Source organism: Drosophila hydei, unplaced genomic scaffold (genome assembly GCF_003285905.1).
Source record: "Drosophila hydei strain 15085-1641.00,03,60 unplaced genomic scaffold, DhydRS2 tig00000426-arrow-arrow-pilon, whole genome shotgun sequence".
Lineage (NCBI taxonomy): Eukaryota > Metazoa > Arthropoda > Insecta > Diptera > Drosophilidae > Drosophila > Drosophila hydei.
Genome location: NW_022045728.1, coordinates 241,155 through 385,333, shown reverse-complemented (window position 1 = coordinate 385,333; position 144,179 = coordinate 241,155). Strand labels below are relative to the sequence as shown.

The 144,179-nt window shown below is 40.6% G+C and overlaps 5 protein-coding genes across 10 annotated transcripts in view; 1 reads left to right on the top strand and 4 right to left on the bottom strand.

Moving 5' to 3' along the window:
* LOC111593049 (probable G-protein coupled receptor B0563.6) overlaps positions 1-19,483 on the bottom strand; it is a 22,213-nt gene extending 2,730 nt beyond the window's left edge. For 3 of the 6 annotated variants that reach the window (XM_030224265.1, XM_023305621.2, XM_030224261.1), the window contains exons 1-6: positions 19,410-19,483; positions 18,540-18,809; positions 11,766-12,012; positions 9,179-9,496; positions 6,892-7,045; positions 1,186-1,335 (exon numbers count right to left, since the gene is read on the bottom strand). In XM_030224265.1, the coding sequence (XP_030080125.1) occupies positions 1,186-1,335; positions 6,892-7,045; positions 9,179-9,373 (499 nt within the window). In that variant the 5' untranslated portion in view covers positions 9,374-9,496; positions 11,766-12,012; positions 18,540-18,809; positions 19,410-19,483. Of the gene's footprint in view, positions 1-1,185; positions 1,336-6,891; positions 7,046-9,178; positions 9,497-11,765; positions 12,013-18,539; positions 18,813-19,236; positions 19,330-19,409 lie in introns of those variants that run through there. The other 3 variants (XM_030224262.1, XM_030224264.1, XM_030224263.1) reach the window with 3 other exon arrangements.
* Positions 19,484-38,812: 19,329 nt separating this feature from the next.
* LOC111593017 lies at positions 38,813-43,587 on the bottom strand. Its single transcript, XM_023305556.2, has 5 exons — positions 43,578-43,587; positions 42,889-43,505; positions 42,622-42,756; positions 41,906-42,343; positions 38,813-38,860 (listed from the first exon to the last, which is right to left on the bottom strand). The coding sequence occupies exons 1-5, from the start codon at positions 43,585-43,587 to the stop codon at positions 38,813-38,815; spliced, it is 1,248 nt and encodes a 415-aa protein (XP_023161324.2).
* A 42,976-nt stretch (positions 43,588-86,563) lies between these two features.
* On the top strand, positions 86,564-91,887 carry LOC111593018. Its single transcript, XM_023305558.2, has 3 exons — positions 86,564-86,890; positions 87,541-87,741; positions 91,384-91,887. The coding sequence occupies exons 1-3, from the start codon at positions 86,564-86,566 to the stop codon at positions 91,885-91,887; spliced, it is 1,032 nt and encodes a 343-aa protein (XP_023161326.2).
* Positions 91,888-95,476: 3,589 nt separating this feature from the next.
* LOC111593019 (AF4/FMR2 family member 4) lies at positions 95,477-119,994 on the bottom strand. Its single transcript, XM_030224268.1, has 4 exons — positions 119,444-119,994; positions 119,208-119,360; positions 118,339-119,090; positions 95,477-95,573 (listed from the first exon to the last, which is right to left on the bottom strand). The coding sequence occupies exons 1-4, from the start codon at positions 119,867-119,869 to the stop codon at positions 95,477-95,479; spliced, it is 1,428 nt and encodes a 475-aa protein (XP_030080128.1). The 5' UTR covers positions 119,870-119,994.
* Positions 119,995-128,449: 8,455 nt separating this feature from the next.
* Positions 128,450-140,863, bottom strand: LOC111593055. The gene is made up of 4 exons (XM_023305629.2): positions 140,567-140,863; positions 136,381-136,421; positions 129,268-129,563; positions 128,450-129,180 (listed from the first exon to the last, which is right to left on the bottom strand). The coding sequence occupies exons 3-4, from the start codon at positions 129,361-129,363 to the stop codon at positions 128,725-128,727; spliced, it is 552 nt and encodes a 183-aa protein (XP_023161397.2). The 5' UTR covers positions 129,364-129,563; positions 136,381-136,421; positions 140,567-140,863; the 3' UTR covers positions 128,450-128,724.
* Between the last annotated feature and the right edge of the window lie 3,316 nt (positions 140,864-144,179).

The window sequence follows — 144,179 nt, the reverse complement described above, 5'->3', positions numbered from 1 at the left end:
ATTTTTATATACAGTTACAATTTGTCGCACAGTAGTGAGACTCCTTCCGATAGCTGTAATTTAGCTCCTGTTTCTGGTATCGATAACACTCAGCTATTTAAGTGGCCGTCGACATCCTTAAGCTCAGCTATCAATTTAAAGCCACTCGGTCAAGACCTTGGTCTACGCTTTGGATGAGGTCGGGTCAAGGGATTCCTTCGAAATTGAAGCTTACGCTTCAAGCATTGTCAACAAACAGGAGGCGACTATTTGAATCAAGTTTCATCTCAAACTAAATGGCATAAATGTAGCTTTATAGCCAAGTTAAGAATAAATTTAGATTTCTAATCTCTTTTGCTTCATTGCAATTCGTTTTTTTTTTGCTTTTACTCTTCTTTGGTCAGCCTATAATTTGCAGTGTTATTAAGAAAGATATAGAAAATACTAGAAAAAAATAAGAAAATACTAAACTAGAACATACTAGAAAATAGTAGAAAATACTAGACTAAAAAATACTAAATACTAAAAATACTAAATAAATTATATACTAAAATACTAGAAAATGCAAGAAAATATAAGAAAATACAAAATAAAAGACAATAGAGCATAATAATAAATGTAAGAGATACTAGAAAATATAAGAAACTAATATTAAAAATACTGGAAATTATTAGTGAATATTAAAAAAATAATATACTAGACAATAAAAGAACAAAGTATAATAAAAAATACTCCAAAATTCAAGCAAATATTAGTAAATACTAACAAACCGGAAAATACTAGAAAATATTACAAAATAACAATAAATACTAAAAATTAACAAAACTACTAGAAGCTAAAAATACTAGAAAATACTAGAGAATAACACCGAATTGCTAAGCTCCAAAATTTTTTTTTTCTAAAATTTAGGTCTGTATAGATAAAGTACTATTATAAGATTTTTATATCATTTTTTTATATAAAAATAAAAGTCCATCTTTCGTTTTAAGTAAATAAATAAATAAATTAAACTTAAGTAAATAAGTGTATATATATTCTATAGCTCGTTGTAGGGTATCTGCTAGTCGCACACGCTTCAAAGATAATTGTTATCAATTTTATAATATTTACGTATTCCACTTTTATATTTCTGCTCAACACTCAAGTGCGACTCGACTCTTGGGGATGGGCTTTTTTTGCGTAATAGTTAGTCGAATGGTCACTTACCCAAACAACCGTTGCCGAGGAAAAGCTCCAAGTGAGCCGTGTAGAAGGCCGGGCCGAACTCCTCCCACTGACCGCGATCCTTGTGCACCAGCATGCGTATGCCAAAGGGTATGGCAAAGACAATGGCAAGCAGTGCGGCAGTCGAGTAGGCTGCGAACGAAACGGGAAGTGTGCAAAGCTCACATTATAGCAGTTTTATGGCTGAGTTTATGGCATAATTATGGCGCCGCTTCCGACAGTGGCGCGCCACAGGAAGCAACCGAAACACGAGACCAACCGACTTCAACGAGAATGAATGGCTTCGAGTTCCTGTTCCTCTCGTTGCGTACTCCTCCCCCCGCCTCCCTGTCTCTCTCTCTCTCTCTCTCACTCATTTCGTTAATTTAACGTTCCTCTTTTTTTATTTATTTATTTTTCTTGTGGAATAAATAATTTCTATATACCCTGAGCCCATTTAAAATGGGTAAGCGAGCTGGGATTGTTTTGGGTTAATGTATGTGACAGCCTGAGCAGGTCTTCAGCTCTGGCTTTACAAAAGATAAGTCAATTGCGTTTTAAGATGTCGAGCTTAGCTTATACTATGATATATCGATCTGAAGGCTTGACTCTAAGTCGATAACACTAAGAACTAGATATATGCATCATCGTTTCTTTAAGAGCTACAGACGTGAAATATATATTTTTACGTGAATCGTAAGAAAAGTAATATCCTGCGCTAATATCTATGGTATCGATAAATATCGATATTAAGTCCTTAATTTAATAAACTTGAAAGTCTCTAAGAATTATATATGCATAGTATAAATGTTTATAATTACCCTATAATTTCGATATGTATCGATTTATAGAATATGTATCGATTTTAGAAAATTAGTAAAGCTTTATGAAACATATTCAAAGATATTTAAACATTTTATTTTAATATGTATATACATACTACAGTTTGCTGTGCGCTTTTCTTTTATATCGATAAATATCGATAAATATGGATATTAAGCGTAGGCTTTTCAGTTTGATATAAAAAACACGGAAAATTAGATATATTTCATATTTGATATGTAATATATACTTTTGGGAGCTAGATAGATATTTGTGCTCAAATATAAATTTTTTTATATTATCCATAAATATCGATCTACAGCTTAAATTTTTTATATCAATTTGAACTAGTCTAAGAACTGGATATGTAAGATATGATATATATAATTGGGATTTCGATAGATATTTGATGACAATGTTATCGATATTTATATAGTACCGATAAATATCGATCCTTCGACTTGTTGTAAGCTATATGAACTAGATTAGTAGCTGGAAAATATTATGAAGCGTAGGCGTAAGAGCTAAACTACTCTCGTTTATCGATAAATATCGATCTGGAGATTCAGCACTTTGATGAGTATAGACAAGTTGTGCAGCTCGCATCGTAAGTTAGGGTATCTGCTAGTCGGACAGTGGCGACTAAGGCACAGTTAGTTGATTTGTTGGCCGCAGTTTTTGTTGTGATATGTAATTTCTACTTATGGCCGAAAGCAACTGTGTGTGAGTGCGTGTGCGTGTGCTAACGTTGTTTATTGATTTACGACTTGTTTATGGCCCTATAATTACATTATTACTTATATGCTCGACTCGTGTGGGTCCATTTGACCCGCTCTTCTCATGCCGCAAATTGCCGTGCACACAAAGCTTAATTCGGGATATATGACTTCCTGTGATGCAAACACACACACACACACACACACACACACACACACATCCTCTTGTTTTATATTGTTGTTCTAATTGGGTTGATGGCACATCAATATAAATGTCACTTTTGTGTGATGAGCTCTCGTCACATAAGCGCAACTTATACAAATCTGTTCATTTGGCAGCGCTGTCGAAGGCGACGTGAGTTGTTTGTAGTGTCTAAAGGATTGTCAGCTTAGTGCTAACGGCTCTTCACTCAAAGGCATCTCGAAATGGGGCAAGACGTTAAATATGTCAATGCTAAGCAGAGCGACGCAGCTCAGCCCCAATAATCTGACAGCTGCTGAATAATTTCGATTTGCGAGCGCCTCAACAGCTGCTCAATTATTTGCTTGAATATGCAAATCAATTAACGATGTGGAATCTAGCTTTATAGATTTAAAACGGGGTCCTGTGATGGGCGTGGCTTCGTGATCAAACAAGGTCAAGAGTTCAATGAGTATGTTTTGTCGATGACTGTGGCGCAGTTGTAGACGTGGAATAAAATAGATCGAGTTATATATTTATATATATTGGAAACTAGTATAGAAACTAGTAAGACTGGAAGCTTCACATGTAGATCCTAATACAGTACTTTTAGCTGTTCAAGTATAAACGATTTCAGCTTGAATATGTGTTAGAGCAGATTCAGAGTATTCACTAGTCGAGCACTCCCGATCACAGCTCGTTTACTTGTTATTGCTTCTTCCCTTCCCATTCTTCAACTCGTTCTCTTATCGACCTTGAGCAGTTCAAGTCTGTAGTACAAGTCCTTTCTCGTTCCGGGTATTCACTAGTCGAGCACGCCCGACTGCTTGTTATTGCTGAAAGCTTTGATATCTTTTGCTTTTGAATTGTTCAACTTCTCTTATTATTGCCTTTACAGTGGTAATTCAGGTAAGTAAGCCAAAGAGATCAAAATATATTATGTTGAGAGATACTTGCTCTCTTGATTACTCAATATATCTTGTGGCATATGCATATAATACTGAATGAATTGTTGATAGCTCTAATAGATGATTCTAATTATAAGTATATAGATTGGAAGCCCATTTAAAATCATATGTATCTAGTTCATGATAATAGGAATACGATTTAAAGGTCTAAAGCTGTCTTCACTGGTTTTTGGTGTGTGACAATGTTTTGCTTTTACTTTTCGTAAGTTGAGCGCTCCATTTTATGATAGAGTCGATAACTTTTCCGGATCTGTTCCCTTGTGGGTCATAAAGCAAGTGGCAAGGGTCAATCTCTTCACCTCCCTCTCACCCACTCTGCCCTCTCTTAAGGCCCAAGTGCATAACTTTCGTTTCGGCGCTTCCTTGACTAGGCCAGCGCCTATGTGTGGCAGTTTCAGAGGCTTCCCACACACACACACACGCACACTCGCACTCTCCCCAGCTTGATAGAGAAATACACATAAAGCAAGTCGGACAAATATACGAAGGCAATGACCGACAAATGGCAACGAAGCGCGTCGTAAAAAGGCTGCTGGCAGCAAAATATTTTTGTTATTTTAATAAAATGACTGCTCTGATTTCGGTCATTATTACTCGCAGGCCTTGGCAACAGCTCCCGCTCTCTGCCTCTGTCTCCTACACCCTCCCAGTCCAGCCAACTTGGCAACTGCACGGCGATTCAACTTATTTACTGCGAGCTGCCACTCGAGCTGAGTCTGGTGATATTTCAGGCAAAGGACCTCACTTTGCATTCATCCCAGCCTCGTCCAGGCCGGCGGCAGCCCGTCCGCTGCTTGACTAAGAAAAAACCTGTAAGTGGCAGCCATCTAGCATTTTCCGTTTTCCAGTTAACAGCCATCACCTATCAGCTAACAGCCACCGCATCTTCCGCCGCCCACACAACAGCCAAAAGGCAATCAATTATGTTGCCATCGCATGCGTCGTACATTTGAGGCGTTTTACATTTTACATTTTACATTTCACATTTTATGCTCGCATTTGCAGAGCTACCTGCCCCACCTGCCACACCTGCAGGCCACGCACTGTGCAACAAATCAGCTATTTGCTTTATCTCGAAGGCTTTTGGCTCGGATTGCAAAACAAGTTGAAGAAAATAGCTTTGTGGAAATACTATTAATTCCATTTGAGCTCGAGTTAATGGAACAGACAGAAACGGACGTGGCCTGGCCACAAAAATAAGTACATTTACGTCTCTTATATATGTATATTCTTGCGCAGTATTTGCAGTCCAGAGTGCTCAGCCCAATCTGTTTGTCTGTTCTGTCGGGGTGTTCTCCCTCAAAAAAAAGTATAATACCTAAATAAGGTCTCACATGTAGATCCTAATACAATACTTTTAGCAGTTCAAGTATTTTCGAAATCAGCTTGACTCTGTGTTAGTGCCGATTCAGGGTATTAACTAGTCGAGCACTCCCGACCACAGCTCGTTTGCTTGTTATTGCTTCTTCCCATGCTTCAACTCGTACTTTAAGCAGTTCAACTCTGTAGCACAAGTCTTTTCTGGTTCCGGGTATTTAGTAGTCGAGCAACCCCGACCGCAGTCAGTTAAGCAGCCGAAACGTAAAGATACTTGCGTTGCATTGTCAGTTAAATGCGTAAGCTCTCGCTTTAAATTGTGTCTAAAATTGAAAATGAGAGGAGAGAGCGCACAGACTCTTAATTGAATTATAAATTTCTTTTTTCTGCTTCTCCTCCTGTGTGCTGTGCTGAGTGTAATGTGAGCCGCTCGAGTCCTTGCCACACGCCGCATGACTGATTGCACGCCGGAATTGGCAACACGCTGCGCCCGTTGACATGCTTCATTTTTTGTCGGCCATCGCATTAATCAATTAGGCAGCCCAGGGCAAACGAGAGCCTCAGCTTAGCCAGTTACTTGCGAGCATTTAACAACTTGTCTAATACATTTCAGCATTATTTAACGCGCTTACAGCATCCACGTGTTGCGGCGGCAGGCGAGGCATAACGCCTCGAGCGAGTCATTTACAACGCGATAAGGCCAATTAGATTAGATCTGTGTAGATGACTGTCGTAACAGTCAGCTTTTGCCTGGCTCTGCCAAGTGAATTTCACTTGGATCACTGAGCTCTCTGGACAAACTCTTCGAGATATGAGTTTCTCTTTGCCTTTTCGATCTCGATATACGCATCTGATCTGTCTATATCCCAGCCCTACTTCAGTGTTAAGTGTATTTAGTCTTCGTTCTGCCGCAGAGAGCTGTTTCCATTGTCTTTTTACGCACTGCTCCTTCTTATTTTTTCGACGCAATGCTGGCCGTGTTCCCTGCTTTTTCTCTAGAGCTTAGAGGCTTTACATAAATTTCCGAGGGCTGCCTAATCAAATAAGGTTCCCCAGCGCCAGTTCATACACACTCACACACACACACATATTGCTTTCTATTGTCATTTTTGTTGAAGTTGCCAGGTCATTGGGATTGGGCAGGGTCAAAGGTTAATTTCTTTAGTAATATAAATAAGTGTGAAAATATTTGTATAAAAATAGCAATTTCTCAGAAAAAAGAATTTTTTGTATGTGCTAAGAAACCCAAATGGAATTTAAATGCATATCAAATTCAAATATGCCTAACCAGAACTAATATCCTATAAACATAAGAAATTTGAAACTTTTATATATTGTATATACTTTATATATACTAAATATTTTAAATATATATATATCATATATCATATCATTCAGTTCGAAACTTAAAAGTTTCTACTACCGAGAGCTATCACATTTGGCACACGTATTTTGTGCAGGGTATCTTCGAGTCGACTAGCGCGCTCTGATTTGCTGTTTATTTTTGCTCGCTGTCTCATGGCAAGCTGTGCCGAGTTATCGTAATTGCGCTGCAGGCAATTGAAATCGGCATTTTAAGTGAATGAAACTAAAATTGGCAATTATTCAGTGAATAAGTGCGCAACTTTAGACAGTAAATGAAATAGAATAGCCGTGTAGATATGTTCGTATATGTATGTAAGAAAGGCTTTTAGGCAACACTTACCTCGCATGTAGATGTAGGCGGTGCCACGCATATTGCGTCGGGTCAGCACAATTAGGTTGAGTACGTTGCCAATGATGCCCAGGGCGCAGATGATGGGCAGGATGATCCCATAGCAGTACTCGCGCAGTGCTTCGGTGCGGGGGTCCTCCACATCCTGCGAAACACCCAAAAAAAAAACAAGAAGAACGAGAAGAAAAGGATATCAAAAATTGTTTTAAGCGAACGAAACGAAGCCAATCTAAAGTAATAATGGTAATAGAATAAAAAATCAAACATGGGCACACTACTAGCGGCTATAACTGACTGCACAAGGCTCGCTCGCAATTCAGTAGCAATAAGTTACTGACATGTTGGAAATCACTAAAGCAAGGTTTCTACTTTATATATAAATATATTTTTAGCAAAATTGCTGCTCATGAAACGAATATGCCTTGTTTTCCCGTTTGCTGCGTAAGTCCAAGAACGGTAAACAAAATCGTCAAAGCTCATAAATCATGCTGCATTTACTTTCTTGCTCATGTACACAGTCCACTGCTCAGTCCATCTCTGTCGTGCTTGCAGTTATGCCTGTCGCATTGTTGCCCAGTTGGATGGGCTGCTACAGATAAAAATTCAATAGTCAACTTGACACTTTTATTTGCGACTTGTTATGCACACACACGTACGCACACACGCACACATGTATATATTACATTGGTCGTTCTTGTTCTATCTCATCTCTATGTCTATCTCGCTCTATCTTTTGCACGTCTACCACTAAGTGGGTTGGCATTTTCGTATTGTAAATATGTTTTGCATGCTTTTTAGCATGTTTGCTTTTGCTTTTGCTTTTGCTCTTTGTTATGTTTTCCTCTTATTGCTGTGTTCTTGTAGTTGTTGTTGTTGTTGTTGCTGGTGGTGCTGCTGTTGTTTCATTTTGGTTTTGTTACACCCTCTCTACACTGAGATAGACAGGCATCGCCAGTTCACTTGAGTTCGCCTTTTCTACAGCCTTGGGCGAAAGTTGTGCACAAAGCACCTTTTGAACGGCAACAACAGCAACAGCAACAACAACAGCATCTAGTGCAACAGCAGCAAACTTTTGCACGTGCTGTGCTATGAAATGAGTTATTTCGCGTTTGCCTTGAATGAGACTTTGTTCATAACGCACATAGCCTGCTCCCACTGTTAGATGGGGGAAAAAAAACACATACACAAGCACATGCGTATTGTGCTGTAAAAGTAGGCAACAGCTCGCAGCGCAGCTGCTCACAGCAGGAGCAGCCTCTATCCAACGCAAAGTATTGTTACTCAAAGAACAGTTTGAATTGAACCCAAAAAAAAAAAAAAACAGAAATATGAAATGCGAGAAAACCGAATATGATTTTAATTCGTGGAACTATTCGCCAGTTATAAAATAGCAAGAATTACAATTTTTTTAAAATAAATCTATAACATTTAATATTCTTTTCATTTTTAATTTTTTTAAAGTTAAAAAAAATTTTAAATTTATTTTTATGTTTATTATCCTTCTTTTATACTAATATTAAAGTGTTTTTAAGCAAGTTATTATTAAATAACAGGAAAAAGAAAAGCTTGTTTCAATTAAACTGAATACTTATATAAAAAATTAATATATAAAAAATATTTATTATTTGTAGAAAAATAATTTCATATAATTTTATGTAATTTAATATATTTTTTTTTTGATATACGTATATTTTTAATTCTTTAACAATTTTTTGTTTATCAATTTTATATTCTTTCTTTGCTCAATCAAAATATAACTCTCTATTCTTTGCTCAGATATCACTATATATATATTTCCATTTACAGTATATAATTCAATATATTTTTAAACACAGTTGTGCTCATGAAACTGCACCAAACTTAAGCTGAGTAAAAAGTTACTTTTCTCCTTGAATCTGCTATAACTATGATTAAACATACTAAAAGCTTAACGAAAGTGAAAGCCAAAGTACTTAAAGGAGCTTAAAAGCACTTGAAGGAAGTAAACTTTTCTTAATGCAGCTTTGTTCATTAAAATAGTAGTGCGACTGAGCATTAAATTTTAGTAATAAACACAATATTTTGCAAAAAGTTCTATGTGTATAAATAGTTGAAATGAAATTAATGATATTTTATAAAAATATATGTAATTTTTTCCCTTTCAGCAGCAAGATAATAATTAGAAATAAATAACGAAACGGAACGAACGATTTGCTGTCGCTTACTGCTGGGATTTGATGTGGTTATTATGCTAATTGTAGGATTGCCCCTCGCTTAGCTGCGAACAGATTTCACTTACCACATATAGGTCGTCGCGCAAGTCGTTGGCGAAAATGTGGGTGGCATTGGTGGCGGTGGTGGTGTCCAGGACTAGGTCATTGCTGCTGGTTAGATTCGCGCCCCAGATGACTGAGCAATAGGCGGGATCCTCTTCGGTGTTGTATAGCCTTGTTATCATAGTTTTGCTCTGACGATTTTTGAAGATTTTTTCCATATGTCTATCTGCCTCTATGTGTGTGTTTTTGTTGTTGGGGAGGGGGGGAGGTAGTGGGTGGGTGTGTGGGAGTGGCGGTGTGTGCTGGTATGTGTTAAGCCTTGAAGTATGCGCAGTTAGATTCTAGTTTAATTTGTGTAAGTAAAGAAAGCGAACAAAGGCGGCAAAGTCAAAGAAATTGCGTGTAAAAATATCTGGCGGGAACAAGCTCATGAATGAATGCGGGTCCTCTACCATGTCGAAGCTATGTAATTTAAATGTCGACGATGACAACAGCAACAAAAGCAACAACAACAACAGCAGCAACAACAATGACGACGACCCTCAACACCGGAACGGCAAAGCCATTGAGATGAAGAACGCAGATAACAGCAGCAACAACAATCGTCAGAGAGCGAAAGAGAACGAGAGAGAGAGTGAGAGGGAGAGCGACAGAGTCGAGCGGAAACGGAAGCATACACTTTGCTATAAAAACAAAAGCTGAAAGTGGATAGGGAGCTAGGAGCTCGCAGGAGCTCGCAGGAGCTGGCAGCTCGAAGCTGGAAGCATCCATACAAATCAGAGTATCAGCGCCGAATGCCCAAGACTCGTAACAGTTGACGCTTTGATAGCCATTGGCGCAAATCAAATCATTGCAAAAAAAAAGAAGAAACAATACAGAAACAAAATAGAAGCAAATTGTAAAGCAAACGTCGAGCTATAAAAATAAAATGCTGGAAATAATTGCGGCCTCTAAAATATGTTCAAATCGAATGCGAATCGTTTGCCAAGCGATGCCCCAAAGCAGTGGCTGTCCTACAAAAGGACGGAACAAACTAGTTATGCCCAGAGATGCGATAATCTGTGTGCCCAAGCTGGGGCGACAGATGAGAGGCAAGCGGGGACTTACGGAAGATAATATTTGACTTAATTGCTGTCATTAAGCCCCTGCGAAACTCTAGTCGAGGTCGGTTCGAAACGTATGGAATTGTTGGTATCCCATATCCATATCCATATCTCATATCCCTATTCCATATAAATATCCTTGTCCTATATTCGTATCCCATATCCATATCCATATCAAAATCTCTTATCTAAATCCTATATTCATGGCCCATATCTATATCCCGTATCCATAGCTCACATCTATATCCCAAATCCATATCCATATCTCATAGCCGTATCGCATATATCCATATCCCATGTCTATATCCCATAGCCATATCCACCGACATATCTATATCCATATCTCATATCCCTATTACATATCAATATCCATATCATATATCCTTATCCTATATTCGTATCCCATATCCATATCCATATCAAAATCTCTTATCCAAACCCTATATTCATGGCCCATATCTATATCCCGTATCCATATCTCACATCTATATCCCATATCCATATCAAAATCTAATATCCATAACCCATATGCATATCCTTTAGCCATTTTCAGAGCCATACCCATATCCATATCTTGTATCCATACCCTATTTAACGTATCTATATCCCATATCCATTTCTTATAGTTATTTTCATATCCATATCCATCTCTATATCTCATATCCGTATTCCTCATTAATATCCTTATCCCATATCCTTATCCCATATCCATATCCTATATTAAATTTCCATATCCACATCCAACTCCCTTATCCACCTTATATTCATATCCCATATCTATATCCCATATCCATATCCATATGCCATATCCATAACCCATAGCCATTCCCATATCCACATCCATACCCATATCCATATCCACATCCATACCCATACAAATATCTCATTTAACATACCTACATCCCATACCCATATACCGTATCCATATCCCATATCCATATCCAATATCAATATTCCATATCCATATTCCATTTCCATATCCCAAATACATATTCCATATCTATATCTCATATCGGTATCCCATAGCCATATCCACAGCCATGTCTGTCTCCATACCTCATATCCGTCTTCCAAATCAATATCTATATCCCATATCCATATCCCATATTCATATCCAATATCCATATCCTATTTCTATATTCCATAAACTAATTTGAGCTGAATGATTTGTGGTTGAAAGTTCGTAAGAAAGTCTCTATATCTACTTGAGTTTAATATTTGCGGAAATCTCTTCAAAGTCAATGCGAAATTCAGTTCAAGCCACTCCTGAAAAAGCCAAAAAATGTCGAAAAATCATGAAAACAGTTGTTGCTGTCGTTGTTGTTGTCAGTGTTGACAAGCGACAATCGTTGACTGAGCAGAGGAAAAAACGAGATGTTGAACTTGTTGAAGTTCTGCAGCTTATGAATAATGTATATTAATGGAAATTGAATTGAGTGCAATTAGAACATTGGATTAGTATACAGATATATATATATATATACATATATATGATACGTATGCTTACCTGGAATTACCTGGTGTAAGGCAGTGGCTCGCTTGAGCTGCCGCTGCAATCGCAGCCTGTTGAAAGTCTCTTCTATTGGGGGCGCTGCTTAGGTCTAACGAACTTTGGTGTTTGGCTCAGAGTTTTTTAGCACTTGTAGTGCTTGAGCAGATGTCGAGGCAGTTTCCGTTGTTGTTGGCTATGGCTATGGCTGTGGCTGTTGCTGATGACACATGTTGCATGCTGGTCAGAGGCTGCAATCAACACGCTGCAATAAAAATAATACGCTTAGCAAATGTTCATTTTGTGGCACACTCGCCTGACGAGGACACTTTATTTGTATTTTATTGTGCGTCAGGACGCCCTCAAAGTGTGGCGACACTTGAGTGGAGCGTGGGGCATGTGGCATGGTGCGAGGGGCAAGCGGGCGTTGGTGGCTGTTCGGTTAGCTTTCTGCAATTGGCAGTTGCGGCTGGGGTACGACACCTCATGTGTCATATATAAATGACGATGTCGCCGCGCAGCGCACGTACGAGCCAGCGTACGCGTCCCGAGGCCCTGGCAACAGGTGTGTTTAATATTCGCGCAGTCGACACGCTACACGCGCCTGCCAAGCCCACAGGCCGCAAGAGAGTGAGGCAGCCAGCACGCTAAGCGTTAAAATCAACGCTGACAGGCGACAGAGTTTCGTATAAGATATTTGATAAATTGCCCAACCAGAAGCCCGTGACGTTCAGCCAGTCACCCAGCCACCCAACCACCCAGCCAGGCATCAAGCAAGTTCCAGGCTAATATTCAATATATCATTATATCAATACATCTATATATATACATATGTATATGTATATAAGTAATCAGCACATTGCGTATTACATATTGATGGAAAATATCTGAGTATTCTAGCAAAAAGTTTAAGCTCGAAATTCTTCTACTGAATATCCGACTACAAAATACCCCATCTAATCTTATAGTGCTAATAAATCTAAGCTAAGGACTCAGCTATGCGTTCTAGCTAGCTAAGTTTATAGTTTAGGTAAATCTGATTATAGACTTAGAGCTTAAGGAATATATAAAAAGTTATATATATTTTGTAAACATATATAAAAATATTCAAATAAAATAGGCATAAGAAATTTTTTTTGTTATATTATACAATATATATATTATAAAAATATATATAAAATAAAAAAATTTATACCCATAAAAATAAAAAAATTAAAAAAAAAAATGAATAAAAAATTAAAAATATATATATAAATAAAAAGAGAAAAAAAAAATATATTTATATATATATATATATATATATATATATAAATAAATTGATATATATAAATAATTGATTTGCAAGCCATAGCTTGAGGTATACACATGTAACCTAGAGATGCCTCGTTTTCAATATGACTCATTTGGCTGATAAATACACAGACTATATGTATATTTCCCCATTATATATATTACTAAATATTTATTAAATTTGCTTGAAACTCTCTGAAGACCCATCTATAATCGAAATTCCTTAATAGAGAACAGAGCTCTTACGAGTTTTCTATACCCGTTCTCGAGGTGAAAAGGGTATGTTTGGAAGAGGACTCATCCTGTCTAAAGCAATAATTGAGACAGCAGCATAGATAATTTCCCAATCAGAGCTGACCGTGCAACGCCGCCCACTTTCAGCGTTTCTCCTAGAGGAGCAGGCAAAGCAGTCCCAGTGGTATCCTTAAGCTCTTAGTCCTTAATTATTTTGATTATAATTTTGCAGGTGCTGAACGTTAAATCGACTATAAAAAGTGAATTCGTTTGGCGCTGATCTATATCTATGCTCCAGCGTGGCTGCCACCTTATCCAAGCACTTGCAGCTTGCAGTTGTGGCGCGAATAAGTATGCAACACTTTAAGCCATTTGCATATGGCCCACATCACGCAGACGCCGTATGGTGGCTGCTGGCTGTGTAGCGTCTGGGGAGATTGAATGACACAAAACATGACACAAACTTAATTTCCCCAAGGCAAGCGCTGACGCCAACCCACTAAGCCCAACCGGGCGGACTAACTGCCCGAAAGAGTGACTGAATGAATCGCGGCGCGGCAACATCACCATGTGGCTGCCACTCGATAGGTGCGACTACCCCAACGCCAAACGGCAATGGCAATCGCACGCATCGACGGGTCAGCCTTGTCATATTGTAAAAATGTGTGGCATAAGTTATGCCAGCGATTATCATAATAATTTGCTAGCCTGGGATACGCTCGACACACACGAATGATTTGAGCGCGGCAAGGCCAGGCGGCTGGAGGCGCGGGGGCAGGTAAATATATAGATATATATATATTTGTCTATGTATCTGTATGTGTGTGTGGGCTACACTTGTCGTAGGCGTTGTTAGTTTTTGGGCTTTGGCCACACTGTTTGCTGAGCACTTACAGTTATTGCGGTCTAGTTTCGGGGCAAAAGTTTTCATTTTGTTAAATAAACAAGCTGCGAGAGCAACAGCAACAAAACATGGCCACGACCAAGCCCTGTTTGGGTCTATCGAAGTCAGTCTATCGATAATCGATAAACGATAACAATGCTGATCAATGCAAATAATCAACTCTTATATGGAATTTGACTTGTTTGTCATATATGAATGCAGAGTGAGAGAGGGAGAGAGAGAGAGAGAGAGAGAGTTGAGGTTGATAGACATAAAGCGAAGCTAAGCAAATCCTATACAGACTTTGCCTAGCTACAGCTCTACCCCCTATCTATCTCCTTCTCTCTCCAACTTCTGCTTATATATATGTGTCTGTGTGTGTGTATTTGGTCCCTGAGCTGGCATGATTAATGCCTTTGTTTATGTTTCCCGCGTCGCTTGTGTGTTGCGTGTGTGTTTTGCTTGGTTTTTGGTCTGTTTGCTGCGCCTGCCAGCCGAATGATATGTTTAACAAAAAAGTTTAACGCAAATTAAGTCAAACTGGCAGCGCTTAACGATGTGCGACATAGATGAATATCCATGGTGTGTGTGTGTGTGTGTGTGTGTGTGCCTGACAGCGGGTAGCCCCAGCTGTAGCTGGCCAATGTCCCCAAAAATTGTTGAACCGCCTTTAATTTACACACAAAATGAGCTGTGGACGGAACACAAAAGGACCGACAGGAAATAGCTCAGAGCCGAACATTCTCACGCTGCCAAAGCACAAATTAAGTTTGTACGGTAGCCAGATAGCCCGCCCGAAACTGGGCAAGGCGGAAAATCAGGAAACTCAAGTCAATAAATACCGCAGCAGCGAGTGGAAATGTTGACTTTAAGACAGACGCTTTAAGGCATCTGAATTACATGAACGAATGTATTTCTAATCATCGACTCGTGTCTTGTGCTTCAAACAGAAACATAAATCAGATTAGAGTCTATTGAAACGTCTATCTACGACTCTAATACAAACTCGATCTTCAGCTCGCACTGATAAGCATTGTTCAGGCCAGAAATCGGAGAAGCAACTTCAATTTTGAAATGTGCTTAAATAGACAAGCTACAAGGAAACTTGAGCCTCATAAATATATGCAGATATATACAGGTATATATATATATATAAATATATATATAATATATATATATATATATATATATATATATATATATATATATATATATATATATATACATATATATATAATATATAATATATATATATATATATATATATATATATACCTGCATATATTTATGAGGCTCAAGTTTCCTTGTAGCTTGTCTAATTAAGCACATTTCAAAATTGAAGTTCCTTCTCCGATATATATAAATATATATATATATATAAATATATATATATAAATATATATATATATATATATATATATATATATATATATATATATATACAGCACCTGCAATAAAAGCATTTCTGGCTTACCAGACATAGTGTATGCAGCTACGCCATGCCCCATGCCCTACGGATAGACGAACGGAAGGAAGGACAGACGAGCGGACGGGCCAACGACGGATAGACGAACGTAAGGACAGACGGATGAATAGACGGAGGAATGGACGAGGGGACCAATGGACGAACGGTTCATTCGACAGACGGACTGAAGTACGGACGGATGAACGTACGGGTGGACGCACGCATCGATAGATCAACCGAAGGACGGACGAACTGATGGAAGAACGGATGAATAGACCGATGGTGGGAGGAATAGAAGGACGAATGGAGGGGCGGGTTGATGCACGAACAGGCCGATGCATCGATGGACGGACGGACAGACAGTCGGACGAACAGTCGTGCAAACACACGAACAACGGACATGGCGCAAAACGAATATACTCTTCTCCCAACATGAACGAGTATTGAGAGCTTTTCATAAGTAGCGTAGAGTAGAAGAATTCAGTTCGACTTCAATGCTTGCTCTACTCGTTGTACTAAGAGAAGGATTTAAAAAGGTGTGAATATATCGATAACATTGACTGAATAGTTATTCAGGTTATCGATAACATCTGAATTTTGAAATGTTCAACAAGATTTGCCATTTTATAATAGATAAACTCAAGTTTGAGTGCTTTGAAATCGGAATTAAATAAACAGATTTTGATGACGCACGAGCTGAGGTTGAATGAGAATAGATAATGTAATAAATACGCTGAAACAAAGAGATAATCATATAGATATAATAATATATGGATATATATATATATATAGATGTATATGTAAATGTATTTACTCATATCAATTTGTCTGAGATACTTCTTTAGGTTATTTATTTTCTGCTCGTTTGGCTAAGCTATTTAGCAAGAGTAGAACTATATTTAAATATGGAATATTTAGCCGTTTTGTAATTATCATAGAGAACGTTTAACGTTTTAATGTATTCTGTAGAGCGAAGCAGTCAATATTTGCATAGCTATTGAACTAAGCTAAGCCCACGCGCACTTCAGTTCGTACTACGAATTTCTGTTTGCCAGCAAAGCTGTTGGAGCCTAATGCTAAGCACTATGAGCATATGAGTTGGGTGTCAGTGTGTGTGTGCCAGTGTGTGTGTGTGTGTGTGTGTGTGCCTGCCAGACCATTAAGTTTTTAATTTCTGTGCGGACTGCGACGAGGCGTCAACGAGTCGAGATGTGTGGGGCGTGTCTGTGGCTGTGACGCTATCGAGCCGAAAGATCTCGGCAAATATATATAGCTATATATAATATATATTCTATATATATAAAAGAGCAGCGGCAAATATGTTGTTTGTTGTTTACTTTTAATTACGCAATCGTTTTTTTTTTTATATTAATTTGCTCAAAGGTGTGGCAGCCAATTAAGCTTTTAATTAAAAATATAGAAATAAAACGCGTGCGGCCCGAAAGCAGGCGAAAGGCCAGACGAAGAGCGTTGCATACTTGCAGGCGCCAAGCAAATGAAAACTGAAAACAATTTCAAAGGAAAATCGTGAAAGAGCAGCGAAAAGCAAACTTAGATGGAAAACTTGCCTGGCACAACTTTTGCTGGCAAGGACGAGCCAACGCTGATAACACTCTGCGGCGAAATGGCTGCCCAGAACTGGGCGAAATACGCACGCCCGAGTGTGGCAGTGTCACAGTCTCGCACACTTGTTGTGCAGTGTAAATGGGCGAGTTTTTAATCGAAGGCTTATCGCAAAAGTCATCAGCAAGAGTCGTTCAGGGTCAGAGCGATTGTGGCGCGCGTGACACGCGTGACACGCGTGACACGCCAGGCAGCTCGATTTGTATGCAGAGCAGCAGCGCCAGCATTAACTAGAGCGCCGCAGCGGGGCAGTAGCTAGAGACTGTGCCACGAATTGTCCCGAGCCCAAAACTTATCAAACTTTGACTCAGCTGCGGCGCTGCCTCACGCCTTTGCATTAATTATTTATGAATTTATTTATATGGAGTGAGACAGATTTATTTGTTTCAATTGTTTAGAAATTAACTCGAGTTATTTATTAAATTCCAACCAAAGTCGCTCAAGCTGAAGAATAAATTTTAATACATTTTTTTTCTCTGTGATTTCAGCAAAATGAAAGATTTCTTTCAGTTTATGAAGCGTCGTCAATCGAGCTCGATTTGCACATTGTTGGCATTACTTTTTTCTGCTGGTCAGCAAAGTGCAACACACACAGACAGATGTATGTACGTATGCGTGTCTGTTGTGTCTCTGCTCGTAAATGACAATTATTGGCCTTGGCTTGATGAGGGCTGCTGCGTCGCTGCGTCGCTGCAGCGTGCAATTTGACAACTTTTGCCAACTGCTATCAGTGAACAGAGTTTGTGTGTGTGACAGAGATGGCACTCTATATATATATTTATATATATGTGTGTGTGTGTGTGAGAAAATTAGCTTTTATACGCTTTAGTTCTGCTTCTTGCTCTCACATATAGTTTGTTGTTTTGAGTGCAGAGCGAGGCGGGTTTTGGCTAAGCAACTCGAAGTTGCCATTTGCCATTGGCAACGTGACTTTTCTTGGCGCTTGCCACGCAACAGCAGCAGCAGCAGCAGCAGCAGCAGCATTGGTAGCAGCTGCCTGGCATTGTTAGACTGTTGGCTTGTTGGCTTGTTGGCTTTGCTGGTGGCATGGCAAAGCGCATAACTTGTAATAACGACCCCGACCCCGACCAGGACCGCACACACACAGAGCGAGTGTGAGCGAGAGGCAGCGCATCGAACACATGCCAACATGCAGATGCACTTAGAAATCAAGCGGCGTTTGAAGCTGGCTCGTGTAGTACGAACAAAACGCTGTTAAAAGTGCACTCGCCAAATGAGTGGGGCAGAGGGCGAGGGAGGGGCAAAACGAGAGATGTAAATGCAAATGTCAACTTACCACACGGCCTCCAATTTGGGCGGGCGTCAGCTCTAACGAAATTGTGAACACGTTGGCGACTTTTGTCTGTTGTTCTGCACTTGCTCAACAAACGAACAAACAAAAAAAAAAAATGGCAAAAAAAAACTTTTGCTTTTTGTTGTTCTCTTCGACTTCTTCTGGTTGGCAGTTAGATGCGCTGCTGTTTTGAGCCAGCTTAAAGTTTATTTGGCAGCATAGGTTACTCAGTTGGCAGTAATGTTTCTATGGGTATCGGTGGGTGGACTCGAGCTGCTTTACATGTAGAGCAAATCATTAATAACTGTCTCAGACTCAGTTAAACAAAGAACAAAAAAAAAGCATGAATATGAGCAGGCACACACTCAGGCACACACACACTCAGACACGCACACACTCAGACACACACACAAAGATTCACACACACACACTTACTCACAAGCCAAGTTCAGTGCATTGCATTTCCGTTGCCTACTTTTGAGCGCGCCAAGTCATTCGCGCTATTCGTCTGCTTACACATGCACAACACGTAACACACACACAAACACACACACACATACAAGCACACGCACACTACTGCATTCACTCACACTTTCAATATGCTTGATATTTGACACAGTAACAAATGCAAAATTTAACAGCAAAAAAAAACTTTTTTCTATTTCTTTTTCTTTTTCTTGTTTTATGCACTTTTTTTTACTTTTTTTGCACTTCAATTCTGCCAATTAAGAGTCATTCACTTGGCTGACAGCCTTCAAAAGTTAGCACAAAAAAAAAAAAAAACCAAAATAACGGAAACTTCAATTTTTGTTTGTGTGTTTTTTGAAGTTGATGCAGTGATGCGCCTTGCAGCTGGCTGTGGTTACTGCTGACCGTTGTCCATTCAAAAGTTGTCAGTTGCCTTGTTGTTGCTGGGGCTTCTGCTGCACGTCCATGTCGTTTGGTTGCTCGCTGGCAACTAACTCGAAGTCAGCCTGCGATGCGCCTCTTATCAGGCCACGCGCGTTCCACGCGAGGGATATTTTACAAGCGCTGTTATTCGCAAATTTCCCCAGCTGTAAAGCTGCTGTTAGCCAAAGGCCCGTTGCATTAGCCCAAATCGAAAGTTCTGCTCAACTGGGCTAAGGCCTGAAAATGCTTATATTTTTTATTAATTTTTTCTATCATTTATTTTTATATTTGTTTTGAAGTTTTTTTAATAAGAAATATCCTTTTTCTACATTGGAAAAATAAAAAATTATTTAAATAAATATTTTTAGAGAAATATTTTTTTTATTTATTGAAAAATAATAATTATATATATATATATACTTCTATAGAAATATTAATATAACTTTATGTTTATAATTTTTTTATATTTTCCAATTTATATTATTTTATAATACTTAATTCATTATTTCATTATCATTATTATCATTATTTTTAAAAATTATTATTAATTATTAATTATATATTTATATTTATAATATACCTATTATTCTTTTATTTAAATTTATTTTGAATTTTTCATACAACTATAATTATTTACTTATTAAAAATTTATAAATTGTTATTTATTCTTAAATATTTATAATTATTTGAAATTTATGTTCTTTATATTTATATATATATTATTTTTTTCAAATTTTTATTTATTCATATTCATATATTTCTGATTTATTTATAAATTTAACAATATTTAAATATTTATATTCATTTTAAGTTCTATTTATTTATATTTATTATTAATTTATATTTAAATTATTTATATTCATTTATAATATTTTTTTGAATTTTATATTTTTGATTTATTTATAAATTTATTAATTTATTATTTTATTTGTTTATTAATATTTATTTATAGTTTATTTAATTTTTTTTAGATTTTTTCATATGGCTATTAATTTTAAATTTAATTGGTTTCTATTAATATATATTATTATTTTTATACATTTCTGATTTAATTAAAAATTTATTAATATTTAATTATTTATTCATTTAAAATTCTATTTATATATATTTATATTTCTAATTTACTTATATTTATTTTCAATTATAAATCTTTTGCTATGAAAAACTCATTTGAAATAGCTAGAAAATTCTATACAAAAAATTATTATTAAAAAGTTTCCATTTTAATTATAACTTTTGAGGCTGCGTTAAGTCGTTTAGAATTGCATCGTTTGATGACTTAGCTTTCTAAACGATTTTCCTTATTTTTATCGCATTTTTCATTGTATCAAGAAACCAAAGAGGAATTTTAATTTAGCTTGCAACGGAGAACATAACAGTTTTTCACGATTTCAAAGCGCATAATTAAAATTAGTTGAAGCCAATAAAGAGTTAATATTTGTAGCCAGTAGAGGCTAACTTAGAGGGAGAGGTGAGGAGGGGGATGTAGGGCAGCATGGAAGGCTGGCAGCATGACTGACAGATACTCTACAGCCTTTGTGAAAATTAAAATTGATTTCATTTAACAACAGCTCAACTGCAGCTGAGACAAGAATACCTCAAAGGCCGGACTTGATGGAGGTCTGCTGGATGCAGCCCAGAAATCCTTGACGGCTTCTCGGCTCTGAAGCTTCCTTTTAGCTTGTTAAGCACAACTCTGATGCAGATATAGGCCTAGCCCTCTCCCTCTACATATATAAGACAACGTTTATAGGGTAAGCACTTGACTCGATTCTATAAGGCATGAAGTGGGCGCAGCGAGGCAAGATAATAAAGTGCTGCAAGTGGTCCACGGCTCTGGCCCAAAGTCAAAGTTAGAATTTAATTTCTAGTCGAGCAGTCTCATGATATCAGTGACTGTGATAAGCAGGTTACGCTGAGCTAAGACAACTTTGCCAGCAGCAGGACAGCTGGACAGCAGGACAAAATCAAAACATGAGCACCGCACGTCAATGGCAAAAAAGGGAGTTGATGCTGACAGTAAACTGGTATCAGATGCAGATGCTGCTGAATGAATGGCCTGGCCTCGCTGCTGTTGCCTGTTGCCTGTTGCCTGTTGGCCGTTGGAGCTGACGCCGTCTCAGGCTGTCAATGGTAACTGGCTGCAGGAGGCCAGCGTTTATAAGCTTTTCTGCTCAACTTCTCAGGTTGGGTAATCTGTGCTGTGCATCTTGAGCAGCTAATAGAAAATAAAAACCAGAAACGCAGGCAGGGAATGCAATGAAAGGCCTTAACTGATGATAGAATGCTCTGACTGTTTAAGCCGAAAGACATTCGAAATACGGCAAAGAGATTTATGTGGAGATTTGTGTGAAGTCCATGCTTTGATTTACCTTCAACAGCTTGCAGCGTGCAACGAATATGCTAGGAATTTGCATTCAATATTGATAACGGCCAAAGAGCAAAATTATTTCATTATTACAAAACTTCAACGATTCCTGCTGGCAGCAGCAGCTCAACATGTGTAAATGCCAAAGGTGGAATTTCATATTCCTTGTGGTCTTTGTGCAATTATAAAATACGTTAAATAGCGCAAAACATGAGCTTAGCCAGTAGCTAGTTGGCCTGGAAATTATCTATGGCATTTTTTGTGCTCGCTCGCTACGCATTTATGAGAAGCGCAAAGAGAGCTCCGCGTTGCTGCGAGACCAATCGATTAAAATCCAAGTGCCGTCTGAGCTGCACATTTCGTAACGGCTGCGGTGCTAAATAAGCCCCTGAGCAGCTACTGTTTCTGCCACTAAAGATCCGAGAAAAAGGTTCCCGACTGCTGATGCTGCTGCTGTTGGTGCTGCGGCTACTGCTGCTGTGGCTGTTGCTGCTGTGGCTACTGCTGCTGTGGCTGTTGCTGTTGCTGTTGCTGTTGCTGCCTTCGTTAGGGCAGATTGTTAGCTGAACAATTGCTAGCTACTAAGGCGATGGTGGCAAGCAAGTGGGTGGCCACTGGCACTGGCACTGGCACGGGCACTGGCACTGGCACTGGCACTGCCACAGTCAGAGTCACAGCCACAGTAACTGGGTCTAAGGCCCACTTGGATACATGCACTCAACTGGGCTGGCACTGAAATCTTATGCTGCTGCTGGCTGGCGTCGTCGAGCTCACTTCAGAACTATTTCAATAAGCGTTACGTTATGCACGCGCAGCGTCCTTCACCCTGTTTGCTCTCGACGGTCGACCGCGTCGAATGTCGTTCGTCGTTCGTCGTTGCACTGAGCTTTTGTCATCAGCTGTTGTCATCATTGGCGTCGCAGTCGTCATCGCGCTACCAGCGCTGCCTACATCCAATTTACTGAATTTCAACATTTTTACATTTTACGATTGTCATTTTGATTTTGGTTTCTATTCGGTGCCAATTGCCAGCTGCTCGATAATATTGTCCTTTTCATCGCTGGCAACATGGCTGCAGCTTCCGTTTCCGTAGTGTGTGCAGTGCACCGAGTAGCTTCGTTGATTGTCAACAGCCTTTGCCTGCCTGCCTGCCTGCCTGCCTGCCTGTTTGCCTGGGTGCCTGCCCAGCCTTTCTTTAGGTTTCTTTGACACAGAAGCAGTGACGCTGCTTATGCCCATGACATGTCAGGTAGCTCAGTCCGCCTTTCTGTGGCCAGTCAGCCGGTTGCTCGAGTCCTAGTTCCTAAGTCCGACACCTTGTCACAATCAGTCGACGCTGTCTACAACTGTTGCGACTTTAACTTTGATATTTCAGCCGTGAACACACACAGTCACAGTCGCTGGCCCAGGCCCAGGCCCAGGCACAAGCGCAGGCTGTGTAATGCAAACAACGCCATCGATATGTCTGGGCAAGTCAAACAAAAACCTAGCGTGGCAGCATTTTATTTTTTCCGCTTTCCTTTATATTCCCCGCGCTCAAAAAGTAGGTCAGTCGCAAAATTTTTACAGCACGGCGGTTACTTAAGAAGTGCGTGCAAAGCGCTTTTCCTGTGCGGGGGACTACCCTTAGAGCAGCAGCCAGCCGGAGTAATAAAGACCTGAACTTCGTTGACATTGAAAAAGTGTGCTTTTTGCACTACTTTTGTGTTTAATGGGATTTTGGCGAAAGTTGCGAAGCCACCCTCGCTGCCGCTATTGTTGATATTATTGCTGTTGTCTTTTGGCACTCCCCTTGTCAACGTACGTGTGAGTGTCTATCATCCGTTCCTTTGAATGCGCCGTCACTCTCAATTCCTATGCCGCTTTACTAACACTGGGGCTCACTCAGTTACCCGTTTTTCATTGCTCCACTTTGTGGACTAAGGGGCGTAACTAAAAACAGACAAAAAAATTGAAAAAAAAAATGGAAAAAAATCGAGGAATAAAATGGAAAATGCCTTGACGCAGCGTGTTCTATAATATTTCGAGAGTGACATAGATTTGTTCGGCAGGCAAGCAGCTATCCGTACACAATACTTGGAAATCAATAGTGTGTGCGGTGTATCATGTGTTTATCAGCATTGTCATCAGTCTCAGCCTCAGCCTTAGCCTGGGCCTCAGCCTCAGTTTTAGCCTCAGTTTTAGCCTCAGCCTCAGCCTCAGTTTCAGCCTCAGTTGCAGCCTCAGTTTTGGTTTCAGTTTTAGTCTCAGTTTTAGTTTCAGTTTAAGCCTCAGTTTCAGCCTCAGCCTCAGCCTTAACTTCGACCTCAGCTTCAGCCTCAACCTCAGCCTCAGCCTCAGCCTAAGCCCACCAGCATAAGACAATTGGATGACTTCTGATAGCTCATTTCATGAACACAAAGATGATTATTGTCAATTTTTCTGACATTTGTCAAAGATTCGTTGAAGTCGATGCCCTTTTTCATTTCAGCTCAATTAAGACACGAATTATGCCAGAGGACAACTCTAAAAGGTGCCATTGTCACAGCGATAAGCTGCAAAGTCTGTCAGCGGCAGCTAAATATTGTGGCTTCGCACTCAAATCATGGTTCGCGAGCTGAAAGCCAAAATGTTTTATCAGCTCAGCTCAGCTCAGCACACTTCGATTCATACCTGCCCGAACTGAAAATTTGAAAACTATTTTTATTTTAATATTATTAGATAAAATAGAAAATTTTATAAAAAATATAGAAAAAAACTTGATACTTTTAGAAATAGTTGAGGTCTTTAAGTCGTTCAAACAAAAATTGATAAAAATTGAAAATTAATTCATAAAAAACATAGCATCAAATTTTGTTTTTATTTTTCATTTTTTAAATTCATTAATTTATTTATTAATATAGCCAAAATAAAAACAAATTAATATGTTGCTCTTTGTCATTTAAAGAGATAATTACCTAAGCAAATGCCCTAATGCATGGCCAAACACATAATTCCATTGCTGCAACAGACAAGCAAGACACATAACACTGCTCAACAAAATGCTTAAGCGAAGCTTCAAACTGTTTATGCTTTGTTTCATGTGCAGCTGTAACCAGAATAGCTTTCGCTCAACCTGCAACTGCAAAACTTGGGCGCTCAGCATGAAGTATATACTACTACTACTACTATTCTAATACTAAATTTATACTACTATTTTTATGAACCCTCAAAAGTAATTAATACATTGCTATACTACTATTTTTATGAACAATGTGAGTGGGGCAGCACTACTATTTTTATGAACAGCACTGAATTATCCAACAATGCGACAGATAAATTATATAAATAAATAAATAAAAATGTATATATATCTTAAATATATATTTATATCTTAAAATATATTTATATATATGTATATATATCTGTACTACAACATTACTGTACTCTACTTCCTGCTAAATTCAACTTAATGCAAGAATGAAAAAATTTCAGACAATTTCAGTTTTTCAACTCAATTGAATTTGCGAACATTTTGTGCCCATAAAAAATGGAAATTGGCTGTGTCAGATCCACACTCAGCTTACTTTACGGAAAGCGGGCTTCATTGACCCAAATGCATGTTGCACAGAATTCTGAGCAACGCACGGAAAGTCGAAACGTAAATAACCGATGCGTACCTACGGCTTATTTGTGCCTAAACATAGTAGTGCTCGCAGGTAGATCGAAACCAACAGAAAAAAACGAAAAGGAGTTGAGAAAACGGCATTTCGTCACGTCTCTAACTCACACATGTTCATGTTCATATGTCTTATGTCAACACATACGTGCGCTGCTAGAGATGGCCGTTCGGAACAATATAGTCATTCATGGTAGCCGTAAAAAAAAGAGAATACAGTTTTTGAAATTTAATCAGAGTTCATTCACCCAAAGATAGTCACGCAAAGTGCTAAAACTTCAGGCAAATTTTTGAAAATATTAAAAAATAAAAATTGTTAAAATCTAACGGAACTAAATTCATTCAACGTGGCTAAAAAATTAAGCTCATTTCAGTTGGCCCAATAACACTTATTTGTAGTAATTACGTTTCAAAGATAATTTTAAAAAATTTAATCTAACTTCATTTATTCAAATATAGTCATTCAAAGTGCCTAAAAGCTTCAAGCAAGTTTTTCAAAATATTTAAGAATTGTTAAAAAAATAATTTTTTTTCTACTTAACTAAATTAAAGTTATTTAAATGGCAATGCAAATTTTTAAAAATTTAATCCAATTTCAGCCAGCTGTTAAAAATTATTTAATAAATTTTAAAAAAAATTTTAAATATTCCAATTTAATTTAAGTCAGTTAAAGTCATTTTTGCATAACATAAAAATGGCAAACAAAATTTAAAATAATTTATTTTAACCTTTTTTGACTTAATTACACTCTCTCAAAATTGTTAAAAATATTAAAAGAATTCTCAAAACATTTACAAAATTAAATTAAAAAAAAATAATTGAACCTCATTAAGCCAATTTTCAGAAAGTTAAAAACAATGTTTTTATAACTACGCAACATTAATTATATATCTGTGGTATTCGCTTTTGTCCTTTGGCCAAGTGTGGCGTGGCACCTGCTCACGCTCTTGCCAAATGCTGTTGGCCAGTGTCGTGTAAGTCACAGGATTGTAATTTACTGAAATTCAATTCTTTAATGAACATAAGCTGAGTAAGAATATTTAACGAATTTAAAGTTATTTAAATGACAATGCAAATTTTTTAAAATTTAATCCAATTGCAGTCAGCTGTATAAAATTATTTAAAAAATTTACAACAAATTTTTAAATATTCCAATTTAATTTAAAGTAATTTTTGCATAACTTAAAAATGGCAAGCAACATTTAAAATCATTTATTTTAACCTTTTTTTACTTAATTACACTCTCTTAAAGTTGTTAATTATGTTAAAAGAATTCTCGAAACATTTACAAAATTAAATTAAAAAAAAATAGTTGAACTTCATTAAGCCAATTTTCAGAAAGTTAAAAACAATGTTTTTATAACTACGCAACATTAATTATTTATCTGCGGTATTCGCTTTTGTCCTTTGGCCAACTGTGGCGTGGCACCTGCTCACGCTCTTGCCAAATGCTGTTGGCCAGTGTCGTGTAAGTCACAGGATTGTGATTTGCTGCAATTCAATTCTTTAATGAGCATAAGCTGAGTAAGAATTTGATTAGTCTTTGGCCGGCTGCAGTTGAGCATTAAGTGCATTAATATCTCGAGATGCATGTGGTAATTGGCAAGCTAACATCATATAATATAACCGTAACTAACTAACCACAAGCTGAGCAGCTGGCAACTGTTGACGCCCCACTGGCTGCTGGCTGCTGGCTGCTGGCTGCTAGTTGTCGCCTGTTGCCTGTTGCCTGCTGCCTGTTGGCTTTTGCCTGTTTGCTAACTAACTTGCCACAAGTATATCACTGATGCGAACGGGTGTCCGTACGCCCTGCTGAAGCGTACAGAGTTCTTTGTTACGTGTGTGCATTTGGGATACAGTTACCAGTTAGTTGTGGCCAAGGGTCACTCGGCTCGCTTGGCCCCCACAGCTGCTGGCACTAATTGCCAGTTCACTGGTCGCCTGCAGCCAACTCCCTGCTTGCCAGCACCTCCGGTGATTACTCATTATTCAATCTGGTTGCTGAATGCTTTAATTACGTTTGTTTTCCCAATTAAAAACAAAACACGCAACACGTAACCGAGGTCCTCGGACACTGGCAATTCTTGGTGCAATGACCTCCCCAAAAAAGGCAAAACACAAAAAAAAAGTGACAGAGAGAGAGAGAGAGAGAGAGAGAGAGAGAGACAGAGAGAGTAAAAGTAAGCTACGTCGTCAAAGTAGAACGCGTAGAGCAGCTGAGCACTCAAGACGAACGCTCATTTAGCACGCAGGTGCCGCAGCCATTCGCGACATGCTAAATCTCTGGCAGCTTAGTCGAGCGTCAACGCGTCGATGGGCCAACAAGAGCGTGTTGACGCACTTCCAGTTGGCCCATGGCCCATGGCCCATGGCCCCGCCCCAGCTGCCCACCCGCCTGCCCAAGCCCTACCTTCGCGCACATTTTACGCCGTGCAGCTGCGCCGCAGCCTTTGAGAAATTAATGCCTCCATTGTTTGCCCCATTGCCGCTAACTAATGCCGCACAGTGGCGCAACCCTTCAAGACGCTGCTCAATTCGAATTGCTAATCAGCTGCACACTTGCTGCCAGTCAAGGCTGCCAATGGCTCTCTAGCTGCTGTCCCTGCCAAAGCATCGTTGTTTGAACAGCCTCAGCTAAGTATCTATCGATATCTTCTAGTATCACAAAGCTTGTCTATGAGATGCAATTAATTAGGCAGTTCATAAGTATAAAGAACTGAACTTCTTTAACTCTGAAGCTCACTCAGCTTTCATCAGTTTCTCCATGTTCTTGAGCCACTCTTGAGCAATGCGAAATGTGTGAAGACTTTTATGATCTATGATCTGATTGAATAGCTTCAACTAAATGTGATTCGATATCTTCTAGTATCACAAAGCTTGTCTATGAGATGCAATTAATTAGGCAGTTCATAAGAATGAAGAACAGAACTTGATCTTCGCTGAAGCTCTTCAGTTTCGCGCTGCTCTCAAGCTTTACCTGAGCCAAACGATTGTAGACTCTTATGATCTATGATCTAGGACAACATACAACAGATAGATAATCAACTGAGCATGTTCAACCACTGTAGCATAGTTGGCAGAACTTCATTACCCCGGCTGCTGCGTAGGCTGAGATTTATTCAATTTAATTTGAAATCGGCGTCAATGGGCTGCTGTTTGATGTAGAACGTGGCATAGGAAGCTGGCCATGGAGTTCGGGCCAAAAAGGACATGTGATTAAAAATTGTTTACAAAGTTCATTGACACGCCGAGTCGAGTCGAGTCGAGTCGAGTCGAGTCGAGGCGACGCGCCGACTGTCGGAAGCCATTCACAAGCGAGCGGCAATCAAAGACTGCCTAGCAATTTGGCGCCTATTTCTCTCACTTCTTCTGCTTCTTTTCAGTTTTTTTTTTTGGTTTTTTCGGTCACAGCTGTAATTGATTTTGCACCGGGAGCTCGTCGAGTCAACAGTGTTGGGCGAGCTATGCGCTTCTGATTGACTAGCAGATATCCAGCACACGGCTCGACCTGATGAGCCCAATTCAACGAGCAGACATCGGTATGCAGGACTTAACAGTTGGCCATCTCGCAGAGCGTGCTCCGTTAAAAATCATATCAATCCATTCCACTTTGCTGCTCTGCTCAAATATCATTATTTATAAGCCTTTTAGCCGTTATTGTGCCGCCCGAAACGTCTGCTGCTGCATATCGCTCATACGTCTTGTTGGCACAGCTGCTCAGCGTAGAGTGGGCAACGAAACGGAACGAATCGCATCGAATTGGTAGGCAGACAACAACAGCAATATATCCGCCTGTCAATGATCTTCATTTTTTATGCATGCCTCTGCTCGTGGGTGGGAGTTGGGGGCGTGCCAGGTCATTATTAATATTTTCTCTTTTTACTGTGACACGCCTGGCTCTTGCTGCTCTTGCTGCTCTCGCTGCTGTTGTTGCCTTTTTTATTTGCCACTTGGTTGTCTGGACGATAAATAGCCAGCATAATTGTCGCTTTAGTGGGGACCCCTGCTTTTACCCCTGCCGCTGCTGCTGCTGCTGCTGCTGGCTCATCGAAGCCCCGAGCAGCCACATGCCGCTGGCAGTTGGCAAATGCTTTTGATTTACTTTACGGCAACGAAACGAATCGCAGTCTCCCGTCCAGTTCAGCATGGATTTGGTCTCCATTTTCCTCGATTGACCCAATTTCGTTCGTTCTTCTTACGACTTCGCTCCCTGGCCACTGGCCACTGGCCACTGGCCACTGGCCACTGTCCTCTGTGGGTAAGTGCTTAAGAAATAATTCATTATGTATTTGGTCGGCTTGTCGCTTAATTTGAGTGGCCTTCGTTACCCATTTCCCATCAGCCACTTTCCATTCAGCGATGCGGGCAATTTGCCTTCAAACTAATTGTTCACGTTGGAAATCGATTAAGCCTCTAAGCGAGTCGCAGTCACACTTCGTATCCACACACAGTCCACGCCCACAACCACCCACCCCGCCCCCACTGATGGACAGCTGTTTTTCGTGCTTTATGTTCTAGTAAAATTGTTTATTTTACTTTAGTTTTATGGGCTTCGCCGTTGACAGCCATTTGTTTGCCCACAAGAGATGTCTGCAGAGGACTGTCTGAAGAAGAAGAAGAAGAAGAACAGTTGCTTTCTTTTGTTGCTGTTTGTTGTCGTTGCCGTTGCCGTTGTCATTGTCGTTGCCGCTGTTGCTCCCAGCAGACATTCGAGTCTCAGCTTTCAAGTGGTTAAGTATATCCTCAGCTGAATGTCAATGTGAATAGTTCTGTGGCATGCAAATAAATCGAAGCAAAAGCCATAGCAATATACGATATCAAATTCATTGCTTAGCAGCTCAATAGCTCAGCTCCATGTTACAATCTTCAATTGACTTGACTAAGTCATAGTCACAATCGCTATTAACTATATGAATGCCTCTGAATGCCTGTTTATGCTATCTTAGGATGTAGGCAGAAGAGCAGCAACTGGATGAAGTTTTAGTTGCAGCTGCTGCTCTTCTATGCAATTCTCAAAACTTCTATGAGCATATTAAATTGGCTTGACTATGATTTACTCACTCACTCACTCACATCTTCAATTGAATTGACTTTGATTATGTACGTCCTTTTGTCTATGGCTGTCAATGTAATCTGAGAGCGCACAACAATGTCAATTATTTGCTACTTTATGCAGCTCACAATACTTTTCTTAGCCTTTGTTAACGATAATCTTTTGGTAATAGTATTATAATTGTATTTCTTGCAATTTTCCTCTGCTTGCACACTGACTATAATTGCAGTGCCCCTCCCCCACCCACCTCCTTCTCTCGCCCTCTGTTTCTGTCTTACATATATTTATTATTCGTAAAATTAATAATTTGAAATAAAATGATATGCCTGTGCTGGCTTGTTTGATTGAGGCCCGAATTTAGTTAAGCTCAGTAAATTAATACACCTGTAAGAGGCTGACAGGTGCTTCAGATGTGCGGGGGCGGAGGGCGGCTTTGTGTGTCTGTGTTATGTATGTGCTATCAGCTAACAGCTCAGTCCAGATTGCTGGCTGCATGTCCATAAGCTTCTCGAAAGTTGCTTTCTCTAATAGTTGCAGGTGTTGTTGTGGATGTTGTTGTTAGCCTTCGTTGAGCTGGTTGGCTGGCCTTCAATCCGCCACCCTGTCGCATCCAATTAACTTTGTTTGCCTAATCAGAATGCAACGTACATTCGCCGTCCTATGGCGAGTTCCCGAAACCCTTGCGCCAGCTTCGCCCCCATGTGACTCTGCGCTGCGGCTTGTGGCATGCGGCTTGTGGCTTGCGAATAGCGCTAGTCGGTCAGCCATGTCTGGGTTGCCCTTGCCCAACTACGTGCGTGTGCCGGGACTTTTGCCAGGCGTCTGCCACGTCGTCATACGCTGCGAACTACAAGTCTGGCCTTGTCCGTTTTATGGACTTTTATTGAAGACGCACACACACACACACACACACACGCACACGAAAGACTCTGCGCCAAAATAGTTCCTTCTTTCAGCTGTCTCAGACGGCAGACAATATTTGGGATAAACACGAAGGCAGCTGGCTGCGCGTCGCGGCTGCTCCCTGTAACGCCCCATTCATTAAATAGCAACTTGACCCAATTTCTACATTTTATATCGCTTCGCTCTATCTCGCTGCCAAAACGTGCTGCAAGTGGCAAGTGGCCTGGCTAAAGCGTGATGACTTATTTTTATATACACCTCAAAGCTGCCGTCGGGAGCAGTCATAAATCAATGAGCGCCGCCATAAGGAAAAACGCCGAAAATTGCTTTTGATTTTCACATTTTAGATATATTTCTTGGCTCTAGGCCTGGGCAGACAATCTATTTTGGCATCGCTGCTGCTGTTTGCTCAGCTTTAAATTGAACTTCACTCTATCGCTGTGTTTAGGGCATAGGCGAGAGGACTGCCAAGGGAAGTCAACATCAACTTCGACGCACTCTAATGTCACTTAGCTTCAAGTTGCAGAATTTTCAGTTGCAAAAGACTGCAACAGTCGGGAGTGCCTGACGCTGAAATACCCTGAACGCTGTGATGAAATGAGGTAAGCTTCCTTTTCACATGCACAGAGTGCAGTGTATTCACACACACACAGACACACACACACCTAAGCATCAACTGCTTGTGGACTTCGCTATGCGCTTTCCCATAGGAACTGAATCGATTCTTCTAGATGCACTTTCCTAATCAAATTCGACATTCTGATTTATATATATATATTTGCCACAACCCAATTATCTGACAGTTGCAGTCAGTTTCTCTTGGCGTATTACGTTGCGAGCGGAGCACATAATTAGGGGAATTTGCGCGCAAAGGCATTGGCGCAACAATAGACTTATTGTTGTCAGAGACTTAGCTTGCAGCTTGATTTATGTAATATGTATGGGAACTGCAGTGAGTCGTGCCTTTTTAGTCTTCCTATGCCTTACGTGAGCTAATTAGAAACTAACGTTGAGTTGATTAGTGCAAATTGTATCAGTTGGCTACATGCATAACTATAGTAGGACAGCAGCCATTGTCACTCCTGCTTAGCAGAAGCTTTGTTAAACTGAACTCGAGTCTTGCAGGAGTATTGATTGCTCTCGGCCTCTCTAGGCATCTGGCGAAGCCTTCATAAGTTGCATAACTCATTGTTCGACACAGCTCCAGATATGCAGCCAAGCAGCCAGCGCAGCTAATTAGATTGCTAATAAGAACGCTCGAAGGCTGATAAGATTGAATATTGTTGAATAGAAAAGGTAATAAATATATCTAGAGCTGACTTGCAGCTTGCTTATCTTAGAGCTGCACAAGTTGAGTTAATAAGAGAGTAAGGAAATATGAGTTAAATATCAATAAAAATAACTTCAATGATTTAATAATTTAAGGACATTTGATCAGCTGCCAAATAAATTGTCAAAGCTGTGAACCTCTAAGAAGCAAAGGCCTCACTAGAGCTGGCGTCTGAGACAATTAAGTGCAGCAAAATGATGTTTGAGCGCCTCAAATGTATATAGTATATACACAAGTATATATATTAGTATATATAGTATATGAGTATGCATCACTTATGCAGTCTGCCCCGATTCCATTTTCATTTCAGAGCTATTAAAGAATTTTCTTGTTGACTCTGTTCAAACACTTTGACAAAGCTAAATGGAAAACTCCTTTGTATGTCAAGCTTGAGCTCACTCTATTAGCTTTTCCTGTTGCTCTCATTTCATGGCTATTAGCCGACTGCTGTTTTCTCTTGTGTATACGCCAAAGTTCTTTCTGAGCTGAGCTGTTAGAAGTTTAAGAAAACGCAAACAGTTTGGCTTTGGTTATTGGCTGATTGAGTAAACATGTGATTTAATTGAATTTCCATCTCGACGTTTGGCCAAAAGCTGAGCTCTGTCACCTGCGCACTCGGCCCCAGCCGGAGCTGCGTCGCAGCGGGGGGAAGCAGTTTTATGCACGTTTCTGCTTTGGCTTGGCGGAGTTGAAGGCCTTGGGGATAGGCAGCCACAAAAGGACGTGCGCCGCGGGCAATCCGCCCCGGGCCCGGGCCAAGCTCCCACGCAGCAAATCAATGGCCAATCACTGGGCCAACTTAAAGTCCATTGAATTATTCGTAAGCCCTTCGACAGCAACGACACCATTAACCAATGGCAATTACCCGACTCGCCCTGTCCATGCATTATGTATCTATTAAGACTCGCAACTGGCAACTTGCAACTCGCAACTCGCAACTCGAAACAGTTGGCCAAATGGACTTCAGTCTGTCAATGCTAATTTTGAGACAGTTTTTTGCTGCTCACAGCTATCAATCTACCCCATTTAATATTGATTTCCTACACACACGCACACCCACACACACATGCATTGACTGTGAAATCATAGCTCAATTTTCCGTTCATTTATTTATCAAATGGAAAACTAATTACAAATCGTCGACTTTTGATTTGCTGCTTTGAAATATAACACTTTTTGAATGGGATGTGAAACTTGTGCCCTGCCATTGCTTAGTGGATATGCATATATTCCTGGTTAATAATATCATTCAATTCCAAATAGAGCGAGCAGTGCGCGAGCTGGGACTGTCCGACAGGGGGATGCCCTGACACCTCAGCCTGAGCTGAGCTGCTGCTCGCCCCATCATTCTGGGCTGCCTTTAATAGACAGTCATCCTGTTCCTGCTCCTCTCCCTGCTCCTTCTGCTCCTGTTACCTTTTTTTTGACTGCTTTCTGATCCTCCGGTTGCTCGGCTGTTCCTGCTCCTCCTCTCGCGTCCTGATTTTATTTCTCTTCTTGATTCAGCTCCTCTCTCTGCTCCTGTTCCTTTTCTGTTTCTCTGTGCTTGCTCCTTTTCCTGTTGAGACGAACGAGCGAAAAGCTCTTGGTCCTTCTCCTCCTCCTCCTTCTTCTGCTTCTTCTCTTATTCCTGCTCCTGATTCCCTCTCCTGCTCGTCTTTCTGCTCCTCTTTCCGCTCCTGTTCCTACCCCTCTTTCTGCTCCTTTCCCTGCTTCTCTTCCTGTTCCTCCTCCAGCTTCTCTTCACGCTCCTGATCCTCTTTCTGATTCTGTTCCCCTTGCTTTGCCCTTTCTTTCTCCTTTTCCGCTTCTTGCTCCCTCTCCCTCTCCTGCTCCTGATCCTCTTCCTCGGCCTGTTCCTTCGCTGCCCTACGCTCAGTTGCTGGACTCATTTTGAGCCAGCTTCAGTGGGCTGGGGCATTTGCTGTGCCAACACGGTGTCTGAGAAGGTATTCGAGTTGGCCCTAGCAAACTTCTTGAATATTTGCTTTGCGATTAGCTGGCGTAACCGTTGCAGGAAACCGAATCAAAGGATAAGGCGTTAGAAGCCAGCGCCGAGTCCTGTGTAGCGATGTTTGCTCGGATGTGGCGCGGCGAGTGGATGTCGACTTTGCGGCTTGCGGCATTAATGTGCATAATTTAGTGAGCTTTGCACATTCGCATGTAAATACGCCTGGGCAGCGAGGAGGGGCAAGCAGCAGCAGCAGCAGCAGCTGCTGTTGCACTTGTTGGCGCTGTGCACATATTTCAGGAAGCGGCTTCATTGTCGGTCTGCTGCGCTGCTGGCCAGCGTCAACTCGTCGCCCACGCTCAATTTGTCAGTGGCACACACGTAGCCTGCTCGATGTGTGTGTGTGTGTGTGTGTTTGGGATTTGGCATCGACTTGGCTGTCTTATTCACTTCAGCTCACACATTTCTATTCATTTCAATTGTACTCATTCACGAAGCAAGCCAAATTAAACTACGTGCCCCTTTTGCTATGCAATGCAATTTTTATTGACTGCTGCAGCAAGGAGCGAGGCCGGCGACGAGGCGGAGGAGTCGCAGTTGGAGCTGTTGCAGCAGCTGAATTCCATCGAAACTTAAAGCCCAATCGAGCAGCGAGTGAGCAGCTTGTGCTTTGCATGCTGCCAGAATCTGCTGCAGCTGCTGCAGCTGCTGCAACTGCAACTGTCGTCATTTCTATAAAATATTCATTAACCTGATATTCATTAAAGTGGCACGCCGCTACCTCGTTAGTTTTAATGGCGCCAACATTGTCAGCAATATATCCAAGCAGCCAGTCAGCCAGCCATTCAGTGTCGTCATCGTAACCAAGTTATAATCATTAGGAGCACAGGGGCCAACTGCTATGTAGGGCAGTCGAGCTGCAGCACACACAGCATACAATTGTCTCATCCTTCAATCAGCCCCGCTGCACTTCACTTTGCATGCATCTTCAGCCTCAGCTTTGGCCTTAGCTCTATCCGCATCTACACAGATATATATTATTTTTCATGCATTCGTCCAAGGGTCTCCATGCATTTACTTTGATTTTCGTTTATGCTCGCTCAGCTTGGCTTTTTTTGTATGCAAATCGGTCTACCCACTGATATGCAGCTTGTCTCTCGCAGCAATGTGGTCGAGAGTGTGTTAACTAGAGCTGTGTTAAGTCAGAGTGCGGCTTGGTTCTTCTGTGGGAAGTGTCTATGGCTTGAGCTGCATCTGAAAGGTGTTTCACTTTTTTGCTTGCCGCATGAGACCAACATGTTGAGTTCCCACAATTTCCTTTACAATTTTCAATTCAGACTTTTCGGCGATCCATACAGAAAAAGCTGTGGAAAATGTTGAAGCCCTGAAGAACGCTTGACTAGGGCAAGATCTATGCAGTAAACAGTCTGTAAAAATAAAACAAAAAAATAAATAAAAATATATATATAATAAAAAATATATACTATAATATAAAATATATATAAAATATAAAAAAAAATACAAATGATATGAAAAATATATAATATAATAAAATATAAAATATATATAAAAAAATGTATATTAAAAATATATTTTAAAAATATATCAGATATAAGCAAAGCTGCGGCTTAAATGTTGTTATATATTAAATTTGCTTGTTCACATTAATTATAATTTATTTCCGTGTTTTGCTGCTTGATCAGCGATGTCGTTGACTGCGAATTCTCTGCCATGGTTTCCCACGGATTGCATTTGCTTTGTGCTTTGCTCATAGTACAGTTCACATGGAGGCATAAGGAGGCGGTCGTCAATAACATGTTTATGCGTAAACAATTAATAATTCTAGTTCTCTATTTTGTTATTTTTTTGTGCTATGATAATTTCATTTTTATTACATTGTTTGGTGCTTCGAAAATGTGTTATAAAAAACCCTTAAAGAAAAAAACGAAATATAAAAATGTTGCGCAAAACTAGATAGTGCATTTTTTTTTATAAAAAATGTATTTGTTTTCAAGTAAATTATATTTTTTAATTTTTTAATCTTTTTGGTTTTTATAAAAACCTTCATTTTTTATTTTTACTTATTTTAAATTAAATTTGCTTACTTTTTTATAAAATGGAACACATTTTTTTTTTAATTTTTTAGTTTTTATTAAACTTATCCTTATTTTGGATTTACTTTTTTCCTTATGAAATTGAACTTTTTTTTAATTTATTATTTTTTATTAATTGTTTTTTTTTTTTATAAAATTTAGCTCAAACTTGTTTTTTTTTTTATAAAATAAATTTTTAAAATTTTTTTAATATTAAAATTTTTTTTATATTTTTCTTAGGTTTTTATAAAATTTACAGTTTTTTAAATTATTTTATGAAAAACTAAGCTTCTTCTCAAATTATTTTTTGTTTTTTATAAAAATAATTTTATTTCTTAATTATTTAATTAATAACACTTTAAATTTAATTGTTTTTTGTTTTTTTTTTTTAAAACTAAACTTAATATTTTTTAATTCCATTTTTTTATAAAACTAAACTGTGCTGGAAAATGAATGATAAAATGTAATAAAATTAGAGTTTATTCACGTGAACGAGGCTTTTAGCTGGGAATGAGATGAAAATTAAATAAAACGATGTGGTAAGAGTGAAGGGCCAATTCTCTTGAGCCTTTTACAGCTGCTTCTGTGGCAGAGTCGACGAGCGAGTACGTTTGGAGTGGGAGTATAGTTGGCAGTGATAGTTGGTGGCTTGTTTCGTCTGTCTCTAACTATAGATATATGGAAGAACTTAACAAGTTCGATATTTCCTCAGCGCAAGGTGGTCTTTGTGGCAGCAACGTGTGAATCTGTTCAGAATAGAAATCTGCTTCAAAAGTGTTAACTATCCAACCTGTCGACTTGCCGACGGCATGCAACCAGCAAAGACTCGCTCTTTTCTTTGTAATTTGTTGATAAAAATAGGTTGAGTTTGGTTTCAGCTGAAAGATTTTACATTGCAAACTTCAAAAGCTGACATTTATAGCAAAAATACCTAGCAGATAATTTAATAAAATATACATAAATATTTTACAAATATTTAACACACTTTTTGTGACAGAACAATAAAAAGAATTAATGTAATTTAATTTGTATAAATGGAACGTGTTGTTTTTTGCTCTTAACATGCAGCTCGAGAAATTTATTTAATAATTCTATAAAAGGAAACTCGACGTAACAACAACAAAAGCAACAACATGAGACATGTCTACAAACTGGAGCAAAAAACTTAAAAACTTTGTAGTGCTTGGGCCGTGTGTTGACTTTAGTCAAAAGGTGTGACAATATTTACAATGCGTTCTTAATTGAATTTATTGTGTGTATAAAGCATTTCGTGTGTGTGTGTGTGTAAGTGTGTATAGTCATGTCTTAGTGTGCTATCCAATGCGACATGGAATTATCTGGCTTTCCATATTTAGCCAGCAAGAAATGAACAAACTCATATTAAACTATATTTGTGGGTGAGTGCGGGGGCGTGGCAAACGAATTACAGCCCATTATACAATGTACTTATGTAGATATTTATGATTTCGTAGATAACAGAGGCGCTGACTCTTGCAGTTAGGGAAATGTTTAAGAGCTTAAATTTCCCTCAGATAACAGCAGTAAAAAGCTCCACAGCGCCATCTGTATACCACTTGCGAAACTAATGAAAGTTTCGATTTGCCATAAAAAGGTCAGACATGCAAGCAGTGCTCTGCTTGTTATTTGCTCTGCTTCACCTAAGAGTATGCTAGACTATTTCAGGTCTGTGTCCTTACTACGCCAGCGAGTGTGTGTCTCCGATAGGCAGGTGCGGACAACGTGTCGTATCAGTATCAAGTGGAAGCACTCAGTGCTTAAATATCTCGGCTATTGCAACTATTTTAATCGCTTTTTTAGCTCTATTTGCGCATTGCATGCCTGGTGCATGAATAAGCGAGACAATTGTTGATAAGACCTTAGTCCAGAAAGCGGCCAACTTCAATCGTTTGATTATTGAAGCCCGTCGTGACCGCTGTGGTACGTGAAGTGGAAACGGAAACGATTGGTATTGGTATCGCTATCCAATGCACGCCACTTGACCAGCTCTTGGCCAGTGTTTGATAGCGCCAATTAAAATTGCGCAGATTCTTCAGTTATCGCTGCGTGCCGGATTGCGACCGGAAGCAACTTCATATGCCTGTTTAACCGGAAACGCACAGTTAAGTGTGCCAATAAGGCATATTTATCTGAGCTCAACCCAAAGCACATTCCACTCAAGGAACTGCGCAGCCAACAGGTAGCGATAACACAGCAAAGGCAAATGAACTTCTCACCCCAAGCCCTTGGCCTGTGCGAACTTTGAAGACTTTTTGTCTTCAGCTCGATTCAGCTGCATCACTAAAGCCGTCTGAATTGCCAAATATATATATATATATATGCCATGAATGCAAGTTCTAACTACATATATTGCCATTGTATGGATCAGGCTGCTATATATTAGACTTATGACTACAATCATATTTAAATATGAAAGTCAGGCAATTTTTTATTCAAAAAACATAGTTTAATTGATATCAGAAATATATGTGTTTATTCAAATATGAGTTAAACTTGATTAACTCTAAAAGAAACGTGAAATATAACAAAAATCATTAAACTTGATTTTTAGATAACGTTTTTGAATTCACAAAGGTTATACTAACTTCACTGTTGGATCTATGAACTGAATCTATGCTTTCTTCCCTTAAGTCACCTGGTATCAATTTGGCTTGCCTTTGCAGATCTGCATGACTCCAGGAGGCATCAGTCACTGACTCAGTGACGGCTCTCAGTGACTTTGGCTTTCATTAAGTGATTTCATTTACTCGCTTGCGATGCAACTAAAGTCCTTGGCAAATCAAAGTTAAGCTTGATTCTAGTTTGCCGCCTCAACTTCCCAGGGAGAAGTCGCTGAAATAGGGAAATCTAGAAAATGGCATTGGCTGATCGTCGACTGAGTGTCGCTGTTGGAAAATAAAAGAATTCTGCAACAGCTGCTCAGAGCAGAGCAGCAACTAGCAAAGGCCAAGAGACCAAAGAAATTGAACTTCAATTGTCAACTAGTGCGCGCAATTATGTGATATATCATCTGAAGAGGGCGTGGCAGACCCCATAAAGTAAATATATTCTTATTCTATATGTAGCTGAATCGATCTAGCCACGTCGCATAAACACTAGACTTTTCAATGGATGCTCGTATAGACCAAGTTTACAAGTTTTACAAAATGTTTTTCCATCGATAAAAATCGATAATTTGCCTTCGTTGCCTTTGTATATGATGGCGACTTTAGATTTACTGTGTAGGCTTCTGTAATGAATATAGATAGATATTTTATATGTTTCGGATTTTGGAAACCATCCCACTTTCTCCTTTAAAGTATACAAAAATGGTTAGTTTCAACTATTAGAGCCTTGTCTTGTGCTTTGGCAAATAAAGGCAGCTGAATGCCATAGTCATGAAAATTTCATTAAGAAAATCCAGCTAGAAGAAAAGTTATTCAACAATTAAGATCCTGCTTGAATTTACTTTGCAAATAGGTAATGCCACATAATCTAATGCCACAAATCCATTTACATATACTAAGTTGGAAGTCAAGTATCTAAGCATAATCTAAAATATAAAATGCCTGTTAATTCGCATATATTTTTTAATATATACACATATATATTTTATTTTTATGTTCTTATGCACTTATATATATAATTTTTTTTTTTAATACATGGATAGTGTGTTTGTTTTTTTTTTTTAGTTTTTATTTTCGCTGTTTCATAAATATATTATAAGTATTTGTATTTGTTTCATTCTCACTAAGAACTAAGCTAGAAAGCTCTAGTCGGGCTGGCCGAATAGGAGATATCTTGAACCCTGTCCGATCCACTTCATATTTGAACAATGGGCTCAGGGTATAAAAAAAAACAAAAAAAAGCTCAACTATCCCTGGATTTGAACACAGAACACTTCGGGCATCAAGCGCCGCTGCACTGCTTGCTCGAGCAGCAGCTGACAAACAGGCACAATTCAATAGCGCAAAATGCACGCATTTGAATGTGTGTGTGCACACGTATGGGAAAGCTGCGTGCGCTGGGCGCTGCGGCGAGTTGGCCAAACGTTTTGTTTGATTACTCCTGTGTTACTCAATGGATTTCAATGAAACTTTCAGCATATGATCTATGTATTCTATCGAATATTTGTCATCCTAACTCTGTGACATATTGGCTAAATTTGGAACTGAACGTGAATTTAAAGAATCTAATGGAATTTGGAGCCGTTATCCTAAGTATAACAAATATGAAAATTGTATTGAATATGCAGAAAACTTTGGATACTTTAGGCCCGAAGATGTGCGTTATATAGTTTAATAGCTGCATTTTGATCAACATGGGAACAGTTATCGACAGACGGACGGACGGACATACGGATATGGCTAGATCGACTCGGCTTGTCTGCCTGATCTTTGCGAGGTCTGCCACGCCTCCTTCTGCCTGTTACACACATTTGAATGGGTTCAGGCTATAAAAAAAATGTAGATGATTACTTAAAATAAATCACAGTGTATCTATACATTTTTGATTTGTTTCTTGTCGACTTGTTGTTGTTGATGATTAAATAAGTTATGTGTTAAGGTGAAATGCAAAAACAAAATTGAAAAAAAAATACAATAAATATGTAAATAAATAAATAAATAAATAATTAAATAAATAAACTACTTTACCACATACATTATAAATTAAGAAGTTAACTGGAAATGGCAATATGTCATTTGAACAGTAAATAAATAATGTGTGTGTGTGTGTGTGTGTGCGTGTGTGCGTGTGTGTGTGTGATCATAACTATCCGATCAACGGAAGTAGCTGTGATTATACTTTGATATATATACCACTAAACAGTTCTAACATAAATATTAAATAAATAAATAAGTTAAGCTCTTGGAGAGGGGAGCGGTCGAGCGGGGGGCCGGGGGCGGGTCATTCATTAAATTATATAATGGCATTTGTGAAATTCATCGTTTCAATGGTTGGCGCAACTAGGAACTGTGCACAGCACTGGGCGCTAATACTGGATGCAGGTCAGATGTTATTCGAGCAGTTGTTGGCGCTGGGCTTAACAATCGCCGAAGTTGGAGCAGCCGCTGTCGTTGCGCGTGCCGGCTGCCGCTGCCGCTGCCGAGTGCGCTGCCGAGTGAGCCGAGCTGCTGCTCTCGACGCTCTGGCGGGAACTGGCGGCGGAGGAGCTGTGCTGGCGATGCTCCGAGCTGCTGCGCTGGTGCTTGCCCAGCGCCCGACGCAGCGACTTCCACATGTTGTCCAAGTATTGATAGTACAGCTGCTTGGTGAACTTGAGATCGCGCTTGTCGGCCTCCTTGCTGCCGTCGGCGGGCGTGTAGAACTTGAGGCTCTCACGCATCTCGGCCTTGCTCACCTGGCTGAGCTTGGCGGCATTGCTGTACGGATAGGATGCATTGATGGTGGTCTCAATTTCGCAGAGCACCCTGCGGGCGCTGACGAGCAGCTTGTGCAGCTCCTCGGTGGCCTTGCCCAGTGGCAGCTGGTGTTCCTTCTGGTATTTGTAGTGCGCCTTGCCCAAATAGGCGAAGCTGCCCACAAATGTTTGCACGTCGCTGTACCAGAACTGCAGCTTCACCTGTAATTGGTCCAAATCCCACATAGAGGGAGAAAGCGAGAGACAGAGACGGAGAGAGAGAGAGAGAGAGAAGCAGAGGGTGGGGGCTACAGTTAGTCAATTGCAATACAACAACAAAAAGGGCAAATGCAAATGCAAATGCCGTTCGGCGAGTCGACGGAAACTGGTCTAAGCCGCCCAGGGCGGAGCAGGTCCCGGTCGACGGACGCGTCGATCATTTTGCATGCTGCATTTTGCGCCTCTTCATTTCTTTCTTTCTGTTTCGTGTTGCCACTCACCTTTGTGGGACGCGTCATGTTCGGCAGGAACTTGTACTCGCGCTGCCAGGCCTGAATGTCGCCGTAATCCAGATTGGCGTCATTGCTTATAGCTGCCAGTTCGCTTCTCGTGTTGTTGCGCAGCGCCTTCAGGTACTGCAAGCGGATCTGGAATGGATTGTAGCGCAATTAGACTAACTCTATTGTGAACTGCGACTGCGACTGCGAATTGTCAATTGTGAACCAGCTTGAGGCATGGCCCTCACTCGGCATCACGTGGATAATTACCTTGCGCTTGTTGGTGCGTGCGGAGCTATCCATTTCCTTGGGCTGCATGTGATCGGGCTGGTAGACGCCGCCGCAAGGATTCTCCCACTCGGGCGCCGCATCCGGCTGCTGCTGGGCTCTGACAAAGTATGTCAGCATGTGGCTGCGTCGGTGTCGGATGCGCTGGCGTCGCAGCTCGCGCATAACGGCTTTCATTGCCGTCTGTGTCATCTGCTCAAAGCTGCTATCGCTCTCGGCATCGATGCTGCCGCTGGCGCTGCTGCCGCTGTTGGCGCTGTTGGCGCTGCTGCCGCTGCTGCTGGCGTCGCTGTCATAACTGGCATCGCCGAAGCTCTGTGCGAGACCATAAAAGGGATTCGCGTGCCAAGCGGGCAGCGAGTTGCTGCTGTCGAGACTGGCACTGGCGCTCGAGCTGTCGGCATCGTCGTAGGCAAGGCCCAGCGGCAGCTGATCGTGCAAATGGCGGGCAAGTGTCAATGGCATCAGCAGCGCGGCCAGCGCCAGGAGCAGTTGATAGCTGTGAATGCTGTTAGTGTTGATGCTGCAGCTGCAACTGCAACTCTGTTGACGGCGGGCGCTTTGGCTGTGGCTGTGTCTCTGGCTTTCGCAATGCTTTGCTGCAACGAACAGAGCAACGAAATAGAACGTAAGTTACGCAAGTCAAGGCAATCAATTAAGTTCGATGTTACCGTTGGACATTAGAGCTAGACTAACACCAATCGCAACTAAACTAAAATCAACTGAACTAACTGTGCGAGGCTCGTTCGATCTGGCGTGCGCGCTCTGCGGCATCTGCTCGACAACTGGCCAGTTGCGCACTCGCACTCGCACTCACATTCATCCATTCACACACTCACACATTGCACTCGCACTCAACGATTAGCACTCAATGCGCGCAGCCTCTCGCAATTGAGTGAGTGTTTGCGTGTGCCTAGCGTGATAAGCGGCTGGCAGGCAGCCTCCAGCTGAGAGCGTGAGCGCAAATGCTTGGCTTGTACTCGCTTTTAGCCAAATCAATTGAGAGCAATTGTAGCTGGCTGTGTGTGCGTGAGTGTGTTTTATCATAATTGTTAAACGGCATTTGGCTTTGTCATCAATTGGATTTCGCTTGAATTTCACAAGATATTTGTAGATTAGTCATCGAGCGAGTATTTTGGGTTTTTCGTTTTCTTTCTTTACTGTTTTTTTTTTTTTTTTATATGCTAAAGGCAGTTGCTGTCGCAGCAGCAGCAGCAGCAGCAGACGCTGGCCAGACAGACAAGTCGCGCGCAACGACGACGTCATCGTTGAGCAATTGGCCGCGGGCAACGCGTCGTATGAATAATTTATACCCGCGAGCTCGTGCCATGCCGAGCTGCGCCCGGCTAGCGACAGCGACCGCGGCAGCGGCAGCGGCAGCGGCACCACCAGCGACTGCACAAGCACAATCGTTTGCTGTTGACCTAGGTCAGCGACTTTGCGTTGGATAACAACAAGAGCAACAGTGCCAATGCCGGCGCACGTGCTACCGGGCATGTGTCCACAAATCTGGGCTGAGAAAGTCTTACTTTGACCACGATCGCAAGTTCATTATCTAGGCAGATTGGCTGGCCAGATTAAGACAGCGATTAATATAGCTAGATTATTAACTAATTGCCGTCCAATTAAAGCTCCTCGACAACTTATGACTTGCCCTATATATACTTATGTATATATATATATTTATTAACTTAATGCCTTGCCTAAGCAAAGACATTGCCGTAGCCTAGGCGAATATTAATTGATAATTGTTCGATTTAGCACTGGTCTCGTAAATTCTCAACTTTGTTTGGACTTTGTTTCGACTTTGTTACGTCTTCTGTTGCGTTTGAAGTTTTCTGTCTTTTTTTGGTGTTTTTATTGCTTTCGGGAAGGCTGAGAACATCGCTTTAAAAATGATTTAACATTTCACAGCCGCTGGCTAAGCGATCGTAAATTTTGGTAAAGCCTGCGATAACCTTGGACTCGGGGCGCTTTCATACTTACTTGTTTGGCACATTTTAGCAGCTGTTGTTGTTGTTGTTGTTGCTGTTGTTATTGTTAATTTTATTGTTATTGTTTTTTTTTTTTTTTATTTTTTTTTTTTGGCTAATCACTCGGGCAATGGCAATGTCTTAGAATGCTGGCTGGAGCCGTACTCCCGTTCACTTGATAATAACTTGAATAATACTAATGACTGTTGGGTTTCATTTGACTCTTGTGAGTCTCAGTTCTGAGCCGCGACTTGGGTTCAGTTGGATGCGATGCGATGCGATGCGATTCGATTCGGCTCGGTTCGGTTCAATTTGATTCGCAGGCCGACGACGATAATCATTGGCGTGCTTTTATGTGAGACTGAATCATGCTTTCAACTGTGCACATTAATTTATATTTATACGAAATCAATGCCGTAGACTTCGGCATCGCACGCGACGGCGCAGTCGGCGCTGCTGACATCGGCGTCCCTGTCCACACGCCACCACCTTCTCGCCCCACCTGCCGCTCGCCCGTCAAGGGCTATCTCCCTATTATCTATTATCCATCCATATCGTACTTGCCCCCCGGCAGCAACACATTGCCCACGATATTACGTAGGGGGACTTTTCCAGTTCAATGGTATCAGCGGCTACGTCAATACTTCAGCAACGGCACATAGTTCCTATCAGTCAGCTGTAACAGTCAACAGTCTGTCGGCTTGTCATTTGATGCAAAGGTTCATAACTCGTTTGTAATCTTTTCGCAATTGCCAAAAATTGTACTTTGATGCAATTTCCCTAGCTTGACGCTCGAGTATTAATTATCGCCCAGCATCAGTGTTTCTTGATATCTCGTAGCCAAGCACTCGCCACTGCCTCATTTACACAATAGAAGCTGGCTGCAGCCTTCTTTGAATTGAAAAAGAATTTAGGAAAGTTGGCCCAAGCCAAGCTCTTAGACAGATACAGCTCTTACAGCCAGATAGCTCTTAGACAACTAACCTCGCCTCTTGCCTGTCACTTTGCTGTCTTGCCTTAATTCAATTGGTCAAATATACAACTCGGAATGGTTTTATCTTTTCAATATAAAGCAATGCAGGTTTAAAATAAAATTAAAATATTAATATAAATATATTTTATATTTTATATTATTTATCATATATTATATATGGGGAGAGTAGATAGGAGATATTATAGATTATAGATGAGATATAATATATTATAGAGGAGATAGTAGATATTATATATTATATATTATATATTATCTATTATATACTTATATATTATATCTTATATATTATCTATTTTTTATATTTTCTCTTCTATCTTCTGTCTTATATACTTCTATATTTCTTTTCTATTTCTATCTTCTCTCTTCTCTTCTCTCTTCTTTCTTCTCTCTTCTCTCTTCTCTCTTCTCTCTCTTACTCTACTTCTCTCTTCTGCTTCTCTACTTCTCTCTTCTCTCTTCTCTCTTCTCTCTTCTCTATTCTCTCTTCTCTCTTCTCTCTTTTCTCTTTTCTCTTTTCTTCTTTCTCTTCTCTCTTCTCTCTTCTCTCTTCTCTCTTCTCTCTTCTCTCTTCTCTCTTCTCTCTTCTCTCTTCTCTCTTCTCTCTTCTCTCTTCTCTCTTCTCTTCTCTCTTCTCTCTTTTCTCTTTCTCTTCTCTCTTCTGTCTTCTCTCTTCTCTCTTCTCTTTTCTCTCTTCTCTCTTCTCTCTTCTCTTCTTTCTTCTCTCTTCTCTCTTCTCCCTTCTCTATTCTATATTATATATGTCATACTATAAATATTATATTATATATATACAAGATTGAACAAGTCTCGTCAAGCTCAAATCGTGACGGCTGTTGCTGGTCGCTGGGGTCCAACGGTTAATGAGGGCTATAAAAACTTAAATGAGCCTTATCTCAATAGGTTTGACAGTTTCGATTAAGAAACGAGTGACTTAATTCAATGGAAAACTTTTCCTATCGCAATTGGGCAGGCTGGTAATGACTTCAACAGACGAATGAATCTGCCAAGTCGTAATTGTGATAGCAATGCATAGAAATTATAATTATAATGTTTATTATCTTCTTAGCTTGTACCTGCCTTGCCTTGGTACCTGGCTTAAGCATCGAGTCCGATTTGTTATTGTGCCTTGTTTTTCCGCTAACTCAAATAGTATGGGATAACAACAAATTTGTTGCTAATATCCAGGCGAAGTAAACATAGTCAAGCTAAAAATAAATCAACGCCAAATGCCAAGCAAATAAAGACATAACTAAGTTCTATTTTCATAGTATCAGAGGGCACGGTGGCCGACGTTATTGATGTGTCTGCACTTGGCTGATAAGGAAATCCTCAAATGCCGACTGGTCATAGGCAAGCGCTGTCTCAGCTTGGGTCTCAGCTCTACAGATCTCAAGTGACAAGCGGCTGGGTCGACATTATTTCTAGTAGGTCAATGGGCTAAGTGAGTGTGAGCGAAGCTGATGCGACTGTGCCTGCAGCCCTGACTCAATCTGTTGAACAGTGTAATTAGTACCATGAATTTGGCAGTGATAAGCCCTCTTTTTTTTAAACTAGAATGGGAAGCACAATCGATTAATTGCCCATGGTGACACACGCACCCTCACTTACACACACTCACACTCACACACAGAGACAGCTATGACAGGAAAAATGAGTTATGTTGAGGCAATAGAAGATACGAACATTCGGCGCTGACTCATGTGTTGAGGGGAGCCGTTAGGTGACGCCGACGATAGCAGCGATTAGTCAAGTGACAGGATCTATTTATATTTGCATTGCCAACCTGGCGCTATATTTATCGCCTGTCGGCATAATTGAATTCGATGATTGTCAGTGGAGCAATCAACGTCAGCGTCAAAGTGCCCTGCCGTGTGACATTACGCGATCAGACGTAGCGACCAGATGACGGACGCTCTCTGGGAGCAAAGCGATGACTAATTGATAACGCGAGCGTGAACCCATTGAATGCGGGAGTGGAGCGTATGATAACGCCTGTAACAGACAGAAGGAAGCGTGGCAGACCCCATCAAATATTAATGCTCTTGAGCAGAGCTGGGCCGATCTAGCCATGTCCGTTTGAATACTGGACTGGATAATGGTATAGACCAAATGTACAAATTTCTCTTATTTTTCGATGAATCAAAATCTATAATTTGCCTTCGCATTTTAAGCGTAGCTTGAATACATTAATGCTGACTTTAGATTTAGTGTGTGTGCTTCTGAAATGAATATTTCGATTTTTTATATATCTAATTTTCGATATCAAAAAATGGTTAATTTCAGCTTTGGCACATTAAGGCAGCTAGCTGGATGCCATAGTTATGAGATGAAAGTTTCATGAAGAAAGTCCAGCTAGACGAAGGCAATTAAGTTCCCATAGTGAAGCCCATCTGCAGCCCACGCGCAGTCGCTGCGTAAGCAGAGAGCGTGCGTGCGTGTGTGTGTGTGTGTGTGTGTGTGTGCGCAGTTGCTTGCTGTTGTTGTTGCTTTGCTTTTTTTCGCTTAACCGCGTCGCTCGAACTGTTGCCTCGTCGCGTATAATGTGTCGACAGTTGTCGCGTGCGCGAATTACCATGGGGAGCTGTATGTTGTAAGTGTATGTGTGTGTGTGTGTGTGTGTGTGCTAGAGCTTAAAGAAAGAGAACGTCACTGGTCGAGTTGAAACACCTAAGTAGCTATGGCAGCGTCTGCGTGGAGTAATCAAGATTGTCTCTGACCCTAAAACAAATCATTGCAATAATATTTGCTGTGAAGGCAGCAGCCGAGGTGGGGCAAGGGCTTCAGAGATTCTGTTAGTCACCTTTGCGGTATTTGCATTTACATAAGTTGGCCAAAAGCCCCAAACGATGAATCAATGGCCAGACACAATGCACAGCTATCACGTGCCAGCAGCTAGTTAATTACTGATTCAGTCAGGTGCATATCTAACAACTGTATGCCATCTATATGCATAGACTAATTACACCTGACTAATCGATGCACCTACGTATGCACTCACATGCTTCTTCGTCTTGCTTGCTCTTCGATCTGCCTCATCACATCATATTTAGTCAATTCAGTGTCTTTCACTGCTCCATTTACTCTCACAGAGAGAGAGAGAGAGAGAGGGAGAGAGAGAGGCCTTATAAAGTAATAAATTTCCATGGTCTCGTTTCCACGCAAACCTCTGAGCCGAATGCCAAGTTTAGAGTCCAACTCATCGCATGTGAATTTTCTCTGCTTCAACTTCGTCCGTCCGTCCATCCGTCCGACTCTCTGTCATAACTGCGAGCATCTTACACATCATGCAAACACTTCCGCTTTAAATATTCGACCATTTATCGATGCTGCCGTCGCCACGCAAACAAAGAAAGCAACGCCAAACAGCCATGGAACCGCCTCGACGACGTCATCCCCACTGATCAGCTTTGCCAAAAATATACCCATAAGACTATCGTCTGCCAGCCACAGCAGCCCCGCTCTCCCTTGCCGCCACTGGCATGCCCCATTAACACGTAACAGCGCAGAGCAAAGCAAACAGCAAACGGTTTGTGTGGGTCAGTTCGAGTGAAGAGCGCTTATTGAGGCTTCCAATTGCATTCGCTGTGGCTGTGACGCTGCCGTTGACGGTGACGTTGACGGTGACTGTCGCCTTCACGACAGCGCTCCAATAGTTTGTGCTATGACTTATAATATATCGCCAAATATGGACATCTAAACAGATCAGAATGTTTGCCGACTGCAGCTGAGCTGGCCAAACGATCAACTTCTGTACGATTCGAATGCCTGCAAGGGCTGAAGGAGGCGTGGCCGAGTTATTATGCTATGTTTATATATATATATTCTTGATTAGGCTTAGCAGCTGCGCGACTTGAATGCTTGCACAGAGTCCCACAGCTGGCAACTGCATTAACTGTTTCCTTCTATTCAACATACAAATCTGATAGAGATCATTAGTTTAGGGCTTAGTATATATATTATATATAGTAGAGCTAACGAGGCCTTATCTCTCTCTATTGCTCGCTCCCTCTCTGTGCTTCTAATTTGTCTTTGAATTGGGTTCAATTGAGTTGTTCCTACATTCATCTCTCTGCACTTATTTGAGCTATGTTTTAGTTTTGGCTTTTGTTGACACTCGAAAACTATTGTTCAGTGAACAGTTGAACTCTGTTCCAGATGGCTTAAGCTATTCTAATTTATTGGATTTCGTTTGCAAACATAAAAAATTCAAGAGTCTTAATCGAAAAAGCTTCTCAACAACTTTTGACTTCTACAAATGAATCTTTTCTTAACTAAAAAAAACTTATTTTACGACAATTCTGCAATTTTAGGCGAGCTGCTGTCCTGGGCAACATTTTAAAAAGTTTTTGGATTTCTACAAATGAAACTTTTTTTTAATTTAAGAAAAACCTCTTTTAAGACAATTCAGCAATCTCAGGCGAGCTGCTGTCCTGGGCAACATTTTAAGAAGTTTTTGGATTTCTACAAATGAAACTTTTTTTTAATTTAAGAAAAACCTCTTTTAAGACAATTCAGCAATCTCAGGCGAGCTGCTGTCCTGGGCAACATTTTAAGAAGTTTTTGGATTTCTACAAATGAAACTTTTTTTTAATTTAAGAAAAACCTCTTTTAAGACAATTCTGCAATCTTAGACGAGCTGCTGTCCTGGGCCACATTTTAAGAAGTTTTTGGATTTCTACAAATGAAACTTTTTTTGAATTTAAGAAAAAACCTCTTTTAAGACAATTCTGCAATCTTAGACGAGCTGCTGTCCTGGGCCACATTTTAAGAAGTTTTTGGATTTCTACAAATAAAACTTTTCTCAATTTTAGAAAAAACCTTAAGACAATTCTGCAATCTTAGACGAGCTGCTGTCCTGGGCAACATTTTAAGAGGTTTTGAACCATTCACTAGCTGATCATGTTGGCGTATGCAGCTTCATCTGTGAAGGAGCTTCGCCAACGAGTTAAGCTAAGGGCATGTCTCTGCTGTTGACATTGATGTGTTTGCATATTTTCATTTGTTTCTGAGTCAATTTCTCTCTTTCAAAATAGTTGCCGTTGCCGTTGCCGTTGCTGTTGCTGTTGCTGTTGTTGTCGGCTATTTGGCGTTTGACTTTCGGGCTTAGCTTCAAGTGCAAGTGGGATCGGATTGCAGCGTTGACTTGAAAGTGTTTCGTGTCTCGTTATTGAAATTGCAATTCAAGATTCTTCACGTACACGTACGCGCAGACGCTGTGCCATATACAATAGTATACACTCTACTGGCTGGCTGGCTGGCTGGCTGACTGACTGACTGACTGACTGATGATATATGCAGGCATACAGCGTATGTGCAAGCGATGCTGCCTCGTGCCCCATGCCCCATGCCCCGTGCACCCAAACAGTTAATACGCATCGAGTTGATTTACATATGCGGCAACAACGGCCGGTCATAAACATAAACCTACGTCTCTGCGTTTTGCTGTTAAAACAACCTGACCATGTCGTGCCTCTGCCTCAGCCTCGGCCTATGCCTATGGCTCAGCCTGTGCCTTGGCTGGCGTTTTTCTTTCCATTTGTGTTTTTTTTTTTCATATGCATTTGCATTTGCTGCTGCGACGACAGCAACGACGACGACGGCGGCGACGGCGGCGGCTTCAAATGTCACTGCGGCACTCAAATTGGCACTTCAAGTTGGGCAAAATATGACCCAGAAATCAGAGCGCGGGTGTGGAGACTGGAGACTGCTGGGCGGCAACTTGGAGCCGTGAGCCAAGAGACCAAGCGAGAGACGTTCCATTTTCTCTAGGGAAACTGTTTGGCTCAGCAGCAGCAGCAGCAGCACCAGCACCAGCACCAGCAGCAGGCGTTGTTGTCGCCGCCGCCTACGATGAGGTTCGGGTTCGGTTCAGTTCCGTCTGGCCGTTCAAGTCTGGCTCCCACACTTGTTGTTATTGTTGTTGTTGTTGCAGTTGGCGTTTTCATGGACATTTCCATGGACATTGGCGAGTTCATATTTATTTTTCTTTACTTATTTCTTATTCACTTTTTTTGTTTTTGCCTTCAGTAAGTACTGCAGCTGTGCAGCCGTCTGCAGCTGCAGCATATAGTAATTTGATGTGCCACTTTAAGAAGGCTAATGATCTTCCAAAGCGGGTAAATAGAACAGGTATACTGGCATGCGACGGGCAACGGTTGGCTCTGGGGGTTGCAAAACGGAGCTGAAAGCTGTTCAAAGGCTCGGAGCTGCCTTCAGCTTGCTTACAATCGAACTAAATGTATTTGAGTGAAGGATTATTACAAATTGTAAACATATATTATTATGATTTAATGCTGCTATAAATATATATAGAATTTACTATATTTTTGTGTTTTTTATTTTTCATATATATTTACATACATATGTTTTCTTAAAACTATTTTTTATTTGAGCATTTAATGATAAAAAAATATATTTTTTTAAATTTAATATTGTGCCTCTAATATATTGTCAATATTTAATTTTTTTTACATAGAAAAATTTTTTTACATAAAAAAATTAATTATTAATTTTTTACTTAGATTTTTTCTATTTATTTATTTATTTTTTATATATATAAATATAGAATATATAAATATATATATAAATATAGAATTTTTTTTTATACATTTATGCTAATACATACAAACATATATTAGAAACAAAACAAATTTTTTAGTATTTTCTGTTGGAATTAATTTTAAATTTTGAAAATATTATTTTATTAAATGCTTTTTAATCCTAAAAATCATTTTTTTTTAGTAGTTAAAAAATGTATTTTTAGATAATTCATTTTATATTAATTAAAATTAATGTGAACATATAATTTTTATTAATTTAAATTTTTCTTAAATATTTTTTTTTAATTTTTTCTCTAAGCACTTTGTAGACACATTTGTTATTTATTAAAAATAAATATATAAAATTTATTTTTTATTTAAATATTAAAACTGATTTATTTAAGCACAATATATCAATAATAATTAATCACTTATTTAATGGACTGCCCTCGCAGATGCTCGCATGTGGCGGAGTTGAAAGCTGCGCTTCTGTCTGCTGGTTGGGTCCAACTTTGGTTGTAAGTATGCAATGGCCACCGTCAAAGCCGCACAAAAATCACGTCAGCCGCACATTCGTGAGCCAAAAGAAGAGCTGCAACCGAGACTGAAGAGTCTTTGATGTTGTTGTCGTTGTCGGTCGCCTTTTGGACAGACTGTTGTAAGTAGCCGGAGCAAATGTATCGATTTACAGCGCAAACAACTTGCACAACAAATGGAGCACAAGAACTGGAACAACAGCTAGTGGCTGTGGCTGTGGCATTGGCTGTGGCAGCTGCTGCTGCTGCAGTGGAAGATGAAGGTGCAGAAGTTGACAAGCTGCCAACGCAGCAAAAGCGCTTACAATGTTGAGGAATCCATGTCTGGCGGACGTAAGACGCAGAACTTGAAGTTCAACCTAAAGATGCTGATGAAGAAGAAGAAACGCACGAGCAAGATGCCGCCGCCGCCGTTCAGACAATTAAACAAATTTGATACAGCCGCAGACTGGAGGCTCCAACTCGGACTGCGACTACGAGTGTTAGCTGCATTTATTTTTGAAGCCGAAAGGTTTTTGAACCTCGCTCGGTCTGCATATGCAAAAACGCTGAGATGACGAGCATGTCCATGGATATGTGGATATGGATATGGATATGGATGTGGATGTGGATACAGTATGTGTCCACGCATAATTGAGCCCCCCACATGGCGACTCGGCGATGACACATGCCAGCCAGTGAGCCGTGCTAATCACCTGCCAGGTCGCTGGCAGCCCTTGGCCAGCTAATTAATACCATGGCAAAATCCAAAAATAAATCAAACGTCGCGTCGCCGTCGTCGTCGTCGTTGTCGTAATAACCCAATTAGAGCTTCAACGACCTACGCAAAAATTAGCGGCATAAGCAAAAGCAAAAAATAGCAACAACATCATCCCATGCGTCATGCACAATAGCGATGACGCCACAATCGCAGAGAGCGGGAGAGAAGATATCCAAAATCGAAAAAGCAAGAGCATGTCCAAGGCAATGTAGACGCAGAAGATAAAGATGAAGATGCTCTGCACGCGCGCTTCTGCTTTAATGACGTCACTAATGTGGCCAACCTGACCTACAAAATGCCCCAAATTGGCGACGTGGGGCACCCAGCAGCAGCAGCAGCAGCAACAGCAGCAGCAGAGCCAGTTGCGTTCAACGCATGAATGAACACAGTAGCACAACAACAGCAACAACAAGCAGCAACAGCAACAACATCGGCCAGTCTCGTTGCCAGCAAAGTTGGCCTCAAGTATAACCAGAAATAAAATTTCAATTGATTAGCCGTTCGATCGCAGCAGTCGAACTGGGCGACTCATCATAAAAAAATTTAACTCACTGATTTCAATGGCCGGACGGAGAGACGGACGGCGACATGGAGAGCCAGAGTCACACTAAAAAGCTGAAATTATTTGACACCTCCTCAGGCAACCGCAGATTGCCTTTCTCACAGCTTTAGAAAACTTTTTATATACTTCAGAGCGCTGGCATGACTTGAACACGTTGCCCTCTGATCGAAACCCAAATCAGCCCAGATAATCTATGTCAAATATATTGAATACATCGCTTAGCTTATTATCTATGCACATGGCGAGTGTCTGACTAAGCTAAACTCACAAATGTTTGAGTTAGGTTAAAATGCATTACTCTGTACACTGGACTGCATTTCTGCTTACCAGCAACTTCACCTTCTTGCTCCGTCTTACATCCTTCAGCCAGAAGTTATCCCGCATTGACCTTACAGGTGGAGCCCTTCTATCACTGGAGCTCATCTCATCTCTGCTACTTAAAACTCTTGAGTGAATAAAGAGGAAAATTGTGCTCGATTCCATATATATTTGCTGACAATCTATAACAGAATCAAATCCATTTTTAGTTTTGGCTAATCCCTTATCATCATTAATAATAAGTGATGTCAACACGGTTATTTCATGATATGGCTTATTAAATTAGTTAGACAGCAAACAAAAATAGATGATGTTGCTTGGCTATATCAGCCGTTGAGCAAATACTTATCGATATTCTCGCTCGAACGAACTCTCTGTTATCAGAACTTCAGTTATTTCACAATGTTATTTTAATCAGGCTTAGACAAGCTGTGCCATGTTAAGACACACAGCTTTGACGCATTCGTATGTCTTTGGGAAACGTTTCTGAGCAAGTTTCAGTTCGAGCTGAGAGCTAAGATCACTTAATTCGAGTAAAGCAAGTAAAACCCCAAGAATTTCACAAGCACTCGACAATGATACGTACGTCATATGCATGCATACGTGGAAGTCGACAGATTTTGCCGGCAACAAAAACCCGCTTGAATTCTGAAAAAAAATATTGTAATTCAAAATTGCCGTTGCATAATTATGAGATTTCACTGTAGGAATGCCTGCACCATGAGTTTCAATAGAATTTCGACCTTTGATTGAATCGGCACGCGACGCTCGAATAATCAAAGCCAGCACAACAGATAGTCTGAAATGATTCATACAGCGTAATCTATCTACGTAGATACGTTGTTAGATTGCCGCAATTTGAGGCAAACGATGAGGCAACGATTCACAATAATATCTATGCAAATCAAACGTTCTGGACTCTTATCAATTGACAATGGCTGAAACACACCCCCCTATCGGGAGGCTCAACTATTGTTTAATTAAGTTATTGAACTCTTAATTTATGATCTAGCATTAATGTTTAATCCCAATTAAATGGCAAACGACAAATGGCAAATGGTAACTGGCAAAGGCGCGTCGTCAAGCGGCTATTCGATATGACATTTATATACTTCCTAATTGTTACTTGTGCGTCATTCTTCAATTGAGTCCTAAATCATATATTTTGTAAGTTCATAGTGCACAAATTTAATGGGGATTTCATTTGGCTCAGTCACTCTTGTTGTTGCTGCTTTTAGATTGATTTAGCTACGACAACTTTCAGATACTTTCAAATTAACATGGCTTCTTCTGCACTATGTCTTCAATTTCTTGATTAAATGAAAGTAAAACTCGGCTCAACCTCGGCCCAGTCAGCTTGTTTGGGGCTGTTGAATGCGATGGTGAAATACATTTCACAGCCAAGAAGCATCTTTGCAAATGCTATAAATAAGCACTCTGAGCCGATTTTCGCAAATATTTTGCACCGTTTAATTTGTATGCATAAATAATAATTATGCGCGCTTCTTGGAACGGCGCGCGGCACTTTTTGTCTAAGGGTTATTTGGGATTGGATCATCGATGAGCTTTTTTTCCTTTTTCTTTTATTTTTGGATCCTATATAGAGCAAGCGCCTATCTCAGGGAAGTGGCCCCAAGTGGTTTAGCGGTTTTCAATTTCTCGGAATGCACAAACGCATCATCTGATCAAATCTACCACAGATGCCAATCTGTATTAATTGATGCCACAATATATGTATATATATATATATATACATACATATGTTCATATAGATGATTTTTTCTCTCAGTGAGTCAAAGACCGAAACTGGATGCAGTGTATATAAATGTGCATTAACTACATGCGCCGTATAAATAAATATATTTATATATATATATATATATATATATTTTCTTTTGCAATGTAATTTATATAATTGTAATTTATGCGCTAGGAAAATTTTTCTTGATTTGTTTGTATTAATTATTGAGAATTTTAATTTATTAGATAAGTAATTGAATTTATTTAATGCATTGACAGTGTTTATTTAATAAATACTTAATTCAAGTTTAATGCCTATAAATGTACATTAAAAATAAATATTTTATTTATGAACTTAAGTTAAATATATAAAACTCAAAATTAAATTTATTCATTTAAGTTTTGTTAAAAAAAAATAATTAAATTTTAATTAATATTAAGTATAATTATTTTGTCTATAAATTTAATTTCAATAGACAAAAGAAAAATATAATAATGATGCTTAAATTTATATTAATTAAAATATAATAAACTTAATTAAATTATATTTTAATTCATTGTAATTAAAATTAAAAATAATTGAAATAAAGTAATTAAAATAAAAATGAATTTAAATTAAATAAAGAAATATATAAGCAAATATACACATATATATATATATATGTATATTTATATATATATATAAATATAAATATATATATATATATATATATATATATATATATATATATATATATAAATATATATATATAATATTTAGAGTCTATTCACATTATGTCATGTTTATATAAATAGTAAAATAATTATTAAATTATTATAGATGCAATAAATATTAAATACTTATTCAATAACAGTTAAAAGATATATTTTATTGTACATGAATTAATTTTATAAGATATGCTAAGCCCAGAAGATATTATTATATTAGTTGAAGGCTATTGCTATAAGTGGACGGAAGCTCAAAGATAACTTTTTGTCAAGTATTTAAGCCCAAAGGTTCAATATCAAAATAGTTTAATTCACAGGGAATTCATTTAAGTTAGCCTATAAAAATTGATTAAAGTAAAATTGAAACGAAAACAAAGTATAAGCACATAAAAATATCCACCTATCTATATAGTGACGTCTATTTTGGGTCAATTCCACCAATGTCGACGGTCGCGCCGTTGATAAATGGAGCTACACAGATATCGGATGACATGACTTAAAGATACAGATACAAATGTATCTGCTAGCTGCTTTGGGCTGCTGTGCATTCGTAAGTGGCCGGCATATTGAATCTAATCATCTAAATTAAATGATATGGAATTATGTTATAAATATTTTTATGACCGCCCCAACAACAACAAGCACATATCCAAAGCCAATCAAAAAAACAACAACAAGAATAACGCATTTAACGCGATTTTCACTTTGGTTTTTTGTTTATTTATTTATTTTTTATTTTGTTTCTTCTCTGTCTCTCTGGCTCTGTGCTGTTGAAGCTCGCCGGCTTTGGCTGTTAATCATTTTGGGGTCTGTCTCGCTGGCTGGTTCGCTTCGGCGGTATCATCGAGTTAATCTTGTTAAAACAAACCGTTTCAATAAATACAGCGATAATGCAATTTTAATGCCATTAAGATGAGCACCAATTATGGCCAGCACCAAAAACCACCGAAACGTTTCAGGCACCTTCTTTCAGCGTCTCCGCCTTGCCCCCGCCCACCCCATCATCGTCTCCTGGCCCCTTCCTGCCGCGCAGTTGCTGTTCGCCTTTCATTTCATCTTTGACCGCAAAATCATTTGTGATCCTTAAAGCCGCGACGGCAACTTTTACATCCCAACCACATGATTATCATTTAATACTCTAGCCAAGGATTAAACAGCTCTCTCACATAACATGCCCCTCTAACGATATATTTTTCTGAAAAAAATATATTTTATATATTTATATAGATATATATATATATATATATATATGTATATATATATATATATATTGTAAGATTCACAGAATTCATATTGAAATCCATTTAAATTGTATTAATACAAAGTTTAATTAAGATTAAGAATATTAAGGTTAATATATGGAATAAGTCTACCCATACAACTATTTTATTATTAAAGCTTAAGTAAAATTAACTAATTTTTAATTGATTTTATTTTTATTAATTCTTAAATATAATTACGTTTAAATTAAGAAAGATAAGCTTAAAACCACCTGAATTTAAATTAAATGCAAATTATGCCTTAGTATATATAAATCTTATCATAATTATTTTTATTTTTAATTATTAAAATACTTTTTTAAATATTTATTTTGTTTCAATTTGGTTTTATTCATAATTTATTTTAACCTAATTTAATTTATTTTAATATTTAAAATATCCTAATTATATTTAAATTAATTATTAAATATATATATTAAGTTTTCATTTGGCTTTAAATTTAATTTTATGTAATTTCACTATAATTTTTTTTTAAATCAACTAAATTTATTTTAATCGAATTTTATTTTCATTTAATTTATTTAATATATTAATTTTAATAATTAATTTTAATTTTAAAATTATTTTGATTTTAGTCTGCTTAATTTAATTTATTTTAACTGTAATATAGATTTTTGATTTATTTTTAACTTGTTTTAGTTTCGTTAAGCTTTAATGCAATAAATTAGCATTTTTCAGAATATTTTATTTAATTTTGGCTCATTATTTTTTTGTTTTGTTTTTAATGTCATTTAGTTTTAATGTTATTTGCATTTTTTTTTTAATATTTTGAAAATCATGTTTGAAATTTTAATATAAATGATTTAAGACGTTTTTTTTATTTATGTATTTTTAGCGTATATTTTACTTTAATTTAATTTATTTTTTTAAGTTCTATTATTGTTTTATACTATTCAAATCTCTTTTCATACACATTTAAAATGTAAAAATGTATTAAATATTTAATTTGGATTACTTAAGATTCAAATCCAGCTCTATCTTGCTCGATTCAATATAAATATTTTGTTTCTTCTTTATCAGATCTATATCTAGCGGTTCTATATCTCAGCTCAACTTGGTTCTATTCACTTCAAGCTTTTCAGCCAGCTGCTAGAACTGTGAATAACCTTGGCTTGCTGATGAAGCTTAGGCTCACTTTAGCATTCATTAGCAGAGAGATTATGTATATCTTTAATTGTATTGGGTAGAGCATTTGAAGTTTGTTGTCTGAAGTTTTGGGATGCTGTCAATTTGGGTTTCCTTGTTGCTGCTCAACCGGCATTGTTGTGGTTTTGTTTTTCCTTTTGGACAGCTCTTGGGTTCCGGAGGGGGCCTAGGGTATGGGCTGTTCGTATGTAGATGGTGAGACAAAGTTGGGCAGTTGTTATTGTTGTTGCTTTTATTGTTTATTTAACATTTCTGAGCTTTTTTTTATTTTATTTTATATATCGCTGACGCTGTCGCTGTGAACCACTTCGGCTTTTGATTCGCTTTTGCTTTGTTGTTGCTGTTGCTGTTACTGTTGATGTTGTTGGTGTGCCTTGCTTGCATTTTCATTGTTCTTTATGATGCTCATTTAAAATTCAAGCTTTGTTTCATTAAGAAACACGTTCGTTCCTTTGCCAGTTTCGACATTAACGCCGCCGACGGCGCTACGCAGCTTGTTAACGTTTTTAATGCCCATTCCGCCAGATGCCCAAGCGCCGATTCGAGCGATCCTCCTTAACGTTAGCAATCAACTGGCAATCAATAAAATACAATAGCAACAGCAACAGCAGCAGCAGCAGCAGCAGCAGCAACAGCTTGAGTCAAGCGCCAAAAAGTCAGCCTAGGCCATTGATAAAGTCGCTTATTGAATTGCAAGCCAGGAATTTCACAGATCGGCGATCATGTTAACACTCGCTTTCTCTGTCCCACTGCCGCTCTCCCTCTCTCGCTTTCCTTTTCTCTCTCTCAATCGTTTTATTCGTCTGTGAATCCTGCTGCTGTCCAGGCTCAATTAATGCCTGGCCCTCGAGCCCTTGTCAGAGGCCTTGCATTGTCCGCTTACAAGTCCGAGCGTCAGCTCGAGCCAGCGCCCATTTCCAATGGCAGCTGTTGCTCCTTGACAGCTGCTACCAACAACTATAACAGCACCAACAACAACAACTTTATGATTTGTTCAAATCTGAAGTGCTTAATTGATGTCGATCGCATGGCTTAAATCTCCTTCATTGTTGTTGCTGCTGCTGCTGCTATTGTCTTTAAACGCCCACACTGGGTGGCTGTTAACGAGGGCGTGGCACTTGATATAGTTGCCAGTTAACTGCGTGCTGCGCCGGTGGTCTTAGACCTGATCACGATGATCGTTGATAGTCCCTATCGCAGCCATAAACAGAGTTCTTGAAGTAATCTTACACTCAGCAGTTCACACTGCTGTCAGAGGCTGACAAGACTACAGTGACTAGGCTGACTAAGTTCCAAGTTCGATGATTGAGCCGGCCAACAGACATGGCTAGAAGCGAATGAAGCTGAACTGGGCTCAATTCCAAATCTTTTCATAATATTGTAACTATATATATCTATTAGGCTATTCCATGGTGTTGGCCACGTTATCAGTGGCAAATTGATAGGTCGAGTGTGCTCTAAAGGCTTTTATTATGATTATGATTATGATTAGGCTCGTTGCAGGCAGCAGATGAAGTTGCTGTTGCTTAATCGCAGCTCATCTGTTGCTCTTTGGATTATCTCAGCTATACACTTGGCTAATAGCTCAATTCGCATGGCAATAAAACGCAGCGCCGTTCCAGTGTCCCGCAACCAGCATCAGCGACGGCTCCATCTGCTGTTCCCATCATTTGGCCTGCCTCCGTGACTCCTGCTGGCCTGGATTCAGCACATCTGCAGCAATATGCATATGGATGGATGATGCTGATGGTGCACGGCTCATGGGCTGTTGCTGGAAGGCAAGGGGCAACGGCAACGGCAACGTCAGAAAGCCATAAAAATAAAAGTCATTGACTCAATTTGGAAATGTCTCACACACGACGCTAGCCATGTTGATGGAACTGGAACTGAAGCCAGCGTTTGGGGGCTTGGAGTGCCGTGGCGAAGTGGAGCCAGTTTCTTGCAGTCGCTTGTGGTTGGTGGCTGAGGGGGCGTTCCAGCAGGCGCTTGTGATTATCCTTTCGCACGTTTGACTGCCGCTTGCTTAACAAATCATAAATATTGTTGCCGGGTCGACTGTCGGTCTGCCTGCCTGCCTGCCTGTCTCTCTGTCTCTCTGTCTCTCTGTCCGTCCGTTCGTCCCGGTGTGCAGCTCGTTGTGGTCAGTTATTGATGGTGGTCGCCTTCGACGTTGTGAAAAGTTTCCACCTTTTTATGGCTGGCCAAAAAAAGACTCACGGCACAAAAGGCTTCAATCATTTAATAAGCGCTGCCTGCTTGCTTGCCTGACTGCCTGACTGCCTGACTGCCTGCGCTGGCTGCGCTGCGGGCGAGGTAGATCAGTCGAGGCACGACAAAGGCCGCCTTCCGCCGTATTATTAACTTATTCATAACAATAACAAAAGCAGCGCGAAGCTCTGTCCGCTCCTCGCTGCCTGCAGAGCTTGTTAACTTAACAGCGCTCAGTTGGGCCTATGCAAGACCACGCCCACGCCTACCCATGCACCGACTTGCATCAGACATTGTTGACACTGTCTGTCTATGCGCTTGATTGTAATATAAGCTCCAATTAGGCATTTTATGCCATTGTATACGCAGCTACGTGCTGTAGCACTTCCTTGAGCGGCATCAACTGCGGCTCTATGTGGCCCTTGGTCTATGCCATTTGCTCTAACGTTTCATAAGTCAGAGTCGAGTTGATGCGTCTTCTACTGCTGCTTTAACTGTTCCTAAAGGATCTGCAGCATGCAAAGCTGTGCGCACTGCTTGTTGAGACCAATGCATCCTCAGAAATTTGCTGTTCCACATGTTGATGGTCATGATTGTGATGTATTACAGAATGCAATTTGCAAGCGCCACATGATTAAGATTATATTTAAACATTAATGTCATAAAATATGCTATTCAATAAAGCTATTTATAATGCTAGCAAAAATATATTTAACTATTTTATTATAAATTAAGCTTATGTAACTCTAAAAAAAACACCCATCAAGCTGAAATTTTAAACGGAATTTTCGTAGACTTAAAGGCAATTTACTATTTTAGCTAAGCAAATTAGAGTCAGTATAATAAATTCAGAGTAAATTCGCACTTTTTATTGTATTGTTCGAGCTGCGAGTGGGTCAAGTTGACTATGAAGCCAACTTCATTAATCAATCAGTTCGAGGGCTTGGCAGGCAATGCGACTTGGGTTCATCTGAATGGGAAGATAGAGACATGTATAAATATGAAGAATAACTTATGAATAAGTTGGAGTATGTGGCAGCAGCTTAGCCTTTGGCTGCCCGTTCCCACTTCGCTGGCAGCTGGCGTTGCATAAGGCGTGCAAGGGCACTTTGTGTATTTTGGGGCAGCTATATGTGTAGAGATGATGGCATCTAATCACATAGCGGCCATAAATCACATATTTAACATTTGCAAATGCTTGCAACACGAGGGCAAAAGAATTTTTGGCAAAACCTTTTGGCTAATCTCTTTTGAATATGAGCCGACGACAAGGTCAAGTTGCCGCGCTTGGCAGCGCTTTATAGTCAGCGTTTTTAATCGGGCCTTTGGCTTCATGCGTTGCCAGCTTATGCAATGCGAGTCCAGCGAGTCATTGACATTGAAATATGGGCACAGGAAATAGCCACGAATCACAGCACAACCCCCGAACTATGGCAAAAGAAAGGTTTTTCGGAAAAATCTATCAAGACATATTTTTTGGCGTCGGCGTTGACAGCGTTTCACTTTTCCCAGCGGCAATGTTGTCGGCAAAGCACAAAACAAACAGAAGAAACTACAAAACAAATAAACTAAGAGAATTATAAATATATATATATATATATATATATAAGTATTTATCTATATGAGATACATAGGAACTGCTGCCCCGTCCAACAATGTGTTAATAGAAACGTTTGGGAGATCGAGAGAGCGCAACGGAGTGAGCGATAATTCCATGGAACTCCATAAAAATAGCTAAACGTGCAGGGGCCGCCCAGAACCAGAGTCGAGTTCAGAGTCAGAATCAGAGCCAAAGCGAGCGCCTTGTCTGTGACTGTGTGTGTGTGTGTGTGTGTCGATTTCCCAGCGGTCGCTCATTTCATTTCATTTCATTTCAATTGACCGTTGCTGCATTCTTTTGCCTTCTTTTTTACACGGCAATGAAATTCACTTTCATCTTTTCAATACGCAGCCGAAGGCGACCAGCCTGTGGTGAACACCCAAACCGGCCCAATCCCTGGCCACTGTCGTTGCCATTGGCAGGGCATTTGGAGAGATCCTTTAATGTCTAAATTCCTGATGTGTCATACCGCCCAAGTCTCGAGCGACCTGCCGCTGTGCGGCTATGCAGCATCCTTGATCCTGTTGCTATTGTCTAGCTCTAACTGTTTTATCTTGTCCCTAAGTGTCTGTCTCTACCCTCTCCCTCTCTATCTCCCTCTCGCTCACTCACCTGCTGACTGCTGCGTGTTTGTGTATGTTGGCCTTTTGTGAGCCGTGTAAATATTTTCCCAGCGTCCTGCAAACGTTTTGACAGTTTTTATTAGATCAAAATCCGGCTACAAGTGGCATGTGATAAATTGCGGCCAAAAAAGAAAAGCAGCAGAAACAAAAAGGAACAGATGAAGATGCCCAGCCAGACACAGATAGCGCTAGACACAGCCCACGAAAGGATCAAGTGTCGCTGGCCACGTCTCAGCCAAGTTGCCGTAAATCGTGACTTTTACACGCGCAACTGTGACTTGTGATCTGTGAAATCGACTCACGCTCAACATCAAACGATTCGAATTCAATTGAATATTGCACTTTGAGTCCAGTTAACAGCTGCCATTCACAAGCAGCCAAACCATGCGCAGTTCATTATGATATTGACTTTTTAATTCACTTTTGCAGTAAATCAAAATAAAAAAATATATTTCTCACGTCAAATTGTCTCTTAAATATATTAATTATTTCTTTGTCATATTCTTTTTTCAATATTTTACTTTTTAGCTGGTAAATATAGATGCGAGTGAATGTATTTGAGGTAGCTTTGGCCTACAGTTGTGCTTTATTGTGTCAACTATTTTGCTATGGCTTAAGGAAGTATACACATAAGATAAAGACATATCTGGCATATGAGTTATATAGAGACTTTGCTACTTTTGGGTATTCAGAGTATTTGGCTTACTAGTTGGGATGGTTGCAGAATGAACTCTAGTTTGTATAGAATGGATGTGATTGTTGATGAGTTAAAGACTTGACTTGATTCTATCGACCTGGATTTTAAATTAAATTTACTTGACGTTTCTTTAAAATACTTCGATATCAATTTGCTATTCAGCACTTGCACTCTATGACTCTGTATACTAAAAAGGCGCCAGCATTTGGTTTTTATAAGTTGCTTATCAATCAGTAAGTTAGCTCCAAGCTCCAATATAAAAAATATTAATAATAATCATAATGATAATAATACATTATTAGTATATTAAAAATGCCTTTACCAATGCCTTGTGAGTTCATAAAATAGCATTTACTGAAGCTTAACGCCTACAAATGTAAAACCTCATTTACATGCAGCTTTTATGTAACATAAAATTTCTAAAAAATTTGAATGTTTTAATAGCTTGAACTGGAAATAAATAAAACATCATTCGCATTTTCTATTGCTTGGCTTAGAAATTGAAGTTTGCAGCTTAAGTTTCGCTTTGATATACATTAAAATAATTTTTATAATATTATTTTGATAGTTAAAGTTGCCAATTTTATTTTTAAAAAAATTTATGGACGTTTATTGGATAAATAATGCAGAGCTAACAAATGATTCATTTTAATAATAATAATTTAATAATGGGGCGCTATTGATTTGATATATATAAAATATGATATAATATTGTTGGCATCATTCAAGTCTCGCTCTCTCTGTTAGCTTATAACTAAAAAATCTCTAACGTTGGCCACATACGCTACAAAAGTTAAGACAAAAAGCTAACAGAGTGTAAGAGATAGATAGATATTAAAGAGCCGTTTAGTCTAGAGCAAAGTCTACTTCTAGGCAGCTGTCTAGTGGTCTGCTTATAAACGTATACATAATCAGTATTATTATTAACTATGTGTGTCATGTGGATAATGTGGTGCGCTTTATGCGGCAATCGGCATCATCAGCAGCAGTCAACAAAGGGCCACGGCACAAAGTGGCAGCGGGTGGTGCCAACTGCGGCAGTTGCAGCGACAGCAACAGCAACAATAACAAGAAGTTAAAACTACAACAACAACAGCAGCCAGTGACACCATTGTAAGCACAACAGCAACAGCAAGAAGTACCGCAGCAGCAACAACCAAAAGAGGAAGTTAATCCGTTGCCATAATCGCTGCATAGCGCCACAGCATGAGGCAACTGCAACGGCAAACTCCTCCGTCACTAACAACCAGCAGCAGCAGCAGCCGCAGCAGCAGCCCTGCCCGAGGCCCCGAGTCTCGATTCTCCAGTCTTGAAGCCCCCATTGAAGTGTCAGAAGAGCCATCCATGGCGACTATGCGTATGCGCGCCCGATGATTATCTGCCCGAGACACTGCAAGTTCTACAACTGCTGCAATAAAAACTGAAAGTAAGCAAAAGTCTCTAAATGTCAGATTGCGCCAAGCCGAATCCCTAATTCTCTGATAAGCCATAAAATATAGCAGAATTTGAATTCTATTCAAAGTAAGCTCAGCATAGTCAGCGCAGTTGATATCAAGTAAATTTCTTACTTTTTAAATTGATTTAAAGTCAAAAATATCACAATATGCAATAAAAATTTATTTCTTATAATATTTAGGTTTAATTAGTTTTAATTTTTTTATAGCCTAAAAAATTAATATACATTTTATTTAAGCAACACTCTTTAAAAATATTAATTCTCCAAATTATTGCCATAGCTAAGAGGTAAAAAAATATAAACTAACTAAATTGATTATTATGTAAATATTATTGAAAATTAAATTATTAAATTTTAATTTTTTATTCAATTTAATTTATTTTTTAATTTTAAACTTTATATATACTTTTTTAGAGTCTGAGAGAAGAACTCAATATTTTAGTGAAATTTTAGGTTATTTATTCATTATGATTTTTAAAGAGAGCTCAACAGCCTCTCTTTAAATATCAATACCAATAGAGCTAAGTCACCTTGACTCTTTGATCCCAATGTGCTAGATAAGAGTATGTGCTTCAAGTTGTAAGTCTTTAGCTTCATAAGCAACGATGTTTATTATGTTAAAGATATATATATATATATATATATATATATCTATATATATTCAATGACTCAATCTTAACACTTCATAAGGCATCAGTTCACACAGTTCTCTCTCGCTTGATGCCAGCAAAATTGTTTATTGCACCAAAACCAATATAGCCTTAACGCTCTGTGAACGAGTATTTGGCGAACGAGCGAACTTCAGCTTCAAAGCATTTTTATGCAGCCTCAAATATTTATATTCTCTGTGGCTGTTTAGCATTTAGCAACAATAACAAGAGGCGACAGCGACAGCGACAGCAGCAACAACAACAAAATTGTCATAATAAATAAACAATTACGGTTGCAATTTTTATATCTTTTACTATTTTTTATTATTTAAATGTTTTTGTTGTCGCAGCTAGTTGAACTCGCGCCCCAAAACGTTGACCAGCGATCGGCAGAGCACAGCACAGCAGTTGGCGTTGGCATCGCCTGGCCCAGTGGAGCCATATTCCATATTGTTGGATGCAATTCTTGTGGCATTTTGTGCGATGCGCTGCGGGGTGCAAAATATTTCGCACAACAAAAGCGCGCGGCGCGATAAGAACTCAACAATGGAGCCAAGCAGCCAAGCAGCCAGCCAGCCGGAGCTAGCAAGCAGCAGTTGTAGTAGTAGAAGACGAAGAGGAGGAGGAGTAGGTGGAGGAGGAGGAGGCAGAACAGCAACAATAGCAGCAGCAGTTGGCAAATCAAGTAATGCTAATCGCTGTCTAGCTTGGTCAGTCACAGCTTGTCTAAGGCCAACTAATTGTGGGCAGCGCTGATTACTCATACGCCCCCATGTCACACAAAGCATGTACCGCGACGGCAGCAGCAGCGGCAACAACAACTATAACAAGATGACAAGGAGCGCAACACGCAAGAAACATGGGGACAAACAAGAGACGCCGTTGCCTGCCGGCCGTTCAAATATTTGTTAAACTTGACACCAAACAAAAGAATTTTACCGAAAGGATTTGAATGAACCAAAAAGCGAACAATGCAATGCGCGCGGCACGCAGGAATGCGCAGGTATTTATATATATATATGTGTGTGTGTGTGTGTGCCTACATACGTCGAGCGTCCAGAAGAGCGGCAACAACTTGACGGCGAGGCAGACGGCGACGAGGCAGCAAATCAAACACAACAAATCGCCAGGCAAACACGAAAAAAAACATTTTGTACAACAAAAGCGAGAGCAAACGGAGCGAACGCCAGCCATAGATGATGCAGCATTTACAGTGGTACGAAATAAGCACAATTAAGTCAAAGAAATCTCATAAATAAATATCTGTTTTTATTAATTATTATTGTTGATTTTAATTATTAATTGTAATTAGCACTATTTTTGTATCTTATCTTTGCATAACTCTTATCAGTTTAGCCGACTCGAGATGATTAATTTCTTGTTTATAGCTAATCAACATAATAACACGTTATAAACGCCTACAACATAGCAGAGCAGCCTGTCGGCATAGCTATTTCAAGCACATTTCAATTAGCACATACTATCTGATCAGACTCTGATTGACTCTGACAGACGTCACTGATTTGAGAGAGATTTGAGAAAGATAGAGAGCGAGAGCGAGAGCGAGAGCGAGAGAGTAAAACCGAGTCTAATCAGCTGTGCTACAACTACAAATACTTTGCCTAAATATGGTCAAATTCTTGAGTCTTTCTTGTAGGTGCCCAAAAAAGCTCTAATGCACAATGCTTGGCACTTTGAAGCACTGTGCGTGGCGTAAAGGGGTTAGAGAATCGCAGCTCTCAATTCGCCCTTGCACGGATCCAAGTGCTGACGCGCGCCGATCCTGGGCTGCTGTCGGTGTTGGTACCGGGTGCCGGTTGCCGGTTGCCGTTTGCCGGTCGCCGATCGCCGATCGCCGTTTGCCGTTTGCCGGTGCCTAACGCAGTTATCAAAAGCGTTGAATTATGGCCGCACTGGCTGCCAGCTAAATGAGCAACACGTTGCCTCAAAGCAAACGCTCTGGCAGCCAGGAGGCAGAGCACAGAAGGCAAGAGGCTGCAGCCTGCTGGCTATGGGCCTCGTTTCGTGGCGCTATCGCATTTGATCTCGTTTGCTGAGACCCGCAGGCCTCAGCCGTGTCTGTCGTATGAGCTAACAATGCCCATGATATCATTCATTTCTCATTTCGGTTTCATTCATTGAGCTCCTGGCCAAGTGTCGCTGTCGCTGTCGCCGTCGTTCACATTGTCGTTGCTTCGGGCCTCTGTCTGTCCCTTCAGTCCCTACAATCTCTCTGTGCTGGCTGCTCGGCGTTCACTCTAATTTCATAATAAGAAACATCTTCAGAATCACAATAAATGAAAGCAGGCACTGTCCATGTATCTGTGTCTGAGTTGTTGTTGTTTTTATTATTAGTTTTATTGTTGTTCTTATTGTTAACTGGCTTGGTATGCGACTGGAATGTCGGGCATTTCCGGTTAGGCCAGCGCCAAGCTGTTATAAATATATATATATAGTTCAAATCATATAAACTCAGCTATATTGAATAGAAATACATCAATTTTTGATTTGATTCAAAGATTGATGCAAAGCTTGAGTTAGGTTTGCTGTCCGCATCTAGCGTCGTAGCCATAAGAAATCTTAGCTTAGAGCTGCAAACACTTACGTACATCAAAGTCAGTTATGTCACGCTCTTTCCGTATAACTTGCTATAACTTAAAGCCCTTTTGGAACAGTAGTTGATGCAGTTCATGTGGCATTAGTGCCTGACTTTGCCGACTGCAGATCTATGACATTTCCTTCAACTTGCCAGTCTCCAATGTCGATAAAAAAAGTTGAAAATTTCTTAGCCAAGTCCAGAGAGTGCCAAAAAAACTGGCTAAACTCTACTCAGCGCTTTATCGATCTACTTTTGAGAGCAGAAGTCCTGCTGAGTAGTTTCATGTTTTTCTTACATTTTTAGATAATTTATTTAATTTATTAATAATAAATTAGATTGAGCCTTAAAGTTCTTTGAATTAAATCAAAATGTAAGCTAACTCATATTATTATTATTATTTTTTTTTTCAAGAATTATCGCAAGTCGTAGCTCTAACATTTCATATGAATAGTTGACAATTTTAGTCTTCGCCTGGAGCTCAAAGATTTATTTCGATTAATGGCCTCAAAATATTTTGAAACTGAGCTCAACTCGGAAAATATTCAATTTACTTTTACGATATAAACTAAAGAGAGTTTTAAGAGAGCTTTAAGTCAACTCAAAATAGATTTTAGAAAATATATGTTCACTTTGTAGTTATCTGAATGTCTATATAGTACATACAACTGCAGCGATAATTAATAAGAAATAAGCGCGAGCTGCGAGAGAGCAAACGAAGCGAATGATCGCAATCGCAGCGTCTCTTGGACCTACTGCCACACTTCAATTACAATGTTAAGCCTAGCGCCAGTTGCTGCTTGCAACATTTAGTAACGATTGTAATCTAACTAAGCAGCGGCCAAGAAGTCGAAAATTACGTTTTTATCAAAAGAGATTTGCTGTTATCGGAAAGTTCATCTGCTGAATAAGGATACATGCAAGGATGCTTGCATGAGTCAAGCTCTCCAAATCTATTATCAATAATAATTCATTTTATTCATCCTCACAGCAAAGCTAACTGAACTGCTCTGCCAGCGGCGCTTTGAGAATGTCTCCTGGACTGGCAGGATAATTGTATGCGGATGCTTTATCTATCGGTCTATCAGTTGGCAGTCCCTTGTCAATGCGATCCTTTGTGCGCCGGCGTTTCGAATTACCTAATTACTATCTGTGCAGATTCATATTAATTTTATTAATCATACGCCGCATAGTCCGCAGCGTTAATAAATTCACAACAGATTTAAAGAAGAGCGGAGCACAGAGGACAGAACGTGCGGGCAGCCGCATTATTGTCTGTTCACACGCCGACGACGAAGACGCAGAGGAAGACGGTGACGACGACGGTGATGGTGACGGTGACGGTGACGGCGACGGCGACGGTTGATGGCCATGACAACGACACCGCCACGGACTGCAGAGAGCATCCTCAGCGTATGTCGGAGTCTCTGGCTAAGCCTCGTGTTGCTCAATGTGTTGAAACATGAATGAATCTTGTTCACAATTTGGCAACAACACGTTTAGCATGAAACGAAGGACGACAATGGACCCAGCCTGCCAATGCCAATGCCAATGCCCATGAGCTGCTGCTGCTTCTGCTGCTCCTCCATTGTGTGCCCCTAAGCTTAGACTGGATTCCGGCCGATGGTACCGGTGGCTGTAGCGGCGTCGCGTACACAAATTATTAGCAGCCTCTACTCAGTCATCGGTTGTCCGTTGTCCATTGTCTGTCGCCTGTTCGCCCGTTGCCCGTTGCCCGTTGCCCATTGCCGTTCGCTGGTTAGTAAAACATCATGTCGCTGCTAAGGGTACCGGGTACAGCGTCTGTGGTCCAATTTGGAGGCATCCCATGCAGCGTCCCTTTGTCCGTCCCGCTGCCTGTGGCCGCCGCACCGTTTGCTGCTGCCTAGAAAATTATCTGCTTATCTTGTCTTGTGCTCGTTGCGATCGGCTGCTTATTCATGTTCTTTGCGCTGCTCCTCTTTTCGGATGCCCTCAGTGTTCGGGCATCACGACTTCTAGGCAAGCCATCGCAGCACACTTGTGGCATAAGTGCAATCAGCTGTTGCTCTGCTGTCAAGTAGCTGAGTTATGAAAATGAATTCAATTAATAAAAAATTTTAAATTGACTCAAACTAAATAAACAAAGTAATTTTTTTGCAAGTAAATATAGTTTAATAATAAGAAAAACGAAATTAAATATTACATAAGATATCAAAAATGTATTTAAATTTAATTTATTCTAAAATAATTTTTTAAATTGCAAAAATAATTTATTTTAATTTATATGCATATGTTAATATTTTAATAAAATTTTTAAATATTATACATTTTTTAGTTTAGTTTTAAGTACAATTATTAAGCAGCTTAGCGTATTAGAAGTTATATTTATATTTAAATAAATATTTATAGGCAGATACAAATTTATTTTAGATTTTTGTTAATAATAATCAATTTTAAAAATTAAAAATAATTTTTTATTTAATTTCATATAAAAATATATTGAGAAATCAATATAAAAATTATAATTTAGTTTGTAACAAATTTTATATGTACTTAAAAAATATACACAAATTTTATTTATTCTTATATAATATTTCAAGTATTAAAATAATTTTTAATTAATTTAAAATAAACAAATATAGAATTAATATTTAATTAATATTTATAATTTTTCAATGCTACAAATTTCAATATATATTTATGTGATTTAATTTATTTATGCATAATTCTGTCAGATATTGTCAATATATTTTATTTTATTTAAATTTGTAAAAGAAATATTAAATTAATTTTAATTTAATGCAACTGCATTTGCCACTGGCAGGGTAAGCCTTATTCGGCTTGTTGACAATTAGTTGAGCTGCTCTTCTTTTTTCTTGTTATTGTTGTTGTGCATTTAATTTATGTGCTTGACGTGACACTTGCTATCGCTGTGTCTTCGGGCTGGCCGTGGCTGCTGCCTGCTGCCTGCTGCCTGTTGGCTGCAAAAATTCGTCAGCACATGACCATGGCTGCGGCTCGGGGCTGGGGGCTGAGGGTGCGGGGGCCGAGACTTGGGGTATGGGAATGAGTTTGGTTGTGGGGAGAGCTGAAGATGTGGTCATGGGCTGCCTAATATGCGACAGCCGCCGCCTGTTAACACATCGGTGAACCTCAAAATATGAAAACCGAAACCGAAACGAGCGCGCTTGGACCAAGGGGACCCCACACCGGTCTACCAACGACGTCGACGGCGACGGCGACGGTAACGGCAACGTTGACGTCGGCGTCAGCGTCGTCAGAGCTCCTAACGAGGTGTCCAGGCGGACGACATTCGAGCCTGTGTGGTGATGACGGTGCGAGTGAGACAAGCCGAGCCGATCCGAGATGAGCCGGCGATTGAATTTCACACGTGGCTTAGTGTCCGCCCGCATTAAGTACGCTTCATTGGCTGAGCGCACTGAGTACTGGAACAGGCTGCCCGTCAGGCATTTCTATAGAGTGAGAGTGAGAGAGAGAGGGAGCGTGAGCGAGAGGCAGCGCGAAAGCGCCGCTGAGTGAAATAGCTGCAGATTTTTTGTTCAGTTTTTATGGCTTTCGTTTTATTTATTTTTGCTTGTGCCAAGTCTTGGCGAGTGGGCGAGCTTTAATGCAAATGCCCTGCACATCGCCATCTTGGCTGGCGATGGCTGCTGATCTCGCCATCTTGGACTGTCAATTGCGACTCGGGGCTCTGGGTCTCTGGTCGCAGTCGCGGGCTCTGACTGTGGCTCCACTTGCATTTGGTCATGGCCATTGTTCTGAGGTGCTGCTAGCAGTGATGACATTCCACAGATTAGGCGGCCGCAGCGAGAGTGAGTGAGAGGGCGAGTGAGAGAGAGAGAGAGAGAGAGAGAGAGGGAGGGAGGGCGGCAGTCAGAGCGAGAGAGGGATGGAATGAGAGCGAAAGGCGAGAGAGGGTGCCCCGGAGGGAGTCGCAGTCGCAGTGTTGCCAATGGATGGCTGCCTGGCTGGCTGGCTGCGTTGGTGACGGCGGTGCCATATCCTGCCAAGCTTCACGGCTGCGTATGAATGAGTTATTTCGGACTTAATCGCAGCGCTTGCATCTCGTCGCCATGGAGCAAAGAGGAGGCAAAAATACTTTTGGCGCGACTGTGTCCACGTTTTGTTTCAGGCCCGGCTTTGGTGTCCTCCATTTGATTGAACTGCTCAATGAAATATGCAAATCTGTTTGCTGGGCCGCCGCCGAAGCGGTCGCTTAATCAACTGCAAGCTTGCCAGCCTGCCAGGCAGACAGGCGGACAGACAGGCAGACAGACAGACAGCCAGACTGTCCCAGCGAACGTTTTGTGCCTCATCATCATCATCATCGTCACCAGCGTCGCGGAGAGTCGCCATCGTTGGGTTTGCATCTGAGTCCGCGCCTGCGTCTGCATCTGCGTCTGCGTCTGCGTCCGCGTCTGCGCCTTCGCGCTCGCCTTCGCCTTTTGCGTCCGCACATTTGTGGTCTTTTGGGGCAATCTTAAATATCCTGCTGGTGGGTAAATTTTTCTCTTATGTGCTTTGCGCTTTTTGCCAGCTTTATCGGATCGGCGAGCCGAAGTCACGATTTCTACAGTAAGAAGCTGCAGTTGTTGCAGTTGTTGCAGTTGTTGCTACGTTAACTTCAGTCTCCTTTCTGCCTATCCCCTGCTGCTGCCCGCTGCTACAACTGTGGCCAGCTCGCATATTTCTAGCAATCAAATGTCAGCTTCTCAAACTCTAGGCAGCACTCTAATTAAACTGTGCCACCGTCGGAGGTGTGCTAATTACACTTAATTGCAGTTGTTAACAAGCCACTTGTCAAAGTGTAACACCCGAAACCGTTGCCAAAAACCTGACAGCAATTGCAACTCAATCAGCGCTAAATATTTCGCAAATGCCACTTGGCCGCAACGTCCATCAAAAGTAGTCACAACTGTACCCAGATCAAAATTTTCCGACCGAGCTCAATTAACATTCAGCACTGTCCAATTCGATCGCTATTTGACCAGACTCTAGCCTTTACAATTGCATTGACTCAATCTTCTTGGACCACTCGAGAACTATGGAGCATAAGTTCATTTAACCGAATGTCTCATCTGCATGGACTTTTCTAGTTATCTGTTCAGCCTGCCTGACTGAGTATACACGATTTACATATTCTTAAGCACACTTGCTCAATATCTATGAGTATAACACGTAAGAGAGCTCTTGTCGGGAGTGCTCGACTTGAATATGCCCGGACACAGCTTTAGCCTTTTGCCAAAGCTGCAAAGCTTTAAACAATTGAAGTTTCTCGTCTATTTAGCAACATAAATATTATTTTCGAAACAATAAATTTACTAAGTCAAGCTCTAAAAATATTCATATCTCTTCAAATAGTTTATGCTTGATATAGAGTTTCTATGTAAATTAGAAATTTATCAATGATTGGAAACTTGTTTAGCAGAATCGATGAGTAGATTTTAGATGGATTTATATACGAACAGATGGACAGACGAATAGAGTTCGATAGACGTTTGATACTGATCAAAATTATATATTTGACCTGTCGAGCGGAACTTAACGAATCAAAGTTCAAATTGATTTCCGATCCATAGACATTCGTCTATTAAATTAAATCTATAAATGTCGATAGAGATCGCAATGAGAAAGAAACTTAATTAAGATTTTACATCAACTTTTGTCTAATGAATGACTTTGAATACTCTGATTCATAAACCTTTTCATCAGTGTTTATTTCCATGCAATCTCAACAACATTGTCATTGTCACTTCATTGTTTTAGCCATTAGTTCATTGCGTCACATTCCTGAAGTTTTAAGGCTTAAGTCATATCTTTTTTGAGTTCTAGATGTAAAATTAAATTTCGTTTAAAATATTACCAACGCTCATGCTGCTCTAATGACTAATGTAAGCTCTAATGAAAATTGATGAGCTACCAAATAGTAGATCAAAGCATGCAATAATCGTGGCTTAATGCATTTTCTATTGTACAAATTATTTAATAATTAGATATGAAAAAAAAAAACATTTGCAGCGCTTATGCTGCTCTAATGACTAATGTAAGCTCTAATGAGAATTAATCAGCTTTCTAAACGTCGATCCAAGCGTGCAATAATCGTGGCTAAATTTGTTTATAGTTTTGTCTATTACACAAAATATTTAACAATATTTTAATCGACATGAAAAAAACATTTGCAGCGCTTATGCTGCTCTAATGACTAATGTAAGCTCTAAGGAAAATTGATGAGCTAATGAAAATAGCTAAACATTTTTTATATATTTTTTTGACTGTTATAACAAATATTTAACAATATTAAAATTATACCTATAATTCTGTTAACATTAAAAAATAAAATGAGCTTTGCGTTTTCAGGCTAGGAGCTTAGCTCTCAGCTACTTGGCAGCTGGCATCTGAGGCTCATCTCAAGTCAGTTAGTTGGCAACTAGCGCCACTTGCTACATTTGCTGGGCACACCTCAAAAAGTGTGTGTGTGTGTTTGTGTGTGTGTAATATGTTTATGCAATGCGCATCTTAAAGATACATAGTCATAGCAAACAAGCAGGCAGCCAGGCAGGCAGCAGATTGCAGCTATCGATAACGTGACTGCGACTGCGACTGCGACTGCGACTGCGACTGCTACTGCGACTTCGACTGTGGCTTAATATTTGCGTTTGTGGCGTTAATTATGGGTTCGCTGTTTCTTTGATTGTTTATTTGTTTGTTTTCATTCGCCGTTCGCCATTCCATTGAGGAAGGAGCTGCAGTCGCAGTCGCAGTCGCAGTCGCCGTCGCCGTCGCAGTTGCAGTTCGACTCTGCTTTGTCGTTGTACAATTGTTGTTGGTCGTGTAATTCCGGTTCGTGCAATGATAATTATATTAATTTGCCATCGAATGAGCGGCAAGTGATATCGTTGTTGTCGTTGCAAGCCAGTTAGTCATTCTCTCAGTCCCCCAGTCAGTCAAAGAGCCAAACACTGCAGCCGTCGCTTTGTCAATTCTTCGTACGAGTCTTGCTTATCAATTTGTATCTTGTATATCTCTGTCTGCTCCTATACATATATATTTATATATATATATATATAGATGTACTAAACAAATATATATGTCTTGTGCCTGTGCCGTGGCTTCTATCGACATGGCAGTTGCTGCTGCTGCTGCGGAGCTGTTCGAGATCTACAGTTGCGGCTGCTGCTGCTGCTGGCTGCCATTACAAAACAATTGAGATTGAGGATTGATTGAGGCTGACTCTAAACTTTAACTGCAAGTGGCCCAAACAGCTGATGTGACTATAATTATGCCAACAGTAGCAGCAGCAGCAGCAGCAACATGGCCAAGCAACCGACAACAGACAATCGAGCAACAACAACAGTTCATGGTATTCATTTTGGCTTGCGGAATGCACCTGAGAGCGGCGCATTGCATAAGTGAGCTGAGGAACGACAATAGCAGATTGCCAGGATATTCGATATTCAAGAGAGAGGGAGCGAGAAAGCAACATGTGAGGGACAGCTCACAAATCCGAGGAGCTGTCATAAAGATTACTGCCCTGGGCTCCGTCAATGTGGGCATGAAGACGCGTGTAGTTCGATCCTATGCAATATATTATACCTGCCACCGAACGCAGCTCTTTCACTCAATTGCCCGCCCTCAGCCCCTGTTCCACACACCTGCAACTGCGACTGCGTGGCATACAAGACAAATGAGCACTCTATTATCGTATTTCTGCTTTTGCTGCTGCTTCATTTGTCTTTCGACTCGATGTGATGGAATCGAAATCGATCGCAACTGGGAAGGGCGGGCTGACTTGCTGTGCCATATAATGAGATATAGTTAGTTATAATATGATTAGCATGAATTTCCCTCTACTCGGATTGCTTCTATATGCTAAGCTTGCATCGCGAATTCAGAGTTTTATTTGGCTATATATTTTATTTTATGATTGATAGATTGATGCAGTCAGTCCACATTTGTGGACAATAAATCGTGACAAAGTCTTAGTTTATTTTAGATTGTTAATCTAAACTATATGAGGTAGATAAAGTGGCATTGCGAATCAGTCAATAGACCAACTCATATTGTTAATATATAAGCTATAATTTTAGGCTGATCTATAAATGCGGCAATGTCTTCGTCGGAGTTCGTAAAATCTATATAGTTAGATATTGACAATGACAATGACAATGACAGTGACAATGACAATGACAATGACAATGACAATGACAATGACAATGACAATGACAATGACAATGACAATGACAATGACAATGACAATGACAATGACAATGACAATGACAATGACAATGACAATGACAATGACAATGACAATGACAATGACAATGACAATGACAATGACAATGACAATGACAATGACAATGACAATGACAATGACAATGACAATGACAATGACAATGACAATGACAATGACAATGACAATGACAATGACAATGACAATGACAATGACAATGACAATGACAATGACAATGACAATGACAATGACAATGACAATGACAATGACAATGACAATGACAATGACAATGACAATGACAATGACAATGACAATGACAATGACAATGACAATGACAATGACAATGACAATGACAATGACAATGACAATGACAATGACAATGACAATGACAATGACAATGACAATGACAATGACAATGACAATGACAATGACAATGACAATGACAATGACAATGACAATGACAATGACAATGACAATGACAATGACAATGACAATGACAATGACAATGACAATGACAATGACAATGACAATGACAATGACAATGACAATGACAATGACAATGACAATGACAATGACAATGACAATGACAATGACAATGACAATGACAATGACAATGACAATGACAATGACAATGACAATGACAATGACAATGACAATGACAATGACAATGACAATGACAATGACAATGACAATGACAATGACAATGACAATGACAATGACAATGACAATGACAATGACAATGACAATGACAATGACAATGACAATGACAATGACAATGACAATGACAATGACAATGACAATGACAATGACAATGACAATGACAATGATCAGTATGATAACTGTCCATTATGATAACAATGTAATCAGGAATATAATAATACAGATAATGATACTGATCAATCTAATAAAATTGATAATATTAACTGTAATAATATAGAGCACGTTTCGTATGCATACCTGTAATTTGAACGGCTAATATTAGCTCAGCGTTGGGTGGGCAGCAGGGGTGGGGCGAGTGGAGCTTGTTGCGCTGCGGCTCATACTCTATCATTTATCTTTTGCTAATGCCTGTCGGCTGGCCGGTTCGTCTTGCTCACGTCCGGCGAAGCTCTTTTGTCTGCTCGTCGATTTGTATTTCATTGTCTCGGACGTCGGCGGCTGCGACACGAGAATCGTCGCATCATCCGCAGCGCTGCGTCTGCCCAACGACTACTATGCTCGAGCGGTTGGCTGGGGGCTGCGTGGCGCATCCTCGTCACATGTGCAAATGGTGGTCCAATCTGTCATTCCAGCTGGCTGGCTGCGATTGGAACAGCGCCTGTAAGTTCCAGGCGGGTTCCAGGCGGGTTCCAATCGGGTGGTCGTTTAGGTCGAGCCGCTGCCGTCGCTGCAGAAGCTTCGTCGCCGATATTTATCTCGTGTGGCATTTCAGTTTAGTATTTTTCTTATTATTATTTTGTTGTTTTCTTATTTTTTTTCTTTTTTTTACGCTCGCCCGCTGTCATTCAAGCATTCAACCTTTGTGTGAGGTGTTCCTGGCTGCGACGACTGCTCATCAACAACTCTCTACTCCACTCGTACTGCCTCCTCAAAGACGAAATGCAGAATTATGAATCGGCATGTTTTACATGTGCGGGAGGTCTTGTAAAAAATCGAAGCACAAAGGTAGATGTCAGCCAACTGAAAGAGAGAGGGAACAAAAAGTAAAAATAAGATTGAATTGGAATTGTACCTGTCGCTCAATGCGAGAATCTCCGGACCTGTTGCCGTCAAATCTTGAATTAAATGTTGTGAAATTGGACACTTCAAAACAAAAACACACGAGTGAATTGGACTCGGTCTACGTGTAAGTCGTAAGAGAAGCGCGCGACCCGTTCCCGATGCGCTTGGGAATGAGGCTAAGGCTGACGTCGTGGCTGAGGATAACGACAAAAAAGGAACTATCATTCTACATAATTATCAATCTGGTTTCGGGTATGCTATGCTGTCCTTTGTCTTTTCGTCTCTCGTCTCTCGTCTCACGTCTTTTGTTTTTTTCTGTGTTTTATTGCAATTACCGCGCCCGCTTTGTGTGGTCTCCAAGTGTTTCTCTGATGCATGTCAAAGCTGCTGGCTGCTGGCTGCTGGCTGCTTCTTCTTCTACTCGCTGCTGCTCAATTGCGGTAGAAGATTAATGGCTACGCAATTAATCAGTGACATCTACCCGGGCGCCATCAACAATTTTTACAGCACTTGCAGCGCTTCCTTCAAGCCCACCTCAGCTGGCCGCAAGTCTGCTTGGGGTCTCTCTCTCGTCTAGAAATGATGATGTTCCCTGTGCTTGTCTCTGTCTTTGCCATTGTTATTTGACACTTTGCTTGGGCCAATCAACACCAATGCCAGGCGAGGCGCCAATGTTCGCCATCGCCCAAGCTGTCGTCGTCGCCGTCGCCGTCGCCGTCATCGCATTACTTCCACACCAAATAGTTCAGCCTATGAAAATAATAACTGTGGGAACCGCATTTGGTGCCTCCGTTCGCCAGCTATGCCCCGGCCGATCGGTTCGGCTCGTTCGCTTCATTGCCGTTTTATTGGTTGAAAATAAGTTAATAACATGGACGTCGCCGGCCAAGACAAAGACTGGCATATCCTTTGCCTTTGCCTTCGCCTTCGTCTTCGCCTTCGCCTTCGCCTTGGCCTCTGCCTTTGGTAGAAACAATAACCATGCAACAATATTGCCGACTCTGAAACTCAACGAGTTGTTGCTGCTGCCGCTGCTGCAGCGGAAGCCGCTTAAGGTCGCTTTCAACAGCTAAGCCAAACAGCCAAAGTATATCATCATAACCACCTACTTCCATAGCAACGCAATTGGCGGGCCCGAGCCTCGATGAGAGAGCAGCAACAGCAGCAGCAGCAGCAGCAGCAGCGCCAACTGCTGCGTCGCCTGAGGGCACCAAATCGAAGACGCCGCCGCCACTGATAATGATGAAGGTGTTGCTGTTGTTGTTGTTGTTGCTGTTGCTGTTGCCCTGTGCTGCTTGCTGCTTGGTGTTGCTGCTGATGACGCCGATGACGCGAATGCCCAGTCGAGAGATGCCGCAACTGGCCAAACCTCCAAGCAGCCGAGTTCAACCTTTTGTCACGCTACCAAAGCAAATTATATTTATTCCTTATATATCTCATATAAAAGCCTATATATATATATATACATCGATGATCTTCAGCATTCAGAGTCAGCTGGACTGTGAGGTGCAGCTCATGTAGCGCACTCATTGGGCCTGGCTGGCTGGCGCCGCGTTGCGCCGCTAAATGGGATCAGTTTTGGTAACGATTTAACGAGTTGATTTCACTTCAGCGATTGCCGCCGAACCCGAACCCGAACCGGATTAGCAGTTTGCATCGTCTGTTTCTGTTACTGTTGCTGGCTGCGGCTCTGTCTGTGGATCTCGCACTGCGGCTGCGCGGTGGCCATGGCCAATGTCTACACAACAAGGTGACGGCTTATAATGACGGCCGCGGCCGGATCGGACAATGGGCCGGCCTAAGACTGAGCCGCAGACGCAGACCGGGACGACTCTGGCTCTGGCTCTGACTCTGGCTAAAGCTGAGGCGTTTGTACCTCCCATGGCCAGGCTGAATCGCGCTCCTGTTGAGGCCTTTGATGCTCATCCAGCTTGCATGCGTTTTATTTTATTTTATTTTATTTTCTTCTTCTGCTGCTGCTGCTGCTTCTCCTCCTCCTTTTTGTTTGGCTGCCTGCCTGCCCCTTGTTGTTGAACGTGGTCTGCCTGTGCGTCTCCTCTTTTGGGGCTTTGTCAGGGGCGTTACCCAGTGATCATCACGCGTTTGCGCTGCTTTTGTTTTCCTTTTCTCTTCCTTTTTTCTCCCTTTGCTTAATGGGTGTTATTTTGTTTTGCCGTAAATATTTTTGCAATGGGCGCTAATTAAGTTTGGCTCTGGCGATCTGCATCCTTCGCACTTTGTTATGTGTGAAACTTTTAAATTTCGCGCGTCGGCAAACATGAAAACCAAACGCACAGCGCTCACCAAATTACCGACCATTAATGGGGCATCAGCCCATGCCCATGCCCATGCCCATGCCCATGCCCCTGCCCACGCCCCCCTTGCCTGCTCCACCTATCAGCAGCCTCGCCACATACGGCTTGTATAACACGTACAACACTCTAAATATTGTTTGCATGTTGCCTCTCGCTGCTGCATGATTGCTTGCCCCTTTTGCATGAATAGGTGTTGGAATGCGTCGCGTATACGCCCGATGAGCCGAGCATGATCTACGATCTGTCGAAGTGAACTCAACTCCACGATTCGGCCAAGAATGACAAGCAAAAGCTTCAGCCTAGAGCTGTGAAATGAACTCGGTGACTCAGGCAGCTCGACGCTGCAAGCTTAGTAGCTGTTTCAAATCGATTGGCTAATAAATTAGCGTTAATGTCGGCTACTATTCGAGTGTCGTCAGAAATTGTTAAGATCTAAGTCATGCGCTGAGCTGTCAAGCGACGACCGCAGCATTTGAAAATCTCTTCCCATTGATTGACCGAGAAAAAAATGAATTCTTTCAGTTGAATCAACCAACGCTAATCAACCGAATTCCTTATCGGCTTAATTGCCCCGATGTGTGCGTGTGTGTGGTTACAGAAGTCACTTGACTAAGACCTCCGACCAGCACAATTTATGATTTACGTTTAATTCGTAAATACGCTTATGAGAGCAATACTAATTATGTTTTAATTCAGGTGGATTTTATTTTAATTGATACGCTTTTCGCCCTCGCACTCGATTTGTCATGCTTTGCCTATTACTCATACACCAGGCGCGTCATTAATATTAGGTAATAATAAATTCGAAACACAGGGCGATCGATCGATTGGCCCAGGCCGATTACAACTGCATGCCAGCCATAGGCGAACCATTCCGAAAAGATTTTCGTGGAGGTAACCCCAGTTAGAGGCACTCAATATTTATTGGATTGATCATGTTTTGCGCATGGTGAAATTTAGCTTACAATTTGCGGTACTAAACGCACGCTCTCTCTCTCTCTCTCTCTCTCTCTCGCACACCTTACGGCCGATTTGCTGTCTCGCGGCGACGCGAAGAAATTCATGAATGAACCGCAATTGCGACGCCAACCATCATTGTGTGTGTGTGAGAGAGGGAGAGAGAGAGCTAGCCTGACTAGCCAGCTGCATGGCAGACACCACTGCGTATGAGTAATATCACAAGTCTTGTGAAATTGAACGGAAATAACTGAAATTTTGTACGAAGCTCCGTGACGTCGGCAAGTTTTTTTTTCCAAATAACGTTTATCTCTTGCTTTCCCTCTCTGTCTCTCTCTCTCTCTCTCGCTCTCCTGCCCGGCTTGCGTGGGACCCAACATTTTTCAAACCAGCAATAACTATTAGCGATGAATAACGCACGGCTTGCACCTTGCCGCAGTCAGCGCGAATCGGAAGTGATGTATACCAAACGTAGCTAGAGGCTTACACTTCCGCCGGCTGAATCGTTGCGGCCCAAATTTCAATTCCAACACGCTTACGCTGAACTGATAACAGGCCGCAAACACCTCATTGATAATAAAAATCATTGTTAACATTTGTTCATATTTTATAAAGTATTTTTCTATTTAAAAATTATGTTGTTCCGGCCAAAAGTCCAAATGACTTTGTTTATTTTGCAAAAAAAAAAAAGAATAAATGTAGAGAGGTGAAAAGTAAATAAAATACTCACAAAATGAGAGCCAATACGAAGCGCTCACAACGCGCTTGGCTCAGCGTTCAGCTGGCGAACGTTTTTCTATATGGAGGAACAGCTGATCAAGCCGAGAGCGCCAGCTGGCCCACTACTAAATCGTCAAAACAAAGAGAGCGAGAGAGCGACCGTGAGAGAAGGGCAACGAGCGTCAGGCGACGTCAGAAAGCAACGTTCTTAACGACTCCCGCACTGCGCTACATCGACACAAGCCGTTTCGCTGCTTAAGCTTCTTATGAATGCATTATTTGTATAACAATCGTAATGAAAATATGCTAATAATAATTATTGTCTTTATTGCAATCATGGAAGAGACAACTGAGTCAGTTGAGCGTGACGAAGCTGTTGCCAAGCGCATTACACAATTGATATGCCTCAGTCCAGATCAACCACTTGCAGGGCACACTCACAGTTATTCATTGTTTCTGCTCAGCTGGTCGGCAACTGTCGCCGGCTGCTCGGGCGACGCTCGTCGGGCTTGTGTGTGTACAACAGCTGTTGGTAGCTGTGATTGGCAAGGCCAGCGATGTGTTAGGAGGGCGGCGTCATCTACTTAATTCAGCAATATTCACGCCGTCTAACTATTATAATTAACATTATATAGAACAACTAACTTGATTTCCATTTATCGTCTCTTACTTATCGTTTTGGCAGCGACGCTGACGCTGGCACTGGCACTCTGCTCACACACACGCGCGCAATTAGATTGTCGATTCACTCAACTCACTCACTCACACACACACACACACACACACAGAAACGCGCGCGCAGAGGCGGTCGCGAATCTGCGCGCCACGCACACATGAACGCTTACTCACACAGACAAATATAACTTCTCGGCCAGAGGGGGCCACCTCGTTATACTCCTCATTAGTACGCTCATAGTTACTGAAGAGTTCAGTTCGTTTGCTGCTGCTGCGGTTCTGCCGCTGCCTCTGAGATTCTGCCGCTGCCGCTGTCGCCGTCGCTGCCGCTGCTTGAGCCTCTGCCTTAGCTGTTGCTGCGGCCGCTCTCTGGCTGCGAAAGCTGGCAAATATCTACACAGAGAGCCAGCCCGAATTCGATCGCCAGGCACTCGACTCAAATCAAATCAAAACAGGCAGTCGAACGCAGCGCGTCGACGTTTTTCCAATAATATATCTGCAAGATACTAATTCGTAAAATATATACACACACACACAGATATAAATATATATTTTTTTTCTGTTTTTTATACGTGAAACGAAGTTTTTACTTGCCTGTTGAGTGTTTTTGTTATTATTGAATTATTGTTCTCGAAGTGCACTTTCATATCGCGAGTTTATTGCTTTACAGCCAGAGACGTGCGCTCTCTCTCGCTGAAACACATTTTTTTTTTGCCTGAACTATTGAACTATATACAGTACATATAAACACACACACACACATACATATATATATTTATATATATATATAGCCTTGACATTGCAAAGGTTTTTCCAGCGCAGCTTGCACAGGACTCATTGGAAATTTATGTGTAAATGGTGCGTATTAATTTCACTAATTTTCGAAACACCTAGCCTTAAGCTACACACACACACACACACACACATGCACATGTCCGACATTTACCCCATCAATTGCCTTATCGAGTCACCGAGTTATTTTCCTGTTGTTGTTGGCATTGTTTTTGGCTGTGCACTTTATATTTTTTAAACCAAGCGAACCTGATGATGCGTGTTCCACCCACTGATAAGTGGCCCACGACACACGACTAGCCAGCTACTTCTCTCTCTCTCTCTCTCTATATATATATATATATATATATATATACAAATGTCGGGAGAGAAACAGTTGTTCTAGAAGAATTAGAGAAGCGGAAGTTCGGAATTCTTGAGTGTAGATGTAACTGGCTCGAATGGGGCTGGCGCTATCCTGACCTACATATGTGTACATGCCCAACTGCTGTTGCAACTGGCATTGCGCGCTATGCGCCCTGGAATTTGATGTAATCAGAGCTGGAGTAAGCCGCCTTTCCCGGGAAATCGTAGTCGAACGGTATCAGCGCAGCGCAGCGCGAACGGGAGCTCAGCTTGGGCCACACGGCCGGCAGCAGAGCGACTGTGGCTACCCTGGAAGTGGGCGGGTATGCCGAACCAGAGTTGAACTGTCACCTGGCATGGCCAGCGTGCCTGACTCAAGTCGACAGCGCACGGCTCTTTTGTTGAGCTGCGGCATTCGGCGGCAGTTACCAAAAACAAGTTCAATTCAAATCAAACATGTGAAATTAATTTACACGTTCGGGGCGTGGCGCATGGCAGACAAGCGCTGGACAGTGGGCAGTGGGTGTTGGGTGGGGTGACGGGCTGCCAAAGGGGCGAGGGGCGAGTGGGCGAGTGGGCAAGTGGGCAAGCAGGGAAAGGGGAGCCTCGTGTTTGGCAACAGCAACAAGTCAGAGCGTGCGCGACGATGCGTCAGCAACAACGCCGGCATTTTGGCATGGACAAGGTCCGGACCACCACAACACAAGAGAGCGAGCGGGTGAGCGAGTGAGCGTGCGAGCGAGGGAGAGCGAGAGTGAGCTGTAGTGCGAACGAAAGAGAGAAGCAGGGTTAAAAGACAAGAGACAAACGGCCGATGCCAATAGCAACGTTGACTTCAGCCACATAAAGCCAACTCCAATGAATTTCACAAAAGTGTGCAAGAAGCCAGCGGGGTAAGTTCGTTGACTTTGTAGCGCAGTGTTGCTGACACTGTGTGCGTGTGTGTGTGCGTGTGTGTGTGTGTGTGTTGCGGAGATTCGCTTATGCCTGATGATTCAGCCAAATTAAGACTTTTATTTTAAATAATTATGTCAGCAGACGCACACACACACACACACACACACACACACATACACACATATAACATAACAACAACAACAACAGCAATGACAACAACAACAAACGATAACGATAACGACAGGCCAAGCACGTTTTGGCCAAATCATTTCTTAACCCAATACACGCAATGAAACACAAACAAAAGCGAAGGCAAACAGAAACAAAAACAAAAAAGAAAACAGAAAAAAAACACTTGACTAACGGGAATCCCCTTCACAACAAACTGCATTGTTTTGATCATTTTGACAGACGACAACTGTTGCTCAGCTTCTAGCCAGCAGCAGCAGCAGCAGCAGCAACACAAAAAACACTAGCAAAACGGCCAACACGAGGAAAGCGCGAGAGACGACGACGACGGCGAAGCCGCAACAGCAGCACAGTGCCCGAGGATGTCCTCCACAGCCCACACAGAGTCCACGCAGCTGGAGATCGCTGCTAATGCTCGCCTTGCTCATGGGTCAGCTGCAGGAGCTGGTGCGTCCCGGCGATGGAGGCGGCGGCGGTGGTGCGGGCCTTGCTTTGGCCGCACCATCCATTGCAGCGACACCAGCGGCACCACTCATGGACATGAGCACGGCCAAGCCCGGTGTAGCGCGGCAAGCGAATCGCACGCGCCTCCAGAAGCGACACGACAGCAACAGCTTCAAGTTGCGCTTCCAGCGTGAACTGAGTAGCCCCGTGCTGGACTGGAGCAATGGCTGCGGCGGCAATTGGACCGGGCCCGACGACCTCACCAGGCGCCTGAGGCCACCCGACAATCGCTGCGCCCATCACAAAAAGGTACGTAAGCGGCTCAAATAGCCACGGCATTCCCCGGCCTCAAATCAATCAGCAAATTCGCGTATCAATCGTAATCTTTATGGGGCATTTCACTTGGCCGGGTCTAAGCACTGGAAAAGTTTGACAGCCAACGAGTGGCGGCTGATGTTGAAAGTTGAAATTCATTTAACTCTGATTACATTTAAAAGGCATCCATAAAGAGTCTGAGTCTGAGCTATGCTCGAAGAGCGAGTGAAGTACAGCACCTGGACTACACAGGTGAACAGAACTTGGCAATCAAATGGCAGTGTAGAAGCAGCAATCACAGCTGACTAAAACGTCTTGACGAGGCACAAATTCTCAAAAATATATTGAAGAATTTTGATTAAAGATGAAAAAATTATTTTGTTGGCTTAGTAATTATTTTAGAGCTGCACAAGTTTGTTTCATAATAAAACCAAAATTGATAAACTTAATTTCAATAATAATATATTTTTTGACTAGCTAACTATATGACATTAATGCTAAAATATAAGTTTAACTTTTTGCTCTTAGATAACTATCAAAAACTACAGTTTTTTTCGCAATTCAAATCATTAAAATCTCCTCGCTCATCAACTCGGCGCACAGAGTCTTCCACATATTAATTGGCATTGTTTTTGTTGTTGCAGCTGCTACGCACACTGCAGAACAATACGGGCCGTGAGCTGCGGCAAATGCAGAATGAGAACAGACGCCGCAAATCAGTGCACTCGGTGAAGGCGCAGGACACAGCGGCCAATCAGGCGATCGACATCTCGAAGCACAAGACGTGGGATCTGCACAGCAGCCAATACAGCTTTCTGCCCAGGCTGAATGTCAGTGCTCCGAAGGTAAGTTAACAACTTTTCAAATACAATTTGCAGGCGCGAAGCAATCAATTTGATTAGAGCCAAGAGCTGAGAGCCACTGCCTGGCAGTGGGTCACGTGAGGCAGCATTTCACCCGTTCGTCATTGCGTAGGTGCAAAGTAAATAATATAAAAAGCCGTCACAAGCCAACAGAGCGCGAGTCAGTCATATGAGTGCGGTCATCGAGCGAGGGCCGCTCCACAAGTAGCGCCGGGCAGCAACATCAAGTATACGCCGTGTGCGGTATGAATCGGCGCACGCGACTTTCCTCAATGTCAGCTGAGGCACGTTCCATTAGAACTAAATATACATGAATATAATTATTCATATATACATACTGATACATATAGACGCGGGGCTTCATTTCATATGTCGGCTAATTTGTTGGGAAAACAAAAACAAAACCTCAATCGAGGCAAGCAAACAAAACAAAACGAAACAACAGAGCCACGCGCCGATCCTATACGTATTAGCCGGGCAGCTGATCGAAACGTGATCGTTAATATGCATATCATTTCGATATGGAACGCATATATTATAGCTGCTCTCGGCTCTTGTCTTTCGAATTCGGATTTCATTTGCGATCCCCTCGTAAAAGCTAATGATGCGCTAAAAGCCAAATACACGTAGCGAATCACGCGATTTAATAAAAACAAATATATATCAACATAAAAAACATGTAAGAACTTTCCACAGGGTTGTAACCGACTGACGCATGCGCGCTCGCCGGGCGAGTAAATTTGAATATGAATATATATATATGTATTCAAATATATAGGCCAGGCTACAGCCGGCATGTGATCAGACCCTTTCGAATCATGAATGGGGCTGATAATGGCTTCAACTTTGCGAATAATATTTACCAGCTGCGAGAGTGTTGCCAGAGCAAAGCAACAGCCTGATGACAGTAGCCGCATTTTAAGTGCTTGTATAAGTCTACAAGCACACAAACTGACTTATCTAGCATACCTGCTCAAGTCAGAAATGGGAAGTAGATTACGTCCAACTTGGGGTAAAATGACGCTAAGCTATAAAACTTATCTGCGGAATCTAAAGATTAAAACGAATGCCGACTATACTACATATGTGTGTATATAAATATATATGTGTCTATGTGTATATATATTTATATATATATCCATATATATATACTAAAATTTATTGTCAAACAATCGCACTACTATTTTTATGAACAACAAATTATTTTTTCACTTCTTACTCTTTTCTTATATATATATATATACACATATATATATATATATATTTTTTTTGTTGTATATATATATACATATGTTTATATAAATATAAATAAATTAATAAATATATATATTCGGAGATATGTATTAAGTTTTATTGTCAAACAGTCGCGCTACTATTTTTATGAACAACAAATTATATTTTCATTTCTTACTATTTTATATATATATATTTATATATATATATATATATACATATATACATATATGTACTACATTTTGTTGATTCTTCTTTCTTGAGCCCCAAAGTGCACAAGTTTCTAAATTTGTGTGTTTATCACTAAATTTTGGTGTCAAACAGTCGCACTACTATTTTTATGCAAGACTGTACATTTATATACGCATAGACGTATATATATATATCTATATATATATATATATAAGAGTAAAAAGTGATGCATGTATTGCTCTGGGAAAAAACCAACGCGTTCTGCAAAGCTCAGATATTTGTTGTATAATTTTAGAACTTTCGATTAACGTAGTCACAAAGAAGGTGAAGTAAATATTTGATTGATACCCTGAACCGACTGAAAATGGCAATTGTGGGTAAAATGGCTTGGATAAAATGCATGTAACAGGCAGTAGGAGGCGTGGCAGAGCCCACAGTTGAGCTTGTCTTTTTTGTTTAGATTGGAAAGCGATTCGGACAGGATTCAGGGTATTTGCTAGTCGAGCAACTCCGCCTAGATAGAGATTTCTAACTTCCTTTTTTTGTTTTTTGCTGCGCTTTTATTGTAATTTTATTGCGCCTGTGCTCAAGTTGACCCTTGCCTTGGCTTTAAAGCTTAAAGAAAGAATTAGCTCATATAAGAGAGAGTGTGGCCCGCACTCCCTCCCCCTCTCCCTCTATTTGTCTGTCTTTCACGCTGTCTGAGCTGAGCTTAGCGACAGTTGCTTGGCTAATTCCCAGGTGATGCTGCTGCTGTGCTATGTTCTATACTTAGACAGCTAACATCATCATCAAACACATTAACCAGCAATAGTGTCTCCGTGTGCGTGTGTGTGTTTAATAATAATTGGCTTAATAATGGGCGGCTTTCGCTGAATTTCTTATTGACGTCACTGGAGTCGCGCATAGGAAAAAACCCAAAAAAAAAGAGAGAGAGAAATCGTTAGTGTTTCGGCCAGAGGTCCGCAAATGATGTGATTTGTTAACCGATTATAATGATGTTTATTGTGAGGTACTCTCCCAATCACACGCACACTCACAGTCACAGTCACAGTCACAGTCACAGTCACAGTCACAGTCACTGGACGATGAGGTGTTGATGTTATTCTTGTAATATCGATGACGACCCAGGAAACGTGGGTGTGGAGCCGTGGGTGACAGCTAATCGTGGCTATTTATAGCATGCCCTATAGACACAGAGTGCCATGAGTGTTGCTTGCGCAAATCACAAATCACATCATACAACAATTGGAGTTAGGGCCACACACATTACCAAGAACTTGCGGCTCACGCGGCCTTTTGACGTCACTGAAAGTTCAACAGCGAAGCATTTCGCACATATTCAAAGCTTTTGGGCGCTGCAAGGCGGGTGCAAGGGTGCCCCAGCGCCCAGCGCAGTTGATATGCTTGAGCAATCTAAGCACTCATATATTGTAAGTGAGACACACACACACACACACGCGCACAGAGGGCCACACGGATAGAACGATAGAGCGACATGGAACGCGCGCGAGAGCGCGTGAATCATGCGAATGAGCGAGCCGTGGATTCCCCCAGCAGCGGCATGAATGAAACAAACGCCGATAAGCGAATAGTCTGACGATGACGACCGACAACAACAACGAATGACGATGACGACGACGACGACGACGACGACGACGACGACGACGACGACGAACGACGAACGATACGAAGCGACGCGACGCGACGTCACTAGCACGCGGTCGCGAAATGCGTTGCGAAACCGAAAGCACAATTAAGCACAGTTAGCGAGAGAGGGAGAAAGGGAGATGGGCAAAAGGCGAACGGCGAACGGCGAACGGCGCGACGTATAGGCGAATAGGTGTTTAGGCGAATCGCTCGCTTTTCACTTTCAGGCAACGCGTCGTATGATTGATTTTTGATTATTAATCAGCATGGCGAGTTCAGTCAACTTGAGCGCACTGCACAATGCAGGGGCGTGGCCGAGGGCGGCTGTTTAACGGTTAGCAACCGGTTTTTAGCCAGAACAAACCGGTTGGCCGTGCGGCCGCACAATTGTTATTACACCGCCCCGTTGCTTATCAAAACGGATATTCGATCGATCTATGCCAGCCTGACGACGGCTGCCAACCAACGGCGATACGCTTTCGAACCGGCTCCTCAGCACTTGCCTTCCACTAATGAAAATCTGTGTGCTTTCCGTTTGTTTTCTTGCAGCTATCACTGCGGCGCGCACATGACGATCTGCAGTTCTACGTGGCCGCATTCAGCTATCTGCGGCACGCCCAGTTGCACTGGGACTATGAGAAATTACAGAAGCAGAGCGCGCTGTCGGCCGAGCTGATGCGCCTTCGCAGCAGCGCCCGCCTCGTCCTCTGCATCGTTGAGGAGGCGATCAATGGCAGCAGTCGGCTGTATCCGTCACACCACAAACGTCAGCGCCACAAGCCGCTGCTGCTGACGGTGCCGCGTGTGTCGATGGAGAAGCGGCTGCAGAAGCTGAAGACGCCGGTGGTGGAGCTGCATCGGCAGGCGGTGCTGGCCGCGCGCTATCAGCACGCCGCAGAGCCCAGGCAGCCGGACAGCCTGGATCTGCGGTTCCTCAAGTACCAGTACATCCAGTACCTGAAGCACATGACCAAGCTGCTGGCCAAGAATCGCAAAAGGGACTGCAAGGACAGTCCGCCGGCGAAGGCGCGACAAAGGCAGCGACCGGCGTAACGGCCCCACTTCGTAGGATTTAGTTCCATTTCGAATTCCCAGTGAGCCGAGCCAAGCATCCAGACTAAGAGCTCGCTCAATCCACACAGTCAGCTGACTTCATCAACTGAAACTCATTCTCAAAGACGGCTATGACGACATTCTAATCCGAACCGAACCCGAATCCTAAATAGCTTAAGTATTTATTACCGATCATTACATATATATCAACACTTCTGTTGTTGTTTTTTTTTTTATTTTTTTGTTCGTTCGTTTAGCTTAGGAATTCGCCGTATTATTTATTTGCAAAACATTCCTCACGCATTCTAAACGAAACATTCACTTAGCTCTAAGTCCAAAGTATTCCCAATGTTACCACGACATTTGCCTTGTATTACGATACTGTGATAATAGCTGATAGTTGGGCTGGCCGATCCCATCCCATTAAATTAATCAAGAATCTCATCAAACACACACACACACAAATGCAGCTGTGTTCATAAAAATAGTAGTGCTGCACTATATAAACCATAAGCCAATTGAAATGCTATTTATATATATATATATTCATTTAAATATTGATTTTAATATTCGTTACAAATTCTTTTCAACACACACACTAAAGTGTGTTTTCCAACACTGAGTGCTCTGTCGCACTATTATTTTAATGAACACTGAAATGTACGCAATTTACAATCCAACTTATTGGCAGATTAACTTATACTTGTATTAACTATTTGCTATACCCTAAGCGATTGAAAACACGAATTCAGGCTGTGCTGATTTTGTTGAACTGTATGTAACAGGCAGTAGCAGGCGTGGCCAAGCCCACAAAGTATGAATATTCCTGATCAGTGCGACGAGCGGAATCGTCGGCTTAAGTCTTATCTAAATTTAACTTTTTATCGATAAAAATCGATAATTCAGCATTGTTTTTGAGGCTTAATTTTTGTACATATTTTGTATTTTAAATACTTTGCCCCAATTCCCCTTTTTTGTTCAATTCAATTCAAATACTAGAGTCTTATGCTTTGGCAAATACCAACCTCTGTATGCCATTATTATTCCCTGAAAATTGCATTTAGAAATTCCAACTAGAAGAAAGAGTGTGTTCAAAGAGTATGCCCGTGTGTGTGTGTGTGTGTGTATGCATGTCTACAATGTATGTATAAAAGAATCGAAGCACGATTGGCATATCGCCGCTTCGCAGGGCTTAGATTATCTCCTAGACTAGAGCACTCTAAAATATTTTATTTATATTCTATTTAATAATATTATTAATATTTTTTAGTATTTGAATAGAACAGTTCTTTGTGAATTTAAAGTGAAGTGGGGAGGTATCTGAAATTCGTAAAATACAAAATCTCTGTATTCATTAATGAGACCTACACAGTCAATCTAAAATCTGCAGACAAATTATCGATCTTTATCTAGATCGAATCAGCTTCTCGTTCTGTTCAAAAATATATATGCCTTATGGGGTCTGCCACGCCCCTGCTGCCATTAAAAAAAAAACAGTATTGCCTGAATTCGCATTGGATGCAGGGTAGAAAACAGAGAAAATAAATAGAAAATATAAAAAATTAAAAATAAAAATATTTATAAAATTATAATAATTTAAGAAGGAATTAGTAATACACAAAAACCGAAAAAAATATATATGTATATATATATATATATATATATTTCTACAAATTATAAAAATAAATAAAACAGAAAACACCGAAAATGAAATGAATTTTTAATTGCTGAAGTAATAAAAACAAATAAAAATAATGCAAAAGGGCATTTAGCTTGGCTTGAAAACAAATACAACCTTTGGGCCCGCACACACGGGGTATGCACTCTATATATATATATATAGGTATAGGTATGAAATGCCGCAACAATTTAATTTGGAATTGTTGGAGTTTCCTTTTAATTGAAGCCAGAAGTAAATTACGCGGCATTTATAGACTTGTACAAATATTTTATGAGCCATATAATAATACCACAGAGGCATTGCGCTGATCTGTTTGTTGTTGTTGTTCTTGTTGTTGTTGTTGGGTTCCTTCTCAACCTTTTTACGACGCCAACTCAGCGACAATTTTGTTGTGTTTGCTGGTGTTGGTGTTGGTTCGGCATATTTTGGTTTTTTTTTTTTTGTTTTTGATTCTTTTGGCCTTATCGAAGCAGAGGAATCTACGCACACCCTGGACTTGGACTCGGCTCGGGGTCCATGGTCAAAATCTGAGGTTTTCGATGTGTTCGGGGCTTCCTTTTGTGTGCCACTAATGTCTTTCAGCTTCTCTCTCTCTCTCTCTCTCTCTCTCTCTCACTCTGTGTGCGTGTGAGTTTGTCGCGGTTTCCACCAATTGCCCTGCGCCTCGTCCGTTTATCTCACACAATCAGCAATTGTCATTAATTTCGGACGCTGTGTACGTGCTCCGATTTGTCTCTCTTGAATTCTCAGTGACTGATTCAACAATTTAATATGCAGCGGCAGCCAAGACCACGCCAGAACAGGCCAGGCCAGTGCATGCCATGCCATGCCAAACCACGGGGCGATCATCTCAGTGCCCCTGGGACACTAAAGATGCTTATCATTTTTGATTTTATTGTGACCCCGATGCAGCCTCTTGCCGCCGTGCAGAGAGACATGCAACTATGCGACCATTCACCAAAAACAGTGTATGTACACATACATATGCATGCCTCCATATGTGTCTTATATGCATTGTCTCCCTCCCAATTGCAGATGCACCCGCTTGGCCGGCAGCAACCCTTTGGCTGGTCGTAGCGCCGTTTTCTTTTTTTTAATGGACTTTCCAGCAAGTGCACGTAGCGCTCATCTATCTTAAGTTTTGATAGGTTTTTACGAGCGTATTTATGCGATGGCCTTTATTAAATTGAAAATTATGTCTTTCTATGAGAAATGTCTAAATTGTTGACTCCACTCTTGGCTAGGTACTAGGCCCACTGTCTGTGTGTGTGTGTGTGTGTCGAACATTTGTGGCTCTGTGTGTTCCTCAATGAACTTGCGCCCTGGGTCTGCAGCAGCGACTGGAACAGATTTAATCTAAATGTTTATTTGGTCTCTTTTTAGTTTATATTTATTTTTTTCTTTTTCTTTTTTTTTTGTTTTTTTTTTTTTGTTTTTTGGTTTGTTTCTTTCTGCTGCTGTTTTTGCCGTCGGTCACGTGCAGCTTCTCATAAAACTCTGTAGTTGTATTTTTTTCCAGTGACAATTAATTAAAAATATCTTATTTCGTTTATGTTTTGTGTGTTAGCTTGTTTTGTTATTTTTGAGTTATGTTTTCCGCTGCAGATTTATAGATAATGGCGTTACATTTATGGGCCCTAAATGCGCGACTAAGCCAACAGAGTAATACGGGCCTTAGCTCAAGACAACAGAACCAAAATGCATCCCAGCCACCGAACCCCCTTCCTGCATCGAAAACAAAATCCCGACTCGACTTTTTTTTTTATTTTTTTACAATTATTTTTTTTTTTGGCTGAGCATAATAGATTGCAAAACGTTTTTGTTTTGTGTTTCGTTGGCGATTTTTATTAATGTTTTTTATAGCTTGTGTTTTGTTTTTTAACAATCTCACGACGTCAAAGCGCTGCCTCAGCTCTTGACACCATGGGAATAGGTGAAGAAATCTCTCAACTTATATGCGCCCTCAGCAGTTTCCTCTTTCACAGAATCAAAGCCATCTCCGCAGCTGTGAAGCAATCGAATCAAAGATTCAGCATTCAAAATGCAACTTCACTGGCTCACACTCCTCCAATCTATATAGCTATACACACACATATATATACATAGATCTAGAGCGATGCATGCGACGCCAATTGAGATTGAGCTGAGTGAGAGTGAACACAATATGCTGACGCCGTTCGAAAACTATGACAAGGTGTTAAGCTTCAGGGCTGCAAGCAGCTTCTAGATGGTTCGGTTAGGGGTTCATGGCTCGTCGTGCTCCCAATTCACATAGAATCTGTAAGCCCCAGCCAGGGGCAGAAATATTAAATTCTTGATTAATTTAGAGGAGCTGACCAGCTATGAGCTGGTCGAATATATATTATAAGTTCGTTATTATATTTTATATAGTATGAACAACAATATCTGAGTCTCATCTCTCAGATGTGGGCACACACGACTCTGGCAGCAGCTTCTGCTGCACATATATTGCATATTTTTTTTGGAGCTGTGCAAATTGAAATTGTCATAAAAAAATAAAATATATTTTTAGTAACAATAAAAAATACTTTATTATTTAGTATATCTTATGACATTAATGTTTAAGTATAATTTAAATCATGTGGCGCCAAATACCAATTTTCACAATTATCACAAGCATGACCATCTAGACCAATCTCTCTGCAAACCCACCTAACACTCACTTTTGGTTGCAAAGTTAGTTCAACCTAAGCTTATAGATTACCCACGCCTCAATTAGACTTATTTCGACCAAAAATGGGCTTTATCATTATGCACGCCACAAAATGAACAAAGTGTACGATAAGTGTGACGAATAGCGTCATTATGTTGATAACAAATTGGAACAATTAGAAAGCATTGATAGCGTGTGAATCATAATGTCAAATGTCAAGCTGAGTTGAACAAAAAACAACGATTCATTGTTGAATAATTTGTCAAATAAAGTAATGTTGCTAACTCAAAGCTATGAAACGCTAAATAAACATCCTTGATTATAAATTTCAATGTTTCCAGCTGCAGATTGGGGAACAGAATAGAAAACCTTAGACTAAAGAGACTGGCACAGATTTCAGGGTAGCCAATGGGCTGGCGCCAGCTTTCGTTGAAGCCTCCATTTCCATTTAGATCTCTGGCAACTGCTGCCATTAGCCGCTTTTGGATCGACTTACAACTGGCAGCGGCATTGATTTTGGCCTGGTGTGAAAATCGCACGCCTCTTGCGTAGGGTCTGGGCCACGTTAAGGTCGTATGTGTGTCTGGCCGCCAGCTTGTCGCCGTGGCCCATATAAATTATGCACAGTTAACAATGCGAATCTGTCGGGGCGTATTGGTTATTGTGTCCAGGTTTTCCGCTTAATAAGGGTAAAAGGTGGCTTCAATTGCAAAACAATAGTAAATGCCCTACCTCTGCCTCTGGTTGCTTTGTCCTGGCCGTACGGAAAGTGACAAAAATTATGAAAGAATTTCGAGTGGACTCAGCCAAAGATCAAAGGTGACGCGCCCACTTCAAATTCCATAACACGACAATTGTATTTAATTCAGCTGAGAGAGAGAGGGAGAGAGAGAGAGAGAGAGATAAACACAATGAGCTAGGTCCAGCGGCAGCTGAGACAACGTCCTGTTCGACAACTGGACAATAAAGTGATCAATACCAGAAAAATGTTTTTAATTGTCAATGAATGCGACAGGGTCTGACCGAAACATACCCTTGACCTTTTGCGGCAGCACAGCGAATTGTTGTTGTTTTTGTCAGTTAGCTGTTGTTGTGCAATGCTCAAGCGCTTCAAAAGGTGAAATAAATTGCCCACCACCCAGGTGAAGAATGCCCGAACCGAGCACCGATAAATTTTCGACTTGTACGTGTTGTATGTGTGCGTGTGTGTGAGTATGACAATGCAAGGAATTGTTATAATTAATGGCCAGGTTGGCGCCAGCGTCTGGGCAACGACGACCCTGCCCGGCTGCCCCGGCTTGGCCTGTGAACCAAATCCGAATCCAAATCCAAATCCAACTCCAAATCCGAACTTTGCATCTGGGATTTTTTTATTGGTATTTATGTTTTGTGTGCTTGTGTCATATTTAAGATGCGCACAGGAAATCGGTGCATGAGAATTGATGAACGTGCGCCCTCGACATCCTTTCGTGAGCCGCCTTATCGCAACTTTGCATCGACCCAACGCATCCAGTGAGCAAACAGCAAACCAATCGCTCAAACAAACCCATTGAAGCGATCAGTCAATGGGTCGACTTAGAGGCTTGAGGGCGACTTAGCGAACAGCGACAGAACGTGCCTCACAAGTGGCTGGGCAAACATTGACACAATCCTTTTGCCGACCCGGACCTGGCCTGGACCTGGCCGGGCTGGGAACGTGCGAACAACTTGACAAACAATTGCAACGCACAAATATACAAAACAAAAAAAATATTTCACATTTCACATTTGCATTGGGTCAATTGAGAACAGAGCGAGTCGCTGGCGAGCCAATGGAATGTGGAATGTGGTGTTATCCAATGATCTTGTTAGCGTGTTAACCCCCTGCCCCTCGGCCTGTCAGCCAGACGCGAGTCCTGTCAGTTCAATAAACTATCGCTCGCTGCTCAGGCCGAACTAGACCGACCCCTAAATGGGCATTAAGTGGCAAGTGCAAGTGCAAGGATGACAATTCTATGAGACCATGGCAATAGCCACAAGTCGACTCTGCTGTCACCTACACCTAATCAGGGCATGTTGATTATATTATATTATTATTATTATATATTATTATTATTATTATTTTATTACATTATTTATAACTTGAATTTCTTAAATTAATTCTCTTTCGTTTTATATTTAAATTATTTTAAATTTATATTTCATAATTCATTTTTAATCATTTTGTACATTTTTAGCATTAACAAATAATATTTGTTTTTATTTTACACATATATTTTTGCAGTAAAGAAATATGTTGTATTTTAATTATTAATCAATTTATTTTTTTATACAACTTTTTAATATTTTATAAGTATATATATAGATTTATTTATATAAAATAATTTTTAGTTTTTAAGCTTTAACTCTCTATTTTATAAATTCCAACCTGAAACCTTTTTTTTTTTTAATATTTTATTTTTGTTTACAATATACATAAATCAAAATATATTAGTTTTAAGACTTTATCATTTTTGTTATTATTTTAAAAAATTGTTTTAAAAATTATTAAATTTAAATTAAATAAATTACAGCAAAGTATTTCATTCTTTTTAGTTAACAAGCGAAAATCCTGGCAATAAATACAAAAATTCAAATTTAGTTAGAAAATTAAATTGAATTTGATATTAAAATACAAAAACTTGCAAGTGTCAATAGAGATTTAAAACTATTTATTTATTACTTTTTTAAATGTATTTATTTTTTAATTAAAAGCAATAAATATTAAAATTAAAAAATAATTATAAGAGAATTTAAATTTCATGAATTTAATAATATTAGAAGTAAATTGTAAATACAAGTTTTTACAATTAATAAATTTAATTGACATAAATTCGAATATTAATAATTAATTAATATATAAATTATAAAATTAATTGCTATAAATACGATTTTAAATAATTTTGAAAATGAATCAAATTTATTGTAATAAATATATTTTGATAATTAATTAAATTAATTATTCATTTAACACTGTAAATATATTCGATCTATTAGATTGAAAACTAGCGTGGAAAAATATTCACAAACTCAATAAGTTAATAGAGTCATCAAAATGTTAAGTATTAATCGAATTAAATTAGATTGTTATACAATTATTGTACTTAATTTAAGTTTATTATAATTTACTTATATTAGGAGCACTGGGAGTTGGTAGCTGCTGGAAGTGGCCATATGCTCGGCCGTTGAGTTGCAATTTGGTAAACAAATATTATGGGCAGCCACGCGAAGAGGCCAAGACCAAGTGTGGAGAGTGTGTGTCCAATGTGGACGATGTCTGCGGAGAAGGCACAAATAGACTAATTGCCCGCATCTAATAAGACATCGTTCTCATTCAATTAAAATATCCATATCTAGTACAATTAGACGACGACAAATGTCCACATTGCGGAGACTCATTAAACTTGCACGAATTATTGCACGCACTTTGTCATACATTTTAATTTCACTTGTTGTGCACACGAAGCCAAGCCAAGCCAAGCGAAGGCAAGCCAAGCCAGGCCAACTGAAGTGAAGTCAAGCCAAGCCAAGCCAAGCCGGGCCAGACACGGCCCGGGCCGGGACGGCCAAGCGAAATTAAACGAAGTCGAGCCGATACCAATGGCAGTACCAATACCAATACCAATACCAATACCGAAAGCCAAAGCCAAAGCCAAAGCCAGACCAGACCAAGCCAAGCCAAGCCAAGCCAAGATCAAGACCAACTCCAGCTTGCAGACGCAGACCACAAAGTGAACGAGGCTATAACTAAATCGCTAACGCAATCGCACACACACACACACACACACACTGCAATGCTGGCAGCAGCAGCATCCAGTAGGCAGCCAGCAAAGCTGAAGATCTCTGTGGCAGCGTGCGCTCCACACACATTAGCAATTACGCTCATTACACTTAATTACAGAAAACTAGGAGTGCATGAAGATTTCCAACTGCGGACGATCGTGGAGAATCCAAGTGCTGTAGTTTCGGTCTGGGTCTTGGCCAACGTCTTGGTCAGGTTGTTGTTGCTGTTGTTGTTATAACAGTGCCTCGGCTGGCTTGTGTCTTTATATGCACTGGCCGCCGCGAGGATCACGAGCATGCAGAGCAAGTGAATTATTGCAGTCTCATTATGTGCGATGAGTTATGTATGGCGTATTGCTTTCGTCGTCAGGCCACAGTCTCGTCAACATCGTCATCATTGCCGTCACCGTCGCTTGCTTCGAAAGTACTCATGTATCTGCATTGTAACATCCAAACATATTCAGACGGCCAGCCAGGCAGCCAGGCAGCCAGACATACGAGCGTAGCCATCTGTCAGTATGCCAGTTACTGGCCAAGACTCCACAGCTCCAACTCCAACTCCAGCTCCGACTCCAGCTCCATCTCCATCTCCATCTCCATCTCCATGCGAAACTCAGCTCGGTGCATGACTCGGTCGAAGAATGTAGTGTGATGGTCGCCTAAATCAAGCGTACTTAGCGAATGATTTACATTCCAAAAGACAGCAAACACACTGTTTTGTAGTATGTGATGTTATGCGAGCAGCAGCAGCAGCAGCAGCAACAACAACTATCACTAAAACAAACGAACAACACGCACACGCACACGCATGTATGTAAACTGTTGTGCGTGTGTGCGACCCAACAACGCTGCAAGCATATGTTGAGCTAAATATATTTCCAGGCCCAACGAATCTCAAGCTCACCTACACCAGAACTGAGAGAAAGACGATATATTTATGATATATAGACATGAATGGATCTCGCACAGATAAACATGGAAATATATTGTTATTCACATACTGTTACTGTTATATATACTGTCATATACTACAGCTGTTATATACTTTATATACTTTACTTTGCTGTTATATACTTTAATGTGCTCTCATATACTATCATATTATTGCTGTTAAATACTGCCATAGACTGATATATATATTGTCATAGACTGCTATATACTACTACTGTTATATGCTGTTATATACTGCTACTGTCATATACTGTTTTATTTAGCTATATATTTTTGTAAGCTTTTATATGCTGTTATATACTGTCATAGACCGTTTTATACTGTCATAGCCTGCTACTGTCATATACTGTCATATATTAATACTTTTATATCCTGGTATATATCTTATACTGTTATTTATACCATATTCTGGCATATACTGTCAAATACTGTTACTGTTATATACTATTACGATAAGCGATATACTGTCTTACTGTTATATACTGTCACATACTGCATTTGGTATATACTATTTACTTAATTATATAAAAGGTAGCATTAATTATATATATCAGCCTAGACAGTTAAATCGATCTAGCGTCAATTGCAAAGCAAGCGACTTGGGCATGTGGAAACAGCAGCTCAACATAAGCTAAAAGGGTGTCTGCTAGTCGAACACATCCAACTAGTTCACTCTAATTCTTTCAATGTATCCAAAGAATTAAACTGGTAAAAACATTCAATGAATTATGTTTTCAATCAATATAGCCTTGAATATGCTATATATGTAAGCATTTATATATACTATATGCCATATATTATATGCAATATACTATACATGTGTATATATATGCATATATCTGTTTCATCTGTCTTTAACCTTCTTAAATGCATGCCACTGCCCAATAAGCAAACATTCTGAAAAGATCGAGAGAAAGGTATTTATATATAACATAAAAATATAAATATGGAAAATGAATCAAAACATGAACTAAATGTTAAATATTTTAAAATATATTTTATAATATTTTATTTAGAGCAATTGGCTATGGCAGCTTGAAGGATTGACAAATGTTAAAGGGGGCAGAAATCCTGATTATTATTGAAATTAGTATGACATATGACGAGTATTGCAGCTTCTGCTATTGGGATGAGGCCAATCAATATGCCATGCCAAATGCAGCGTGGGGCAAGCGATAATAAGCAGAAAGCACTGCAAAAGATACTGCTGCAGCAGTTTCCGCCACCGCCACCGCTGCCGCTGCCGCTGCCGCTGCTGCTGCTGCTGCTGCACCGTCACATCCTCGGACGCTTCGTCGCATAAATATCACCAGCAATTACTCAGTCATAAGTTTGCTGCTTGCTCGTTTGCTGTCATGACATGAGTAACTTTGCTCGACGCTCAGCGCTCACTTTATAAGGCAAGCCAAGCGCGATGCCGAGGCCGAGGCCGATCCAGGCCGAGCTCAACCTCTGCCGCAGTCGCAGCCGCAGAGTCTGAGTCTTGGCCAGTGGCTGGCATTGTCTGGCACTGCGATGCGCCTGCGCCAAGTGCAGAGCCTGCAAGCTCCTTTAATGCCAGCCGCCGTCCGTCTCTGTAGTCTCTGTGCCCCGCTGCCCGCTGGCCGCTCTCATCTGATGCTCTACGCGCCCGAGTTGTGCCGCTAGGCACAGCAGCCGACATGGAGATGTATGTCTGCAGTTTTGGGCCATGGCTGGCTGGTGCTGGTGTTGGCTTGGCAAATTTTTACAACTTTTATAAACATCTCGTTGTGCCGGTAACTGGGCGGTAATTTGTTAAAGCTTCCTTACTTTTCAACACTCGAAACGAGCCGCAACAGCCGCTAACTGCAAAGGCAACGGCAAAGGCAACGGCAACGGCAAAGGCAACGGCAACAGTGACTGCAACTGAACCGCAGACCCCAAATAGTGAAGCATCCGCATCTCCTCTGCACACACATTTTAATTGTGGACCACGACTGAGACTTGGCTCAGCTCTTTTAGATCCTTGCGCATGCGCCATGAACGCTTTTTTTTTGTTTTTTTTTTTTCTGTTTTTTGGTCGGTTGTCCGCTTGGGTCGGCTGGCTGCTACTTTGTCTTCTGGCTCGCATGATGATAAATTTCCGTGGCCATCCATCTAAGCGCTGCGGCACCATCATGATCATCAAGAACCCCCGATCATCATCAGCAGCAGCAGCAGCAGCGGCAGCAGCATCAGCAGCAGCGCCCTGGCTAAGTAGGTCCGCCGTCATTCATAACACACACCAACACTCACACTCCCATGGACATAAGCACTTGCTTCCTTAACACAAATCAACAGGATGACGGAGCTGACACCAGGCCGAGTCTCTTGCAGCTCTTGCAGCTCTCACTCCGCGACGCTGGCGCAGCGTACAGTGGTTGCACAGATCGATCTGTTTAAGGACAATCCCGAATCGATGGACATCACGAACATTTTCAAAATACGCATGAAAAACTTTTCAGATCACATTGAGTTTACTAATTGCAGTTATCCATCCAGCAATAACTCAATATCCCAATGATCCCTTGATGTTTAGGAATCTTTCACTAGTTTTGGCACGTTTGACAGTTCACAGTTCAGTTTGATCCGCAATTCGTTAACGAGCAAATGCTTTTCGTAACACTGTGCATAAAAAATCGCCGCAGGCATATGACTGCAGCCGTTGTTCTCGTCTTGCGGTTGCCAAGCCCAAGTCACAAGCTCCAAGTCCCGGCCCAGTCGCGGCCTGAAGATCGTCGCCTGGTCTCTTGGGCTGCTGCTGCGGCTGCTTCGCCTGCTGCTGACTCAATGAAAATGTTTAGCATCTTTCACTAACATTAATTTTTATTTATTTATAGCTTTATTTTATTTATGTATTTGCTTTGTGGCACAGCAGAGGTGGTGCAAGCACTTCAGCTCCGCCTGATATTCACCCATTGTACAAATCAACTGTTTATTACGTCAACGATAAGCTCGGCATGTACGTACATGCATGCTCAACCATGACGTAGGCACACAATCTGTTATCAATTATCCGAGTAATATTGTAATCCACACCAACTAGCTCCCGCATTATACGCAAAGTTGCGCTGATCGGTGACGTATTCGTATTCATAAGAAGTATGTGTATGCGTATGCGTATAAGTATAAGTATAAGTATAAGTATAAGTATAAGTATAAGTATAAGTATAAGTATAAGTATGAGTATGAGTATAAGTATAAGTATAAGTATAAGTATAAGTATAAGTATAAGTATCAGTAAGTCTAAGTCTAAGTATAAGTATAAGTATAAGTATAAGTATAAGTATAGTATAAGTATAGTATAAGTATAAGTATCCTATCGATAAGTTAGTTAAGTACAATATCCAGTTAAGTATAATATAAGATATAATACGATAAGTTAAGTTAGTATAAGTATAAGTATAAGTTAAAGTAGTATAAGTTAAGTATAGTATAGTATAATTCTAGTTACGTATAAGTATAGTATAAGTATACGTATAAGTATAAGTTAAGTCTAAGTCTAGTCTCCGTATCCGTATCCGTATAGTCTCAGTATAAGTATAAGTATAAGTATAAGTATAAGTATAAGTATAAGTATAAGTATAAGTATAAGTATAAGTATAAGTATAAGTATAAGTATAAGTATAAGTATAAGTATAAGTATAAGTATAAGTATAAGTATAAGTATAAGTATAAGTATAAGTATAAGTATAAGTATAAGTATAAGTATAAGTATAAGTATAAGTATAAGTATAAGTATAAGTATAAGTATAAGTATAAGTATAAGTATAAGTATAAGTATAAGTATAAGTATAAGTATAAGTATAAGTATAAGTATAAGTATAAGTATAAGTATAAGTATAAGTATAAGTATAAGTATAAGTATAAGTCTCCGTCTCCGTCTCCGTCTCCGTCTCCGTCTCCGTCTCCTTCTCCGTCTCCGTCTCCGTCTCCGTCTCCGTCTCCGTCTCCGTCTCCGTCTCCCTCTCCGTCTCCGTCTCCGTCTCCGTCTCCGTCTCCGTCTCCGTCTCCGTCTCCGTCTCCGTCTCCGATAAGTTCTTCTGTGTGTTCCAAGAATACTATTGTTAAGTTAGATCATCGCCTCTTCTAAAGTATACCAAGCTGTAGAGTACCCCACTTTTAAGTCGTTTAAGAAACACTTCCGACTAGAGAGCACTCTTACTTGTTTGTTCTTACTGTTGTTGCAGTTCGCTCAGCTAATAAAGGCAACAATTTGTTAACTCGTTGTTGTCGCTGTTGTTGCTGTTGTTGTTGTCGCCGTCGTATGTGCTGATGATTTCTCTCCTTTTTTTGCAGCGCAAAAACAAAAACAAAAAAACAACGAAAAATTCAATGAATTGATCATAAAATTGCGAGAAACTCTGGCGTTTTTCTCCGAAAAATTAACTGGCAGTAAGCTTAAGTTGTTGTTGTTTATACTGGTTAAGGGCGCCTCGCAGGCACTTCAAAAACGTGCCCAAGATATTTGTGACAGAAAAAACAAAATAAAATAAAAATGTAAGAGAAAAAATGAAACGAAAATAAAGCAAATAAATGCCTCAAAAACAAGCGATGGCCTTCAGGTCGCAGCAGTTGACAGAGCCGCTACGGCTCCCAGTTGTGGCCAAAACAACTCAGAGCTGAGGAAATTATCATAATAATTAACTGCGAATGTCGCAAATGAGCTAGCAAACGCGCTGCAGCCACTCATTAGACAATAAATGGCAATTAAATAATTCTTTTTTTGCTTGTAATTCTGTCACAAAGTCAATCGAGTTATTTTCCACGTCTAAAGCTTAAATGCAATTTGTCATTATTATTATTATATTACAGTTTGTCTATTTTAAGTATAGCTAAAATGTATATTTGAAGACGTTACTAAATTAATATTTGAAGCCATTTCAAAATTTCATTATTGATATTTCGCTTATTCCTAACAATTTCATGTTTATTCATAGCTAAATTTTCCAGCTAAATTTTCGATCAAATCAGAATTGCATAGAAATACAAAAATGTGTAAAAATTTCTGCGACAGATTTTGACCTTTGATAAGAAACAAGAATGGAAAAAATGTTTATCAAAGGCAAACAGACTGGAGCTAAGCAATAGCAGTAACTGTCGAGGTGTCACAAGATTTTGAAAGCCCTCGTGATGACGCTTCAAACTCAAGCATTTCCGTTGCCACGCCAAATGCAAAGGGCGTGACAAGGGGCAGACAAGGGGCAAATTCGCTTTGCTTACGTCAAAACATTCGAAAATTCAAAAATAACAACATGCCAGACATTTCATTTGCGTATGCCTTCATATTTATATATGTGTAAATATATAGGGCTGGCCTTTGATTTATTGGCAAGTTAACTGAAAATACACTTTGATAAAATTCAACGAGTTTCCGTTTATGTGGGCTACAATTCCGGACATTCCATCAATTCTTTTCACTTGTTTACTTACGTCCAGTCAGAAAATGTCAGTTACTTTGTGGTCTCCCAGCGCGCTTTGCTCGCAAAGGTGATCCAACAAAGAGCAAGAGAAAACTAATTCTTAAGAGTCAAACAAATTTTACAGGGTATCTACTGCTTCACTTATGTATCATGTTTAATACTATAATTCAAATGTTAAAATGCTAAAGCTATACAAATAGTTGAAGCTATAAATATAAATAAGTTCGATATATTTAGCTCTTGAAGTTCGAAGGAAAAATGTCGGTCTATCGATTGCTTATCGATTTATTATGATTTATCGCGAAAAATGTATAAATTTGTGTCTGCTTCAGCTTTGCATGAAATCAAGAAAACAAATTAAATATATTCAGACCTCAAAACTCTAAAAAAAAGCAAAGTATAAATCGATTTTTGTCGCTTATATATCGATATATCGAGAATAAATGGTAAAATGGCGGCTGCTTAAGCTATAAAATAAATCATAAAAACAAGCATTTAGTTAGATCTCAAAGACACAACAAAAAAGACAAATCTATCGATTTTTATCGGTTCTATGGTATATCGATTAAGTTGCATCTGCTGCAATTATGCAAGATATAATTAAAATCATTATTTGCTTAGATCTCAAAGCACAACTAAATCTAGGTTCATCGATTTTTATCGTTGCTATGATCTGTTATATCGAGAATCTACTGCAAATTATTGGCATCATGGAATGGAGCTCTGCGGGAAGTACTTCGTAAGATTCATGTATCTGAATATGCAAGTGATATCGCCTTACATTCGTTAACTCGACACACGTACCGCATGTTATCTGGCTGAAAGGAACAATTGCAGTTAGCTAATTGAGTTAGTGTTGGCTGTGATTCCCACGTTAACAGTTTTGTTGTTTTTTTTTTTTTGCTAATGAGTCTATTTTCATGCAGCGAACGGCCTCAAGCAATGCCAATTAGCACGCCCACGCCCAGGTAGCAAAAAATCACAATATTTTCCCAATCGTTTTATTGGAGTTGAGGCGTTGAGGCGATGCGACGCGACGCGACGCGAGTTAAGTTGAAAATCCCAAACAGCTGCTGATCTGGCAGCTCTATAAAAATGTTGCCGAAAGACGCGCTCCGCGGCTCGCTGGCATTTCCGCAGCGCTCCACACATGACACAGATGGGCAGAGCGCGGGGGGCGGCAGAGGCCGAGGGGGGGGGCGTGTACAAGCCAATTGCTTACACAAGCAAAGCGTTTGAACCGTTTTTAATTTCGTTTGCTTTGTCTAAAGTCGGTTTAGTTTTTTTTTGTTGTTTTTTTCTTTCGTTTTTCGTTGCTTTTCTTTTTTCTTCGTTTTGGACTTTTGGACTCTTTATGAAGCTGAAGACGAAGAAGTTTTGGTTTTTTATGATGGGAAACATTTTGTCTCGAGTTGTTGTTGTTGCTGCTTAAATCATGTGAATGTGGCAACAACAGCACTTGGACATTTCCAGTGTTAACTTTGTTGGTGGGCAAACATGAGGCAAACATACACACGCACACACGCACACACTGAGACAGGCTCTAGCTGAGCCCTGTGGACTCTGGGCCACAGCGGCCGCCCCGATGCGCGGCATCCAAAGCTGCGGCCCAAGCCACATGGCCGGCTCTGTTGTCCCCCTCGTCGTTGAGGCTTGTTGGCGTTTTGCTTTGTTTTGTTTTGTTTTGTTTTGTGTTGTTTTGTTTTGCCTAATGACAAAGACTAATATTTTCTTCCTGTGACATATCTCTTTCATGCATTGAAATTGACTTGAAGTCTATTGGCAGCGCAGTTAGCGTTGCCGTTGCCGTTGCCGTTGCCGTTGCCGCTCCATTTACCGGCACGACAACGTCGCGTCGTAGCATAGCAGCATTTTATGGAAATTATTTGTTGCATTGCGCTGCTAATGTGTTAAAACAATATGACCAGGCCGCCTGCACATTTGCTTTCCTTCTTTTGTGTGCCACAAATAAAATGAGGAAATATTTACACAAGCGACGACGACGACGACGACGACGACGACGAAGAGGACAGCGCGCACCAGCTGTGCGCGGCACGCCCCCGCCGCCCCTGTGTCTCAGCTCTCAGCTCAATTTGCAAGGCAACGACAAAATGTCTAAAGTGTCATGTCTAGGACCACCCAGCCAAGTCAAGCCAAGCCGGGCCAGGTCAGGCCAGGCCAGACCAAGCCAACTGGCAACTGCGCAGCCAAGCAGGCAGGTTGATCTCGATTGTCAATGCGTCAATTAACTCCTACTGCGCCAGGTGTTTAGCCCAACCAGCTTGACTATCGACCAATGCGAATTGACCAAATTAGAATGTTGCTCGCTCTAAGCGACTCACGCGGCGTATACGCAACGGGACATCTAGGCTGGATTCGACTGTCAGCTCTATTAATTAAATTGATAAGCGCAGCCAAAGTCCTGTCGTAGGTGTTGGCTAGCTGATAGATACCCTGTAAGCAGCTGCAACGTGTTGTTAGCTCTGCTTCTTGTTCTTGTTGTTGTTGTTGTTGTTGTTGTAAAACACACACACTTAGATGGAGCCGCGCTCTGTTAAAGTCTCACAGTCTGCCACGCACTCCAGCATTAATCACAAATCAAATAAATACAAATAGAGCAGAGGCAGATTCCACACACACACACACACGCGCGCGGCGCAACACTTGACAATGACACAATGCGTCAACTTTGGCGGCGACTGTGACTGCACTTGCTGCGCCCATGGCTGCATGATCCATAGCTGGCCTAGGCTGGGCTGGGTGCAAGCCAAAGCCAAGTGCTTGTGTGTGTGTTGCCAGAGATCAAAGCAAGAGTGCCTCAATAACGATAATCATCATCATCACGCTCAGCGCATCGTCTTAACAGAACTTATATTCCAGCCCCAGCTGCGGATTCTGACATGCAACAATAACAATTGCTATATCACGGATCATGGAGCATAGATCGGGTCGGGAGGGAGGTTCATATTTTCAGTTTTTTTTTTTTTGTTTTGTTTCTCATTTCATTATGTGGGACATTTAATACAATTTTCTGATTATTTGTACCCTTTCAAGGACCCTCAATCAATGATGTGCCACCACCTGCCGCTCGCTCTCGCTCACGCTCGCTGCGCGCTGCGCGCTGGCTCGGCGCTGTCTCGTTCTGGCCGTGGCACAATCGAAACTAAAAGTGGCACTGTTGCGGCTCATTGTTGTAGTTGCTGTTGGCTGTTCTTTTGGGCCTCAACGTCGGCACTTGGTAGAAGTATTTTGTACGCCTCGTTGAACTTGACGCATGATGCTGATGCGGCTGATGTGGCTGATGCGCTTGGCGGTTGACGTTTTCGAGTTTTGGTATTTGTGGCTGTTGCTGCTGATGCTGTTGTTGTTGCTGTTGTTGTTGTTGTTGTTGCTGCTGTTGGGCAAAAGCGGCTTAGACGCTAGGCGGGATTAGCCTGGACTGAACGGAATGTTGTCTGCATTGCGCATACGCCGCATGCGCCATTGCGACTTTCTAACTCGCTGACGGCCACAAAAGCCAGACACACCCACCCACACACACACACACACACATGCAGGGCACATTGTGCGTGCATCTTCATGTCACTGTCACAACAGCAACAAGAAGAAGCAGCAGAAGTAAGCGACAATCGTCGCACGCGTTTAAAAGGTTTGTGTATTTGCTATTGTTTGCCAGAGCCAAAGAGGAGATGGAGGGTGACGGCGAGGGCGAAGGCGAGGGCAAGGGCAAGGCGAGGCGAGGCCAAAGCGGAACTGATCAAAGTCATTCAAACATGAATGAAGTTCATTAAAAACTGATCAAATCTGTTGAGCGAGAACAATGCAAACAAGACAAGAGTAGAAAAGACGCTGATACAACAAACGAGTCAAAAGCAGCAACAACAACAACACTTCGAGGGGAAAATTGAGGGAAAGATGCTGTGCGGATACGACACGGCGCGGCACGGCACGGCACGGCACGTCTCGATGTCGATGTCGACTGCGGCGCAGCTGCGCAATGACATTTTTCGCTTGTGAGTGTCATAGCAGGCAGCTCTCGCTCCAAGCACTTGCGCCATGTGTGGCTCGCCCTGGTGTCCTGCGACTGTTCTCTGTCTCGCCCTCTCTCTACTCTCTTCTGCTCAGGCATTCAATTTGTTCAATTCAATTTCCCTTGGCATGTCCTTTTCAATTCTTCGCTCTGCCTTACAAAATGATGACATTTCCTGATATTTGTTTTGCTCAATTGACATCAGCATCAGCAACAAAGGACCACAGACTGCACACACTCGCACGCTCACTCACACATATACATAGCCAGCAACATAACGGAAGTCTTAACGGTGCTTGCTTCTTACAAACTACTCGAAAATTCCAACCCAGCTAAATAATAGTTAAGCAACAGCAGCTCAGCCTACTTTGACCTCACTGTTCGATACATTTTCAAACAGTTCAAATGAAATTAAATTAATTAAACAGTTAAAAATTAGAACTATATAAATAATTTAGCTACATTTTTATTTCATTAATTGTATTTTATTATTTTATATTATTATTTTTTATTTTTGATTATTTAACATACAAATAAGAATTAAATTTATTTAAAAAATAATAATAATATTGCAAATAAAAATATATTTATTTAAAACAATGTAATCATTAAAAATATAATTATACAAATTAATACTGAATAAAAATATTTAAAATAATACTAAAAAATATAACAAGCACAATATTTAATATTCAATTATAAATTTACTTTGCATTTTATTTTCCAATAAATAAAATTTTTTTAAAATATTTATTATTTATTATTTAATTTAAAAATTATTTTTATTAATTTTTATATTATTATTAATAATTATTATTATTAATTATATTATTTTTTTTGCATTTCATTTTCCATTAACACAAATTTTTTAAAATATTTATTATTTATTATTTAATTTAAGAATTATTTGTATTAATTATTATATTATTATTAATAATTATTATTATTAATTAATTAAATTAATGAATTAATTTATTTGATTGATTACATAAAATATTTTATATACCCAAAAAAGCACTTTAAAAATTAACCTACATTTCAATTATTAAATATTAATTAGACTTTCAAGTATTTCAAAATATTTTAAAATTAAAAACAAACCTCCGTTTCGCGTTGCTTAAGTAATAACAATTTGCAGCCTTATCAAATGAGCTCTTTTAGATAACATACTAAAAGCCATAAGCAATGCAGCGGTAATTAATTCTATGGCATTTGACAGAAGCTCTCATAAATTTACAGTTATTGGCTATAGATAATTAATTGAATGTCGTTTGTGGCTGAATAAATAGAAAATATATCGTGTGTGGTGGCAGCCCTTGGCTTGGTGAGGGCTGAGGCGGCGGTTGAGTGTGTCATTGGTGCAGCCAGAGCTGAGCCTGTGATGGAGATGCTGCGCCAGTGATTATGAGGACAGACCATAAAATGCAGCCGAGGATGCGACCGCAGAGCGCGTCGCTTGTCGCGCGAGTTATGCAGCGTCTGCGGCTGCTGCGTGGCCGTGGCCGTGGCTTCCAGGAATACGCATTTCGAGCAGAGCCGCAGACACAGTACGGTCCTAGACGTGGCTTAATCCACGCAGCGCACGCACTCGACGTAAACGTAAAACCGAGTGCGAAAACAAAAAGTCCTATGTGCAAAATGCAAAACAATATCATCATAAAAACGCAGCGCAAGTCGCCCATAACCAAAAGGCGAACCGAAAACCAAAAACTAAGGAAAATGCCAGAGCCGATGCCAATATATATACATATACATATATATATCGGTATATCGGTGGCAGAGCCCAGTCGTCGTCGTCGTCGTCGTCGTCGTCGTCACTCGTGACCGCTATAAATCGATGAAGTCATTGTGTGTGCGGCGGCTATCCTGCCTGCTGGCCAGCCAATGTGCGACAGAGACAGCGCCATACGAGCCAGGGCGGACGAGGGAGCAAGCGCATCTCACCCGGCCGCCTTTGCCTTTGCTGTTTTATTTTCGTACTTGGTTCGATTTTATTGCCACCTCATAAAAGTAGCATAAACATGTTAGTAGCCTGTTGCTACCGCTACTTAAGTTAGTTGCCTGCGTTCTGATACCCTATGCGCCTGTGCGCAACGGGTAGCGCAGGCCGTCCCCTTGGCACAGCGCCACAGCATATATCTGTCTACTGTTGGCAGGGCATGTGCCAGTCGAGCATACCCCTGCAGCTGTAGTCTGCGCCGAGCTCTACGAATTTGTTGCAATTCAAATTGACTGAGGCTCGCTCGGCAGTTGCCTGCACTGCAGTGACACTTACAGGTAAATTACAGGTATCTCCATCTCTAATGCAAGCTCATCGCGTGGAACTGGATCGAGTGGAGCTCAGCTAAATTAGAGAGCATAGCCAAGTCGTTGTCGTGGCCTCAGCTAGCTTTTCTTTGCACGTCGTTGCTTCTGTTGCTTCTTGACTTCTTTTTTTTTGTTGGCATTTTTTTTTTTTTTTTGGTTCTTGTGAAGTTTTTCCTTCAGTGTCAAAGTGTAATAAAATATTACTCATGGTAATTACAATTTTTGTGCTGCGCTGTGTTTTGCTTTTATTTTCGCTGTTGGCTCAAGTTCAATGTGCACGACAGAAGACCAAAAAAAAAAAAAGAAGAAAAAAACCAAGCAACGAAAAAACAGAAGAGAGCAAAAATAAAACAACTATTTTGAACAATTAAAAAGTGTTTTGAGGTGCTTAAAAGCCCACTACGGCAGCAGCAACAACAACTGGCTACTAGGCAGGCGCGTCTGCGCCATAAACCTCACAAAAGTGCTGTTGGCGACAGTTCAACGACATGTTTATTAAGCCGCATACGCAAAAATTTGTTAGGCCTGCCCAGACGCACGGTGCGCAAGCGGGCGAGGGGCGGGAGCTGCCCCCCAACCCGCCTACCGCCTCTCTGGGCAGCAGAAAAAACAACAAGCGACAGCCCAATCCCAGCCAGCCCAGAGCCGCGACTGTTAAATGAGAACTCGCTTTGGGATTTATGTTGCCGCACTCTATGAAATTACATAAATGACCATAAAAATGTGTGTTAATAAAAACAAGTCAAAACGAAGAAGAAGAAGAAGAAGAAGGAGCAGAAGAAGCAGCAGCGAGTCAAGCCACGCAAATTATATAATTAGATGCTGCTGCTGCTGCTGCTGCTGCTGCCAGGGCAAGACAAGAAGCTTCATGATTTACATTCTGGCTGCGAGGCCGGAACCGCAGCAAACTAACGCCAAACGCTTCCCACCCGTTTACACGTGTGCACAGATTGTGTTTAGCTGTTATTGTGATAAGTAATTCAGGCTGCTCATACCCTGTACGGCAGTTCCAGGGCAGCTAACGCAACGACAGCAATTCTGAGACTCATTCTATAATGTATAAAGGTCAAAGCTATGTATTTATAATAGCAATAAATTGGTGTGGCCAGAAGCTTGGCTCGTGTATCAAGAGCTAAAAAGTTGTTTACAAACAAATCCGGCCAATTGAAACGGCAAAGGGCACTTCGATGCGGTGCTGAAATATATTTGTTTATTTGTGATTTCATTTAGATTATTTGAAGACCTCTGCGGCTGCCACACACACGCCATTGTCTCAAAGCGAATCAATTAAGCTCGAATTGCTGATGGACGGCAGAGCAATACAATGCCCAAAGCTACAGCTCGAATGCTGCTTAACACAGTTTAGGGCCAGAGGCGAGGAAGAAGCGGAAGAAAATGGAAAATATGTTAAAGAAAATGTTGGTCTCTCTCGCTGTGAGCTTTGTCCCTTTGCAAGCTATAAGAAATCAACTCGATTTGCTGCTCGTGCCACAAATCCGATGCGTGACTCAATTAGGAAGTTAATTTCGATTTGAAATACAGCAGTTGAAACTCTAATTGATTTGCCACTAGAGACCAGAGCCAGCCGTGGAGCTGCTATCTGCAAATGTCACACACGCAGCAGCATCGCGTTGCAACGATCTTAATTTTGCAGCGCTCGCTTCTGGGAACTAGCTGCAGGATAGCAATAAAAAAAAGAAAGACAGAAAGAAAGGAAACAGAATATAATAATAAAATTGTAAAATAAAAAAGGACAATGGCAAAAAGTTGGCACAGACATAGGGACGGAGGGACGGAGGGACAGCGGGACGGAGGTAGGGAACAAAGGCACGGCCAGAAGAAACAAAAATGCAGTTATCTGCATTATGGCTAAAAATGCTTGCCACAAAGGCACCGAATGGTACGGGCCGAGAAATGATGGGTTATTAAATGTTGTTAATCTTTAGCTCCGGCCCCGGCCCCGATTCCGATTTTCGACATATTCAAATTTCAAAAGTAAGTAAAACAAACACTCTGCTCTCGCACAGGTAGGCAGCTCTATCTGCCTCTCTCTCTCTCCCTCTCTCTCTCTCTCGCACAGTTGCTATTTTGGTGGCCGCAAAGCAACCACCGTTATGGCCTGGTCGAGGACAATAGAGCGCAAGAGTCGCACAGCAACGAGTGAGTCCGAACCCGAACCCGAACCGCACCCGCACCCGCACCCGCACCCGAGGAGCAACCCGAACAAGCCTCTGTCATTTGCCTTTATTGTGCACGCTGTTTAAATATTTACGAAGTTTTTACAATATTTATGACAGCTAAAAACATAACAACACCTACTTTAGGTGCAATCGACCCTTTTGGCCCAGCCAACGGGGACACTTGACACTGCGCAGCGAGCAGCGAAAAAGCCGACGCTCGGCTTAGGCACAGCCCGGCTACTGGCTTAACTAATACTTGGCCAGGAAGCTGAACGCTCTGCTGCCTGGCTGCCTTGCTGCCTGGCTAGCTGACTGCCTGTTCGATTGCAATCAATAAACGGCTTAGCCACAGCGGCAGCAGCATAATATTCAAATATTTTTGTTGCAGGTCCGGTCTATAATCCATTTGTATGTCAACACTTGGCCCTGGTCAGCAGAACATGAGCAGCAGCAGCAATCAGCAGCAGCAGCAGCAGCGGCAGCAGAATTGCTAAAACTTGCCGCTTGCCAGCATTTGGCAGCTTCCGTTTTTGGCTGCGCTAATCCCCGGCCCTAAAGGTGCCACTAAGCGCCCTAAACGAAGCTTGGCTTAATACTAGGCTCAATAAGCCAACGGCATTAAAAAGTAAATTTGCGTAAAGCCGCTTTCAACAAAGCGAGCAGCGGATTACAGTCCAGATAGCGACAATGAGTGGCTAAGCAGCCAGCAACAAGTGCAGGCCAAGTGACTGACTGACGGACGGTCGGACGGACGGACGGTACAGTGAGCACTTACTTTGTGGGCTGCTTAGCCCGGCTAAACGGCGGCTCAGCACCACACACATGCGCCAAAGTTCATTGAGTTAGTTGGCTCAGATCAACTAAGCTATCGGCCAACTAGCAAACTGCTGCTGCCCATTGATGTCGCTGAGACTGATCTCGGCTCAAGGCCAGTGCTCACCTGCCCGAGCAGCAGCAGGTAGGCAGGTGGAGGCATTGGACGGCAACTGCTGCTTCGACTCCGACTGCGACTTCGACTCCATGCAGCTGCCTCTCCCGCCGGTTGCGCGTGCTGGGCCAGAAGTGCTAATAGTTTGACGCCGCTGCCAAAGGATCATAAAAACCTTCTCGCAGGGGCGGGCGCTGCACTGCAGCCATAAAGCCAAACGATCAGTGGACCCCACATAAATACACGAAGGGCGCTACATAGACGAATCGATCATAAAGCAGGCAGAGCGCGCGACTCCAAGTTTCCACTTTGAATAGTTAAGCAAACTGGATCCAGTAACAAATACATTAACTCACCAATTGACATGTTGAGCGTCGAATGTAATCTCTCCAGTGCCTTCCATAAGAAACTGGAAGCATCGTTGATAAGTCAATCTATGTTGGTCAGCTCAACTGGAAGCCTCAACCAGTGTCGCTGCAAAGCTTCCATGCCTTGGAGAGCCAACTGTATATATTATAGATTTTATGAAAAAAACTATAAACAATGCTGCATATAAATATTGGAAATTCTAGAAATCAATTTAAACGACTTAAATGATAAGTGGCAAATGTCTTCAACGAGATTTCTGAAGCTGCAACAAAAACTTTACATGAACTCACATTAAACTAAAAATATATTTTATATTATTTTTATAAATATACTAAAAATATAATAATATAAAAAATAAATTAATATGATTTTCTATTTTTTTGTTGATCTTTCTTTATCGATTATAAATTGAAATCTATTTAAATTTGAATTTATTTTATTTTTTTATTTTATTTAAATATTTATTTATCTATTAAAGACTTACGCATAGAACAGAAATGGCTTTTGATAAGCTAAAGTCGCAGCTGAAAACATCTAAATAATTCAATCTTCATATATTGATAATATATGATATAATAATTATTTTTTAAGAGAAGAAAATTTAGCTTTAGATATAAATTTAAAATAAAAAAATTTTTTTATTAAATATATATTTATATATGTGTTATACGATTACAAGATCTCAAACTTCTCGAGCATCTGACGCGTTATAGCTGAACTAGTTTCAGCTTCAAGTTAAATAAGTCATATATGTTTTTTTTTTTAATTTCATTAAATTTAGCAAAACTGAAAACAAGTCAAATATTACATAAAACATTTTTAATAATAATAATTTTAAAAGTAATCAGCTTATTGCTTTTAATAATTTAAATATATATCAACCTGTATGCTTTTTCATATATTTATAATTAAATTAAATATAAATAATCAACTTATTTTTTTTTTATATTTTATACATCTACAAATATACACATGTATATATTTTTAAATTGTTTAATATATCATAAATAGAAAATTTTTTTAATTTTTAAATATTCTTAATTGATTTATATTAAAAATTTTTAAAAATTATGACTTGCTTTGTTTGATTTCTTTTATATGGTTAAAAATTGATTGAATTATCATTTTGAAAAATTAAATATATATTTTTTTAAATTTATTATATACCTACAAGTCTATAAACATTTTATTTAAATATTTTCAATTAGTTATTATATATTAAAAAAAAATTAAAAATGATGAGTTCCCCGTTTAACTTTTTATTTTTTTATATCTTAGTAAAAGTCGATTTTTATTTTTCAATATTTGCATTTATTGATTGCTTTCTGTCGCAGCTTATCGTAACATGTTTAATATGAATAAAAAAGTGTGTGTATGGATTCGTTAGCTTATTTATCTATGTACAACTTTAAATACTTATATTCAAAAAAAAGAAGAGAGCGAGGTTACAAACTAACTAGCATTATGCGACTATATCACAGTTAAACAAGACCTAGAGCTATACAAAAAAACTTAAAATCTAACTAAGAATTATATAATTTAACTTAAGACACTAATAAAAAAAATGAGAAGAGATTGCGAAAACAGTTTATAATACTTTTGAGCTGGTTTTGGATGTCAAATGGGCGGGCGTGGAGGGGGAGGGAGGTTGGGGCTGGGGCTGGGGCTGCAGTTGCGCATATGTGACTAGAACGGCAACTGCTGAGTGGATGCTCGGCTGGGTCTAGGAACTAGGGCTGACGACTTACGTCTACAAACTTTACAATTAATTCGAGAATACGCTTGCTGCTTCAATAAATAATACTTTAAACAGAGACGGAGAGAGAGTGAGAGAGCAAGAGAATAGGAGTGAGCGAGAGAGCGCGCTTAGAAAGAGCTAAACAAACTTGTTTGCAAACTCCATCAAATAATTTACTTAAACTAGGCGAGCTAAGGGTTGCATTTCGGAATAATACACATAATATTATTCTTGTTATGGAGTTTTCACGTGCGCAGCACGCGGCGCAGGTGTCGCTGCTGTGTTGACGCTGATGCTGACGCTGACGCTGACGCTGACGCTGACGCTGACGCTGATGCTGACGCTGACGCTGACGTAGACGTTGACGCTGATGCTGTTGCTGTTGCTGTCGCAGACGCTGAGTGCGGCTGCTGCCGCTTGCCGCGCCGCCCCCTTACACCTCTAACCACATCGATTATGGGCTTGGACACCTCGTTGAACTCCCTGCGATTGCCAGCGATGGCCGGCGATAACTGCGGCTGTTGCTGCTGCTGCATTTGATGCCACTGGCGCTGCCTCTGCCGCTGATGGTGCTGCAACTGTTGTTGCTGCTGCTGCTGCTGCTGCTGCTGCTGGCGTTGGCGCTGCTCCAACGGCGACTGCTGCTGCCGCTCCCGCCTGCTGTGGCGTCGCATCAGCTGCCACATGGTGCGCAGAAATTCATAATAATGATGCTTCACGAAGCGCATGTCCATGGAGTCGGCCTCGCCGATGGCCGATGCCGTTGCTGCCGCTGCGGCCGCTGCCGTTTCGGTGGTCGTTGCCGCTGCCAGCGCCAGAGCGCCGGGCCGACTTTTGCTGCGCAACTTGAGCCGCTTGTTCATGTCGTTGCGTGAGACATGCTTCTGGCGGCGCTGCTTGGCGGCCGCTCGGCCCGGAGCCAGCGCCGGATACGTGCGATTCACAGCGGTCTCCAGCTCGCACAACATGCTGCGCGAGCTAAGCAACAGCTTCTTCAGCTCCTTGGCAACGTTCGACTCCCGCTTCAAGTACTGCCGATCCCAGTTGATTTGGACGCGTCGCAAGTAGGCAAAGCTTGCCACATAGGTCTGCATGTTGCGGTACCAGCGCTTCAGGGCGATCTGCACATGAGAGTGAGAGAGAGAGAGGGAGAGACGCATCAGCACATGAGCTAGCTTCATAGCATAAGAGAGACAGAGAGAGGGAGACAGAGACAGCGCGAGAGCTTCTCTACTTACCGTTGAGTTGGGCTTCAGCTTGGGCAGAAATTTGTAATTGTATTTGTGCAGCGACCACACGTGCATGTCTCTAATATCGATGCCGGAGTGATCCTCGGTGCTGTTCAGCTCGTGGTACTCCGTGCGGGCGGCGCGCTTCAGCTGATTGAAAATCTAAATGGAGGAAAGAGAGAAGTAGAGAGAGAGAGAGAGAGAGTGTGAGTGGGCGTTTGCTGGAGCTGGCGCTGAGTAGTTACCTGCTTGGGTCTCTGGGCGCGTCGGCGCTCTGTGGCTGAGGGTGTATAGTAGGAGCCGCCGCAGGGATTGATCCACTCGGGCGCCGTGGTATTCTCGTTGTAGTTGCGATAGTCGTACCAGCTGCTGTTCCGCTTGCGATGCCGCTTCCGCTGACTGGAAGCGGGTGCAACGGCTGCTGTGGACAGGGCCATATTGACGGCGCCGGTGGTTGTGCTGGTGCGACTGTGGCTGCTGCCGTTGGTGGCAGTGGTGCTGCCGCTGCCGCTGCCGCTGCTGCTGCTGCTGCTACTGCCGCTGCTGCTGCTGCTGGTGGTGCTGGCGCCCTCAATGACAGTTAGGCCACCGCTAGCCGTAGCCATAGCCAGCGTGGCATGCAGATAGACGAAATGAAGGAGCAGCAATGGCAACAGCAGATTGGACCACATATCCGCATTGTCCTGCCGCGCAATACGCTGAAGCCGTTGCCTGATGCGGGGCGTTGTCCTTGTGTTTGCCGTTGGCGGTGCCGTCTTGGTGCCTTTAACTGTGGTTGCAGCGCAATGGCAACCAACTATTGATAGATAACAATATATATATATATATATATATATATATATGTTTTTTTATTATTTATTTATATTTATTTATATATATATATATATATACATATATACATATATATGTATATATACATATAAGTATACATATATATATATATATATATATATATATATATATATATATATAGATTTAGTTGTTGATGTTGACTTTTTCTTGTTTTTTTCTTGTTTTTTCTTGTTTTTCTTGTTTTTTTCTTATCGATTTGTATGAAATATATATTTAATAATTTAATGATTTGACGATTTGGTTGGGACTTTGGATCGTGTGTGTTCAATGGGCCAAAAAGAAGGTGAAATGCCAAAGTGCGAAAGTGCGAAAGCGTTCGTAACAGTAAATTCCAGAAAGCAAAAAAATATGGGTGTTCGGCAAATGCAAAAGAGAACGAGAAAGAGCAAAAAAAAAATAAACACACACACAATGAATATCAAGTGATTAACATGGCAAAAATTGGTGTCCCTGGGTCAGAATAGAGTGGAACAGGACGCTTCAATTTTCAATTTTCTATTTTCAATTTTCAATTTTCTATTTTCTATTTTCAATTTCCTATTTTCTATTTTCTATTTTCTATTTTCTATGTTCAATTTTCAATTTCAGTTCTGTTGATTTTTGATTTCGATTGTTGTTGTTATTGTTGTTGTTGTTTTCTGTTGTCGTTGTTGTTGTCGTTATTGTTGTTGGTTTCTGTTGATGGGGCGTTTTGGGGTTTTTTCGTTCAACAATGCAAATGCAACAGCAATGCAACTTGCTTGTATCTCAAAAATTTTGTTAGAATTTGTAACATTTTTTTTTGGGTTTTTTTTGTGCGTTCAAAATTTTCCGCTTTTTCGATTTTAGATTTTACAAAAACTTTGAATTTATATATATAACAGCTAACTCAATTCTCTCAATTTCAACACTATTGTACGGCATAGCAAAGGCGACGAAATGAGCGCAAACTCATTTCAACTGTTTGACATTCCCAGCTTTCCCACATCCAATCGAATCAAAAAAAAAAAAAAAGAAAAACAACGAAAAAAACAAAAAGGAAAAAGGAAAAAGGAAAAACTGTGGCGCATGCGCAGTTTCCTTTCGCTCCAAGAAAGTCGTGAGAGAGGCAAGTCAAATGGATACTTGAGGCATACGATCGACGCCTCAAATATGCAACAGACTGAGCTCAATTTAACTAAATTAAGTATATTATAAGTAAGAAAACAAAACTAATACACACACCGCATTATAGTTTAAATAAAGAGAGCGACACGAGGTTCGTCTAGCCAAATTGTTAACAACAATTTGCAGTTAAATCCAGTGGCTGTTGTTGTTCTTGTTTCTCGACTTGGTTTTAACACACGAAATGCACTTGAAGAAAAAAGTTGTTCATTTTTTTTTATTTGTTTGCTTTGTGTATCTTGCGATGACAGTTAGTGGCGTTGGTCTGCTATTGGTTGGTTAGACTGAAGAACACTTCTCGCGGACACTACTGTTCACGTCCAGGCACAAAACCGAACTGAACCAAAAGTTGCGCTAAATTCGACCAGCTTTCTTTGTTGAGCAGCAGCAGCAGCAGCGGCGGTGGCAGTGGCAGTGGCAGCGGCAGCGGCGGCCGCAGTGGCTCAGACACCAGAGACTCGACAGCCGAAACCGAAGCGACCGACGCGACATTCAGAGACCTCTCTATATAGGTGTGTGTGTGTGTGTGTGTGTGTGTGTTAGTGTGTGTGCGCGTGCGTGAGCTGCGCTGCCTGCCAGTCCATTTCCATTTGTCTGCCTGCCTGTCAGGCCTGATCGAGTGTTGTCTGGACCTGCCCCGCTCTGTGCCTGTGTATATACCTGATCCTACACACACGTCCAACAAAAGGCAGACCAACCAGCTAGTCGAGCATTTTTTAAGCCGGTCCCTGTTCGGTCACTCGTCTCTCTGTGTGTGTGTGTGTGTGAATCGCCATCGCTGTGTTGATAGCCACCAGGCTCACGCTCAGCTTATCCAATGAGAAGATTTCACTCAAAGCGTGCTCATAGAAATCAATCTACCTGACCGTACGCCTGCCCCAAGGCAACAGCTGCCTCTCACTCACTCTCACTCTCTCACTCACTCTCTCCCTGCATCTCTCCCTGCATCTCTCTCACTCTCGCTCTCTCTCTTTGAGTTATGCTCTATCAGTTTCTTGAACTTTCTTTCTTTCTCTAGAAGACATAGCACTGTCTTGCAATGACCTTGGCTAAGCCCTAACAGATCTAAAAGCTAATTTACCTGTCTATAGCTCAGATATTGAGTAACTGCTGAAGTCTCGACGCCGTAAAGTATGCTTAATTTGTCCATAAAATACGTCAGGATCTTGGGTTTCCTTTCAGCCCTCTTCCATCCTCATTGATATAAATATATAGAAGGCTAATGCCACACAAGATCAGCAAAAGTCAAGTTTCCAACTTCAATGCATTTATATATATATTCCCGCTAAAATATATCTTTTCTCATAGAAGCATATCCTTAAACGAATTAAGTCTTGAATATATGAAACTAAGCAAAACATTGCTGAAGACTTTTAATTATTTTACAAATTATTCTGACCAAACACTGAATTATATATATATATCTTTATAGGGGAATGATTGGAAAAATACATAGAAGTTTGTCTATGATCTTTGATATATTACTGTTAAAAACTTCTACTAGCTATATGCATATAAATTTAAATGATAAACATTAATCCCAAAATACAAAAAATTATTATGATGATTAATAAAACTTAAAAATATATAATATAATAAAAATAATAACAATACATTTATTTTATATGAAAAAATAATAATAAAATATTAAATAAATATATTTTATATGAAAAAAAAAAATAATATATTAAATAAATTTATTTTATATGAAAAACTATTTAAATCATTTTAAATAAATAGTAAAAAACTTGAATATTTTAAAGTTATTTCTATATGAATATAAAAAAAATTTAAATTACTTTAGAATTAATATTATAATATTTCAAATTATTTTAAAACTAATTGAAAAATATTTTGGAATACATGTTCAAATTCAATTGTTTTAAAATATTTAAAAAAAATGTTAAATCTTTAAAAATATAATTTAACTTATTTTTATTTTTATTTCTAATATAATAAAATATAATAATTAAAATATATATAAATATTTAAAAATACCTTAAAGTCTGTATTGGCATTACTATCTATATATACTCTCTATTTGTCTATATATAATACATGTACAATATATCTATGTATACAATCTTAACTGTATAATCTATCTATCTATCCAAATATCTGTCGAAACCTTAAAGACTATTTACCTATCTTCGATACCTACCTAGACTATCTACACTATCTATATTATCTAGACCTATACTATCTAGACTATCTATATTATCCATACTATATATCTATCCATACTATATACATACACATCTTCACCTTATATACTATATATATGCGATGTTTATATATCTATCTATACAGCTAAACACATTTATCTATTCGATATATTTATCTACCGATCTATACTGTATATACCATTTAGGTATACCGTATGTACTCTCTATAAGCCGTGTTTTCTTGCGCAGTTCTTGCGCTCTGCAGAGTTCCGTAGAGTTAAGATTTATATATTTGCGTTTGCTTGGCTAGAGAACAGAGCTCGAGTACTCAGATACTCAGCACTGTAGGGCTCAACTCAGCTCGGTCTCATTCTGTCGAATCAACAGTTTTTGGCGCACTGATGGCAGTTGAAGGATCGATTTGCATATTTATATAGACCGATCTCAGCAGCTGGTTGGGCCTTGCTCAGCTGCAGTTGGCGGCAGGTCAATCGACGATCGATTGGGTAAATGCTGTTTGGTGTTACCTAACGCGACTGCCCCATGCCATAAAGGACGGGCGTTACCTGGCCTCAATTGCTGGGCGGTCGCCTAATCAAAACTGACCTGACTCGAGGGTACGATATATCCATACTCCATCTATCGAGATCTACCTATGCTCGCTCTCACACACGACTCTTCTGTTGCTGTTGCTGTTGCTGTTTGTGTTTGTTTGCCTGTCTGCGAAGTGGGACAATTGACGAGCTAATTAAATTTAGTTGCTGCATTGTATTGTTCCTTTGACTTTGTTACAAAATTATGGCCACATTGTTTGGCCGAACAGCTGTAATGGCCATGGCCGGGCACAGAGAGTCCTGCGTCTAACCGTAAGTGCAATTGTTGACTGGGCCGCGCAGCAGCAGCAGCAGCAGGAAGCAGCCGTGTCGCGCAGCGGGGTCACTCGCCTTGATTTTCGCCGCGCGCCACACCGAACGACACGGCACAGGACTCGACGCACACACGCACACCCATAGCAATAAGACAGCATCCTTTGTATGCCGTCCCTTGGGATGCACCTACATATATCTATATCTTGCGCTTGTATCTTGTATCTGTCTCTGTATCTGACCAATTCGCACCAAACAACTTCATCTACATGGACAACAAACACGATTATTGCATTGATGAGCTCCTGCTGCTGCTGTCTGCATACACAGAGTGCGCAGGCGCGGCAGGACGCCTCGTCGAAAGGATCCGACCAACGGCTGCTGCCACCGACACATAGTCCGTGTCCCATTCCCATTCCCATTCCCATTCCCACTCCCATTCGCATTCCCATTCGCATTCCCTCGGCCGTGCTGACCTCGCTCACACTGTGTTTTAGTTGCGATTCGTTCTGGACAACAAAATATTTTGCTACAAAATTGAGTTGTTCTGTGCGGTCCTCGGATCCGCTGTCATGCTGTAATTTTTTTTACCGGCCGTATCAAATCGAAAGGATACGCTTAAATTGCCGCAGCCAACGCCAAAGGCGGCCGAGCACCTTCGCCGACCTCGCACACCCAGTGAATGGTTAGCCGAGCAGCGAAGGGCCGCAAGCGGGTCGACTTCAGTATACCCTGTAAATTAAACTAACTTAGTTGGTTTTTTTTTTATTATATGCGCGTAAATGTATAATATATATATATTTATTTATTTATTTATTTATTTATTATATTTAATTTTTTTTTAACTTTTTTTTTTATTGTATACAATAATTGTTGCATTTTCTCACTATACATTTTAATTTTTTTTCAAACTTTTTATTTAATTTTTTATTATATTTTTGAAATACTAAAATATTTGTCGCTCATCCGAAAAAAATTCTTAAATAACATTTTTTAAAATTTTAAAATTTTTATTTAATTTAAATATAAAATCAATACATAAAATTATATTTTTATTATAAATATAAGAGAATATCAACCACAATTCATCTAAGAAATAAATAAATCTCAGCATTTGGTTGTCTTGCCTGTTGCCCTTGTCACGCATATATACCCGCTGCATGCTTGCAGCTATGGTATAATCATTACACGCCGCTTAGCTCCTGTCCCACACAGAGACCTGGCCAAATCGGTAACCGTAACCAAAACCGAACCCGAACACAACCCCTGAGCCCGGGTATCTCCTCTCCCTTTCTCTCTCTCACTCTCGCTCTCGCTCTAACTAGTGCGTGTGTGTGTGTAGTTTTGTGGGTGTGCAACTTGTATGCCGAGGTGTGAGTTTTTAGAGGCTAGTGCTGTTTTGATTATGCGTAAAATCGTTTCACTTTATCATGATTTTTACTGCCAATTCGCACATTGCGGCCATGTTTCAGGTGTCCTACTGTACAGGCGGCAATGGATTGCAACGGTTGGTCAGTTAATTCGTTTGTTTGGTCACTTTGCCTGTTTGTTTTGCCAAATTAGCGTTGCAATTGGCATTGGCTTTGGCCACATCTCAAATAATTACAAATACTTCAATGAGCATCGAATGGCGGCGCACATTTTGCAGCATCATTGAAGAGCAGGTCAATGAGACAGAAAACACTAATTAACATTAACACTATTATTAACTTAAAGATATAGTTTTCCTTAATTTATCCTGATTAAATTAAATACATTTTTGTCAAATTATTTTGTTTATTTAAAATATTTACAATATTATAAATGTTATATATTATATTATATTATGTATTATATTAATATTTCACTAATTTTATTATTTATATTATTCCTTTTAGCAATATAATTATAATTGGTTAATATATATATAATTATAGAAATTAATTATTTTACAAAAATTAAAAAAAATTCTATATTTACAATGAATATAGCACTACTATTTCCATAAACACACACTTAAATGTATATACATTTGAATATATATTTAATTTTTGTTATCAGTTTGCCAGCACTTTTCTTTTACATATTTCCCTAGGCACCGCTAATAAACACAAATCGAAATTGGATTATTTTATACATTATAGATTATATACGTTTACAAATATGATATCTTAGCTGTTGGGTAATTCCAACTTATTCCAAAAATCAAAGTGGGAATTTTCTTGGTGGTGCGGGAGTTTGGTGCGGTGCAGCTAGGTAGAAACTGGAAAATCCATTGCAGTCGGATAAGCGATAAAAACATGAGATAGTGCTTAAATTGGCTACAATAAAATTCCCAGCTTAATTCCAATTAAACTTGACTCAAATCCCACGCAAACTGAGCGCTTGCATTTGGGGCGGCATAACAAGTTCTTTGTGTGTGTGTGAAAGAGAGAGAGTGAGGGAAAGCGAAAGGCCACTGGCGTTTGTGCATTGGCCTCTCTACATTTGGCTGAGTCTCTCTGAGTGCGTGTCTGTGTGAGCGTGCATGTCTGTGTTAGTGCGAGTCGCTTCGCTTATTGGTGCACATGTGCGCTCAATTTTTATATGAACGGCAGACAACGGACCAATGGGAGCGCACGCAATGCGCTCAGATAGCCGCTCTCAGTGAGTGCTGAGAGAGCGACCATGATAAGTGGTGTGAGTGAGTGGAAGAGCGCAAAGAACCTGCTTTATGCTTGCGTTTTCTCACGCTTTCTGCTCACCTGTTGCTTCGTTGCTGTCGCTGACGCTGCTGGCGTCGCTGTCACTGCTAACGCGAACGACGCGAATCGTTGAATTCATTCATAAAACGCTGCTGGCAGCGTTAGCGACGCTGCCGATGCTGACTCAATGGGCACGCGCTTGGGTAAACAGTTAGCTCTAATTAGCTTAGAGATTCGTTGTCAGTGTGTGGGCTGCGAGCAAGGGGGTTGGGCAACGGTGACGTTGACGCTGACTGTGCGTGTTGCCAATGCCACGCGCAGCGTCCAACCGCATATCGATCCGATTACCGATTAACGCGATACAGGATGCTCGGAGTCCAGAGTCCAGTACAGAGCGAAGCCAGCGAAGTGTGACCAACACAACGGTAAATCAATGACAGTCTGCACCAATGGCGCCGGCGTTAAGATATCTCAATGTATCTGCGTGTGTGTGTGTGTGTGAGTGTGTGTGTCTGTTTACTGCTCGATCACTTTTGGGGCATACTCGTACTCGCACTTCAGTTCCCACATTCGTTAATTTTTTAATGTATCACTGACTCACCTGCCAGCACAATTCGGGGTTTTTTCTCACTCACACACACACACACACATGCATGACTGAATAACTATGGCACTCTAAATATACACATGAATGTGGCTTGAATCTATCGATGGAACGTGCTTGCCGTCTCTTGTGGGTGGGTCAAGGCAACTATCGTTGGATTGTCGTTAAATCTGTCACCTGTCGCTGCCAGGCGAGTGAGCGACTAGGAGACTCACACACACGTTTACCGTTCACCTAGGCATGCTTCAATGCAGCATGCTTTTGATTTGAAGAGAGACAAGTAAAAACATCGATATTTATCGATATTTATACAGGACATGCCCAGATCAACTCAGCTTCGTTGTCCTGATCAAATATTCCGTTTGTCATCTGCATTTTCACGAATGCAAAGTGTGGCTAATTACGGCAAATACCATGAAACCAAATGCCAACCGGACATATCGCTGCATACTCACGCTCCACTCACCTCGCTCCAGCCGCAGCGTAAACAATCGAATGCAACAAAAGCCAAATGCCCGAAACGGAAATGCCAGACCAAAATCTTACGATAAACAGAGAGCTAATATCTTGGGATATAGATATGGATATAAATATATATCTATATATATTTATATATATATATATATATAATATATACTCTTTCATTGACATATCTTTGAGCTATTCCAAACATATTCAAACTTTTGCCATCGATGTCCAATTTCCCGTGCCCCATTTAATTTCGAGATTTTTTTTTATTCTTTTAAATCGCAAATATAATTTATTAGTTCATAATACTTTTGGGGCTTGCAACTCGTAAGAAAGCAATACACAAAAATGATCAAAATATATAAATAAATATAAATGTTCAGCCGAAGATATGAATAAATATATATATGTATACATACATATATATATACATATATAATAATAGATGCACTTTATATATGTAAATTAAATTAAATAATAAATAGTGGGGCGTTAAATATATTAGCTACTACACGCTATTAGTAAACATAGATGGCATTCAGGATGTAGTGAAGAAGCTCAGTTATCATATAATATATATTATAGATATATATGCCCGATCTGTGGCACATAGAAGTGGCAACATTCTGCGCTGATTCTATTCATTTTTCTTTTGCTTCTTTCTCTTTTTTTTGGCATTGTCTTGTACAGTTTCTTGTGGGGGCACCTGTTGGCTGGTGGCTGGTGGCATGTGGCATGTGGCTGTAGCTTTTAGACTGGCAGACGTTAATCTTCCGCTTGAGCCGCCGCCGCCGCCTCCACCGCCTCCTGTTGCCTCAGCATAACGCCATATTTCTTCTCGATCACGTTGAGCAGCTGGACAAACTCGTTGACAATGACATATTCGGGACAGGGATGCCTGTTGAAGGGATCGGGTATGTGATCGTCGCCCTCGCTGACGCAGCTGAGGAAGTTCGCAGCGTTGAAAATGTTGTGCTCCACCTTCTCCACAAAGAATTGGAAGTAGTTGCGCGTCGTCTGTTCATAGACGGTTTCGTTCACGATGGCCAGCACCTTGCCAACTCTGACTAGCGAATGGTAGATGTTCAGCAGATCGCTCTCCAGCGAGTCGGTGCCTTGGCCATCGTATTCGCTGTTGTTCACAGCCGCCTTGAGCGGATAGTCCAGGTTCAAGTGGTGCAGACGATACCGTTGGGCCAGCTCCTCTTCGGTGCCCTTGAACTGAAATCGAGAAGAGATGAACCAAAAAAATGTGTGGATTCATTAGCAAGGCAATCCCAAGGCATCGCAAATGCAGCAACTACTCACACAGCTGGTCATCAGCTCGATGGTGGACTGCCGCGTGCCAATGACCACGTTGAGGGCATGCCTCAAAGTGGACGAACTGAAGTTCGCCGTGTTCATTGTGCAGTTCAGCTTTTTCTTATAGACCAATAGGTACGCCTTGTGCTTATGCTCCTGCCCCGCTGATCGCAGGTGCACGTGATGGCGGTGTGGCAAAATCAGGTGGCGACCGAGCGCTCGACGCGGCAACGCACTGCCGCTCGGCAAATAGCTGGCACTCAGTATCAGCACCAGCAAGACGCCAAAGTAGCTGCCACAGGCTGCAAGAGAGGGAAGCAAATGTTTGAAACAATCGCATAGAGCTTAACTTAAGATCGAAATCGAGACTATAGCAAGAAATAATCGAGATCTGTGGCAACTGCAAAAGCTACAACGTCGGCCAGGACCTCGTCGACTGCTTGCCACACAGCTAAGTATTAAGAAACCAAGATATATATGTAAAATGCAATATATGTGAACTTAGACTAATGTTAAGTAGTTTTACTTCTCCTACTCTGGCAGCCACTACTATTTTTATGAACAGAGCTTTTTATGCAAATATGGATTGGGTCGGCAATATCCAGTGCCTGGCCAGGAGACGAGCACGCTCTTGGCATACAGCGTCAACTGTCATATCACGGGCAAACACACGCGCACACGCACACACACAGAGAGAAAGAGTGCGAATTGAATTGAAGTCAGATTAGAAATTGAGGGTGAATCATTGAGATGCAGCAGCAACAATTGTTGCAACAGCAGCCATGGTACACGAACTTACACAAGAGACTGTAGGACTGTTGGGCGCATAGTCGCGGGCAGGCAAATGCACTTGTTGCTAGTGCTGTTGTTGCTGTTGCTGTTGCTGTTGCTGTTGTTGTTGCGGCTGTTGCTTGTTCGATGGGCTCCTGTAAGCGATTGCCTAAAGACTCTGAGCGCGCGGTCAGCACTGAGCTCAGCTCGTTTCGGGCCAACATTTGATTATTGCGGCGCGTGACAAAGCCACCGCACTTGCTTAGCATTGTTGTAGACATGATTGTTGTTGTTGCTTTTGGCACGCACACTGGGTTAATTGTTAAATTCGCGTACTTTTGGATATGCAACACTTCGAAAAAAAGTTGTACTCTATGTGGCTACGTCTCCTGCTCGGTGTTCGAGGCGTTAAAAGTTTACTGTTACAATTGCCGTTGGATTGAACGGTCCCGGGACTAGTTAACTCTTCAAGATCTCTTACTTGTTTAAGTTTTCATCGTGCGCGCAGCATATAAATAACGAGCGAGAGCCCGAACGCAAAGCTCAGCAACACGAGCAAGCATCTTACGGCGACAAGTGATGACGACAAGCGAAATTTAATTATCAGCCAATCATATGTAAGCAAAGCGACCACACTTACACACACACTAATGCACGCACACACACTAATACACGCACACATACACCGACAGAGACGCGCGCCCAGACTTGCCACCAGGTTAAAGTACGACGAAGTTTGCCGAGAGGCCGCTGCTCGTGTGTGGGCACACACTCACCCACACACAGGCATAGAGGCGCAGTGCGCCAAAAACACCCAGAGCGAGAGGGAGTCAGCATCTGTCCGTCTGTGTATGTGTGTGCGTGTGAGTTTACAATTGTGTGCGAGTGCTCGTAACGCGAATGTGATTGCGAATGTGAATGTGAGTAAGAAAGCGAGCCGCGTCGTCGCAGACTACGCGACGCGTTTTACGGTTGTTACCAGTCAGCCACGCGCTTTAACAAAGCTGTGACACTCACAGGCACTCACACACACACACACACTAGACGAGCTGCGAGCAAATGAAAGAGTAAGTGCATAAACATGTGTATTTGACACATCGCCTGGCTGCCTGCCTAACTTCGACTTTGTTGACCATCTCTCCCTTCTCCCTCCTTCGCAGCTGCGCGGGTTCTATTTATGGCACGCGACAGCAAAAGCTTAAGCTTAAAGTTCAATCTTCAGCAATCCGTTGTCGACGTAGTCGCCAGCAGCGTGACTCAACAGCAGTACCGCAATATGTTCATTTGCTGCTGTTGTTTTTGGCGTTCTTCTTCTTGCTTTCGTTGCTGTTGTTGCTATTGCTTAGTTTCTTCCTTTTTCTTTGAGAGCGTTTTAATTTATGCACACACTTCATGCCCAAAAACGGAAGTTGCTATACTCTTGCTGCCTCCTTGTGCTCACTGTTGTTGTCGCCGTCGTTGTTGTTGCTATTGCTACATGTTTAGTGGCATTGCAATGCAGCCACTTTGCTGCACTTCCGCACTTCCGTTTAATGCTTTGTCTAACTCTTGTTGCCATGTCCATGTCTCTCTATATCTGTGGGTTGCTTCTCTTAACACATTCCACACACACACACACACACACACGCTCTTTCTCTTTCTCTCTCTGTTACACACTCTCTGCCTCTCACTATTTTCAAATTAAAGCTGTAATTATCTTGTATTCTAGTATCGGTTCTTATTAAATATTTCAGTTTTATTTCACAATTGTGTGTACGTGCTCTGTGTTCAGTTAGCCGAAATCTTATAAAGAAAATATTAGAAGCTCAATGAGATCGGCATTTATACATATGTACGACACATATTTAGAGTCCACGCACTTATTACTTTGATTGGCTTATGCCCAGCGTATACATACATAGGGATATATACGCTAGTCGAATTACACAGACTTTCATTTTGATTTAAAAAATGTAGCTAGTTTTTGCTTCTTATGCATTGCCGTCTGCTGCTGGAGTTGCTGCTGTTGCTGCCGCTTTGGCATTTCCGATCCGCGCGGTCTTACGGTGCGTGCGAACTGCACACCAAACAACAATCGGCAATTGGCAAACGTAAATAATGAGATATGTAAAGTGGGCATAGTAAACAATGCGAGAAGAAGAAGAACAAGTAAATAAACGAAAACAAAGAAGGAGAGAGTGAGAGTCAAAGAGAAAGAGAGCGAGAGAGAGAGAGAGAGAGCGAGATTTGCAGCCCAGCTATAGAGCTGTAGAGTAGTATAAGAGCACACTCGCCTTGCGACCTGACTCAAGTCTATTTCACTTAAATCGACTCTTCTATGAAATGCAACTTCATATTACTCATACGCACAGCCGTTGTAGCAACTACTGCTCTTGCGACAGCATGAGCTGGCCCAAGATAGACATTTGCATGCTTGTATGTGCATACAGATACGCAAAACACCCCTTTGCAATGATTATATAGGAGCTGCAGCTGCCATAAAAAAGCAAGAAAACAAAAACAACTTGCTAACTGTGACGTGCCATATATCAGATATATATATAATATATGTGATATGTATATATATATATATACAGCTTATCTCTGCAGCATAAACAATTATTAAACAATCAAATTATTTATATTATTATATTTTATTTATAGTCTCAGGCGCAGATAAGATTTGAAATGTCAGCTTTTACATTTTTCTAAAATATATCTTAAGCGTTTTAGTATTTTTTAGATATTTTTAAAATGTCGAATATATAGGTGCATACATCCATTATGCATTTCAGGCAACTTCAACAGCATCGCAAGAACCAAGTCGAAATATCGATATATATCGATAATAACAAACGCTGCTGTATTGTCCAACAAAATGAAAGATTTCTAAGGGTCTAGCTAATGGGATGGACGAGAAAGACGTACAGACGCATATATATATATACATATATATATATATCGATCGATTACACGTCTAGATCGATTCAGCTCGTCGCACTGATCAATGCTTTGTCTGCCACGCCTACTCCTTTGCGCATTCAAAGAGGCTCAGCTGTATGGACTAAATATGTGAGTCTTAAAAACAGCTAAATTATTTAATAAATTAATTTATTTTTATTTTTTCATTAAAATTATAGATCTAATTGTAAATCTGGAATAGTCCCGGAAATATCCAGTTAGCCTTAGCATTTATATTGTAGAAGCTATGGAGAGAGTCCCATTCCCATTCCAAACTTAACATTTCACCAAAAGCACACAGAGAGAACTTTTGTTTACCATACTGGAGGAGGATATTCTATAGCTGTTCGAAACCCAACCTGGGATTCGAGCCCGCGGACTCATTTGCTCGCTCTGCTGAGTCAAAATTTGACTGGGAAATACAAATTGTTGGACAATTGTCGGAAAGTTCAGAACTTTCTTCTTTTTATTTTGCGGATATGACGTGCTCGCTATTATGTTATTTACCTGTATTTGCTGCTACTTAGACACCCACACCTGCCCGCCCACCTCTCGCAGGTGCCCATGACGGGGCAGAAAATGTGGATGCTAATTTTCGCACTTGTGATGTGAACAGACGACGAATCGTCGGATCAGGCCATCTCGCTCTATAGTTTTATCGAACATATATATTTATATATGAATCGTATTTGTGGTGGTGTCCATTGAGAGGTCGCCAGATGACGTTGCATGCTTGCTAGGGCTGTTCTTCACACTATTTGCCTTTCTATACAAATGACATTCGCCTCGACATCCGCATCCGCATCCGCATGGATAGCAAAGGCAATGCACACTCATTCATGAATTGAACTGAAATGCAAAAGGCTGATATCTATTGGCTTTCCAATAAATCTGAGTGCATTATGAACTATGAATTATCTCGATTACTCATAATTGTCGCAATTATGTCTCAAAGCCAATATAAAGGCATTTTATTGCCTTATGGATTCAGCAGTTGCCGTCAACGGAAGCTCTCAAGATAATGCAATTTTTGGTTTGTAACGCTTAAAGTGCAACCACAGTTTAAACAATTGTCAAGTGACTGGAGCTTGTTGTGAGCTCCTACTTATAAATATCATTTATATATATCTGATAAATATCCGATATAAATTTATTAGTCATTGTTCAAGTATTGGCCATGTAGACATTGGCAATCTGTGAATATAGTCTGATAAGTCCCTGATAACAGCTTTGTTCATAAAAATAGTAGCGCGCTCTCAGCGCCTGTTCATAAAAATAGTAGTGCGACTGTGCAGTAAATGTTGCACAACGAAATCTAGTGGCAAGCACAACATTTTGAAGCAATTGGACACTAACAAAGTAAAATGAAGAAAGTACTTTTGAATTTAGCTTACAAAGTGCTGCTACTATTAATATGAACAGCCCTGCGCGTGAATTGATTTGGCTTATTCGAGTTGGCCTTGCAAGAGCAGCTTGGCTGACTCTCTATACTAGATATTATTTATACACAATTTATGGAGCATGTTATTCATGTTATTCCACTGCTTATCTCGCATCAGTTGGCTGTGGTAGTTAGTCGGATTTTCAGCCTTGGCTTATTATTATATTTAATTCAAATCAATTAATTGCCGAATCAACTGCATTGAACGTTATCTTGAAATTGCAAGGAAAGCGGCTAGGCATGACTGCATAATACTCGCTCGCTGCTTGGGCACATTTCAAGAGCTTCCTGAAGCGATGCTCAGCGGTAAGAAAGCTCAGGTCGAGAGTGCTCGACTAGAAAATAGCCTGAAGCAATGGGGCAAGGCCTTTCAGAAATCCATAGAGTGCCCAGCGCCCACCCAAGGCTAGATATATATCCTATATCTATATTCTATATGCTATATCCATCTGTCTTGAGTTCTCCATATACTAATCCGAAATCTCTAGCTTCGAGTCTCTGCATTCAGCCAGAAGGACAGACAGCTAGATATGCCCCGTTCACTCGGCGAACGAGTATTTTAATATGGCAACTAATGAGCAGATTACACATATCTTATCAGCACTCGACAGTGTGTCGACGGCAATGTGAAGGAGTCAACGGGTTGGCGTGCGGTACGCGCACGATTAAGCGATTGTGTGTGTCTTATTGTTGAGCTAAAGCTGCTCAATAGCGGATGCTAGCTGACTGATGACAATTCTTGAGAGCTACCTGTTTGAGTGGGCGAAGGGAAGGGGGGGAGGGGCTGAGGGGCTGAGGAAAGTTTTTGCTAAACGCTCAGTTGACTTTTAGCACGGCCCCAAATCTAAGCAGCTGGCGGATACTCACACAGTTGCTGCATCACTTGCCCAAATCATCACACGAAAATAAAAAAGAATGTGGCGGCAGGTGGAAATACCCCGAGAGCGTCAAGCTCATGCACGACGGATCTATTGCCAGCCAACTCGCCGAACGCGCGACGAACTGACCACAGACAAGCCAAGCGGCAAAGCTGCTGACTGGCAGCTGACGGCTGTCGGTCGACAGGTGACCGGCAGGTGAATTACCGACCGACAAACTCAAAGCTCAATATTTGCTTATGTGTTTAGTTGTTATACCCTCGACTTATCAAGCACGACAAGTCGTCTGTCTCCGAATCAAGTCAAGTCGGACCTTTTCCCTTCAAGAGATTTTCATCTGCCCATTGACGTTTGCATGACAAATCTGCATGACGATCTGCTCAGTTGTAATATAAACTGAGGCGAACTAGCTAAAGCCAACAACTAGTGAATCAGACGTCATGAATCATATTCTGGCTGGGGTGAAAAGTGTTTGAGAGCAATTCATGCACGCCTGGAACTATTCCAAGGGCAAAGGAAGTCTTCAGCACAGAGCCACTGGCCCACTTAATGGGTATTACGTGGTGTGGTCAGTGTTACTATGTCCGGGGTCGTCATCTTGTACATGTGTGTGTACGGCAGCACAGCCAACTGACACACTCAATTGTTTGCCAATGGCATTAGGAGCGGGCACTTGGGAAGTACACGCTGGGGCACATGTGACGTTGCCAAAATACGAATTAAAGCCGAACAAAGAAAACGGCGCTGGAGCTTCATAGTCGAGCCCATCTTTGGCGCTATGAAGACAGCTTTTATTTTTGGAACTACAGATCGCTCGGCCAGCCGTGGGGAATCCGAATTGTTTGCATTGCAAACAGACAGAAAAATAGGCGAGCGACGACGACGAAGCGAGACAGAGAGAGAGACAGGGCGAGAGAGAGAGAGATGGGGAGAGGGCGGGAGAACTTAACCATTTGAGTTATTGAGTTTTGAGTCTGGTCGTGACGCACTTTCAAATTCACGCAATTGTTCACGTTTGTAATATTAACTTATTATGGCATATTACGCATACGCCACGATGTACTCAACAGAAAATGCAAGTCAACTTACCTCAAAGCGGACAGTCCAAACGAAAAAGGCGACGCTGAGTTCTGGAAATAAGAAGCAAACAATTAAATATTGAATTAGCTAATTAGCTAATGGCACCAGCCTAATGCAACTGTTCAGTTAGTTAGTTCAACTATAATTGTGACTTCAGATTCATTCATACTTTTCAATACTACAACTATTTTGCTTGCTTTGGCTGTTTACAGAATTTGCATTAATTGATAACGTAACTAGGCATTGTCGAGGATTAAATACCCTATAAATACATTTCAGTAGAGTTGCTCGAGTTGTTTTAGGCTTACCTAAAGTATTTTATATTAAGTAGGAGCGTCTTAGACGGAAGTAAACGACTAGGAAATACCCTGAACGAGCTGCTATTGAAAACATTTAGTATAAATGCGTTATAAGTGCACTATAAATACCCTACAAATACCCTATTAATACCGTATAAGTAAATACCCCATAGATCCCCTATAAATCCTCTACAAATATCCATAAATACACTGTAAATGCCCTTTAAATAACCTGTAAATACCCTATAAATACTCTAAAACACCCAATAAATACCCAATAAATACCCTATAAATACTAAAACTATATCGGCTTTATCAAGTACCTAATGTTAAGTTAAAGTGCCCTAGTCGGAAGTGAACGACTTGGAGATACCGTGAACGAGCTGCTATTGCAAACATCTTATCGCAACTATCCTCAGATATGAGTCGATTGCAGGGAACAATGGGGTCAAAGTGTCCAAACTAGCTAATTATGCTGTAGCGCAGCGTTAAATAACAGATTTGAAGTTTGAACAACTCAAGTTTCGTTTGGATATCAATCGATTTCGTGACAACTGATAAAGTTAGGGATAACTTTGAATCAAACTAGGGTCTGCCACACCTACTTCTGCCTGTTACACACATTTGCACAAAACCATAAGACGCCGATTTCCCCTTTTAAATGGGATCAGGGTATAAACAAAATAATTATGACTATATAAAGATGTACAATTCTTATCAGTTTAGTTTCATGTGCCGCACGTCATCTGATATCAGTTACCTTGAAATGGGATCTAAGTAGCTTCACTTGCACTATTTCATATGCTAATAACTAGCTACATCATATGTTAATAAATAGCTTTTATTAATGAACAGCTACACTAAGCTTGAATAGACTTGTTCAAATGGGACAAATGAAAAAATTTTTGTTTCATACTTTTAGGCATACGCGAAAATATCAATGAAAGAGCTTTTTGGTGTGTGTCTTGGCTAAAATATGGTTTACTTTTTCCCGTGAACTAACTAAAGATAGCCAGTGGCAGAACTTAAAGCGTACAACAACAAGTATATGTATATTATATTCTATACAGTAAAAGATATATATGGCCATATATGCCGTATCACAATGACATTATAACGTGATACTGCAGAATTGATAACATAATTTGTTTTATATTTTTCAAAATTCTGTTCACTTTCGTCGTGATTGCTACCTACTGTTGCAGTAGTATTAGTGTGAGGCTGAGAGCTTGCATTGAGTTTGTTATAAAAATATTATCCGTGTGAGTTTGCGTCTTAGCTCTCATTTCTCGTTTCTGGCTTCTATCCTCATATGCTCACTCTGTGAGAGAAAGAGACAAAGATAACTGTTGCCTAATGTAGTTACGAAAGTTGCTAGAGCGAAATGGCTATTCAGGTCATTTGCATTCTGGAACGCACATTGTGAAGGACGGCACACGGAATTTGTTTTTTTTTTTTGAGCCTGCCCAAGCCATTCAGCTATTCAGTATAGATGACAATTAACTACTGGCTAATGCCTTGGGCTTACTCAGCACAATGGATAGAAATCGAAATTCCAAAAATAAAAGTAAATTCCAAAGGAAACACAACTACTATTTTAAAGAATCTGTGCTAAGTACAGGGTATTTATTGCACTAATATTTTCCCAAGCATAACTAAGAACGAAGTATGCAAAGCGCCCTAAAGATTTTCATTCATTTGAAATTTGAAACGAATTTCTGATGCTTTCTGATGCCTCCTCGATGTACTTTTCATCTTTTAAGCATGTGAAACTCGTTGTTATTGTTGCGGAGTGGACGTGCGTCTATACATTTCCGATTCGATCGATCTAGCTTGTGCTTAATTTTGGCCCACTTTGAAATATACACTTCAAGTCAGTCTAACGATTTCCTTTCATGCTATCGATATCAGGCATTCTTGTGCACTTACTTCTATATAAAAACTTGAATGGGCTTCTGGCACGATGTGGTCTCACTCATAAATACAATTTGTTTCGCTCTTCTTGGAATTTATTGTATATCTGTTTATACATTAACGCGCACTTCAAGTTTCTTTCACATAATCGATAAGTCTTCTTGTTTTATTATTATCTATCGAAATGCTGTTATGAAATTATACCAAATTGTGTATATAGTTTTATGTATATTTTCTACAATTTTGATTTAAAATACAATTTAGCTACCAGCGCCAAATTTCCCCAAATTTTTAAATTTAAGTTCAGTTGGAAATTTGTACGAAGCTGACAAGTCCTCCAATAGAATATGCAGATCATATGCTGAAACCTCTTTTCTTTTAAATGTGATGAGGCTGTGTTAGTAGAGTTGAGCCCGTTATATGGACGATGTTGATTGAAATCTGTGAGTGCTAATGTCGGTTGTCATTTGTCTTTTTTTTAAGGCGTTATACTAGCTATGACATATATTAAATAAGGCAAATAGGACTGGGATCAAGGTATCTCCTAGTCGGGCACTTGTTTTCTACTGGTTTTTCCCCAACTCCACCCACAGTACTATTTCTATCTTCATCTGTCTAAGATCGTCAAAAGCAAATTAATTTTGGCTGAAACTAACGGGTTTCCTTTTGCAATTCTCTGCTTTGCATTCTATACTAAACGAAAAATGGGCTTGTCTTTATTTTCCATCCGCATCTTATTATCTTATCGTACCTATGCATTTGGGGCTACCACTATTTTTAGGAACAAAACTGTAATAATTTATATATCTATTATTTGTACATATATATTGTATTAGTATGTGAAGCAGTATTATGCAGCCAGGCAGGCTTAACCTAACATGCTCTAGCTTTTTTTTGTTTGTTAAAAAATCTCATTTTATCGCTCTTCACAGCTGCTGCAGATGATTTTATTGATAGACTACTTTTTACTAAACGTGCGTGATATACACACACACATATATATGTATATCTATATATACCATGCATATATATATATATATATATATATGTATCTGTTCTGATCTGTTCTTCCCCCAAAATGTAATCACTTTGAGTATTTAGTTAAATATTTATATAATTCTGTTTATTTCACAATAATCATATATCTCTTGCCAAGTTTCTATAAATCGTGCCACAATTGTTCCATTTGCCAAAATACATATTTCGATTAGGTTCATTCATGTATGTTGTGTCAAGAGACACAGGGTTTAACACACTTCCATATAGACATCGTGATTGTGATTGTGCTTTATGTGTTTTTGTCACGCAGCTCATTTGCTTAGGTTTCGTCTGCTGGCGGCACAAGTTTCGGTATTTTAACTTTGTTTTTTTTTTTTTTTGGTATGTGAGAAAAAGCTCGGAAGTCAGCGGCAGAAAGCTTTTGTGACTAACAATGAATGGATGGCCATATTTTATATTGGGTTAGTATTGGCTGACACAGACTTTGGTATACCCTTTCCAACAGCGAAAACTTGCATATCTAACAGCGATTATTTGACTATATGGAACTGTTACAGAGAGATTTATCTATAAGGCAGATATAGTTGCGGGCTTGTTATTTAAGCTCGTATCTAATCTTTAGCAAAATAAGTGTGTCCCACAGTTTTATTATATTTGCTTAAGATATTTGCGGTGCAGGCAGAGCCTAAAGAGATCGCAATTAACTTTGTCAACAGCAATGAGTGCTATAACAGACCCAACGATATAAAAGTCTTCTTCAGCGTGTCAACGCCAATGTCAATAAGAGTTGAGTGGAGGGCTCTGAGTATTATGAACATTAATCACTCAATTTTTAGCCGCCCAAATAATTGAGGAATGCCGTCGTATATCAGTTCGCCCAACTCAATTGAATGTCGTCTGAACATGTGCGTTCAGCTTTCGCTCAGAGCGAACAGCAGCGCTAGGGCTGCGGCTGGGGCTGAGGTTGGTGCAGAGCAACTTACCTTATGCTGACAGCTGTTTTGAATACGTTACTATCGATTGAGAGATCACACTCACACACAACACAAACGAGCCACACACGCACGGGAAAAAAAAGGTAAAGCAAATGACAAGAGGTAAGTGAAGTATATTATTCTTTTTGTAATTTAGCAATGGCAAGTTGCTGCCAACTGGGCTCAAATCAGTAAGTGAAATTCTATTAATTTTCGGGAAACACTAAATAAATATAACAATAAAAAACGACAATCGATCGAGCGAGCGAGCGAGCAAAGTCTTACGGCGGGCAACCAGCAGTGCCAAGCGACTGAACCGAACTGAAACGCTACAAGCGATGCCTTAGAGATACTATGCAGCAGGTTCTGACCGCGAGCACAGTCGAAACAGCAACAGCCGCAATGCAACATATATCTCGAAAAACAATACCGGGAATAAACTATATCAATTAAGGCCTACTGTAATTTAATCAAATTAATGAAAATCCTGATGCACAAGTCTTCAATGAATGATATCGGAAATTTCTTAGAATTTACGACCATGCCGATGCTAACAAATTGTTATAAACAAATAATTAATTACGTATAAATAATATCGGCAGTGAGATGTGACGGTGTGTGTCCGTGCTAAAAGCTTTCGACCTGTGCCTCGACTAAGCTTTTGCAGTGCAACTGTCACTCCGCTGGCTTCTTTGCAAGCTGCCGAGCTTTACTACTCAAGCGAAGCTTTGCTTGGCAAGCTCAGCAAATTGCAGCTCATCAACAGACGAGGTGACGTTGATATCCTCTCATGAAGCTAATTTGCATGCAGAAACTCGACTAATCCCGTCGAGTGCCTCTTCAACATTTAATTGAACTTTAAAACTTTAAGGTTAAGCAGGCTTCTCTTAGCAGCAAATGAACGACTAGCAGATACGCACACAAAGTCACACATTGCGACACTGTGGGTGGCACCTGAACAATTTCAGTGTTCAAAAACTTTTTCACTCTCGAACCCAAATTAGCACAACATAGCAGCCTGGCCTTGGCTGCCTAACTTGGCCATTAGATAAAACACGGTAAAGGCTGTAGCTTAGCCCTACAAAATATTTGCTTTAACGTTAAATTCTCTAATTGTTGTTGATTATTGTTGTTGTTAGGCAATGTCTAATTGTACAATTTATAGCAATGTCAGCTCTGCTTCCTTGGAAGACTATCTTGACTATAGACTATAGTGGTTCAAAAGCATTTGATGCCTTCATTAGTCTTTATATTTTATTATTATTATATTGTCAACCATCCTCAAGTAGGCTCGATATTGAGTTCTGACTACAAAGGTGGCCTCTCACGTACGTTAACGATATGCCGAGCTTATATTAAATTTTTCATCTAAAATTCTAATTTTGTACAACTAAGCCACAGAACGCATTTCTCAAGGCGCTTTTCTAGAATATCAATTTGCAGTCTCTTAGTCCACAAACAACCATAACGACCCTGTCCAAATGACCGCATAGCCATTTCGCTCACTCCCAGCATCAACCGGGACTACGTTCAGCAATAGTTATCTTTATCTCTTTCTCGCTCACATTAGAGGAGCCAGAAATGAGCAGTGTGTAGCGAAGACACAAACTCACTCGGATAATACTTTTACAACAGTGCACTTTCAAGCTCCCAACCTCACACTAATACTACTGCAACAATAGGATGCAATTATGAATATATAAATGATAAGTAGACAATTACATATACTTTTCGTTTTAAGCTCTCTTATATTTATATATTTTGCCTATTTGTTGTTCTGCCTGGTCTTTAAAGCTAATGGAATTGCGGTTCTCTTTGTTTTTCGCGCAGATCAAATTTGCACGCCAAATTTGGTATGCAGTCATATTACCATGAACAGATCAGAAATACTGCATTGCGTATACTTTAACAACTTGAAACTTATAGCCGCAAGTGCAAACTGATTTGCAAGCAACAGTTGGCAACATCTGTCGGTTCACATTGAACTATCCGTTCCCATGTTTTTGACTGCTGATTTGATGATTTGACCTTAACCGCAGCCCCAACCCCCGCCCCAACCCGAACCCGAATCTAGCGATTTGCATGCCGCCATCGCTAATCCCAGCTGCTGCAAGAGGCGCGCCCCGCATTGCATCAGCATAGATAAATACAGATTGTGCGTATCGTTCAGTAGCTACGCCAATTTGATTCGTGTCTCTTTGCGCCTCCTCGTCCACATGGCTGTCAGCTGCTAAATGCCATCCGCAATCAAATCAAATCAAATCAAAAGTTGTTGCTGTTTCTGTTGCCCCTGCTGTGTCCTCCTTACGCCGTCTGCAGACTGTCCATTGCCGAATTTGCGTTCGCTTATTCCCAATCGAGTTTGATTTATGACCTTTTCTTGGCCACTGCAACAGATGGTCGCAGTTTCGAGCACTTGATGGGATTTTGCTTGCGAGCTCGTTCAATTATTCATAAGTCAGGCACACAAATTGGTCAAGAGCAAGGACTTTAGCCAGTTTCAATAGCAGAACTGCGTAACTCTTATGCGACCGTTCGATAGGAAAACGTATTTGCCTCTCATGTAAGTTTTTTTCTTATTCAAAATTAAAATTTGGGGCATTTTGCTTAATACCAAATGTATACAATAGGCATAGCAGGCAAAAGAAGCCATGGGATACCATAAAGTCATGCTCATCGTCGTCCTCGAGCTCGAAAATACGCATAGATCCAACTGCAGCTGTCACAGTACAAACTAGCTCCGAGCAACAATATGTAGCTTCACTTATATAAGTATATCTCTCAAGATATATGTGCTAGAATAGCCAACGTTAGATTCCTCGTCGAAGCGCCTTCAGATGTGAAAAGCGCATGGATAGAGAGAGTTCAGGGTATCTCATAGTCGTGCACTTCTGTCAATAAGTGCTCTAGCTTAACACTTTTATCTCTTCTGTCCCTCACAACTATTTATAACTCCCAAATACTGTCACAATATTCTGTCATATCGTCTATCTTTGCCGATTTTCCTCACTGTTCATTTTCTATGTCTGCAGAGCGAGCGAGCGCAGGGAGAGCAGCCCTCTCGCTCTCACAGTTCCAAATCCAATCTAACATAATTAAAACTTTACTTGAATGTTCTCAGAATTGAAAGTATATAACATCTTGGTCAATAGCTCATTTCAGCTCCTCAATATGCTTATCAGACATATTCAAGCTAAAGAATGTTATCTATTCACTTCTATTCGCTCTTTAATAACCCGCTTTCGCTTTTATTGATATCTGCAATCAATAACAATAACTTAATAGTAGTAGAAATTTAAATATTCAGGCGTACAAAGCTGTGAGCTAGCCTAACGTAAATTACTTCATAGTTATATAAGGATGTTTTCTTTAGAGTCTTATAACTTTGAGTGAACAACACTTCTTTACTTGACAGCTTATTTAGCTGCCGATAGTTGCTTTCTATTGAGTTTAGCTAGACATTTTATTATGTATAGAGCAAGGCATGCAACTTTTTGAAATTTTTATCAAAATAATGAAACACTTTATCGAACCTATCGTGCACTTCATCCATTTATTGGCGTACAAATTGATGCAACACACTTTTGGTTGCAAGGATATGTAAATGAACCGAATCATCTCA

Excerpts from the sequence above, each read along its gene's own strand:
- LOC111593019 (XM_030224268.1), bottom strand. The coding sequence starts at position 119,869 with ATGTGGTCCAATCTGCTGTTGCCATTGCTGCTCCTTCATTTCGTCTAT. Across the intron at positions 119,361-119,443 it reads GCGCCCAGAGACCCAAGCAG|ATTTTCAATCAGCTGAAGCG; the intron begins GTAACTACTCAG and ends TCCTCCATTTAG. Across the intron at positions 95,574-118,338 it reads ACAGCAACAGCAACAGCATC|CTGCGGAGATGGCTTTGATT; the intron begins AGCGTCAACGTC and ends ATTGCTTCACAG.
- LOC111593018 (XM_023305558.2), top strand. The coding sequence starts at position 86,564 with ATGGGTCAGCTGCAGGAGCTGGTGCGTCCCGGCGATGGAGGCGGCGGC. Across the intron at positions 86,891-87,540 it reads GCTGCGCCCATCACAAAAAG|CTGCTACGCACACTGCAGAA; the intron begins GTACGTAAGCGG and ends TTGTTGTTGCAG. Across the intron at positions 87,742-91,383 it reads TGAATGTCAGTGCTCCGAAG|CTATCACTGCGGCGCGCACA; the intron begins GTAAGTTAACAA and ends GTTTTCTTGCAG.
- LOC111593017 (XM_023305556.2), bottom strand. Across the intron at positions 42,757-42,888 it reads CACGCACCAACAAGCGCAAG|TACCTGAAGGCGCTGCGCAA; the intron begins GTAATTATCCAC and ends ATCCGCTTGCAG. Across the intron at positions 38,861-41,905 it reads CCGCCAGTTCCCGCCAGAGC|GCATATGAAGTTGCTTCCGG; the intron begins GTCGAGAGCAGC and ends CCGGTTAAACAG.
- LOC111593055 (XM_023305629.2), bottom strand. The coding sequence starts at position 129,363 with ATGAACACGGCGAACTTCAGTTCGTCCACTTTGAGGCATGCCCTCAAC. Across the intron at positions 129,181-129,267 it reads TCGAGCTGATGACCAGCTGT|TTCAAGGGCACCGAAGAGGA; the intron begins GTGAGTAGTTGC and ends TCTCGATTTCAG.